This window comes from Misgurnus anguillicaudatus, chromosome 23 (assembly GCF_027580225.2).
Source record: "Misgurnus anguillicaudatus chromosome 23, ASM2758022v2, whole genome shotgun sequence".
Lineage (NCBI taxonomy): Eukaryota > Metazoa > Chordata > Actinopteri > Cypriniformes > Cobitidae > Misgurnus > Misgurnus anguillicaudatus.
In genome coordinates this window covers 6,230,362-6,361,441 of record NC_073359.2, presented here as the reverse complement: position 1 = coordinate 6,361,441, position 131,080 = coordinate 6,230,362, and the positions used below count along the sequence as shown (strand labels likewise).

Genomic DNA, 131,080 nt, shown 5'->3' with positions numbered 1-131,080 from the left:
ATGTTATAAACGCGTCTTTACATTGACTTAACATTGAAATCATTCGCCAGAGACGCTCTATTCGTGTTTGGTGTGAACGCAGTATTAGAAAAGTATGAAAAGTGTGACAACTTACCCCGCTCTCCCCTACATTTGAAAAATATTGATATATTCTCCATGTTTCCATCAGATTTTGTAAAAAAAAAACTCAGTGCAATATCACCTGCTTAAATTTCTTGAGATTAAAAAAGTGAGTACCTCAGGCGATTTAATGTTTTAATGATAAACAGCAGTTGAGATGTCTGGCTTTAATTCCAGGTCTGAGAAAAAATTCTAAATTTTAGATTAAGCACATGAGAAGATTTATGAATGATAATTTTTTACCTTTCTACGATGTGATTTGTAAAAAGCGACAATAAAATCCCCCTAAACCCAGCGAGTGCTCTCAATGTTTGGTTAGAAGTTGAGCGGTTAATCTGCCCACCTACTTTACAAACAGTTAGTTATTACAGTAAATCAGGGGGGGGGGTTGTAACTGAGTTGCATTGACAACAGGACCGTTCATACCAAGTATAATACTCACAAAGATATCTATTAGTGCCCACAGCAACAGACAATAACGTTATGTTTATTTTTAGCTTGCAAGCTTCATTTTATACGCATGAGCCCTTGAAATTTAAATGCATGCTGCTATGTTTCATCGTTCATCAAGTGGAAAAATCACCCTGAAAGTGATGCCTATAATATCGTTTATCATTATGTAGTATTTATGGTGTGTTAATCACTTTTAACTTACATTTAGGAAGCATTCTCCATGATTTTAACCTCAAGCTGTATCAAAAAGACTCAAGAAGAATCTGACCCTTGAATACTTCTGGCCTCCCTCCCATTTGCTGTGTACATACCTGTGGCCCTGACACCTCAGGTAAGACCAACCCCCTTCTTTAAGAAAACACACCTTGGTTTGCCTACCATCAAAACCTGACACTATTTCCTCATGCACAGCTATGCAACCTCAAATAGTTGCATGGTAAATCCAGCTAAAGCTTGCCAGGTTTTCTTCCTGTATTTCTTTTTTAGTTATACATTGCAGGGAACAAAGCGTTTAACACAAATGCACGTACAATAGTTATTAGTTGTTCATTTAGACACAAAACACGTAATGCTTTAAACCTAAATTGAACCTGAGCTCAATCATTTTGAATGATGCATACCATAATGAATCCAAGAGGTTTGGGGGAAACAGATGGACGTTATCGACAAATCTATCTACAAAGCAACTGTAACTCTATATATCAGATTTTTAGTGTATAAACAAGCACCCTTTGATTGGGGGCTGGGGTTTGTTGCCTCTTCATGCAACAGTGAAAGTGGCGGGATGCCAGATATGAAGATGTGCGATATCTGATATGACGTCCACTAGCTAGCACACGGTATAGAGAGTCTTTTATCGGCGGTGTTGATTTCGTGCTGGCTCTGGTTTAATCGAGGATTACAAACCACAAATTGACAGATATCCTTGAAATTTGACCTTAATGTTGCCACAATTTTTAAACATCAATGAAATGTGAGATAGTTAATAGGGGATTGTGCTACACCTTAAGGCCTGAACAGATCTACAAGAGTGCTGTATCAAACATATAGAGTTCATTACAACCGTAAGCAATTTGTACTGTGTTTGAACTAATGGTTTTGATGGTAAAGTAGAACAAAACCAATTCTAGATCTTTACATTGAAGGAGGGACCTTATTGTCAATCATAGAAAAAATCATTAGAAAATCATAGAGTGAGTGTCACTTTTTACAATGCAACATAAATACATCAATAAATACATTTTGACTTGATTTAGTAATCAAATATCAGCACCCTGGCAACCATAGAGTGCCGCGGAGATAAAATGTTTTTGTAGGCCAAACCGTATGTTAGCGGGACACTGTTTCCCTCGCAAAAAGCCCAATCATTTTCCCCATAGACTTTTAGATTATCGCTAGAAAATAAGCTCTGTGTTTAATAAAAGTTTATGACACACATTTTGTCCTACCAATGAGTCTTTACAGATGAACACAACTTTTATTTTGAATTCAAAATTCTGCTTTTTATATTTTTTAGTAAACGCATTTACATTTCGAAATTCATAAAATTTGTATTTATCTGTGAAGATTAACTTTTTGGACAAATAACTTATTGTGATAATCCAATAGTGTATGAAGAAAAATTAATTTTGAGCTTTTTTTGCAAGGAAACCAGTGTCCCGCTTACTTCTGGGATGGCCTACAAAAATATGTCATCCCTGTTGACATTCTATATATAAACACCCTGTAAATCACACACTGTATCAATACCTTGACAACCAGCCCAAACACCCTGACAACACTCTGATAACTATAAATAAACACCCTGAAACCACATAGTGTATTAGCACCCTGGAAACCAAATATCAACACCCTGACAACCAGCCACAACACCCTGGCAACCACATATCAACCACCTGACAACCAGTCACAACCCCTGGCAACCACATATCAACCCCCTGACAACCAGTCACAACCCCTGGCAACCATATATCAACCCCCTGGCAACCAGTCACAACCCCCCGATAACCACATATCAACACCCTGACAATCAGCCACAACATCCTGGCAACCGCATATCAACACCCTGACAACCAGTCACAACCCCCTGGCAACCACATATCAACCCCCTGGCAACTACATATCAACATCTTGACAACCAACCACAACCCCCTGGCAACCACATATCAACCCCCTGACAACCAGTCACAACCCCTGGCAACCACATATCAACCCCCTGGCAACCAGTCACAACCCCCTGGTAACCACATATCAACACCCTGACAATCAGCCACAACATCCTGGCAACCACATATCAACACCCTGACAACCAGCCACAACCCCCTGGCAACCACATATCAACACCCTGGCAACTACATATCAACCCCCTGACAACCAGTCACAACCCCTGGCAACCACATATCAACCCCCTGGCAACCACAACCCCCTGGTAACCACATATAAACACCCTGACAACCAGCCACAACCCTGATGAAATGTTTTTTGTAGGCCAAACCGTATGTTAGCGGGACACCCTGACAACCAGCCACAACCCCCTGGCAACCACATATCAACCCCCTGACAACCAGTCACAACCCCTGGCAACCACATATCAACCCCCTGGCAACCACAACCCCCTGGTAACCACATATAAACACCCTGACAACCAGCCACAACATCCTGGCAACCATATATCAACACCCTGGTAGTCATATAAAAATACAATGGAAACCACATACTGTATCAACCTCTTGGCAACTAGCCACAACACCCTGGCAACCACATATCAACACCCTGACAACCATACAGTATGTAAAGACCCTGGAAACCACATACTGTATCAACACCTTGGCAACAACATATCAACACCCTGACATCCATATATCAACACACTGACAAGTATATATAAACACCCAAGTAAAACCACATACTGTATCAACTCCTTGCCAACTGGCCACAACACCCTGGCAACAACATATCAACATCCTGACAACCATACTTTATATAAAGACCCTGGAAACCACATACTGTATCAGCACATTGGCAACCACATATCAACACCCTGACATCCATTTATCAAACACCCTAGTAAAACCAAATATTTATTTATATGTACTGTATCTGTACTGTATCTGTACTGTATATAAAGACCCTGGAAACCACATACTGTATCAACACTTTGGCAATCAACCTCAACCCCCTGGCAACCACATATTAACACCCTGACAACCAGCCACAACACCTGGCCAAACCACATATTAACACCTTGACAACCAGCCACAACACCCTGAAAAACACATATCAACACCCTGGTAACCACATATTAACACCCGAACAACCAGCCACAACACCCTAGCAACCACATATCAACACCCTGGCAACCACATATGTTAACACCCTGACAACCAGCCAGAACACCCTGACAACCACATATCAACACCTTGACAACCAGTCAGAATACCCTGGCAACCATATATCAACATCCTTACAACCATACTTTATATAAAGACCCTGGAAACCACATACTGTATCAACACCTTGGCAACCACATATTAACACCCTGACATCCATATATCAAACACTCAAGTAAAACCAAATATTGTTGTATATGTACTGTATTTGTACTGTATATAAAGACCATGGAAACCACATACTGTATCAACACTTTGGCAACCAACCTCAACCCCCTGGCAACCACATATTAACACCCTGACAACCAGCCACAACACCTGGCCAAACCACATATCAACACTCTGACAATTATAAATAAACACCCTGAAAACCACATACTGTATCAACACCCTGGCAACCACATATTAACACCCTGACAACCAACCACAACACCCTGGCAATCACATATCAACACCCTGGCAACCACATATGTTAATACCCTGACAACCAGCCAGAACACCCTGGCAACCACATATCAACACCTTGACAACCAGCCACAACACACTGGCAACCATATTTTATATAAAGACCCTGGAAACCACATACTGTATCAACACCTTGGCAACCACATATCAACAGCCTGACATCCAAATATCAAACACCCAAGTAAAACCAAATATTGCTGTATATGTACTGTATTTGTACTGTATATAAAGACCCTGGAAACCACATACTGTATCAACACTTTTGCAACCAAACTCAACCCCCTGGCAACCACATATTAACACCCTGACAACCAGCCACAACACCTGGCCAAACCACATATCAACACTCTGAGAATTATAAATAAACACCCTGAAAACCACATACTGTATCAACACCCTGGCAACCACATATTAACACCTTGACAACCAGCCACAACACCCTGGCAACCATATATCAACACCTTGACAACCAGCCACAAAACCCTGGCAACCACATATCAACACCTTGACAACCAGCCACAACACCCTGGCAACAATATATAAACACCCTGGAAATCACATACTGTATCAACACTTTGACAACCAGCCTCAACCCCCTGGCAACCACATATTAACACCCTGACAACCAGCCACAACACCTGGCCAAACCACATATCAACACTCTGAGAATTATAAATAAACACCCTGAAAACCACATACTGTATCAACACCCTGGCAACCACATATTAACACCTTGACAACCAGCCACAACACCCTGGCAACCATATATCAACACCTTGACAACCAGCCACAAAACCCTGGCAACCACATATCAACACCTTGACAACCAGCCACAACACCCTGGCAACCATATATAAACACCCTGGAAATCACATACTGTATCAACACTTTGACAACCAGCCTCAACCCCCTTGCAACCACATATCAACACCCTGACAACCACATATCAACTCCCTGACAACCACATATCAACCCCCTGGCAACCACATATAAACACCCTGACAACCACATATAAACACCCTGGAAACCGCATACTGTATCAACACCTTGGCAACCACATATCAACAGCCTGACATCCATATATCAACACACTCAAGTAAAACCAAATATTGCTGTATATGTACTGTATTTGTACTGTATATAGAGACCCTGGAAACCACATACTGTATCAACACTTTGGCAACCAACTTCAACCCCCTGGCAACCACATATTAACACCCTGACCACCAGCCACAACACCCTGGCAACCATATATAGACACCCTGGAAATCACATACTGTATCAACACTTTGACAACCAGCCTCAACCCCCTGACAACCACATATAAACACCCTGGCAACCACATATCAACCCCCTGGCAACCACATATAAACACCCTGGAAACCGCATACTGTATCAACACCTTGGCAACCAGCCATCACATCCTATCATTATGGTGACCCTTGCACAAGCACACATCTATCACATTTGTAATGTTAGAATTATTTTCGATCTTTCAGAATTATTTCTAAACAGCATAATGATCCCAGTTGATCACAGGTCAGTGTGGAAAAATGACATCAGGATTCTGTTTCAGGGAATGACCACATTTATTAACCCTGCGTAAATACTGAGAGTGGAAATTACATTATAACAGTATTACGAACTGTACTGTAACACTACACCTACAGTAAATACCACAACATAGCACCTGGATGGAAAGATCATTAACAATCACAATGATTCTCTGTTTGTATGACCAACAGTGGCATTTAGGTGAGAGCTGGGGAACACAGGGGGTGAAGTATTCAATGATAAGGACCATGTTTCAATTTAGATAATAAGCAGAATTCAATTCATCTAGAAAGTAAAAACAAACGTCCACCCAGACTAGTCGAACATGTTTTCTACATCAAATCATCCTACATAAAGAGCATTCTGTGAAAATATAACCTTAATATCTTTAATATTGACTGAGTAAGGTCATGTCAAAGAGTGAAATCAAATTGTGATGCTCCTAAACTCATAATTTGATCAAAAGACTTTAGCCATGATTTCACAGATGGAATAAGTACCGATTATCTTGTATACAAATGCATTGGTAATGCTTCTGTCCAGGTCAGCTTTGGGAATACAGTGAAGCTCTGTTGCTCTCTATGATCATTGGGTTGAATCCAGAAGCCCAGGTCCACATTAACACCAGTAAAAGGAAAGAAACCATCATCACGGCTTCCTGTTTTCTCCTCCAGCCTGGAACGGTGATTCCCTCATGACCTGCTGCTACAACGATGGCATACAAACACAGTGTCACATTGAGAACACTAGGCCTGTAACATCACTTTCCACAATGTAGAATTTTCCTGGCTCTCCGCTATTTCCTTGACCTCCGGTTCATCATCATCAAATCATCCCACCATAAATCCTCCCATCGGTCCATCTATCTGCTCATACTTTGTTACCAGATCCTCATATCCGATCGCTGTCTTCATCTGCTATTATGCTCAATATTACATTAGCCTTCCCGCGCAGCTGCTATTTGCTAGCTTATTGTGATGTTTGTATATTTAGCTGCTGTGTTCATTTCCTCCGCTGTTGACTCGGGAAAACACATACAATGCACAAACAGATGCCCCTTCTCCCTTCGTCCTGCCTTCACTCTCAGCCCACGCCTGTAGCCCCCCACCCTCAACCCTTTGGTTTTAATAAGAGTTGGTTGAGAACGAAACTTCGGTGAACTTCACAGCATGGAAGTTGCGAGCTCACCATTGTTCAGTGAGAACTCCCAGACAATAAGGAGATGAAGCCTGAAATCCCCTGCCAACACTATAACCCTCAGAAAAGTAAATACATTGCATTTTTTAATTTTAGTCCAATGCAGTGGTACCACCAAAAACTACCACCAATATAATTTGGCATATAACGTCTTTTTGAACAGATATGTGCTATTATTTTTGTTAAATAATTGGATTTACAATTTTGCCTGCAATAAAAATAGGTGAAAATAACCCATAGACTAAAGCCCGGAATACACTGCAGGATTTTTGCACTCCTCTACAATCATTACCTTATCACACTGTGCGACATGGATCGTTAAAACTTTGGTACGACAAGCATGTAGACTGTACGATGATGACACGGAAGCTTTGACGACTTCGGCACACGTTAGCGCAACGTCACCAGCAAACACACTGTGCGTTGATCATCCTGAATTTCTGACACTGTCAAAAAACGATCGTAGGCTATCTTTGGACGCAAGACCCGGAAAAGGCCGTCTTTGAACATCTCTCACTGCACGACATAGGACCACAGATAAAAATCGCCACGATCACAGAAATCGCGATGATTGTTTCACGATGGCAGTCTTTCGTCTGGGACAGCCAATAATCTTGCAGTGTATCCCGAGCTTAAGACAGGAAGAAGGTCCCACATCTAGAGACAAGTATTTAATAGAGACTTTGGCCCTGTCCCAAATGGCGCACATCATGTGGACCTTCGGTCTTGGGCCTTAAAATGTGTGTGCTCGCTTAGCCTACGTAGGGTGTCCCATCTATCATTTTTACGCTCAAAAGTGTGCTCCTCAGCGCCCCATTTGCACCTTTGATGCGGTCTTCGCACTGCTGCAGGCTTCACACACTTACCAACACAAAAATCAGACGAATCAGATGACGGATGGGAGGAGTTCACACTGATGGGCAACTTCACTTCCTATTTCCGGTGTGACTATCGAGTCTGTCCCAAAATATGACTCCAGTGCGCTCTCGTGGACTCGCGTCAAGCGTCTCTAAGGTCTGCACTACATGATGTCATCAAAGTGTGGACTCTGAGGAAGTCCACAAGTCTGGAGTGTGCCATTTGGGACAGGGTCTTTGGGGATACATCACATGATATACAGCACGTCGTCATAACAACAAGTTAGCCGTTAAATGGAATGATGTTAAACTAGTGCAATTTAACCACAAGGTACAGCTGTTTAGTATATGTATTTGCAATTGAATAGAGCTGCGTTATCGCTTTCAAGCATTTTTTAATAAAACAGCACCTCTTCTTCTTCGTTGAATAACTCCTCTCCTGAGGGCTCACGGGATAGCAAAGTGTCCATCGAATAAACATTTCAGGATCCTGCCAGAAGTAGTAGGTCATCCAGGAACTTTTCACCTACTGTTTTTCAAATACTATGATTTTAGACATACTACTCGCCTCGCATACTGCTTTTCGCCTACTATATAGTATGGAAGTATAGGCGGTTTCGGACGCAGCCTTCTTTTTCAAGGGCGCACGATGCAAAGCTCGTCAGAACATGTATGTAGCCCGTCATGTGTGTGGCTCGTCATTTCAAAATATGTGTTCGGCGCGTCATGCAAACTTACAGGTATGTGCATCACCCGTGATGTCAAAATACAAGCCTGCTGCAGACTCTTCGAAGCCTTGCAGCTAATTCATTATGATGCCATAATATAATGTGATCAAATGTAGCCTATAGGTAATAAAAAATAGTTATTATCTTATCTGTGAACATGATTGGTAAAAACAACATCGTTCCTCCCTCCTTCATAACATCAATAAGGGTTGCCTTTGTTTTTGTTTTGAAAATGCGACCTCTAGTGGTGAAATCCTGCATATTGTGCCTTTAAAGCAGGGGTGGGCAACTCCTGGTCCTGAGGGCCAGTGTCCCTGCAGAGTTTAGCTCCAACCCTAATCAAACACAGCTGAAAATCTAATTGAAGTGTTCAGGACTGTTTAGAAATGACATTCAGGTGTGTTTGATTAAGGTTGAAGCTAAACTCTGCAGGACTGTGGCCCTCGATGCCCACCCCTGCTTTAAAGGAAAACACCACTGTTTTTCAATATTTTACTATGTTCTTATCTCAACTTAGACGAATGAATACATACCTATCTTTTTTCAATGCGTGCACTTAATCTTTGTACAGTGCGTCATGAAGGTGTTAGCATTTAGCCTAGCCCCATTTATTCCTTAGGATCCAAACGGGGATGAATTTAGAAGCCACCTAACACTTCCATGTTTTCCCTATTTAAAGACATGAGTAGTTACACGAGTAAGTATGGTGGCACAAAATAAAACGTGGAGATTTTTTAAAGCGGATAAAAATTGAGAACTATATTGTTTGGTGGAAGAGCACTTAGTTTACAGCACTTCAACCTCGGCACACAGTAACATCATCACTCCTGACTACTCCATACTCCATACAGTCTTTAAATAGGGAAAACATGGAAGTGTTTGGTGGCTTCTAAATTCATCCTTATTTGGATCCCAAGGAACGAATGGGGCTAGGCCAAATGCCAACACATTCACAACACGCTGCACAAAGATTAAGTGCACGCACCGAAAAAATATAGGTATGTATTAATTCGTCAAGTTGAGGTTAGAACATAGTAAAATATTGAAAAACTGTGGTGTCTTCCTTTAAGTTTCTTTGTCCAAGCTTGCACGCAAGACAATCTTAGCAACCATTTAAGATTGCTATTTATTCATATAACACATTTAAAGCAATCTTTTATAAACTCACAATACCTTACAGTCTTCAGACTCCAGACACAAAAATGTTAACGATACATAAAAGGTGAATCATTGTCTGCCATCTAGGATATTGCTATAGAGATAAAGGTTAGGATCATGTTTTTTTATTAGCTTTACAACATATAGTGAGTATACTGTTTGTTAGTATAGTTTGTTGTTTGCTTTAGGCATCTGATAGAGCGTTTAGACCTGGAAGTGGTGAGGGTCAGTGTAGACATACTGTAACAAGCGGAAACACCTGGGCCACCCAATACACCCTTACATAATATCTTAGAAAGTACATGGCAACATACAGTAATGACAACCACTCAAAATACTTTAACTTTAAAACGTTGAACTATAGTAACTTTAAATGTGTTATAATAGGTAACAATTAAAAGACAAATAAGAGAGAAAAGTTTTGAAGGTATGGTGAAGGGGCAGTATGGGATGGAGGGGTGGCTCTTCAAAGCCTGCTTACTAAAATCATGTATTTTGGCTGGAGGTTGAAGAATGGCTTTATCAATCGAATCAGACAACCAGACAGGACTTAACTGAGACTTGTGACACGCCAGGTCTGTCTCCTTTCCACCCAGTAATACAGTATCCTCACAAGATAGACATTATAACATTTTGCATGTCACATATGACTAATATTGTATCTTAGCTTAACTGCTCTTTAACATCGCTGCACTATATTCTCTTTTGCAATACTGTAACTAATCATTTACAGGGTGATTGAAATTACTGGATGACAATGAACAAGCATATGGTCACCTGAGGCCTAAGGTCCCGCCTGGGTCATGTTTGTCTCTTAATAAGTTTGGCATAGCAAAGAGGAGTAGGGTATTAAGTAGGGCTGTCAAAATTAACGTGTTAATAACGCGTTAACGCAAATTAATTTTAATGCCACTAATTTTATTAACGCACGATTAAAGGAATATTCCATTTTCTTAAAAGAAAAATCCAGATAATTTACTCACCACCATGTCATCCAAAATGTTGATGTCTTTCTTTGTTCAGTCGAGAAGAAATTATGATTTTTTGAGGAAAACATTCCAGGATTTTTCTCATTTTAATGGACTTTAATAGACACCAACAATTAACACTTAACTAAACACGTAACAGTTTTTTTCAACGGAGCTTCAAAGGACCACAAACAATCCCAAACGAGGCACAAGGGTCTTATCTAGCGAAACGATTGTCATTTTTGGCAAGAAAAATAACAAATACACACTTCCAAACCACAACTTTTCGTCTAGATCCGGTCCAGCGCGACCTAACGTAAATGCGTAGTGACGTAGGGAGGTCACGTGTTACATATATAAAAAGCACATTTGCGGACCATTGTAAACAATAAACTGACACAAAGACATTAATTAGTATCAGTTGACATACAACAACGTAGGAACGGTCCTCTTTCAACACACTTGTAAACACTGGGGTGGAGTTTCGCGTTCGTCTTCCGTGACCTCTTGACGTAATGACGTATTGCGTGTGGTCACGCTGGCACATCACGACCGGATCTGGACGAGAAGTTGTGCTTTAAAAGTGTATATTTGTTATTTTTCTTGTCAAAAATTACAATCGTTTCGCTAGATTGGACCCTTGTGCCTCGTTTGGGATTGTTTATAGTACGTTGAGGCTCCTTTGAAGGAAACTGTTGCGTGTTGAGTTAAGTGTTAATTGTTCTCTATTAAAGTCCATTAAAATGAGAAAAATCCTGCAATGTTTTCATCAAAAAACATAATTTCTTCTCGAAGTTATTAAGAGTTATTAAGAGTGACAAGACTCAAAAGCGATGTCTGACGCAGACGTCTGAAACGCATGCATACAAACGCGCAAGTGCGCAACCCCGATATATCAAGACATCTAACACAAAATTACAGTTTAAAAAATATCTGTTTCGACAAGAATTCACGCAGGTATGACCTATAATCTGTTATATCTGAAGTGAATGTTTGGATTAACTGTTGAGTAAAAGTATCTGTTGTGTATCATTATATTAAACCCTTGCATTAGCCTACAGTATCTTAAAGTGGTCTCAATGTCAAAATTAAACAATAAAAGAAAAACATATTTAACATATATTGATATTGTTTTTGCTCTGCGTTAACAGGTATAGTTCGTCATGTTTTGTCAGATTCCAACAATTGTTCCAATTGTTTTGAAGTTTTTTAATAGAGAATGTTAAAATATAAATGACTAATTTTTGAAAATGTGCTCATCCCAACTCAATTTGCCAGCACAGGTCACAAATGATCAGCAGCAAACAGAAATGGAGAAAGAACAAGGTCTTCTAAAGGGAAAATCATATATAAAACTATGGCTGATGGTTCTGTTGAAAATGTAAACAGGTTGTTGTAAACATACATTTGCATATAGCATATATATTGACCAAATCCATGTATAGAGCATTAAAAACTTGAAAAGTGTTACATTTAGGTAAATTTAGAACAGATAAAAATGTGCGATTAATTTGCGATTAATCGCGAGTTAACTCATGAAATCATGCGATTAATCTAGATAATTTTTTTTGACAGCCCTAGTATTTAGTGCTCTCTCTCTTCCTTTCCGATCCGGAGCACAGGTGATCTAGCAGGTTTGCGACTCACAATAACGCGTGTCACGTCAGTTACTCACTGCATGCAGAGTGAAAAGGTCAACGGGTTTATAAATAGACCCTCTAAAATGCTCAATCGCTCGTGTCACTTCCTGCAGCTGCGGCAGAGGAGGCCACCGTGACCTTTGACCTCACGGCGGAATCCGTAATGTGCGATCCTCTCCGAAAGGCGTTGACACCCGCTGTACCTCACACATACAGTGCGGCTGCTGAGAGAGACTTTGAGCCTTCACTGAGCTGTATTTGCATTAGCTTGAATCTTATGATTACTTTAGCAGATCTGGAGATGATATCATCTATATGAAATCATCTTTCAACTGGAAAATCCAAAACACAAAATCTTGTGAAATCACAGGAAATATTTGTTGATGCATTGCAATTTTAAGCTTCTCTATTATGCAATGTTTATACAAATAGTTTATGGGAACAATTCTCTAACTAATGTTGTTCCTTTGTTGTTCTGGTGAGTCATAGTCAAGTCATAATAAAACATGTTACAAACACATACATGGTTTTTGCATATAAGAAATAAGGGCAGTTATGTGCATGCATAGACACATTTCTGAATCCAATACATTTTTGGATCAAATAAGGGAGGGTTCAATGGTATTTCATGCATTCTGACTTATAAACACAGTTTAAGAGTTGTTTTCCTCATGCTAAACATATAGGCAAAGTGTCAAAAAAGCAGTCGGACGTGCGATGGCGTATTTCTGTGTCTAATGCACTTCACCAGGGTTTGTACACGGGTACATCTTATGTATCAAATAAATCTTTGATGTCCCCAGACTACGTATGTGAAGTTTTAGCTCCAAATATCATATAGATAATTTAATATAACATGTTAAAATTGCCACTTTGTAGGTGTGAGCAAAAATGTGCAGTTTTTGGGTGTGTCCTTTTAAATGCAAATGAGCTGATCTCTGCACTAAATGGCAGTGCCGTGGTTGGATAGTGCAGATTAAGGGGTGGTATTATCCCCTTATGACATCACGAGGGGAGCCAAATTTCAATTATCTATTTTTTTACATGCTTGCAGAGAATGATTTACCAAAACTAAGTTACTGGGTTGATCTTTTTTAAGTTTTCTAGGTTGATAGAAGCACTGGGGACCCAATTGTAGTACGTAAATAAGGATTTTTTTTTAATGAATTAAAGCACATAAAAGCATGCAATTATGTATACGTATTTGACAAATAATATTTTAATTAATTTGTCATTACAGTAATGCGAATGAATTTAATATCATACCACAATAACATGTTAAGTTGCATTATGTATACATATTTGACAGTAAAAATTAAAAAAAAATGTAAATGGTATAATTTATTAATTTATACATTTGTATTATTTATTAATATTAGTAAATTATATAATTAGTTATTTTATACATTTAATATATAATATAATTGTACAATTAATAATAATTATACTATTAATATTAAATAATATTAATATTGTTATGTGAATGAATTAAAATCAGTACCAGTGGCGGCTTGTGACTGCTCTTCTGAGGGGCGCACATTAAAAATATGTGTTTCGAGTGTTTTCAAAATATGTGTTTGTTGCGTCATGTGAACCATGTGCATCACGTGTTTTGTCAAAATAAGTGACTGCTGCACACGCGTCAAAACCATTTATGTTAAAAGAGAAGCTCACGTTCACAAAATACATGCTAGACACTCCCTCAACAGTAAACTGTGATTACGCATGAGATTATGCGAGTATCTGGCAAACGCGAGCGTCTCTTTTATTATAAACCCTTTAGATGCGTCTGCAGCAGGCACTTATTTTGACAAGACATGCGATGCACACAGGATCACTTGACGCGCCGAACACCTATTTTGAAATTACGAACCACACACATGACGGGCTACATACATGTTGTGACGAACTTTGCATCGAGTGCCCTCGAAAATAGAAGTCTCAGGCCGCCACTGGTCAGTATATACAATATAATTTTATGTATAAAATATTTGACGATAATAATCATAAAAAATTATATAATTTATTCTGTTTTGGAAATAGACCCGAAAAAAATTCCAAAAAAAAGTGTGGGGTCATAAAGGGACGAGCCCAGCCCGTTGGGTTGTAATTTAACCAATACTTGGTTGTTTTAACCCAAAATGCAGTTTTTTAAGCCCATTGTTGAGTCAAATATAAACATTTTCTATGTTAATTCAACCTTTTGGCTGACTTTTTCACACAATGGGTTGAAAAAAAAAACATGTTTTGAACTTAATGTTACTGAATTAAACTAAAGTCAATATATGAAGAGTTTGGTTCCAAAACGCAATAAATCCATTTTGACAAATTTCGGTAAAAACGTGTTTTCTATACCAAGAAAGTGACAAGATGAAAACCACTATTTTCTGTTACAAACTTTCACATGGCATCTTTAGGTCATAATAACATTAAAAATTCAAATCCATAACTTGATTTTCAAAGATTTTTTGTAAAAACTGATTCTTTTTTTCCACAAAATGCAGTAAATCCATGACAAGTTTTTTTTTCAAAATTCTATAAATCTATTGGATCAGTATAAATGTGCATTAATCTTTGCCTTTTAATATTCATTTAGTTGAACAGTTGTACACACTGATAAAAAAATAAACATTAATGGCATTAATCAAAACACTTACTTTGTCATATTAAGAACACTGTCATTGCTGTGGTAATACTTGAGGTTGTCGCTTAACATTTTTCACAGCGATCAGCTGTAAAATGTTTTGGTCCTGCTCGATTCTCGTTGACTTTGAGTAAAATAATGGAAAGTTTTTCATAAGATCCCTTGGGGGGAGAACAAGCAACTGGCTCCGAGTGCCTCTCACGTAAATTATTAGATGTTGATGGCTTACGTTTTTTTCCCGTCACAAAAAACCACAGGTTGTTTTTGTTTGTTTGATGATCACAAAGTACAAAGTAGATGAGAAAAACTAGGACTCTGTGTACTCAACGCGCCGCCATTGTTTGTTTACATTGCGTGGAATGGTGCGCTGTAATTTGTGGAGCGGATTTATTGCATTCTGTAAAAAAGGAGGAGTGGCATTTATTGCGTTTTGGGAAAAAAGGGAGAAAAGATGACAGAATAACATGGCGGATATTGGATTTCACGTAAAATTAAAGGAATATTCTACTCATTTTCAATATTAAAATATGTTATTACCTTAACTAAGAATTGTTGATACATCCCTCTATCATCTGTGTGCATGCACGTAAGCGCTGGAGCGCGCTGCGACGCTTCGATAGCATTTAGCTTAGCCCCATTCATTCAATGGTACCATTTAGAGATAAAGTTAGAAGTGACCAAACACATCAACGTTTTTCCTATTTAAGACGAGTAGTTATACAAGCAAGTTTGGTGGTACAAAATAAAACGTAGCGCTTTTCTAAGCGGATTTAAAAGAGGAACTATATTTTATGGCGTAATAGCACTTTTGGGAGTACTTCAACTCGCATGAAAAGTCCGCTCCCCTTCTCACTCTCATAATGGGAGAGGGAGGGTGTTACTGCACCAAGTCGAAGTACTCCCAAAAGTGCTATTACGCCATAAAATATAGTTCCTCTTTTAAATCCGCTTAGAAAAGCGCTACGTTTTATTTTGTACCACCAAACTTGCTTGTATAACTACTCGTCTTAAATAGGAAAAACGTTGATGTGTTTGGTCACTTCTAACTTTATCTCTAAATGGTACCATTGAATGAATGGGGCTAAGCTAAATGCTACCGAAGCGTTGCAGCGCGCTCCAGCGCTTACGTGCACGCACACAGATGATAGAGGGATGTATCAACAATTCTTAGTTAAGATAATAACATATTTTAATATTGAAAATGAGTAGACTATTCCTTTAAGATTTTACTTTTAAATACTGACCTGATATAATACTGATTTTGGCAGTAAATCATTTTTTTCAAAAATGGCATTTATTGCGTTTTGGAACCAAACTCTTCATATATTTAACAACTGAAAAAAAAGGATTAAAAATGTAAGTTATATACAATAATGTATTATTTGTTTTGGCATTACAGTAATGTATATGTTACACTGTAAACTATTTGCTGTAATTATGCAGCTGGTTGCCAGTAACTTACTGTAGAAGATAAAGACTGAAAATATTTCATGTTCATTTAACTTTGAACAAACTGTTGCCAGTAAATAACATAAATGTAAAATCTACAGTAAGTTACTGGCAGCCAGTTGCCATTAATACCCAGTAATACTGTAATTTATACAGAAATTGTTTACAGTGTAGGATCAGGACATATTTTGTGATATAGGCCTTTAGTACAAATATAAGAGTCTGCATTGTCCACTTTAAAGTGATTTCACAGTTCATTGCTCTCAGTTTCCAGTTGTGGAACAAGACTGAACAGGTGGCTGTGGGAAAACTGAGTTTTTCCAAATAAAAGCAACTCTTTGAGAATCTCAGGTCATGTATGAGGAGACACCCTCATCATTCCTAATCACTTACCATATATGGAAACAGTAGCTCTGCCCTATAGGGGCGGAGAGCCAATCAAATAACGCGGGGGCGTGGTCTGTCTTTTAGTCTGAAGTCAGAGCGTGAACTGCAGCAGTGGGACATTAAACCACCTGCGAAGCGCGCAGAAACTCGTGCCACTGCAATACTGCTGCATACTCAAGGAAAGTCGCATACTTGTGGAGCTTGGATCATTATGCACTGGTTATTTTTAAAATCGACACCGGACATATTCCGTTTGGATATATAAAGCGCATATTTTAAGAAGAAGAGTGGAGTTTTTGCCTTTCTTGTGAATTAAGTTAATAAAATGCGATTTTTAACGGAGCCGTATCAATATTTTCACACTGGAGTTTAACGTGAATCTGCTGGAAGAAATTAAAGTCACCCCGGAATAAACTTCACGGCAGCTGAGTGCGCGCGCGAGCGAGCGTGCGTTTGACGTTGAGAGGGACAGTTGGATGTGCGCACGCGATGAGCTCGCGGCTTCTGCTGCTGGTGCTCGCGGCGCTCGCGGCGTGCCTGCGCTCCGGTCGCACGCAGGTAAGCCTCACCTGAGTGACGTCACGCATCTGATCGGCGCACGTTGCGTTTCATTCTTTGACAATAGCTGCATTGACCGCTTTGATTTGTGGAGTGAAATTTAAGCATGTGTGATATAAGTGTAACAGATTGCTTCATAAGCATGCACGAGTGCGTATTGGCCCCTGTTTGAAGGGCACTTAGGACCCTGATACAGTGACAGAGAAAATATACTGGGGTTGATGCTTTATCTGTATGTGAATGCCCAGCAATGAGGTACAGCTTGTGTTGCCAACCTTAATGTGTCCTGGATTTGTTCCCAGGTACACCACTGCCAAAACAAATCAGTCGGGATCATCACTGTCGGTGCCTAAACCCAATTTGATACTGTATTATGCATTGCATTTATATGATATATTAGCCCTGTGGGGTGTTTTAGGGGTCTTCTGTATTAATCAATAGTTAAGCTATAATAAATTAAATTTCTTTTTTTACATTTTAAGATCAGAATTGCTGTTAACTTTGAAGAATGGTAATTTTTAACCGAAGTGGTTGTTGTATCAATGCTAAAATCTAAAGAAATGGGTAGAGCTTGCGTTCGCAGCGCAATAGGTCATGGGTTCGTACACATAGCCTACTGATAAAAAATGTATATCTTGCTTGTAATGCACTGTAGTCACTTTGGATAAAAACGTTTGCCAAGATGCGTAAATGTAAATGTAGACAAGGCGAGGCAAGTGTATTTATATAGCACACATGCAAAAGTAATTCAAAGTGCAGGGCTGGAATGATTCGCAGAATTAAACAGCAATGAGATATGCAGTAAATAAAAGTAAAATTTAAATCTCATTAAAAGGGAATCATATCAATCGCAAATAGGGCTGCATAGCGATTAATCGCAACTAATCGTTTGCAGAATATAAAAAAAATTATATATATATATATATATATATATATATATATATATATATATATATATATATATATATATATATATATATAAATTATTTCACACAGTACAAACACATATATTGATGTAAACAAAAACTTTTATTCTGCAAACGATTATTTGCGATTAATCATTATGCAGCCATAATCACAATGAAAGCTAAAGATGCAGGAAGTTAAAATAATATTAAAAGGAATGAAATGTCATACACTGCAAAAAATGATTTTCAAGAAAAAATGTCTTAGTATTTTTGCCTATTTTCAGTAAAAATATATTACATTTTTTTTAAATTAGACCAAAAATATCAAATTTAAGGGATTTTGTTAAAACAAAGAAACAAAAAAAATCTGCCAATGGGGTAAGGAAATTTTTCTAGAATTTTTCTTGAATTTAGTGTTTAAGAAAAAAAAAAAAAGATGTTTTTGCTTACCCCATTGGCAAATTTCTTTGCTTGTTTTATGCACAAAATCACTTAAATTTGATATTTTTGGTCTAAAAACTAGACTTATTTTCTTGGGTCGTTTTACTCATTAAGAAAAAGCATCTTAATTTAAGAATGTTTAGATATTTTTTACTGAAAACCAGACAGAAATACTAAGACTTTTTTCTTGAAAATCATTTTTTTGCAGTGTATGTTTTTAAAAAGTTTATATAAGAAATAAAAAGAAGAAGTGCAGTCGGTATAGTACGCAGTAAATGCACAGCTAAGAGTAAAAATAGCACTGAAAGACATTTAGAGAGAAAAATATTATTACTATAAAAAAATTATTAATTATTTAATTTGCATTAATGGCTAGCTGACGTAAAATATGATTCCTGTGATGTGCTGTACTCCATCTAAAACTAATTGAATGGCATTTTGCATTGGCAGGATCACCCATGCATCTTGATTCATGCATCCACATATTCCCACTTATGCTCCCTGACCTTTGATAGAAGGTCTATGGGCATCATCTGTTGGCCAGAGACACACATGCACACATAAGACCTAAATCCTTTTGTAATCTGTTTTTTCAATATCACCATTACATCATCAACAAAACAAAAACAAACAAAAAAACTATAGGTCAGCCCTCTTACAAGAGTGTAGAAGGTCGAATGAGATTTTAATCTCTGATTGGTGCATCATAAATGTTGTGTTCAAGTTATATAAGAGAGCGCAATAATCTAGGCGAGATGTTGCGGACGTGAGGATGGGATCACATAAGATGATTTGGCATGTGTCACGGCCTCGAGAGCTTAACTTTTTCTTTTAAAATGTTTTTCCAGGCATGACTCAGGAATCGAATAAAAGTTAATCCTAAAAGGAGACAATCAATGTGGATTGAATTAATGACTCAGTTTTCAAAACAGAAGGCCTATTGCACTTCCAAAAAGGAAATTCTGTCATCATTTATTCATCCTACAGTACAGTATATTATGATTGGACACATGCGAGGACATCATGCATTGGTCAATCTATTTCAAGTAAATAACTAAATAATAATATAAATCTGACTGATCTCAACATAAAATGTATAGGCCACTTATATAATGTTCTTTGTTTAAAGCATGACAGCTTTAGTTCCCATTCACTTTCTTTGTATGAAAACAAGTGGGTAGGACAATGCTCGAAAATGCTTCTTTTGTGGTGCACAGATAAAAGAAAGACATTGAGAACAACACATGAAAGTAACAAAAAACAAACAGTTCATTTTAAGATGCAATATCACTTTAAGCGATACATTCTCTACTTCCTTTCCATATAATATTTAATCTCATTTATATAAGCATGATTATCAAATCAGAGTCAGCGTGGTCAGTGTGCTGCTTTGAATGAAATCCCTCTCTTTTTGTCCTTCTTTCAATACGTCTATCTGTCCACCTGACGAAATGTATGCGCTTGTGCGTGCAGGTGTGTATAGGGTGTGTGCGCGCGTTTGTTTTCTGTCACGGTCATGCATACAGTATTTCTTTATGTCTGGTTTCAAAGTTATGGCAGACTGCCATGTGGCTGCCCTCCGGGCTCTATTTCCCATGTGTGCGAGTATAGCAATCCAGGTCCATAATTATACCACATTCCCAATCTACTTTCACTCGGGATGAACTATTGGCATTCCTGTGGGCCCACGGTCTCACGGGATTAAGCAAGAGCGTGTGGCAAATGGTAGTGATGTCATCTTAAGATAAGTGTTAGATGTACACGCACGTATGCATTTGACAGCATCATGATATACTAAGTGCACATTTGTTTTACACAATAATAACTATCACACAATAAACGAAGATGCACACGTTTATATATAAGTGACCTATGTTTTGTTTGGATTAAGCTAGAAGTATAGCTCCGTTTTTACCCATATACAAGTATGTGTACTGTGTGCATGACGCAAATTTCTTCATCAAAATAGTATGCGCGCACTGTACGCGCACAACCGGATTTTTGTAACCATGCATACTTTGTAAGCGTAGGTCGCGAATGTGCATACGAATGTAGTATGTAGCAGAAGATGCATTGCATTTTGGCCCAGTGCGCATGCGTTGAACGTCTGTATACATGTACGAGTCAAATAAACTAGTACGCTTTGCAAGGCAATGCATTCGACTGTGTGTATGTTTGCGCACACGGAAAAACAAAAAATATACTCCGTACTTTACTGCAACATATTAGCATAAAGTACATAGATCAGGCAAAAATCGTTAAGGGTAGAAACATACTCTTGGCCAGTACATTCACAGGGATGTGGTCCTGAAAAAAAGATGCATAAAATATTCCACTAATAGTTTTGTATAAAAATATTTGTAAAGTTTGTTGAAAAAAAATATTTCAATGCCAACATAAGGTAGTTAAAATATTCTCTGTATATGTCAAATAATTATTAAATTTTGCACATGCGCCAGAGATTTGGAGGCCTCAAACTGTCATATATGTATGTGGGAGCAACGAAAAAGGTTAGAAACCAATTGATTTAAAAGTTTGACGCTAATCTCTGCTGCAGCGCCCCCTTTGTTTATGCTTAAACACAAAACATAGTTGCATTTGCGCTTGGTCAACATTAAAGAGATAGTTTGGCCAAAAATGAACATTATCCCATTATTTACTTACCCTGAAGCCACCCCAGTTAAAAACATCCATGATTTTTCATAAAAACACATATTCAGATATTTTTGAAAATGTCCTAACTCTTCCAATTGTCATAATAAATGAATATGGGGTCCTTCAATCCAAAAAATCGCAATTCGCAAAAGTAATCCACACGGCTCCAGGGGAAAAATAAAGGCCTTTAGGGTAATCAATGTGTTTTTGTAAGAGAAATATACACATTTAAAACTTTACAAATAAAAAATAAATAGCTTCCGATAATGGCGTCATCTAAAGGGGGTTGCACACCGGACGCGCAGCTCAGTGCTATTCTAAAAAAATTGAACACATTGTTTTCTATGAGTATACGCACACCGGCGCCGACTGGTGGCGCCTGTCCGCGGCCCCCAGCTTTGACTTTGAAGTTGTTCAAATCCCTGTCACGCCACAGAGCGCCAATCACATAGTTAAACATTCGATAACATCATATTTGTCCCAAATCATTAACGATTAGCATTGGCTGCTAACGTATATTTTGTATTTTGAAGTAGACGCTATCTGACTAAGCTCGCTTATTTATGTGCACTTCCGGTTTACGATACCTCCGCGTTGACCTAGACGCGACTCGACATGGCGCGTCCAGTGTGCGACCCCCTTTAGACTCCTCCGCATTCAGGAGGGTATCAGCATAGTGTACGCACTTTTCGTAGTGTCGTATGACGAATGCGGAGCGTTGTTTTGCTCCGCCCTTCGCATATGAAAAGTGCGTACACTACTATGTCAAACCTATGGGTGGGTGGTCATGTCAACATTTTTCTGATTATTGCTCAATGTCAATATTCTCAAAATAGGCAAATATTGGCCAGGTAATTGGAATAATTGATATTGGTCTATATAACTAGCTCATTTGGTATAGCACTGATATGTGACGTAAAGGTCATGGGTTCGATTCCCAAGGAAAACACATACAGAAAATAAAAGTAATAAAAGTAAATGCATAGATATGCACACATAATTTAAAAAAAGTAAATAATTCATAACAATAATAACATTGCTATTTTAAAATTAGTTGCTTTTTTTAGGGCTGTCAAAAGATTAATCGCGATTAATCGCATACAAAATAAATGTTTTTGTTTGCATAATATATTTTTGTGTGTATTGTGTGTAATTATCATGTATATATATATATAAATACACACATACATGTATGCCGATCATACATACAGCGGACCTTATTCACAGCTATTTCATGTACTACGGGTTTTGATCAGTAAGTCCTTATCGATCTGAAATCGATGTTAGTTTGAATAGTTTATAACATGCATTTAAAAAAAACAACACTCGTCAAACACAATTACATATTCTTTATTATCATGAAAATACCTGAAAAGGTTTGAAGAACAGCAATATAAATATATCCTTAAGCCATTTCTGGAGCTGTGTGTGTATGGTTCTTCGTCTACAGCGCATTTTGAGTTTCTGCACGAGAGCGCCCCCCTAGCTTTTGGATGTAGCAGCATTTCACAATAATTAATTGAGAAACATAGCAAGCATTATCGGCCGATCGATCGGAGCATCCCTAAAATGTATAAATAAATAAAAAAATGCATGTAAATGTTTCTTAAATAGATACATGCATGTGTGTGTATTAATATTCACTAAATAATTACACACAGTGCACACACAAATTGCAAAAACAAGCTTTTATTTTGTATGTGATTAATCTTTTGATATTTCTAGTAAATCTGTAAATTATAGTGTGTAAGTTTAATAAGAAAGAATTTTTATTGGTTATTTACTTGCGTTTTATTATTAAATGTATCTTTTATGTATTTGTTTTTCCGCTGTGTGCCTGCCACATGACATTGACCGCATCACACACAGTGACCTGATTCTGAGTAATGCAGCTTAATAAAGGACAGAGATAAAAAATAAACACATAGTCAAGCTCCCTCTCTCTTTGTCTCTCTCTCTCTCTCTCCACTAATCTTCTCCTTGTGCTGTGATCTTGTGTGTAAGTTTATAATGTTCACTAGTCGGTTATCTTCTATCTGTTATCAGTAAGTTGGCTAGACATGAAGAATTGCTATTGAAAGTTGGACAGGTGTGTTTATGTTTAGGTGTCACTTGTAAGTTACTGGTGTTTTAAATCATCTCTCTCTCTCTCTTTTTCTTTCAGGGAGACCCTCTTCCTTTATCGCTGGTGGATGTAGTGTTGAACAGCCCAATCTCATCTGTAGATGATCTGAAAAGACTTCTGGACGTAGAATCCGTAGGTAAAGCAGATCCCAAACTAAAACACTCTTAAAATACATTTGCAACATTGTAAAATAATCGTTTCGAGACCCAGAGAACGCACATACTGATAAAATGCCTAACTTGGATAAAAGTGTCTGCCAAATCCATAAAAGCGTAATGGAAAAAAGATGATGTTGTTTTTTAATGAATTAATTTTATGGATCAGTGACCCAGCTGTTGACCTACAAAAATGCCCACGGCCAATTATAAGAAATGTTAAACGTCCCATTTCAAGTTTAAAGGTCTACCTATTCTAATTTACGACCGTAGATCTAACTTTATACATAAAACGGTTAGTTCCAGTCCTTGATTCTGATTGGTCAATAACGTGTTTTATTTATGATCACTCCACCCAACGATTCTATGTATCATTGCACAGCACTCTTAGCAATGTAAACATATATGAAGCATTCAATTTGGCCCTGTCCCAAATGGCACACTCCGGACTTCGATGACATCATGTAGTGCAGACTTTAGGGACCCTTGACGCGAGTTCACGAGGGTGCACCAGAGTCGTATTTTGGGACAGTCTCGAGCGCCACGCCGGAAATAAGAAGAGAAGTTGCCCATCAGTGTGAACTCCTCCCATCCGTCGTCTGATTGGTGTGATTGCTCTTTCGCAAGGACTTCTGGGTTTGTGAAGTGCGTGAAGCTTGCAGCATTGTGAGCGAATCAGGGGTGCAAAGGGGGCGCTGATGAGCACACATCAGAGCGCAAAAATGACAGATGTGACACCCTACGGACTTGTAAACTAAGCGATCACGCGCAATTTAAGGCCACAAGACTGAAAGGGTGCTATTTGGGACAAGGCCATTCTGTTACTGTTCACGTTCCGTGAGGGACTTTTTTTTTCAGCGGAAGGTAATTTTACTTCATGAAAGCTGCATTAAGTTATAGTTTTTTGCTTTAATGTATTTATTGTGTGGTAACCATTATATAAAAGCAATAAGGTACTCACGGCTAATACTGTATCGTGAGTCTGCTTCACGACGTGCCTAACAACACCCTTCAGCCGTGACTAAAGGCCGGAGTGCCACTTTTTACGCATACGCGAGGGCCCACGTACAGTGTGCGTGAATAAATTTTTGCACGTACTGTACGCACACCGCCACATTGTACGCATAGGTCATGCATGCGCGTACTGGAGAATGTAGTATGTAGCCCAGGAGATGCATTGCATTTTGTCAGAATGCGCATGCGTCGAACGTCTGTGTACACATACGAGTCAAACAAACTACACTTTGGAAGGCTGTGCGTTTGATCGTGCGCATACATTTGCGTACACGTAAAAAACACTATACTCTGTTGGGGCTTTATTGACAATACAGCATCTCGTACCTTATTGCTTACATATAGTCAATTATATATATATATATATATATATATATATATATATATATATATATATATATATATATAAATATATATATATATATATATATATATATATATATATATATATATATATATATATATATATAAATATATATATATAAATAAATATATATATATATATATATATATATAAATAATTGACTATATGTAAGCAATAAGGTACGAGATAGCCCATATAGACTATATATATATATGGGCTATTGAAGTCCCATATAGGTGAAGCTTTATTTCAAACCAGTAAATTTCTGGTCATCTATGGAATGTGTATATGGGAGTGGGTAGGTGAGGCAGAAAGGAGGGTCTGGAATGCAGTGTGTGTGTGTGCGCATGTATGTCAGTATTGGCAATATTTACATGAATGGGTTGTGTATAGCCCTAGACAGGCACAATAGCAGTGACCTTGAGCTCAATCCAGGTCTCAGTTTACAGACGGGACAAAAACACAAGGCTACGCTATTGTTCCCTAAACCGGAATCCTTTGTGTGCGTGTGTGTGTGTCCCTTCGACAATTGTGAGCATTTTAGCCATATAAGACAATGTTGTGACCATTAATACATAGGACGACTGCCATACCCAGAATTTATAGTTTAAGGAGATCGCTAATAGATGTACGGTAGATTGGATGAATGTAGGGTACAACATAGACCAGACCAAAAAAATTTCATGGCAACACGTACCTATTTTGCGAGGTGGCTAATTCGTATCCCTACTGAAAATTCCAGTATAAACTGGTAGCTGGTTTTAGCTGGTTTAAGGCGGCAGTAGCTTGTTTAAGCTGGTCCTCCCAGCCTGGCAAAGATGGTCAAGCTGGTGAGTCAGCTGGTCTTCCAGCCTGACCAGCTAAGTCCGGCTAGACCCGCTTAAAAAGTGACTAAAACACAGCTAGACCAGCTTAAAAGTGACCAAAACACAGCTAGACCAGCTTAAAAGTGACCAAATCACTAAACCAGCCTAAAAAGTGACCAAAACACAGCTAGACCAGCTTAAAAAGTGACTAAAACACAGCCAGACCAGCTTAAAAAGAGAACGAAAAACACAGCCAGACCAGCCTAAAAAGTGACCAAAACAGAGCTAGACCAGCTTAAAAAGTAACCAAAACACAGCCAGACCAGCTTAAAAAGAGAACGAAAAACAGCCAAACCAGCTTTAAAAGTAACCAAAACACAGCCAGACCAGTCTAAAAAGTGACCAAAAGAGAGCTAGACCAGCTTAAAAATTAACCAAAAAACAGCCAGACCAACTTTAAAAGCGACCGAAACCCAGCTAGACCAGCTTTAAAAGCGACCAAAACACAGCTAGACCAGCTTAAAAAGTGACTAAAACACAGCTAGACCAGCTTTAAAAGGGACTGAAACACAGCTAGACCAGCTTAAAAAGTGACTAAAACACAGCTAGAACAGCTTAAAAAGTTACTAAAACACAGCTAGACCAGCTTTAAAAGCCACCGAAACACAGCTAGACCAGCTTAAAAAGTGAATAAAACAAAGCTAGACCAGCTTAAAAAGTGACTTAAACACAGCTAGACCAGCTTTAAAAGCGACCGAAACACAGCTAGACCAGCTTAAAAAGTGACTTAAACACAGCTAGACCAGCTTAAAAAGTGACTAAAACACAGCTAGACCAGCTTTAAAAGTGACTGAAACACAGCTAGACCAGCCTAAAAAGTGACCAAAACACAGCTAGACCAGCTTTAAAAGTGACTTAAACACAGCTAGACCAGCTTAAAAAGTGACTAAAACACAGCTAGACCAGCTTTAAAAGCGACCGAAATACAGCTAGACCAGCTTAAAAAGTGACTTAAACACAGCTAGACCAGCTTAAAAAGTGACTAAAACACAGCTAGACCAGCTTTAAAAGTGACCGAAACACAGCTAGACCAGCTTAAAAAGTGACTAAAACACAGCTAGACCAGCTTTAAAAGCGACCGAAAAACAGCTAGACCAGCTTAAAAAGTGAATAAAACAAAGCTAGACCGGCTTAAAAAGTGCCAAAACACAGCTAGACCAGCTTTAAAAGCGACCGAAACACAGCTAGACCAGCTTAAAAAGTGCCAAAACACAGCTAGGCCAGCTTGCTACACCAGCAGAACCAGCTAGAACCATGCTGGAAGACCAGCTAAATCCAGCTCACCAGCTTATGCTGGTCTTAGCTGGATTTTTCAATAATAGGGATGAATTCAAATGATCTCATACATTTATTTAAGTTAGAATTACGTTTTTTGAAAGTTTAGTAGTCATTTTTTGCAATTCATGCAAAAACTCCACTACATAAAATATGTGCATTTTCCCAAAAGAGCATAAGCTGGTTTTAGCTGGTCTCCCAGCTTGGTATTGGCTGGATTTGCTGGTGTTGCAAGTTGGTCTAGCTGTGTTTTGGTCACTTTTTAAGCTGGTCTAGGTGGACTTAGCTAGTTAGGCTGGGAGGACCAGCTGACCCACCAGCTTGACCAGCTTTGCCAGACTGGGAGGACCAGCTTAAACCAGCTACTGCCACCTTAAACCAGCTAAAACCAGCTGGATTGATTTTTTAGTAGGGAGGACTTCATACTGTAAGTCAAAATGAAAGAAAGCTAAACTAAGCTTAATGATCATTAACTATTAAAACTTGATTGAATTCCAGACCCGACTGTCGAAATGAAGTTTAGTCTTTTCTAATCATTACCGCCCTTCTGTTTCAGAGGAAGATGACAAGCCAGAGATCCAGATTCACTTCAATGAAACGCACAGACGTTTTCCTAGAAGCCTCAGTAAGTCCGACCGATCCCATCTCTTCTTTTCTCTTTTCTGTCTTTTTGTTTTTTAGCGAATTGAAAAGCTGATTATTTTCCGACAATACTGGAAGCTCAATTTCGCAATGCTGTTGTGACTTTACCGTGTCTTTGTATGAGATATTCTGGAAATGGCTGTTGTGTCTCTTTGATTGATTCTGTCTCCAGAGCAGAGTCCGGTCTAGCCGTGTGTCCTGAGGTCAACCTCACATTTCAGAGCTCAATTTTACCACCCACGCTGCTTTCGCATACAAGTGCGAACCTAAATGTTTTTTTCTCTCACTGAGCTCTCACTTTCAGTCAAGTGTGCCTCTGATCTGCGTACGCTACACACTTACAGCCTGACAGTGTTGAGAGATTGAATTACAGCGTGTGTCTCTAGTCCTGTTGGTCTGGTTTGTCTAAATCCTAGCAAGTGAATCGTGTGGGGTACTACAATAAATATCTTAGAAAAGTGTGTTTATGTTTCGTTCAAGCACTTGACAGTGTGCCGTTTTTATGTTTTATGGCGTGTTAAAACCATTTTTTTGTGTATCTGTGAGTGTAACAGTGGTTTTGTGTGTTATTTTTAGATTCCGTGTAGGTTTAAAATACAACAATGTAAGGCCCTTTTCACACAGAGATTACGGAAAATACTTCAGGGATTTGTCCGGGATCATTTGATTTAGATTTTCCGGAATCTGTGCGTGCATACACACATACTGTAAAAATCCTGTAAAGACACGTGACGCATTTAAAGGAATAGTCTACTCATTTTCAATATTAAAATATGTTATTACCTTAACTAAGAATTGTTGATACATCCCTCTATCATCTGTGTGCGTGCACGTAAGCGCTGGAGCGCGCTGCGACGCTTCGATAGCATTTAGCTTAGCCCCATTCATTCAATTGTACCATTTAGAGATAAAGTTAGAAGTGACCAAACACATCAACGTTTTTCCTATTTAAGACGAGTAGTTATACGAGCAAGTTTGGTGGTACAAAATAAAACGTAACGCTTTTCTAAGCGGATTTAAAAGAGGAGGAACTATATTTTATGGCGTAATAGCACTTTTGGGAGTACTTGGACTCGCCTGAAAAGTCCGCTCCCCTTCTCACTCTCATAATGGGAGAGGAAGGGTGTTACTACTTGAATATAGTTCCTCTTTTAAATCCGCTTAGAAAAGCGCTACGTTTTATTTTGTACCACCAAACTTGCTCGTATAACTACTCGTCTTAAATAGGAAAAACGTTGATGTGTTTGGTCACTTCTAACTTTATCTCTCTCTCGTTCGTTCCCTCACTCGCTCTCTCTCTTGCACTAAGATAACGTTAATCCTTTAGAACGTTAATTCAATCTTTAGAAAGATTATTAAAACTACAAGTTATAAGATTGAAGGCTCCTGTTTGTGTTTGAGGGAATACAAACGCGCCGTGCTGTCAGTCATACTTTCTCTCGGTCACTCGCACTCGAGGTAGCGTCATGGTTGGATAGCGCAGTTGAAGGGGCTGTATCTTTATAATAAGATCCCTTACCTACGTCATGGGGGGAGCGAAATCCGCATGACCTATATATTCACATACTTGCAGAGAGAGCCTTACCAAAACAAAGTTACAGGGTTGCTATTTTCATGTTTTTTGGGTTGATAGAAGCACTGGGGACCCGATTACAGCACTTAAACATGGAAAACAGTGGCGTAGCGTCTGGGCATGCAGGGTATGCACGTGCAAATGGGCCTGGGCCAATAGGGGGCCCGGCCCTGGGCCCGCCCCAGCTTTTAATAAAAAAAAATTTCAATTTAATTTTTATTTGTGGCAGCAAGAAATATATTTTTGTATGCATATCATGTGTAGTGATTTCTAATTTCTCCGTAATGTCTAATTTCTCCGTCATTTCTTGTTTGCGTTTATTATTATTTTTGCACTCCATGGCTGCCGTAGACTACTATGCAATCATTTTTTACATGACGCATCGCCGCGCCAAAAAAAAAGAAAACACAGTGTGAGAGGTTACTACAGCGGCTATCTACATGAACATTAAGGATGGACAAATATAAACATAAAAGTGGGGCCTTAAAGAGAAAAGAGAAGGCGGAGAAGTAGTCAAAAACTACCCAAAACATTTAGTTTTTCTTTATTTAAATATACCCTTTAGTAAAAAAGTAAAGTAAAAATATTTGACTACCTTATTAAAAGTATATGTTGACCTGCGCGCCACAGTTAACAGTGGCAACGGACAAGGTTGGGGGGGCTTTGGCTTAAGGGGGCCCGTAAATTTTTTTGCATATGGGCCCGGGACTGACTTGCTACACCACTGATGGAAAACGTCTGATTTTCATGGAATGTCCCCTTTAAAGTTTTCCTTTGCATTTTTAAAAGTTTTCACGTACAGACGACAACCTTATGAAAATTATCCCATTCGCGTGAATCCGTGAAAACTTTTCACTTTTAAACACATTTTGAAAAATGTTCATGCCATTGTCAGGTAAGAGTAAGACCATTAACTCGTTTCTCACCAGCCTATTTTTTTGATTTTCACAAAAGTTTCACAAAATGCCTTCCAGGAAAATTTTCTTCTAAAAATATATAAACATACAAATATATCAAATGAAAGAACACACCCTCTGCTTTCAAACAAACAATAAACAAACAAACAAAACGAGAAAAAAAACCCTTTCATTCTATCTATATTTTTCTCGGCTTTTAAACTCTTAAATATGGGTATTTTTCTTAAGAAAAATAAAAAAATAGCAAAAAGCTAAAATAATTGCATTTTTGTGAAGGAATTTTGTTAGAGATCAGATTCAGAAAGATTATCAAAACATACACGGAGTGTAAAATTAATAAATATTTTTTGCATCAGTTTTTTGATAAATTTAGTCGATAATCGCGGTATTACAGATTAACATAAAAACTCATCAGGAACACGTTTTTTCATGCAAATGTTTTCCCTTAACTCTTTCCCCGCCAGCGTTTTTTTTTTTAAAAGTTGCCAGCCAGCGCCAGCATTTTTCATGATTTTCACAAAAGTTTAATGCCTTCCAGAAAATGTTCCTCTTTAAATATATAAACAAACAATATATCAGATGAAAGAACAGACCCTCTGCTTTCAAACAAACCAAAACCATTTCATCCTACCTTCATTAGTTTCTTCAAAAACACAAAATTTTGAGCAAAAGCTGAGATAATTCCATTTTTGTGAAGGACTTTTGATAGAGATCAGATGCAGAGTGATCTTTAAAACATACACGGAGTTCTTTCTCTTTCACGTGAGGCGCTACTTCCGGGTTGTATAAGTTGCGGAAGTGCGCCACCTGGTGGATAATAGCGGTATTGCGGAAAGATGAAAGATCTCGTCATTGGCGGGGAAGCGTTTTCTCTTAATTGACGAGATATCTGGTGGCGAAAGAGTTAATTGACGAGATAAATCATTAGTGTCGGGGAAAGAGTTAAAAACACAAAAAAGTTAACATTTGTATGCGAAAACTTGTGTAAATGAGTTCGGAGCATTGCTTTGTTTGTTATGCATCCTGACCAGCCTGATACAGTGTGGGGCAGGACAAAGTTTCAAATTGAAAACTCTTGGTTATGTTAGTGGTCGGTTACTTAAACTAACTGAATCCTCTGTGCTTCTCTTTTAGACGTTCAGGTGGCCCAGCCGGCGATGTGTAAGGTGAGGACGGAAGTAATGGAGGTCACCCGTGCGATGTTGGATACACGAAATGCCAACTTTCTGTTATGGCCTCTATGTGTGGAGGTACAGCGTTGTTCTGGCTGCTGCAACACACGCACGGTACAATGTGTACCAAGTGCCATACACACACGACATTTACAGGTACCCATATGAACATGTACAACAATTACTAGTGCAACGACCTTTTATTTCTGTGTTGAAATGGTAAACATTATTTTGATTTCTCTTTTTATTTATTCAGATGACAAAAATTCAGTATATCAACCGACATCCAGTCTATGAAAAAGTTATCATACCTGTAGAGGATCATGTGACTTGTAGCTGTCAATCGCGCGTTTCTGCACACCCCCCGCGGCCCCAGACCACGCCCCTTCCTCCACCTCAGCACCACCCTAAAGTAACGCAGCCAAAAAGCCAATCGAAAGAGGAGCTCCATCGCAATGATGAACTGAAGCATAATCAGAGACTCAATTTGGAGGACAAAGAAACTCCAGAACTACAGTTGCAGTCCAAATACACACTTTCACACACAGTGGGCACAATTGAACACACACTCACGCACACCCCAGTTTATGTAAATAAATTAGATATTCCCACTCGACAAACCACACTCGGAGCTCCACACATGATGAGCGATGAAACTCAAACAGAGGAACATCACGTAACATCCGAACATCATACGCATCTAGGCAGCGGAGACGACACGACGATAAAGACGCCCACTGTGGAACAGCATCACCATGACGATCAACCACAGCAACATCGCAATGAAACGACCCCACAGCAACCAATACGCAATCTTGCTCACGATTCGGGACACAGCAGCCAATTAGAAGGCTTAAGTCGCACTTACAGCCACGTCGAGGTGATCGGCCAATCCAGCGGTTTGTCCGAAGTGCCAAGTCATCACTCCAACCAATCAGAAGTTATAAAACATCATCAACACCACCAACCAGAAGCGAGCAATCATCAGAAGGTGCCGCAAGAGGAGGAAATGGAACGGCGTCAAGAAGAAACGCAGCATCGTCTTCGTCATCAACATCACCAACACCATCATCATCATCATCATCACACAACACAAGGGTTCAGCCATCAACAGACCACCACACAACAAACAGGTAGGTGGCCTATAGCTGCATTGCTTTTATATTTTGTATACTTTTTAGTGGACCATGAAGAGTGCACTGCAAAAAATGATTTTCAAGAAAAAAAATCTTAGTATTTTTGTCTTGTTTTCAGTAAAAATATCTAAAAATTCTTAAATTAAAATGCTTTTTCTTGATGAGCAAAACGACCCAAGAAAATAAGTCTAGTTTTTAGACCAAAAATATCAAATTTAAGTGATTTTGTGCATAAAACAAGCAAACAAATCTGCCAATTGGGTAAGCACATTTTTCTTGATTTTTTTAGTGAATTTAGTGTTAAAGAAAAATTTTCAAGATTTTTTGCTTACCCCATTGGCTGATTTTTGCTTGTTTTATGCACAAAATCACTTAATTTGATAGTTTTGGTCTAAAAACTAGACTTATTTTCTTAATTTAAGAATTTTTTGATATTTTTACTAAAAACAAGACAAAAATACTAAGTAAGAAAGTCATTTTTTGCAGTGTGGTAGTGACATCGGCACACAAGTATCCAAAAGTACACTGCTAAAAATGATTTTCAAGAAAAAAATATTTTAGTATTTTTGTCTCTCTTTTATAATAAAAATATCTAAAAATTCTTAAATTAAGATGCTTTTTACTGATGAGCAAAACGGCGCAAGAAAATAAGTCTAGTTTTTAGACCAAAAATATCACATTTAAGTGAATTTATGTATAAAAAAGCAAAAGAATCTGCAAATGGGGTAAGCACATTTTTCTTGATTTTTTTCTTGAATTTAGTGTTTAAGAAAAATTTTGAAGATTTTTTTGCTTACCCCATTGGCAGATTTTTTTGCTCGTTTTATGCACAAAATCACTTAAATTTGATATTTTCAGTCTAAAAACTAGACTCATTTTATTAATTTAAGACTTTTTAATTATTTTTATTGAAAACAAGACAAAAATACTTAGTAAGAAAGTCATTTTTTGCATTGTGTTAGTGACATCAGCACACAAGTATCCAAAAGTACAATGCAAAAAATGATTTTCAAGAAAAAAATTTTTTAGTATTTTTGTCTCTTTTATAGTAAAAATATCAAAAAATTCTTAAATTAAGATGCTTTTTCTTGATGAGCAAAACGACCCAAGAAAATAAGTTTAGTTTTAAGACCAAAAATATCAGATTTAAGTGATTTGTGCATAAAACAAGCAAAAAAATCTGCCAATGGGGTAAGCACATTTTTCTTGATTTTTTTTCTTGAATTTAGTGTTTAAGAAAAATTTTCAAGATTTTTTTGCTTACCCCATTGGCAGATTTTTTTTGCTCGTTTTATGCACAAAATCACTTAAATTTGATATTTTTGGTCTAAAAACTAGACTCATTTTCTTAATTTAAGACTTTTTAGATATTTTTACTGAAAACAAGACAAAAAAACTAAGTAAGAAAGTCATTTTTTGCAGTGTGGTAGTTACATCAGCACACAAGTATCCAAAAGTACACTGCAAAAAAATATTTTCAAAAAAAAATTATTTAAGTATATTTGTCTCTTTTATAGTAAAAATATCTAAAAATTCTTAAATTAAGATGCTTTTTACTGATGAGCAAAACGGCACAAGAAAATAAGTCTAGTTTTTAGACCAAAAATGTCAAATTTAAGTGATTTTGTGCATAAAACAAGCAAAAAAATCTGCCAATGGGGTAAGCAAAAAAATCTTGAACATTTTTCTTAAACACTAAATTCAAGAAAAATTAGCTTACCCCATTGGTAGATTTTTTGCTTGTTTTATGCACAAAATCCCTTAATTTGATAGTTTTGGTCTAAAAACTAGACTTATTTTCTTAATTTAAGAATTTTTTGATATTTTTACTGAAAACAAGACAAAAATACTAAGTAAGAAAGTCATTTTTTGCAGTGCACTGCAAAAAAAGATTTTCAAAAAAAAAAATTTTAGTATTTTTGTCTCTTTTATAGTAGAAATATCTAAAAATTCTTAAATTAAGATGCTTTTTACTGATGAGCAAAACGGCACAAGAAAATAAGTCTAGTTTTTAGACCAAAAATGTCAAATTTAAGTGATTTTGTGCATAAAACAAGCAAAAAAATCTGCCAATGGGGTAAGCAAAAAAATCTTGAACATTTTTCTTAAACACTAAATTCAAGAAAAATTAGCTTACCCCATTGGTAGATTTTTTGCTTGTTTTATGCACAAAATCCCTTAATTTGATAGTTTTGGTCTAAAAACCAGACTTATTTTCTTAATTTAAGAATTTTTTGATATTTTCACTGAAAACAAGACAAAAATACTAAGTAAGAAAGTCATTTTTTGCAGTGTGGTTGTGACATCGGCACACAAGTATCCAAAAGTACACTGCAAAAAAATATTTTCAAAAAAAAAATTATTTTAGTATATTTGTCTCTTTTATAGTAAAAATATCTAAAAATTCTTAAATTAAGATGCTTTTTACTGATGAGCAAAACGGCACAAGAAAATAAGTCTAGTTTTTAGACCAAAAATGTCAAATTTAAGTGATTTTGTGCATAAAACAAGCAAAAAAATCTGCCAATGGGGTAAGCAAAAAAATCTTGAACATTTTTCTTAAACACTAAATTCAAGAAAAATTAGCTTACCCCATTGGTAGATTTTTTGCTTGTTTTATGCACAAAATCCCTTAATTTGATAGTTTTGGTCTAAAAACCAGACTTATTTTCTTAATTTAAGAATTTTTTGATATTTTCACTGAAAACAAGACAAAAATACTAAGTAAGAAAGTCATTTTTTGCAGTGTGGTTGTGACATCGGCACACAAGTATCCAAAAGTACACTGCAAAAAAAGATTTTCAAAAAAAAAATTTTTATTATTTTTGTCTCTTTTATAGTAGAAATATCTAAAAATTCTTAAATTAAGATGCTTTTTACTGATGAGCAAAACGGCACAAGAAAATAAGTCTAGTTTTTAGACCAAAAATGTCAAATTTAAGTGATTTTGTGCATAAAACAAGCAAAAAAATCTGCCAATGGGGTAAGCAAAAAAATCTTGAACATTTTTCTTAAACACTAAATTCAAGAAAAATTAGCTTACCCCATTGGTAGATTTTTTGCTTGTTTTACGCACAAAATCACTTCAATTTGATATTTTTAGTCTAATAACTAGACTTATTTTCTTGGGTTGTTTTGCTCATCAAGAAAAAGCATCTTAATTTAAGAATTTTTAGATATTTTTACTGAAAACAAGACAAAAATCCTAAGAAATTTTTCTTGAAATTTTTTTTTTGCAGTGTATGCTAAACAGGGTAACAGTGTGCGCACACATTGAATTGTAATTACAGTACAAACTTACTTCCTGTTGTTCTTCGCAGTTTTTTAACGTCAGCACACAAGTATCCAAAAGTACAATGCAAAAAATGATTTTCAAGAAAAAAATTTTTTAGTATTTTTGTCTCTTTTATAGTAAAAATATCCAAAAAATCTTAAATTAAGATGCTTTTTCTTGATGAGCAAAACGACCCAAGAAAACAAGTCCAGCCCCAAGACCAACAACATCAAATTTAAGTGAGTTTGTGCACAAAACAAGCAAAAAAATCTGCCAATGGGATAAGCACATTTTTCTTGAATTTACTGTTTAAGAAAAATTTTCAAGATTTTTTTGCTTGCCCCATTGGCAGATTATTGCTTGTTTTATGCACAAAATCACTTAATTTGATAGTTTTGGTCTAAAAACTAGACTTATTTTCTTAATTTAAGAATTTTTAGATATTTTTACTGAAAACAAGACAAAAATACTAAGAAACTTTTTTCTTGAAAATCATTTTTTGCAGTGTATGCTAAACAGGGTAACAGTGTGCGCACACATTGAATTGTAATTACAGTACAAACTTACTTCCTGTTATTCTTCGCAGTTTTTTAACGTCAGCAGTCGCTAATTAAGTTACAAGGTCGACAAAAAAGTGATGCTGAGATATTTTTTCCATACTTAATGGCACATAAATTCTGTTTTCTTTTATTATCCCGTAGTGACGAAAGCCCCTCCGACCACAGCTTCGGCCCCGCAGAATCCGCCCCCTCTTCCGGCCCCGCGGAAGCGGCGACGGAAACATCGGAGGATGAGCAAGGCCTCCATGAGAGCAATGATAATGGTAATGTCATATGATAATAGATGTCTCAAAAATCATCATTTTAATACCTATCAATAGAAAAACAGGCTTTTTGCCCACGTAATCATTACACGCTGCAGCTTTAAGCCAAAAATTTCCTTTTATAGTCAAATCCTATTAAATATCTAATCAGATTTCGTCCTTCATTTCCCATTAGGGTAATGTCCTGAAGAAGGCCATGTTTCTGAACCGCTGCCAAAGTCCGAGGAGAAACCACAAAGCTGGGCGGAGACGCACAGGATATAATGGAGACACACTGGAAATATCTTTCTATAATAACTGGAAACGTCTTTGATCTTTGCCAAATAAGCTCCTACGAACTACATTTCCCATCAGTCATTGCAGTCGTTGGTCTCTGCACTATGAGAGCTGGCTAAACTCAGGATATCCCGTAAGCATGGACTTAAAAGGGATTCCAAAAGGAGACCGTATTTAAAAGTAAAGTCGGCCAAATGCGCATCATTCAACATATACAACGGCCAAATGCTGTGCAATATTGACTCAATCGTCAAAGTGGCATGGAAGCCGCTTTTGATAGAAACCCACTGTGGGCCAGGTTGGAAAAAGCCTGTGGACTGTTACTCACTTAAGGAACTACTGAAATAGCAACTTGAAGTTGCGAAAAAGAAGTTAAAACTGGAATACGTAACTGGAAGTGAGGAATTCGGACTCTCGAAGAGCAGGAGATATGAAGCTCAGGACTTTTAGAGTATGAAATGCAAAACATAACTATTACAAATGCATCGCAAACGTATAATCTGTACATTTTTGAGCTTATCAAATACCAAGATATCAGCTGGCTAGATATGAAACTTGGATAAATTAAAGCACTTACAAAATAGTACCATGCATTTTTGGACATGGCACCATGGTAATGCGATGTATATACCATGGTAAATTAATATATGTTAATCAGTGGTACCGTCATAGTACTTTGTTGTAAGAGACAACCGTATCTTGCACAATATTTATTTGGTGCAGAAACACTGGATTATCATACACTGGATTATCAAATGTGCATGGTCAAATAGGATCTAAATCAAGATTAAAATAAAATGATTGTGTATAGACGTTACCGTGAAATACTCCCATCCTGTAGGGGGCAGTATGAAGTGCTCTGTCACTGACATTTTATGCCTGCCGTCTGTGCATTCAGCTGCTTTTGAAATCCTGTAAAGCTATAAAATAACTGTTGTAAATGATGCATTTTTTCTGGCTCGTAACTTATTTATAAAGGTAGATGCTCTGCCATCTGCTTCCAAGAGTAATTAAATAATTATTTGTTTTAATGAGAATTATTGTTAATGTTATAATGCTATTTTAATATAAATATAAAAGTGATAAATTCATCATTGCTTTTGTTGTTTCTTTTTTTTGGTACATTTAAACTTAATTGTAAATGCAATTCGTAAATTATTTTACAAGGTGGCTAATAAAGCAATTAGCCCCAAGAAGCAGTGGGTTACCAGTGCATTTTATAACAGCTAAGGGGCGTTGTTAGGCACGACGCGAAGCGACGCAAACCCCCTTAGCTGTTATAAAATGCACTGTAACACCACTGCTTCGCGGGGTTTATTGCGTTTATAAGATGGTTACTTCATATGCATAGTAGGGTTTCACAAATAAGTTGTAATTATATTAGTACAAATATTACTCTTCCGCCAAACAAAGTAGTTCCTCAGAATCAATTTAATTTATAAATCAACATTCATCTAAAATATACATTAACATATATATCGTGCAACTGTTGAAGTGATGATCAAATATGCTTGGAAGCATGCTTAACGCTTTCCCCCTCAGCGTTTTTTTTTTAAAGTTGCCACCCAGTTTTAGTTTAATGCCTTACAGAAAAAGTATCTTCTTTAAATAAACATAAAATATCAAATGAAAGAACAGTCCATCTGCTTTCCAACAACAACAACAACAAAATAGTTTCATCCTACCTTCATTTGTTCTCTTAATCGTTATCACCTCTCAAATTTTCAGCTAAAAGCGGAGATAATTTCATTTTTGTGAAGAACTTTTGTAAGAGATCAGATTCAGAGCCATCAAAACTTACACGTCACGCTAAATCTACCACAACGCTGTTGTATCGAGTGAATGCGTCAGTGTTTAAGTTGTGTAAGATTGCCATCTAGTGGATAATAGCGGAAACATCAATTTAAGACAAAAACAACCCAGAGAACGTTTTCTCTTTATTGACGAAATGACTCAGCAATATCTATGACATTTATCTGGATATCGCCATAATTTTGCAAATGTAGAAAAATGAAAAAATTATTAAAGATTGTGGTGTTTATTTTCATAAATCAGTACGCAGCAACAGTGGCGCAGTGATACTTGTGATGCTGTCTGAACCGTGGGTTTACGGGGTATTTTATCACGGCTTAGAACGCGTTTCAACCAATCAGAATATAGAACCAGAACGAGGCGTTTTATAATTTGTATTAATTAATACAATCTTATTAATTAATTTAAAAGAAAACACCACCGTTTTCAATATTTTACTACGTTCTTACCTCAACTTAGACAAATTAATACATCCCTATTTTTATTCAATGCCTGCACTTAATCTTTATACAGCGCATCATGAAGGTGTTAGCATTTAGCCTAGCATTCATTCCTTAGGTTCCAAACGGATGAATTTAGAAGCCACCAACACTTCCATGTTTTCCCTATTTAAAGACTGTTACATGAGTAGTTACACGAGTAAGTACAAAATAAGGCGATTTTTCAGACCAACCGCAGTAGAGGCGTCAAGCACGAGTGATTTCAATGTTAAGTCAATGTAAAGACACGTTGTCTCGCGGCACAAATGAGGCATTTAGCGTGACGCAGTAGACGCGATTCCACCTCATTCACGGGTCTAGTTCGCGCTAATTGAGTGTTGTTGCAGGAAACGCGCGAGTTTAAAAATTTGAATTTTGGGGGAAAAACGCGCTGCGTTAACCAATCAGGAGCTTGCTCTAGTGGTGACGTGATTACAGAAAGCGAGCTGAGTCGCAGAAGCCTATGAAAAGGCCCTCCCATGACGCGAATTTCTGCGTGAATGTCTCGATAACTACAATTTCACGCGCGAATGAAGAGAGTAAACATTTTCAAGTGGCAAACTAGACGCGAATTTGACGCCTCAATGCGGCTGGTGTGAACCCAAGGTAAGGAATGAATGGGGCTAGGCTAAATGCTAACACATTCACAACGCGCTGTACAAAGATGAACTGTACACATTGGAAAAAGTTGAGGTAAGAACATAGATAAAATATTTCAAAACGGTGGTGTTTTACTTTAAGTATGAGCTTTTGCGCCAGTAAGTACAGTAGGCTTTTCAGTTCATTGATTTCCATTCATTCGCATTCATTTCGGCAGGCTTATATGAAAAATTTCGATTATTGCTGTGTTACGAAGTTCAAGTTTGGTGACCTTTGACGTATCTGTCATCTATTGGTCACACGCCGTCACGTGATACAAATTTGCAGGTCAAAGCATAACATTTTCAGGTGGAGGAAAACATGAAAATAATAGTATCGCACAATCCTATTTTATAGGATTTATATGACTACAATAATGAAAGTAATCATAATGGTGCATGCGCGTCACAATCCATGATGATTATACAAGTTATAAAATAACTACTTTAGGTCATAATAATATTATTTTCAGTTGCAAGGGTCTGTGTAGAAATCTTGCATACTGTGATCAAGAATTAACAATCATATGATTTTCCAGTTTTATGTCATACAATTTAATACAAACTAGCCATCTCGTAAAAAATAGTTACACATTCCTGTGAGATCAGTCTGTAAGTTTGAAACGATTTTAACTTTTCAATACAGAGATAAAGATGAAGATGTAACATTGCAGTAAGCAGCTGGCATACTTTCAAGCTGTCAGCACTAGCTAAGCAACCACCATTGAAATGAATGAGAATGCTAATAGCTAATAGCATTCTCCAGGTTTTATAGGCATCATTTGGCACGGACTCTAAAACCACTTTTCAATAAAGCAAAGCAATGCAGAATATAACCACATCACACACCAAACATCTAAACGTTGTCAACGTGCGTACAGTGTGTGAGTGTTTTGGCCCGGTGCGATTCAATCCGTGTAGCGTGTGGTGGTCACATTACAGTTGTGATTTGTGGGTGCAAGTGTGACGGGTCGTAGCGGCTGCAGACGGTCGTCATAGCAGCGCAGATAGATGTGCACGCAGAGCGAGATCAGGTTGTGTAATAGATACGGGAGGGCAGGCGGACAGATAAATGTAAAATGGAGAAAAGAGTGAGAAAACACAGGCAGATGTAGGGGAGGCCGTGGATCTGACAGCAAAGTGAGAGGTCAAATACAGGAAGAGAAGGAAGCAAATATCTTTGTGAACATAATCGCTGTAATCTTCACAAGTGCCCAGTAATCTTAAAGTGGGAGGTATGTGTGTGTGAATGAGTGAGTGAGTGTGTGTCCCGGCCCCCCGCTGTAGGGGCCGCCTCTTTGGGTGACCGCCTAAGATGAGTTTCAAGTGTTAAAATATAGACCAAGCAATAATCTGTAGATGCAAGCCAACTCCAGTGGAAAGTCATTCTTTAAAAATCTTTTTAGTCAAGGTGCAATATTTTGGTTCCAAATCTTGCTGCCTATAAGGGTGACATACTAACAAGAGACTTGGCCGCTGTGTGTCACTTCTCTTTCAATGAGGTCTTTAGGAGGGGTTCTCCAAGTAACTACTAGGCCTACTGTATAAACAAATGAGTAACCGTCCTCTCAGTAAATGACGAAAGACTGATAATGTGAACTCCACTGCTTCACTTTCATTAGTAGTCGCTCCCAAAAATTGCTTTTCATTTGCAAAAGTTAAATTATTCTTAACTTTGTCACGTAGCTGAACACGCCCACTTCCCGTCACCAACGATTACTGTCACTCGTGTCGCCAGAAATCGCAAAGCTTCCATTAAAATGAACGAGATCGCGTCACTCTGCGCACACACTAAAACTTACTTAGTATTTTTGTCTTGTTTTTAGTAAAAATATTTAAAAATTCTTAAATTAAGATGTATTTTCTTGATGAGCAAAATGACCTAGAAAAATAGGTCTAGTTTTTAGACAAAAAATAGAAACTTTAAGTAAATTAGTGCTTAAAACTAGCAAAAAAATAATGGAAAAACATATTTATTTTATAAGGTTGTTGCGATTTTTTATTAATTCATATGTTGTTTGATTATTAGAAATCGATTATAGGAAAAAACAAGAACAATCACCACCTCTAAAACCAATTTCAAAGGAGCGAAAATGTACAAATGAGTAAATTAGCCATCTTGTAAAACACAAATTGCCATGACATTATTTTGACTGCCTATGTATGCTAATATCCTGCACTTCGCACATGCAGCCAACATGATCTCACGGAAAATTAACTTATAGTCACGAAAAATTTGATTAATTTATTTGTGTCCATGGCACGAAATGCATTTTTTTCGTGCCTTTAGCACGAATGTCTTTTTCATGTCACCCGCACAAATTTCTATAAATAGTTTTTCGTGCCCGTTGCACGACTTTCTTTTTTGTGTCATTTTATATATTGTTTTCTCTCCCCCCCCCTATTTTTAAATCATAGTCGCTTGGGGTTTGGGTTAGATTTGGGGTTTGGTTTAGCGTGTACTTTTATGTATTGGTTTCTACATGTTTTTCTTCCGCTTTTATAACTATTCTCACCTGGAGTTGGGGTTAGAGTTGGGGTTAGGATGTCTAAAAATGTAACAGTAAGTGATTCTAACCACAACCCCAAGTGACAATGGTAAGAAAATAGGAAAAAAACAATGAGAAAACAATACATAAAATGAAACTAGAAAGTCGTGCAATGAAAACTATTTATAGAAATTAGTGCGGGTGACACAAAAAAGACATTTGTGCTCAAGGCTCGAAAAAAGCTGAATTTCGTGCCGTAGACACGAATAAATTAATAATATTTTGCATAAATATAACACGACTTTCCGTGAGATCAGTCTGCGTGAAATGATTTTTTGACAAATGATTTTTAAGTGTTAAATGTAGTATTTTTTAAGCTTAATGCAAAAGAAAAAAATTCATACTGTTATAAAATGCTGCGTAAAAACCATCCTACATTTGATCTTACGATCATGTATCAAAAATGCGTACGTGTTATTCATAAACCGAATGTACGCGCAGAAAACGCGCGTTCCCCTTTCAAATCTATAGCTAAATCGCAAATAAACTAGAACTTGTGCACAACTGAGCAGTTTCAGATCTACGCCTTTAAACGATAATGTCACAGACATATAGACGGTTTCAGCAGTAACAACATAAACAAGCGGCTGTCCCGGTCCGCACGTAACTTCCGGTAAACTCTGCTAATAATAAATAACAACAAAGTTCTTTAAACGTAGTTTATTTATAAAACAAGCAAAAAAAAAAAACATTGATTAACTAGGAAACCAAAACATTTGTTATTTTCGACGAGGCATTTGTTCAAGAGATCAGTTTAGCAACTATAGTCAGACCATTAAAAAAACGAAACTGGAAGTAAGGTTCAGATCCAGACGTGTATCACGTGCTGTCTATAAAAGAGCGCTTGTCAATGTTTAAATCCAATTTCGAGCAGCAAGAATGTCTTATATTTCCAAAAACCTGCAGCAATCAGACAAGCAAAAGTGCGTTTGTCTGCTCAGACCCTGACGTGGCACTAAGCACTTCTCCACGTCAAAGACAGTTTTTTTTAAATATGTGGATTTTTGCGTATACGCACACTTTACGATCAAATCTGTACGTATGCACGCTTTATAAATGAGGCCCCTGGACTTGCCACTGCCAAAAAACATAGTTTTTACACTTTTACTATAATAAAACCATGGTTGATTTTCCTAAGGGTTTCCTAATCACTTCATCAAGCTCACTTCAAGTTAATCATGATGCATTCTGGGACTTCCTTCCTGTAAGTGTGGTTATTGCACAGTAGCTCAACTAATATTCTTGTAGCTCAACTGTAAAACATTACGTTAGCAACATAAATGCCATTGATTCGATCTCAGAGTAGAGGAGGGCGGGGTAAGTTGTCACACTGTTCAACACTAGAGGCACTATCCCAAAAATCAAATAGCCACTTTGTGTGACGACGACTTCTACAGTCAACTTCGTGTTCGCATGTGGTCAAGATCGCTCTAATCTGACGTTAGCACAATTTTCTTATTTTTTGGCTTTTTGCACTTTAAATTTATACCAAGGTGATGTATGGTGCTTAGTAAATGTTAGACAAAAGTGTGATAACTTACCCTGCTCTCCATTTTATACATTTGCGGGCTTCATGTTTGAAGTCCACCTGTGATATCTTCAGATGCTTTCTATAGGCAGCTCAAAAGGTTGTGAAACAGCACTCAATTCCCTTAATAATAAGAATATTTAGATTTTATTTAATAATCATATCTGGACGCAAATCAGAAAGTGTCACATTTACAGTATGAATCTATAGATTAAACAGGTCTTTTTAAGTATTCAGTCATTCGTTTCAAACCCAAAGGGTTCACATTTAAGGCAGGATGACAGCATTAAACCACGTTTCAGAATGAATGCATTTCAGATTGTGTGCATTGTGATGCAATGTGTGGTTTTGGTGCATTAGCGCTATGTAAGAGCTCCAACTGACCCCTGGCACATCCTGTTATTCACCCCTGCTGAACTCACTCGCACTTGGGCTCCACTTGGCAAAATCTCCCCCGACCCGGTCAAACCTCCATCTATCCACACTGCTCAAACAACCACACTACACCTCTGTGTGTTAAAAAGTGTGTGCGCATGTGATATAAAGTGCAGATTTAACCACAGATGCATATGTGTGTGTGTAACATTTCTATGTGTTTAAGTGAGAAAAATGGTCACACCTGATCTAGAATTGCATGGCTAAGGGTCAATCTACGGTAAGTGTACATTAACCAGCATGCACACCATATTTAATACCAACTATTAAAAAAAAATTATTCTCAACAACGTAACATCACGCCTGCATGAGCTGAATGTGCACTGTGAGTCACTGTGTGTATTATTTTTATATATTTGTGAATGTGTCACAGGGGAATGTCGAGTGTTGTTGTGTTTTGTCTGGCAGGGTTGATTCAGACGTTGCTGATAATATATGGGTGGTATACAGCGTAATGACCATGTGTCATAATCGCCATCAGATCGCGCAGGGCTGGTAAAGATACTGTACACACGGATTCATGCCAGATTTAGCAGTCGTGTGTAAGGACACACTCTTAAAGGGACAGATGCCCAAAACATAAATGTGGGATTTATAGGAATAACATACATATGGGATAGAGACTATAGAGACCGTATGTATGTGAGAGAAATCAAACAGCAATGAAAAATTCAGGTTGAATTCAGGCCACTCATGTGAATATCAATAAATATTTTGCACTGGTCATGAACTGTAATTTTAATATTTAAATGCACTAAAGACTTTTAAAATGAACTATTACTTTATGAATGTCACTTGGTAGGGCTATATACATTGTCAAATGTACAGTATATATGTAAACATTGAAAACTTTGTAGTACTATAACATACTGTTACGCAGTGGTTCTCAAACTTTTTCCACGTGCAGCCCCCCTTGTGTAGGCTGCATTCCTTTGCGGTCCCCCAAAAGAAAAATTATGACAAAAACAGTTCTAAAATTTAACATTTTAATTAAGCAAAACATATTAAATTATACAAAGTAGTGCTGTTGGTTAGTAGCCTTATTTTTTTTTAGGTTTAATTACACAGAATTCATGATAAATTAATGTATTTTATAAAATGTCATAAAACTGGGCCCCCCTGGCACCATCTCGCGGCCCCTCTGCTGTAACGCTTACAACAAGACTTTTAGAGTATCTCAGTTTTAATATTTAACCCTAATAAGACCCTTGGGTTCAATGTTACCCCAAGACACTTTTCTTTAGTTCAAAAACATGGTTCCCTCCATCTCAGTGGAATAAGATTTTGTGACCTTTCCAGATTATCTGTCAAGATTCATATAAAAAACCTGGGCTTGATTCGGTCGTTCTTAAGAGGCATAAAAATGCTACTTAAATAGTCCATTTGGGGGGTAAAATGACCCTGATTAAAATGAATGGGAAATGCAAAAAAAATATTTTTATTTGTCAAAAAAATCAATGCATCCAGAATAAATCAGAAAAGTAGACCTGGTACTAGAGCACAAATGCAATATAGAAAAGACATGGTCAATCGCACACACATACACACACACTTGCATTCAGTCAAGTTTTTGTGGCATTTTGTAAAAACAGACATTTTAAAATGCATCAAAAACTACAAAAATTCTACTATTTGAAATAATATTTATTTTTAATGTCCTTTCTAATGTTTATATAAACACAAATTCACAAAATGTATCACTAAAGTGGTGATGTGAGCAGTTGGCCACATCCATTGAATTGAATGGGCATCTGCTGTTCGAAATGATTTATTTCCTAAACTGTAATTCTTTTATGTTTTTTTCTAAACACCTGATGGCCGAATTGAACACATAACATCATTTAAAACAAATTTAGATCATAATTATATGAATTTTTCATACAATTTTATATTTTACAGGCAAGCTAATGGTGTAGTTGAGGAATTTTGGGGGCCCTAGGCAAAGTCCAAGAACCAGGGCCCCCCATGCCCCAGCATTGAAGGTTTTTCAATTGAATTGCACAACAATAATATTCAATATATAGAATTAAGTGAGATATATATAAACCGGGTTTATTTTGTTTTACACTGCTTAAAATAACACTGTTACAGTTTGGTATGACAAAAATTCTTGGTTTAAAAATTTTTTACACGTCCCTAGATATATCTTTTGCTTGCAAATGTCTTTGTAAGTAATACTGCAACTTCAGTGTCTGACATCTTACTAAAAACACTTAATGAGGAAAAAGAGGAAGCATTAGATTAAGATTCAGACTGATCTAACAAACTGAACTAACAAACACCAGCAAATAACATTGTAAGTTGGTTATTGCTTGAATTCATGGATGGGAATCACATAACTCTCATGTTCATATTGCAAAAACAAACATACTGTGAGATACAACAAGCATATAGACTAGACATACACTAAAGACATAACATACTTTCGCACACCTTGTGGCCTGTAGGGGGCCCCCCACGTCTGCGGGGCCCCACGCAATTGCGCCACTGCATATTCCCCAAAACACATCATTAATGTATAGATGGGAATTAAACAAAAAAATGATATATTATTTGTATCATTAAAAATTTATATATTTTTTGTAATCACTCTTTTAATCTCTGTGGTCATTTTTACCCCTGCATAACTATAACGTATACAGGAAAATGGGGGCTTATGAGGGTTAAAAAACAAGACCTAAAAATGTCATTTACCTTCTCTTCGCATCTTGATTTAAAAATTCATAGATATTTCTACCGGAAAAAAAATGCATTTTCTGCAGTGTTTTTATTTGAACATATAATGAGTGTTGTGACTGTGTTTGTAAATGAATAAGTGTGTACAGTCTATGACTAATGTCTGCCCTTTAGACAACACTTCATCACATGACTCACAATGACATCACAACACCTCCAGTGTTTACACACATGCTGTGTGTCTGTCCCCAGGTGAGGGCCAATTCAGCAGTGAACGTTTCACCTCTACTTTCACTTTTTTAAAGTTTATGATGTTTTTATGTCTGTGACGTGCGTCCGATTACAGGAATCTGCTGTAATACCAGTGCCTTCCCTTTTAATGCCCTATACGCTGTGTCAATATTGTCTGTCTGTCTCTGTTGGTTTGAGCATTCCTCCCTTAAAACTCAATCAGTGGAGTGAAGCTCACCCATCATCCAGCGCTGAGAGACCTTTCAGCTGCACGATGTGTGTATATGTGACCCGGCTTAAGCATCCGCTATAAGCTATGTGTGTGTGTGTGTGTGTCTGTGTGCATTTCCCGTTAAAGTTCACACGTACGGTACACACACTATCTTTGCACCTTCTATGGTGAAACTCAAATGCTTATCTGACTTTGCAATCTCACATACGCTCTTAAGTGTCGACACGCAGGATGCATTTCTTCAAAAGCGGTCATGAATTCTGAGCAAAGACCCTGTATGTGTGTGTGTGTGTGTGTGTGTATGCAGGTTTAGCTTAGCTTGCAAGGACACATTTTGTAAATGGGTGATTCTCACGAAACCATTGAAACACCACGGCACTAAAGATTTTAGCTTTAAAATGTGTAATATAGTAACATTAAAAAGCATCAGAATTAACACAATACTGTGTTCTACCTTGCACAATGTGTGATTTCAACATAAGAATTTATAATTGTAAATTTTATCTCATTTTCTGCTGAAATTCTCATTACCGCAATGTGTCCGGCTGTGTTTGAACATGCGTTATGTTGTAATTTAATCAAATTAACACAAAAATATTAAGAAAAAAAAAAATGGGTGTTTTGCTAGACTACTTTAGATGACAGAAAAAAATATTTACTGAATATTCATGTATAATAATAATGAAGAAAAATTAGGAAAATGATGTGTCCATGCATGATGTTCTCATCCTCCGCGACACTTTTTGAGAACAGTTTAAGCACACATACAGAATTTTAATAAAGTTTGATTTTGAGTGACCAAGCACATCGACCAGTTACTTCAAGATGGCTACCAGGTAAGATCATTTTTTTACAGTTAATTTGAAATATTGTCTTGTAAGAATGCTTACACGACATTTTGATTATCATTACCGCAACAGATGCTTATTAAATGTTAATTTAATTAATAGAATCATAATACTTTGATTTTAAATGCATGTGCAGAATCTCCAAATTATGTTCTTTCAGGTTTGTCATGTCATTTTGAAAATATGTCAGTGTTGATGTTTTCTGACTGTTGCGGTAATGAGATTTTTTAGGACTAATTTTTAAAATTATGTTACAAAAAGTGTTAAATGATAAGTAAAAGTTTTTAAATTAATGTTCCCATTTACTCCAGACTTTGTTTTTCAATGTCTGGTGGGAAAAAAAGTAAATTTAAGCAATTTTTACATTTTCATGCTTGACATTTTTAAAACCAAGTTTTCGTGAGAATCACCCATATAGTTCTCATAAATATATTGAAATATATAAATGTTTATCAAAGAGATCACTGTTCTGTGAGCAAATATCATATAGATAATTTATCATAGCAAGTTAAAATTGCCACCTTGTATGTGTGAGTTTTGGGTGCTTCTTTTAATTGCAAATGAGCTGATCTCTGCACTAAATGGCAGTGCTGTGGTTTGATAGTGCAGATTAAGAGGCAGTATTATCTCCTTATGACATCACAAGGGGAGCCACATTTTAATGAGCTATTTTTTCACATGCTTGCAAAGAATGGTTTACCAAAACTAAGTTACTGGGTTGATCTTTTCACATTTTCTAGGTTGATAGAAGCACTTGGGACCCATAACACTTAAACATGGAAAAAGATTTTCATGATATATCGCCTTTAAAGGAAAACAACAATTTTCAATATATTACTATGTTCTTAACTTTATTAATACATACCTATGAATTAATACATACCTATCTTTTTTCAATGCGTGCACTTAATCTTTGTACAACGTGTCGTGAATGTGTTAGCATTTAGCCTAGCCCCATTCATTCCTTACAAACTAAGCGCTCTTCTGCCATACGTATAGTTTGTCCGGATAACATTTTATTTTATGCCACCATACTAACTCGTGTAACTACTCATGTAACAGTCTTTAAATAGGGAAAACATGGAAGTGTTTGGTGGCTTCTAAATTCATCCTTGTTTGGATCCTAAGGAATGAATGGGGCTAGGCTAAATGCTAACACATTCACGACACGCTGTACAAAGATTAAGTGCACGCATTGAAAAAAGATAGGTATGTATTAACTAGTCCAAGTTGAGGCAAGAACACAGCAAAATATTAAAAAACGGTGGTGTTCTCCTTTAATACTAAAATGTTTTATGTGGGCATGTGCCTATTTCGAATAAATGTGTGGGTGTGTGTTTGAATAGATGGGATTTTGTATTTCCTCTTTCATATCGTATTTTTTTCATCATGTCACATGCCACATGCCCTTAAAAATGCTGAATGAAATGTTACCTTCATCATGTGTTTATTTTTCCAAATTCCCTTTTGTGTCCACTTATCTTTCAAACACACCCATGGACCATTCAGTACAACAGAGAACATGTACATTAAAGCGTTTTAGTGTAACATTACACCATACAGATTTCTGATGACGCTATACAAATAATCTTTACATTTCAGTGCTTGTTTAGTTCTCGGTCACTGACAAAATGCAATGCAATCTGGTTGGTTTTCATTTCTATTCTCATAAAAATAAAGGTGATACACAATGCCATAGAAGAATCATTTTTGGGTGTATGGGTCCATAAAGAACCTTAAACATATGGAAAAATTTTACAAAATATTTTTGGAGTTAACAGTGCTTTAAAGTTGAGCCTGATGGCGCTTTCCTTTGCATAGTACCCCGAGGTTTGGTTTGGGTCAGCTTACTTTTGTGTGCTTTTTCACTGGGTGCAGTACGTAGTACCCAATACTTTTTTTAGTACCACCTCGGTCAGGGTTCCAAGTGACCCGAGCTGATACCAAAACGTGACGCGAAAAAAATGTAGATCACCGATTGGTCTGAGAGAATCGTCACTATCAGCGTCACCGCTAACGTAAAAGATTAGCTTTACCTTCATGCTAGCTCGCGCTGTCTCAAGGAAAATAAAGACAGTAATTCCATCCCTGATAATAGCCTATTTTCATTTACATTAATTTAAATACGACATCTACTGTCTCTCAAAAAATTAAGGTACAAGAAGGTACTCAAAGGTATATATCCAACGTTATCTCATGAGAATTCGTAATTTTTTTACGAGTTGGCTAATTCGGATGAATTCATACAACCATGATCACATTCGTAAGTTTTTGTACGATTTGCCTTGACCCCTGTAACGTTTAGGTTAGGGGTTGGGTTTCGTTGTTTTTTCATGAGAATTGTACGTTTTCTGCACAATTAACTTCGTACGAATTCATACGAATTAGCCAATTCGTAAAATATGTACGAATTCTCATGAGATCAGGCTGATATATCTGTATCAAAATGGTCCCAGTGACTTTTATTACGTCCCAGTGACAACTTCCATACCTTTTTTTCTGAGTATACAATTTGTTTGTGGTACTGCAGTTTTAATACACCTGAAGATCTATTTGAAAACATAATAAATAAAAAAATGTATACTTATTTTACACAATTCCACCTGATGTTCTCAGTTGTTGGTTCTCGAGAAATCCAAAATGTGCACGTACATTCGAAAGTTGCCCTATTTCCTTCTTTGTTTGGAGAAGTTAACAAACATCTGCTTTGACTCTTCCTTTCATCCTACCATCAATTCTGCAGAAAACGAAGGAAAAGACCGATCACGCAACAAGCAAATGTTCTTACAGAAAAGCGGAATGTCTCCAAATAAATGCTTCAAATGTCATGTTTCGAAATTTGAATTGTGAAACTGTTGTGCTATCCCTCCGGTCCTTTATTGTTGTGTTATTTAGACTTTGGGTTGCCATAGAGGTGTCTGGTGTTAAATCCGCTGACGGTTTGAGATATTTTAACCTATCTTAACACCAAGCGCCCGGTGTTAATTGGATCCTTGACCTCTACCCTTCTCTCACACTCCTTGTATTTCTCGGTCGCTTGGTTTTCTTTTGTCTTAAAGTCTTGCTCAACTATCTATCTAATCCTGAGCTGTCAACACTACTTCCTGTTAGCGGCAAAAATTGAGCTACTATTCACTCTCCTGTCATCGCTCGCCGTCTATGCTTTCATTCTATTAACCTAATTCTCATTTCACAGTGTCGGATATTTCTTAATATGTGTATGTGTGGGTGCGGAGGGCCATATCCTCCCCAAAAGCTGTTTATGTGCGGACATCTTCATTTCTCATCGGGCTGCCCGTCCATGGCCCAGTGATTCAAGAGAGCTGACTAATAAAGTGTCTGCTCAGCAACACATCTATTATGGCAGTGCAATCGAGGACGTATATAAACAACCAACACCCAAATGGGGAAACATGTGAACAACACACACACTAAATATAGATGATGTATACCACAAATGCTCTTTTTATGAGGCCAAAAATAAAGTTCCTGTAACTTGACGGGTTGGGCAATTTGTTGTCAACACCAAAACACAACTGTTTTCGGTTAAAGAGCACCTTTATTGCTAAAAAAGCAACGTTATTTTGTGTACTTGACAAAAGCCAGAAATGTGACGCTCCTTACCATGTTTGAAAGATTCGCTCCCAATGCAATGCTAACAGGAGTTAATTTACAGGCGATGAGTCCAAGCAGGAAAAATTATGATATGACCGCCGTGTCCAGGTCAACAGGGCCAGGAAGTAAACTGTGTTGCCTACAATCCGTGTGTTTGTTGTAGTTCAAGAAAAGAGATTTTCGTTGGAGACAATAACTCGCTTCTTCGTTTACTTTGGGGTTTGTACCTTTTGCATATCATTAACATGTACTAATCCACACTTACGCATCAAAGAAAATGTAAATACGTGAATTGGACAATAGGTGCTCTTTTAAGTAATATTCCACTTTTTAAAAAAAAAATCCTATTAATTTACTCACCTCCATGTCATCCAAGATGTGTATGTCTTTCTTTGTTCAGTTGAGAAGAAATTGGGATTTTTCTCAGTTTAATAGACTTTATTGGACCTCGACAGTTTACAGTTTATTTTTTTTTTTTACATTTTACGACATTTTTTGTGATATAATGTGATCTGATGTTCATCTACGTCAAGGGTATTGACAAACATAATGTTAAACGTAAGTAAACCCTTAGAATTAATAACTGGTTGACTCCCCTTGGCAGCAATAACCTCAACCAGGCACTTGCTGTAGCTGTGGATCAGACCTGCACCTTGTTGAGGAGGAATTTTAGCCCATTGTTCCTGGCAGAAGTGCTTTAGCTCTGTCATAATCTTTGGACGTCTAATGTGTATAACCATCTTCAAGTCAATCCATCGCATCTCTATTGGGTTGAGGTCTGGGCTCTGATTTGGCCACTCCAAAAAGTGGATTTTGTTTTTTGAAGCCATTCTGTTGTGGACTTGCTGCTGTGTTTTGGGTTGTTGTCCTGTTGCATCACCCACCTTCTACACAGTTTCAGCTGACATACATTTACACATTATCTTATATAATTGTCTCATATATTTGGATATTCATCTTCCCCTCAATGATTGCAAATTGGCCAGGCCCTGATGCAGCAAAGCAGGCCCAAATCACAATGTTTCCTTCACCATACTTTAAAGTTGGGATGATGTTTTCATGATAATATGCCGTGCCCTTTCTACACCAGATGTAGTGCTGTGTGTTACCTCCAAATAGTTCAATCTTAGTTTCATTAGTCCACAAAACATTTAGCCAATACCACTGTGGAGTGTCAATGGGCTCTTTTGCCAACTTTAGGCATACAGCAATGGTTTTTTAGTAAGCAGTGGCTTCCTTTGTGATGTCCTGCCGTGGATAGCCAACTTGTTCAGTGTTTTACGTATTGTAGACTCATGAACGGAGATGTTAGCAAGTTTAAATGATGCCTTCAAATCTTTGGCTGTCATTCAAGGTTGTTTCTTTACCTCATTGATGAGTCATTGTTGTGCTCTTGGTGTCATTTTGACTGGGCATCCAGTTCTTGGTAGAATAGCAATAGTCTCAGAGTGTCTCCTATTGTAAATTGTTTGCCTAAATGTAGACTGGTGAATTTCTAAAGTCTTTGAAATAACATTTAAACCCTTTCCAGCTTTATGTAAAGCAACAATTATGGATCGTAGCTCCTCTGAAAGCTTTTTTGGTGAGCATGGCTCACATAAGCGTGTTCTTCTTGTGCAGAGCAAACTCCAAAACTTTAAGAGGTTTTTATCAGTCAAAGTAGCTGTAGTCCACACCTTCAAACGTATTTTCTTAGGGCCTGTTTACATGAGAACCTTTAAGGCTAAAAACGTAAAAATATTTGATCGGATGTGCCTTTCGTTTACACGCCGACAGCGTTTTTGGGTCTTAAAAACGCAAAAAAGTGAAACCACCCTCCAAAGTGGAAATCTTAAAAACGATCTACTATTGCGTTCCCGCCTTAAAGGTGTAGCGGAGGATTTTTTCGAATTTTAGAAAAGTACCGCCTTCACTTTTTAAAAAATGCAATTGCTCAACACTCCTGATTGACAACTAGGAGGACCAATAGTCTTAATGATCCACCCGGAAAAAGGAAATCCTTCGCAATACCTTTAAGGGTAAAAACGCAAAAGTCTGCTCACGGTGGCTCTCGTCGCGTACGCCTTTACGTCACAGACATGCGCCAGGTCAGGAAAATAACAACAAACATGTCGGATTATTTCTTCAAGCTGGCTGCCATAGTCTTTCCAGCAGTTGTATGAAATATTCACAGCTAGTATTACTGATCAAAGAAGGCGCATTAATTACCTCTATCAAATTGTTGATGCACCAATTCGTCTGAAGCGAACCAGACGGCTTTGGATGAGACCTGGGAGAACAAGGAAGAAGGTTGTACGCAGGCGTGCGGACTTGGTGTTGTTGTGTGTCACACTGCCACCTAGCCGCCTGGAGTGCATACTACATCGAATATCAAACATTTTTGCATCACCATATGCACGCAGATTTCCCCTTCAAAATGCTTGTATAAACGCAGATTAAAAAGTGATAACGCAACGCCACTTTTGCGTTTTGTTTTCAGATCATTTCCGTGTAAACGTAGCCTTAATGTGTGCTAAAACCTGACTCCACACTGCAAATAATTATTTTTAAGAAAAAAAATCTTAGTATTTTCTTGTTTTCAGTAAAAATATAAAAAATTCTTTAATTAAGATGCTTTTTCTTGATGAGCAAAACGACCCAAGAAAATAAGTCTAGTTTTTAGACCAAAAATATCAAATTAAAGTGATTTTGTGCATACAACAAACAAAAAAATCTGCCAGTTGTGGGTAAGCAAATTTTTCTTGAATTTTTCTTAAATTTAGTGTTTAAGAAACATTTTCAAGATTTTTTGCTGCCCCATTGGCAGATTTTTTTTGCTTGTTTTATGCACAAAACCACTTAATTTCATATTTTTGGTCTAAAAACTAGACTTATTTTCTTGGGTCGTTTTGCTCATCAAGAAAAATCATCCTCATTTAAGAATTTTTAGATATTTTTACTGAAAACAAGACTTTTTCTTGAAAATATGTAAAAAATATTTAAAAATATTATAAAATATAAAATAATATATTTTTATAAAATATTAAAGAAAAAAAAAAAAAAAAAATATATATATATATATATATATATATATATATATATATATATATATATATATATATATATATATATATATTTGAGGTCATTAACTCAAGGGTTCACATACTTTTTCCACAAGCACTATGCATTTTTTGGTTGTTCTCAATAAAGACATGAAAGGTCAGAATTTTTTTGTATAATTATTTTTAGACACATTATGCTGTCAATACCATTGACTTGGATGAAGATCAGATCACATTTTATGACAAATTTATTTAAAAAACTATGAAATTCCAAAAAATTACATACTTTTTCTTGCCACTGTACACTTAAAGAATATCAACTAGAAATGTTAAGACATTAGTAGATAGACAGAATGATAGTCAGTCAGTCTGTTAAACCCATTGATCTACCTTCTGATTGGTTGACTGAAGGCTGCAATTAAATTCATATGTGTTTCCAAACTTTCCAAACAACGAGACCAAATGGAAAGGTGAATAGAAACGCTTGGAGCGACAGAGCAGCGTTACGCAATAGCACAGGTGCTACAGTTACCCGACGCACACACACACATATATGCACCTCTCCATATTTACACCAACTTCAGAAAAACAGGAACACCGTGCTCATGAAAATATCTGCTTCCCTTTCGTTCATCCCCTCCAGCGAAAGACAAAGACATTCTCATGAGTGAGCAAGAGGGAGGTGATGTGTACGTTTAGACTTTTGGGGAACGCGGATCTGGGGGGTTCACGTTATCAGACAAACACTAAAAACTATTTTATGACTGACATTGTGTGCGGGTCAAAATGCCACCCATCATAAAACATGTTGTTTGGTGTGTTTGTGACCGCATGCTTGTGATATTTTGCGAGCGGTCCAGTGTTTTCCGTTTCTTGGACAGGAAGCGGTACCTAGCGACATGACAGGAAGCGCGAGCTGCGTTCCTTACATTCCAGTATTGTCTTGCCGTACAGACGTAGACACAAACACACCACACACAGTGTCCTTTCACATGTGTAAACTGCGATATGAAAACAAGAGCATCTGGTATAACGATAAATATTAAATATTGTGCTTTCCTGTAGAGCAAACGGCAACATCAAGGTTGCGGGTTCGTTTCCCAGGGAATGGATTGGAAGCGAAGATGAAAGGGTTACAAGATATATGGGTTTGTTTTAATTAGAAAAGATGGTTTTATTTAAAGAGTATGTGATCCTTAATTTGCATATCAATAACACAATGCCCTCATAGAGTCCTTAATATAACAATCCCTCTTTAGAGAAGTTTGTGGTCATCAGTATAATGCAGAGATAACGTCATCATTTCAATCTTTTTAATACCACACAATAAAGCAGATACAGTACTGTAAATACACTCCCTTTTACTTTTGTGTACTGTCAGTGATTTTACTAGAAGTATCCATTCTTTATAGTAGCTTTCAATTAAATAATTTTCTTATAAGGCACCAAAGACTGGATGACACTGGGTATCACTTTTTTATATGTACCCGCTGTAGAGCTGGTTTTGCCTCAGATTTTATGGTGTTCATTATAAAAAGTGAGCAAACAATGTGCTTTAAATCAAACAGAAATGCACTACAATGAATTGCATAATCCCAACAAAATGCAAATGATTAACAAGGAGCAGGCTGAATAGGAAAACGTGTAAATGCAAAACCACAGTACGTGCCATTTCATAGCCTAAAAATTACTTTGCTTTTCAAAACTGAAACTAATTTCTGTACCCTACATGTGCATGATTAAATTATATGCCTAGTTACATATGATTATTTGCTTTTGTCATTTTTATTTTGCTTCTTACAATCCTATTAAATCTGACCTGGTACAGGCTTACCAGTTTAGAAGAACTAACCCTATGTAAGAATTAAAATTACATGTGTAAGTTGTAACATATTATCTTTACTACAAACATGAATGATACTTCAAGTGATCAGACCATAAACAATATGGGTGACGTGTCTCCCAATTTTTTTTTAAAATGCACAGATGATGTGATTTGGAATCAAGGCCCCGCCCATTTTCCCAAATAACATACCATTTAAAGCGTAACTAAACCCCTGGTCAGAACCTGACTCCACCCACTGGCAATATTTGAAAAATGCAAGAAAAGTGGGTAGACCCCAACGGAGATAGAGGGGACGAACCGAGCTCGTAACAAGGGTGTGGTGAGCTTGAACCTGCTTACGTAGGGTCGTACCGCCTACGTCACACGGTACCGCAACATCTAATAGGAAAATTCAACTGCAGTAGCCACCGTTCAACCTGAAGAGGGCAGCACTCAGACGTTTTTACACCATATTGTAGCATAGAAACACTTTATATCCAAATGTTAAAATTTACTCAAATCAATAAACAGCACTAATAAAGCCCCATTCTTATAGATCATTAACTAAAAAAAGTCGGTTTAAGGTTTAGTTACTTACTAAGTAGTCAAACATCTTGCACCTAATAACCAACTTAGATCAAATTTATAAGAAAAAGAAAAACTTAAAATTACATCAACATCATACACTGCAAAAATGATTTTCAAGAAAAAAATTCTTAGTATTTTTGTCCTGCTCTCAGCAACAACATCTAAAAATTCCCAAATTAAGATGATTTTTCTTGATGAGCAAAAAGACTCAAGAAAACAAGTCTTGTCTTCAGACCAAAAATATCAAATTTAAGTGATTTTGTGCATAAAACAAGGAAAACAATCTGCCAATGGTGTAAGCAAAAAAATCTTGAACATTTTTCTTAAACACTAAATTCAAGAATAATTCATGATGATATTTCATCAAGAAAAAGCATCTTAATTTAAGAATTTTTTGATATTTTGACTATTTTTTTTCTTGAAAATCATTTTTTGCAGTGTAAGAAATAAGTAAAAAAAATTATTTGAACAGTAATTTGATTTTTAATTTTGGCTTGTGTCCCATTCATTTACACGTAGAGGGCGGGTTTATGACCTATACCACAGCCAGCCACCAGTGGGCGATCTAAATGTTTTGGCTTTACTTTTCAGGACGTGGCTTTACTTTTACCCCACACAAGCGCAGCCATGTCCCTTGTTGCCATGGGAACGTTATGAAGTGATGTGATTAGGTAACGTGAACATCATTGAAAAGCTGCAAACAGTTTTTGCAAGTTCCCGCAATTTTTGCAAGTTCCCGCAGTTTTTGCAAGTTCCCGCAATTTTTGCAAGTTCCCGCAGTTTTTACAAGTTCCCGCAATTTTTTCAAGTTCCCGCAGTTTTTACAAGTTCCCGCAATTTTTGCAAGTTCCCGCAGTTTTTACAAGTTCCCGCAGTTTTTACAAGTTCCCGCAATTTTTGCAAGTTCCCGCAATTTTTGCAAGTTCCCGCAGTTTTTACAAGTTCCTGCAATTTTTACAAGTTCCCACAGTTTTTACAAGTTCCCGCAATTTTTGCAAGTTCCCGCAGTTTTTACAAGTTCCCGCAATTTTTGCAAGTTCCCGCAGTTTTTACAAGTTCCCTCAGTTTTTACAAGTTCCCGCAATTTTTGCAAGTTCCCGCAGTTTTTACAAGTTCCCTCAGTTTTTACAAGTTCCCGCAATTTTTGCAAGTTCCCGCAGTTTTTACAAGTTCCCGCAATTTTTACAAGTTCCCGCAGTTTTTGCAAGTTCCCGCAATTTTTGCAAGTTCCCGCAGTTTTTACAAGTTCCCGCAATTTTTTCAAGTTCCCGCAGTTTTTACAAGTTCCCGCAATTTTTGCAAGTTCCCGCAGTTTTTACAAGTTCCCGCAGTTTTTACAAGTTCCCGCAATTTTTGCAAGTTCCCGCAATTTTTGCAAGTTCCCGCAGTTTTTACAAGTTCCTGCAATTTTTACAAGTTCCCACAGTTTTTACAAGTTCCCGCAATTTTTGCAAGTTCCCGCAGTTTTTACAAGTTCCCGCAATTTTTGCAAGTTCCCGCAGTTTTTACAAGTTCCCTCAGTTTTTACAAGTTCCCGCAATTTTTGCAAGTTCCCGCAGTTTTTACAAGTTCCCGCAATTTTTACAAGTTCCCGCAGTTTTTACAAGTTCCCGCAATTTTTGCAAGTTCCCGCAGTTTTTACAAGTTCCCCCAATTTTTGCAAGTTCCCGCAGTTTTTACAAGTTCCCGCAGTTTTTACAAGTTCCCGCAATTTTTGCAAGTTCCCGCAATTTTTGCAAGTTCCCGCAGTTTTTACAAGTTCCCGCAATTTTTACAAGTTCCCGCAGTTTTTACAAGTTCCCGCAGTTTTTGAAAATTCCCGTAGTTTTTGCAAGTTCCCGCAATTTTTGCAAGTTCCCGCAGTTTTTACAAGTTCCCTCAGTTTTTACAAGTTCCCGCAATTTTTGCAAGTTCCCGCAGTTTTTACAAGTTCCCGCAATTTTTACAAGTTCCCGCAGTTTTTACAAGTTCCCGCAATTTTTGCAAGTTCCCGCAGTTTTTACAAGTTCCCGCAATTTTTGCAAGTTCCCGCAATTTCATTGCATAAAAGTGCATAAATATCCCGCATATTCCATAGCATTTTTTAAGAAAACGTGCCGCAAGATCAAGGATTTTTGCCTGCAATAATCACAAAAAAACTATGTTTTTCTGGAAGGACTGTTCTGATCTCTGTGATGAAGCCAATGTGGAAGTGATTTAAACGGCAATTCCTCGACTGACCGCTAGATGCTGGCTCCAAAAGGGAGTCAATTCTCATAGACCCCAGGTTAAAATGCCCACCTTTACAGCAGAAAATAATATACTTACAGCCTAGTACAAAAAGTATTTTTTGTCTATAACGCTAATTTTGCCCTTCATGACAACTGTGAGGGGTGTGAAGTTTTTTATAACTCATTCATTAAGCCTTAAAGTTCAGCATAATTAAGGGCGTGGCCACATGAGTGACAGGTGAACTCCCACTGCTGACACTACCGTTGAGCTAGGTGGGTGTGGTTTCAGCCTCTTTACCCATTTTCGGTTATCCGCAAGTGATGCGCGGCTAAGATGGTGACGGCAGGCCCCGCCTACTCCTGGCTTCAAAAAAGCTCTTCACAAACCTACGGCACTACGTCCATTTTTTTACTACAGTCTATGGTAATATACCATAGACCTAAATTGAAGTAGGGACTGAGTTATACCTGAAACCATAGAGAAACCTGAGAGTGTTTTTTTATCTGAGCTAGTAAGGGACAAGAATAAAACAACATGTTAAATACCACTTAAAACACCTAAGCCATCACAAAGCAATGCCCAGTCATCTACCCACATCACCCCCCTTAAAAAAAACGGCCAGACAGGAAACGCAAGCATGTGTGAAGGTATTTCGCATATCGCTGTGTACCGAAGTTCAAGTTTGGTGAACTCCGACCTGCGAATTTGTATCATGGTTGAATCGCTCCCCGTCTGGATTGCATCTGACGTGCAATATCATGGTAACACTAGAGGAAAAGTAATTAGCTCCATGCTAATCGTGTCTTTCCGCTGCAAATGGACCCATTTATATGATGAATCACACGGCCACACTCACAGAGGTCTCGGAGCACCAGACGACCCCGTATCAGTCGTTCTGAAGCTATATAAAGAGCCCTAGTCCATCACCATGACCGAGAGCAGGAGCATTCATGAATACTGCATGCAGACGCTAACTTTAGCACCGCTCACAGACAGAAGCTGCAAGGAGAGTGCGACCTTAAATTTAGATACAGGCAGCATCACAAACAACAAACCTATCAACTTGAATCTCAAAGACTCGTATAGTAAAAGATAAAAGATCAATGATAGCCTTTTAGGTAGCAAAACTTTTCTATAGCATTTCCCATTGTAGCACTTAAGTGCAATGCATGTTTATGTTTATATATGGGTGATTCTCACGAAACCATTGAAACACCACGGCACTAATGATTTTAGCTTTAAAATGTGTAATATAGTAACATTAAAAAGCATCAGAATTAACACAATACTGTGTTCTACCTTGCACAATGTGTGATTTCAACATAAGAATTTATAATTGGAAATTTTATCTCATTTTCTGCTGAAATTCTCATTACCGCAATGTGTCCGGCTGTGTTTGAACACGCGTTATGTTGTAATTTAATCAAATTAACACAAAAATATTAAGAAAAAAATAAATGGATGTTTTGCTAGACTTCTTTAGATGACAGAAAAAATATTTACTGAATATTCATGTATAATAATAATGAAGAAAAATTAGGAAAATGATGTGTCCATGCCTGATGTTCTCATCCTCCGCAACACTTTTTGAGAACAGTTTAAGCACACATACAGAATTTTAATAAAGTTTGATTTTGAGTGACCAAGCACATGGACCAGTTACTTCAAGATGGCTACCAGGTAAGATCATTTTTTTACAGTTAATTTGAAATATTGTCTTGTCAGAATGCTTACACGACATTTTGATTATCATTACCGCAACAGATGCTTATTAAATGTTAATTTAATTAATAGAAGCATAATACTTTGATTTTAAATGCATGTGCAGAATCTCCAAATTATGTTCTTTCAGGTTTGTCATGTCATTTTGAAAATATGTCAGTGTTGATGTTTTCTGACTGTTGTGGTAATGAGATTTTTTAGGACTAATTTTTTTAATTATGTTACAAAAAGTGTTAAATGATAAGTAAAAGTTTTTAAATTAATGTTCCCATTTACTCCAGACTTGTTTTTCAATGTCTGGTGGGAAAAAAAGTAAATTTAAGGAATTTTTACATTTTCATGCTTGACAAGTTTTCGTGAGAATCACCCATATATGCTGGTGAGAATATGTATATTTACCATAGTTTTAATATAGTAAAACTTCTACAGGAACTTTGAGGTAACCTGCAAAATTGTGAGGTCAAACGGGCTAAGCAACAGACAGACCATATCACAAAATAATGCTAAAAATGATGTCAACATGTCAACCAATCATAGGAGCTAAAACAACAGTATGCACTGAGGATTCAAGCCGAGGAATGCAAGACGTTGCACGAAGGCATGTACAAGTATATCCAAAGATTTTACTACTGTCACTACATGCTCGAGTCTGGAGAGTGGCCAAACTTTAGGCCTGTGACAGGTCTGAGCATAGATTATAAAGGGAATCCCATCCAACACACACATAACAGTCAGCAGGAAAAGAAAGCTGCTCTTTATAAATGACACTTCCAAATTTTGCAAGTAAATGACAGCGCTAAACAACATGGACAGAAAGACAAACATCAAAGTAATGGAGTATGGAGGAATGTATTGCCAGGGGGGAGTTTAAGCTCCGCCTTCATCTTCTGATGGCCACCTCAGACCAGAAAGGAGGACAAGTGATGAAGGAAGAAAGAGAGGAAAGTTATTCTACATGTGCAACATAATTTCATGTCCACAATGCAAAAATTTACTAATTGCATTTCATGGTCAATTTAACAGTTCTTTACTGTACCTTTAAGACATTTTGTATATATTATCCGTTTTTAACATTTTTGTCAAAACATGTTTATTTTATTATGTTATGATGTTATTGTTTAGTTTTATGGTGCTACTTAGCTGTATTTTTTTAATTATGAAGGTTTAAATCAAAACAAACCAACTGCAGTTGAAATGATATTAATTGGAAAAAAAGACATTTCTGAAAAATTTAAAAATTGGAGTTATCTCGTTTTGCAACGAAACTCTTCATATATAGATGATCTTTTTGATGACCCAGGTAAAAATAAAGTACTGTATCCTTGAATGTATTAAAAATATGCTGAACTGGTACTAAACTGGTATTTCTGAATAACCTTAGGCTGGGATCAAATGGATTTGAAGCGAAAGATTTTAAGTCTTTCCCCACCATTAATGAGTTATCTCATCAATTAAGAGAAAACATTTGCATAAAAAACGTGTTCCTGATGAATTTTTATGTTAATCTGCAATTCCGCAATTATCCACTAGATGCCCAATTTATGAAAAAAACTGACCCCAAAACGTTATTTACTAATTTTAAACTCTGTGTATGTTTTGATAATCATTCTAAATCTGATCTCTAACAAAATTCCTTCACAAAAATGCAATTATTTCAGCTTTTTACTTAAAAAAATAATTTTAAAGAAAAATAGCAATATTTAAGAGTTTATAAGCAGAGGAAAACATTTACACTGCAAAAAATGATTTTCATGAAAAAAAATGCTTTTTCTTGATAAGCAAAACGACCTAAGAAAATAAGTCTAGTTTTTAGACCAAAAAGATTAAATTTAAGTGATTTTGTGCATAAAACAAGAAAAAAAAATCTGCCAGTGGGGTAATTTTTACATTTTTCTTAAACACTAAATTCAAGAAAAAATCAAGAAAAATTTGCTTACCCCATTGACAGATTTTTTTTTACTTGTTTTATGCACAAAATCACTTAAATTTAATATTTTTGACTTATTTTCTTAGGTCATTTTGCTCATCAATAAAAAAGATCTTAATTTAAAAAAAATGTAGATATTTCTACTGAAAACAAAAGAAAAATACTAAGAAAATTTTTTCTTGAAAATCATTTTTTGCAGTGTAGAGAGAATAAAAAAAAATTTCCAGTTTTTTTTGTTTGTTTATTGTTTGTTTAAAGGCAGACTGTTTGTTCTTTTATTTTATATGTTTGTATGTTTATATCTTTTTAGAAAAATAAAAATATTTTCCTGGAAGGCATTTTGTGAAACTTTTGTGAAAATCACAAAAAATGCTGGCGGGCAACTTCTCAAAAAAATGGCTGGCGGGGAATAATACGTGCCGAGAGCATTCAGTTAATATCGTTAAATCTCTTTTTTGACAGAGTTGATGTTTAGAGGCTTTTGAATCTGGACTGCAGTGCAAAAAATTATTTTCAAGAAAAAAAATTCTTAGTATTTTTGTTTTGTTTTCAGTAAAAATATCTAAAAATTCTTAAAATAAGATGCTTTTTCTTGATGAGCAAAACGACCCAATAAAATAAGTAGTTTTTAAACCAAAAATATCAAATTTAAGTGATTTTGTGCATAAAACAAGCAAAAAAATCAGCCAATGTGGTAAGCAAAAAAAATTTGAAGATTTTTCTTAAACACTACAATCAAGAAAAATTCAAGAAAAATTTGCATACACCATTGGCAGACTTATTTTCTTAGGTCGTTTTGCTCATCAAGAAAAAGCATCTCTTTATTTAAGAATTTTTTTTATATTTTTACTAAAAACAAGACAAAAACACAAAGAACATTTTTTTTATTGAAAATCATTTTTTGCAGTGTGTGTTTAAAAGAAAGTCATTCCCCATAGACCCCATGTTAAAATATCCAACTTCTCAGCAGAAAATAATATGTTTACAGCCTGGTTCAAAAAGTGTTTTGGGTCTATATAGCTAATTTTGCCCTCATGACATCTGTGAGGGGGGTAATTTTTTTTTGAAACTCTGTTTAAATTATATTAAGCCTTAAAGCTCTGCATAATTAAGGGCGTGGCCACTTGAGTGACGGGTGAACAGCCACTGCTGTGCCTACAATCGAGTTAGACAGGCTTGGTTTCAGCAACCAGCCACCTCAGCTCCACCCACATCCCGCCTCTTTACCCATTTACGGTTATGTGCGAGTGATACGTTGTGACGCGATGCCAAGATGGTGATGCCAAGATGGCGACGCCAGGCTTTGCCCACTATTGGCTTCAAAAAAGCTCTTCACAAACCTATGGGTGACGTCACAAACAATACGTCCATATTTATTTACAGTCTATGAAAGAAATACCATTACACTTCAAACAGAAAAAACAGAAAAATAAACAAGAAAGAGATGGATGTTGAGGGCAAAACAGATGGAATGGTGATAGCAAAGTTCAAGAGGAAGTTCTGAGCGGTACATCTGAAACAGGTCGCGAGGGACGTACGGGGGGCGAGTTGAAATGAAAGGAGGGTGAGATGAGGGTTCGAGAGGGTGAAAGATAAGACGTAGAGGGGAAGATTAAAGAGTAAGAGGAGAACAGTACTGTGAAAGTGTAACTGCAAGAAGCGAAATGCTTGAGATGTAGCTGATGGATGGGTGGAGAGAAGGTTGAGTGGAGGTGTGGAGAGGTGGGCCATAAATCCGAAAAGGGGGCTGAGGCGGACACAGCTGTTCAGAGCCTGCCAGATGTGACGAATGAATGAGAAAGAAACGCTGGGATTTTCAGAAGTGCAGAAGTATCCTTACGCTATTGTTAGCACATTATGTGGTTGCTAGGTTGCTTACTGGCACAGGTCCCATCGGCCAGACTCCATGATATTTTGGTCCGAATATATGGCTGTAACCAAACACGACACATTAGCAACCACATACAGTAGCAACACCCTGGCAACCACTTTAACCTCAATAAAAGTGAGTTTTGGAGTGCATTTACAATACTTTAATAAAAATAAACATTTGAATAAGACATAAACAAAGTATATACCGTTTGTGCATTTTGGCCTGCATCTCACAGCCAGGTGCAGATTAGATAAGAGGTGAGATATCCATCAGATTAAATGAGACACCAACATCACCCTTTAAACGATGATTTTGACTAAAGCGAACCTAGAAAGTGATGTTTTGAAAGTGAATGTCTCTGTATCTTATGGATGCATGACGGTATCCACTTGTCTGTACTTCCACACCTCTTTCTATCTGTCTTTCATTCTCGCCGCTTCAAATACAGCTGTTGACTTTGACAAGCAAACCTCCAGTGCCCGAAGAAACACGCACGTCTCTTAAATAAGACAGCGAACGATTGTTACTCATTTTCAAACAGCTGTTTTCTGCACACGTCCAGAGTCATTTATAAAACACACAATGACAGAAGAGCCGGAGGGGTTGATGACACAAACTGGTCGTAAAGCAAGATTTATATAACTCGAAAGAGCCAATACAACAAAATAACGGTAAATGAAATGTCAGTATGTCTAAACAAACACGAAATGCTGTTTGCAATCTGTTTTACCCCAAACTGACATGTTGTAATGTTAAACGGGATAATTTATGAGAAAAACAAATATGGGATTGTGAGAGACATGAAAGTGAGATTTTATTAGGATTGTCAAAAAAAAAGTGACTAAAAAGGTGCTTCCTGCTGAAAAAAACAGCATACCAGCAAATGTTGTGTTTTTGTGCTGGATTGCTGGTGACCATCAGCATAGACCAGCATAATTCACATGCTGGTTTGGTGCTGGTGGTCACTGTTAACCTAGAAATTGTCTTTACTTAAACAATCAAGTAAACATCACTTAATATTTTCTGTTTTGAAGCCAAAGCTTAAAAAGTTTAGTTGATATAACTTTTAAGCTTACAAATCCATTAAACTAAAACATTCAAGTAAAATGAACTTAAAAGTATTAGTTCATGTTGTGAGGAATACCCATAATCCTTTGCGCCTGAATATTTAGATTATTTTCTGCTTTTTCACAGAATAAAAACTGAACTTTCTCTACTCAAATATTTGTTAATAAAATGTCATATAGGTTCAAGCTCTTATATTATTGATGATGTTTTGTTGTAAATTATAATTTTGTGAAGTCACCGTTCAGGTGTTTCCCTACATGAACCCTGTTCAGAACATTTTATTGTATTTCTTTCCACAGTACTGACAATGTATGTCAAAAACACAGTTTTGTGTGTGTTTCTGTGGAGAATCACATTTGTTCAATGATTGAGTCAGTCAAATTTCTAGTAATGTCAACTAATCCGGGTTAAGAGTGCAGGAATATTGGAAGAAATTTAAACATTAAGTACATTAAACTTAAAATGTATTGTTATTTCAACCAGGCAAACATAACTTTTTTAGGGCAACGAGTTTCCATCAATTTTTAAGTTCAATTAACCTGTATGGGCTTACAGTTTACCAGCACCAGCATCCCATGCTGGTCATACCAGCAAGGCCAGCATATGTTGTTTTGGTTCTGGTATGTTGGTGACCACCAGCTGAACCAGCAGCAAACCAGCATGGACCAGCGTGGGAATTATGCTGGTCTATGCTGGTTTTTCAGCAAAGCTTTGGAGGTGGTCTGAGTACAGTTTGCTTTTGGGTTCTTTTGTGGTTCGATTTCTTTTTGACGTGTGAAAGCGATGAAATCCTTGTCTGCTTCACAAGTGGTTTGACATTTATCAAAATAAACTGCTGCATAGAAAGCTGGGGTCTGAGTTCTTATAAAGTTGTGATGTGAATAAGAAACGGTCTGAGATCAGTTCAGTTCTGAAGGGGACCAACAAAAGATCTAAGTCTTCTTTTGAGTCCACTATATTGTGAACACCAAACGGGCCGAGGTCACATTCGGCTAGTTCATTTTCTGGTTCACTTTAAGTGAACTGGGTTTGAATGAACTATACCCTCATTGTTGTCCAAGAGAAATAAGTGAGAGACTTATTTTTGATTTTCTGGATTTTAAAATAGTTATTAAGTCATGATACCTTATATATAAGATAATGCTTATTCAAGATAAATGAGATTAAGTTTCAATGGGTAAGACAGCTGTAGCTGCAGCTTTAACTTCCCAATTATGTAATACAGCAGCACCCCCTTGTGGTCAGTTTGGAAGCTGTACCCAACAGCAAGACATATGGAGAATCTTGTATGCTTAAAGCAGTGTTTCTCAAACTTGGATAGAGAAGGGTGACGAGACCCACCTGTCCCCAATCGCCCCAACAAAATGGTAATCAAGTAGGCTTTAAGTTTAACATGTTGAATTAATCACATCATATTTTTCAAACATTACTGCATTAAACACTTTCAATAAAGAAAATAAATGTGCAAACGTATTATTATTTTGCATGAAATAACACTTTGTCCGAAAGTTAATAATAATAATGATGCAACTGTGCTTGCATTTTGTCCCTGACAATAGTCATTATACTTTCTTTACGGACGGCTTTTTTATTGATTAGGTCCACTGTCTGTCTTGGTTTTCTTTGCTGGTGCGAATCTCCAGTTTTCTTTTCATTCTGTGTCACAAACATATTCATTGTTAACTTTTATATCTGCTAGTACCACCTATACCGTCACATTAAAGGTTTTTTTTGCACTTTAATTAACATTCTGACGTTAATTCGTTCTTGTAGGCTATGGTTCCCCGTGACGTTTTCTTCACAGTCTAATGTTGTTCAAAGTTTTAAGGCTTGTATTTAAATGTGTCGTTTTGAGTGTATGGTCAATAAATAAAGGTATTAATAGAGATGGGCACAAAAATGACAAAATTGTAATGTTCCTATTCCCCACCAGTGGGACTCGCCCCACACTTTGAGAAACGCTGGCTTAAAGGAAGAGTATTGTGTGCAAGGCCAGGGGTTTTTAAGCTGGGGTCCCCCATAAGGTTCCAAGGGGTCTCCAAACATTTCAAAAGAAAAATGTCTACTGTGTCGCCAATTATTTAAGTCTGTAAATAATTTGCTGTCCTTATATCACAAATATTATTTATCTAACACAGTAAAATGTTTCTTTACAAAAAGATGAATATTTTTTTTAGGAAAAGGGTCCTTCGCTATAGGTTCATTATATGTGGGGGTCTCTGCATTATAAAGTTTGAAAACCCCTTAGGCCACCACCAGCTTTGTTGTTTTAGCAAAGTTTTAATGACCATCTGTATTTATTTTTCACTCTCTATATTAAAATCCAAACAGAAAATAGAAGAAACATGTACACAAAAACATACAATTTTCAGTACAAAATGGCTTCTTCAGTTAAAAGTCAGTATTTAGTGTTGACCTCTCTTAGCACTAAACACAACTCTTTTAAGAAAACTAAAGTCCTGAAGTCATTAGATTTGAATTTGAAATTAGGATTTCATTTCATTTAGGTTTAAGAGGTCCTTTTACTGTACATTGCTATTGATCGGGGACAGTACACAAAAAAAAAGATTTTCTTACTTAGTATTTTTGTCTTGTTTTCAGTAAAAATATCTAAACATTCTTAAATTAAGATGTATTTTATTGATGAGCAAAAGGACTTAAGAAAATAAGTAGTTTATAAACAAAAAATATACAAATTAAGTGAGTTTGTGCTTAAAACAAGCAAAAATATCTACCAATGGGGTGAGAAAAAATCACTTAAATACTTAATTCAAGCAAAATGTTCTCACTTCATTGGCAGATATTTTTGCTTGTTTTAAGCACAAATTAACTTATATTGTATATTTTTTATCTAAAAACTAAACTAGTCATTTTGCTCATCAAGAAAATACAACTTTATTTAAGAATTTTTTAATATTTCTACTGAAAACAAGACAAAAATACTAAGTAAAAAAAAAATCATTTTTTTGCAGTGTAAGAGAAGCTCACACTAAATACTTCACACTTCAGCTTATCATTTTTTTCTGTTTTTTTTTATACTGCATACAAATTTCCTGTATTTTCTTGTTGTATTGTAATAAAGAGACTGAGAAATAATTAAATATGGTCATTATACCATTGCAAAAACAACAAATCTAATGGTGGAATGGTGACTTTCGCACTGTAGATGATAAAAGTTAACATGATGCAAAATGTATTTATAAGGCAAATTCAAGAGAATTTGAAATACTTTTTTTTATAAAGCAGTCACCCAAACTACCAGAATTTGTTGTAAGCTCTCCTCAGTATCATCCACAACAGAGGACGAGTAAGGAAACCTTCAGTGTTAAATCTGTACGGGGTGAACAGGTGTTTTCTTTCCTTGGGTTGAAATCAAACCAGGCTTTAGACAATTCATGTACCTGTCATTCAGGAGGCAAGCCTCCTGCAAAGCATTCTGGGTAATGTCAGGATTCTGCATGTAACCCTCTGAACACTGGAGAACAGCGTCGCTGAGACTGAAGGCGTGAATTGGGAGTGCATTGGCAAACTGCGTGAGGTTTATTCCAATAACATTCCCAAAAGTACAAAGACGTGAAGATTCACCAACATGGTCAACGGTGGTTTGACTCCAGTGTTTGCTGCCATCAGCTATTGCGGAGTCACTGCAAAGAAAACCAGGGGGATCTTTTAGACTGTTGTCATTTGATTCAAAATAAATTTCAAGGTGGTCTAGGTACTACATATCCATCATTACTGTTCCAAACGTCTTCCTATTCATAATAAGTGGTTAATAAAGTAATATACTGTCAAGACTTTCAGTCTGCTTACATTGAGGAGAACTGAGGTTGAACTTCAACAATCTGAGCGCTGGTGATATCTGGATCCTTTAGTTCTCTACAGCTCGCCAAGAGATTGCTTTGTGGATGCTGTTGGTGAAATAGGAATACCGGATATTTTAACTTATGGTTGTGTACTGGATTTAGCAGATCAAGAACAATAGAGCATAGCGTTAGCAGCAAAAAAGGTTTTGGGTTCGAACCCCAGGAACACACATACTGAATTTTTTTTTAGCTTGTGATGCACTGTAAGCCTCTTTGGATTAAAGCTTCTGCCAAATGTATAAAGGTTTTTCATAAGTATAAGTAATTTCAGTAATTGTTCTGCACTGTAAAAAATGTCTGTAAATTGAACAGTAAAATACCGTATAAATGATAGACAGAATAAAACCGTATTTCACAAAACATGTGACAACCGTAGGATTCACTGTGAAAAACTTGAATTAGTTTTACAGACTAAGACCTTACATTTAACAGTAAAAAACATAAAAAAATATGGTTTATTGCAGTAAAATTAACAAGATACTGTATTACCATAAAAATGAAAAAAAAAAAAATCTTGAGCAATATCAGCGTAATAGATATGGCATTATGCGTTATTGATGTAACATTAAAACTTTTAGAGAATATATTTGTTACCAATATACTGAACCATCTGTTTATATTTTACTAAATCCTTGTTGATAGAGTTTAAAAATTAGAATAATATCAGTCTGCACTATAGTGGTCATCGTGCAGGCATTTGTCATCAAGTTCCTAATTTTATCACACTAAAATTACTTTTAAACATAAAATTACAATTATTTTCTAAACATGGACGATAAGTTTACAACTGCTGTCAAAACAAGATACAAGTCCTCAACTATTCCAGCATCCACACACGTGATTTAGTAGACAAATCTTCTTTCTGACGTGATGTAATCACAAGTCAAATGGATATTTTCCACCAAATTTATCCCATTAAATCTCCAGTTTGTGGTTGTTTAAGATTCATTTTAAGTCACCATTATTGTAATTAGTGTTTCCTTTAGTTAGGCATTTGTCCTTGTGACTGACCTAACTCTCCTCTTTTAGCAATTGCAACAGTGCTTTATTAAGACCACTTGTTTATTGCTAGAGGGAGTAGGAAAAACTATCATGTGATCTATTGATTGCTTGTATGTCATGCATATAATTTTATATGCATAAAATTGTATAAATATTTTATGAACATAAAATGATAAAAGAACAATAAAGATATAAAGCACAAAAAAGTGATGCTCTATGCAAATGACACTGTTGTGAACAAGACTGCTGTAATGCTTTAGTTAGTTTCTTTTTTTTAGTTTCTTTAGACATCAACACTTTGGATACAAATCTCAACGATGGTGACAGTAAATGGTAAGAAAGTTGCACAATTTTGTCATGTCACAATGCATGATGGGAGTTATGAATGAGTTTTCTAAAATCCTGGTTCCCAGCATGCATTGCAGCATGAAGCTTTGTTGTTGAATGTCAGTCACCATTGTTGCGTTTCATAGGCGGATTAAAGTGTCTGTAAAGACTACAGAGAATGTACTGTAAATCTACAGTATTTTAAAGGAATTAAAGGAAATGTCTATAAACATAATGGAAATAGTACTGGTAATCTATTTTACTGATTTTTTTACAGTGTAGCATTTAAATTAGACAGTTCTGAGCTGTAAAATAGATGGTACTGAACCGTCATTTGTACAACATAAACCTTTACAATAAATAGTTTTGAGCTGTAAAAAATGGTAATGAACCATAAATATTACAATGTTAACCCTTGAATTTGACAGATATAAACTGTTTTAGCAACATAAACATGTTACATAGACAGTTATAAACTGTAAAAAAACATTTAAAATTTGTAAAATATACAGTACAATGGGTGCAATCCCGTAAAACCAATAACATTGCTACCGTATTTTTGACGGTAAAGATCTGGCAACCACAGCTGCCGGTTTTGTACCGTAAAATTTGCGGTTTATTTTTAACAGTGTGGCGTTAAACTTAAAGTTAAACTTAGGGTTAGTTCAACTTTATGGCGTGCTTTCCCAGACAGGGTTTAATGCATAGTTGAGTTGTCTTAACCCGTGGCAGCTCGTGACTTCTTTTCCAAGGAGGGACGAATGCGGTAATCATCAAAACATTGTCATGTGTGTGGCTCGTCATGTCAAAATTTGTGTTCTGTGTGTCATGTGAACCTACAGTATGTGCATGTCAAAATACGTGCCTGCCTGCTGCAGATACTTTGTAAGGGTTTATGATAAAAGAGACGCTGGCGTTTGCTAGATACTCGCTTAATCTCATGTGTAATCAGAGTTTAGTTTTCAGTGTGTCTTGTGAGCATCTTGTGAACGTGAGCGTCTCTTTTATCATAAACCCATCATGCACGTATTTTGATATGACGTGCCAGGGTTTCCCCGCAGAAAATTTGTTAGTTAAGGTGGTAGGGTTGTATGTGTGGGTGGGGCCGGGGGCGTGGTAATCAAAGGGGCGGGGCATACACATCATGATGAAAATGAAAATATTTTTATTAAAAACACTCAAATAAAACTTAATTTTGAAGAAACTATAACAGAAAATGAACACATACTAGATTATTAATGAATTAAATGTTTTTAACAGATACCTCTAATGGGAATAGCTGTGTGATTAGGTAAAACTAAAGGGTTAATAAACACAAACTGAAGCAGATGTTGTAGAGCGTCTGTCGAACGATTATAGATAGCGCGAAGATTGTAAAAACTGATTATTTCCCAATATCAATTACATTATCTTAAAGGAATAGTCTACTCATTTTCAATACTAAAATATGTTATTACCTTAACTAAGAATTGTTGATACATCCCTCTATCATCTGTGTGCGTGCACGTAAGCGCTGGAGCGCGCTGCGACGCTTCGATAGCATTTAGCTTAGCCCCATTCATTCAATGGTACCATTTAGAGATAAAGTTAGAAGTGACCAAACACATCAACGTTTTTCCTATTTAAGACGAGTAGTTATACGAGCAAGTTTGGTGGTACAAAATGAAACATAGCGCTTTTCTAAGCGGATTTAAAAGAGGAACTATATTTTATGGCGTAATAGCACTTTTGGGAGTACTTCGACTCGCCTGAAAAGTCCGCTCCCCTTCTCACTCTCATAATGGGAGAGGGAGGGTGTTACTGCGCCGAGTCGAAGTACTCCCAAAAGTTACGCCATAAAATGTAGCTCCTCTTTTAAATCCGCTTAGAAAAGCGCTACGTTTTATTTTGTACCACCAAACTTGCTCGTATAACTACTCGTCTTAAATAGGAAAAACGTTGATGTGTTTGGTCACTTCTAACTTTATCTCTGTTTGATACCATTGAATGAATGGGGCCAAGCCAAATGCCACCGAAGCGCCGCAGCGCGCTCCAGCGCCCACGCGCACGCACACAGATGACAGAGGGATGCACCAACAATTCCCAGCCAAGGCAATAACACATTCCAACATTGAAAATGAGTAGACTATTCCTTCAAGCGATTTGTTTGCAAAATGCTGGTGATATCCTATATACATATTTAACCTACCTGTCTCACCTCAGAGACTTTGCTGTGAACAGGAGATGGAAGAGATGCGCTCCAGTATCTAAGCCTTCTGTAAGTTTAAGAGACAAGTATTTAAAAGAGACCAACCAGACTAAAAGCTGTAACATGTTATGAGATATACAGCACGTTACTGTATTACTGTACCTCTGCATGACCACCAGAATGAAGAAAACCAAAATGGAAAAGGCAACCGAGAGCATCGCGATGAGAAAATACAGAAGACACGCAACCAGACGGGGTGCAAAAGACTCTGAGACAAACATACACAGATTTTGTATTGATGTTCATGTTAAACTATTACTGTAAAATGCTGATAAATGTGGGTTCTAACCGGACTGGGTGGTCCAGGTGACAGGATCGGTCCAGTCTGAGGGATATCCAGCGTAACGCTGTCCCGAACGTCTGCGTGCGCTCACACTGCACCGAACCCGAGCCCGGTACTCTGAGGAACCCATGAGGGAAAGTTCTGGTATTGAAAATACCATCACGGGATCAGAAAGAGAGATGATTTTTACATCCTCCTAAAGAAAAACGTAAAGTAAATATATACACACACAAGAAAATGAAAGTAACTAGAGAAGCGCTTACAGGAGTTAGTATACGCCAATACTGGAGCTCAGATGAAAGAGGTATAGTACGATATTTCGGGAGCGTCCAGTTTAGGATCCAATCCTCTCCTCGGAGATCAACACTCAGACGTGTGGGACGCGAAGGCTGAACTAGAAACACAGAAACATACTACAACCGAGCAGAGCAACTAAACTGCTTTTCAACAACAAGACCATAACGTAGTCACGTTTAACTCAAAGAGTTCATGTTTCACAAAATGTACCCGTAATTAAAAAAAAAGGAATGCTGAATTCTGTATTGGTTGAGAAATGTTCCATGGGTATGCATGATTAATTTCTGATAACCGCACACCTAACTTGTCAAATGTCTTAAAAATAGGCACCAGAGCAAAGTTTGTGGTAACCGTGGTATAAGAGGAATAATTGACTCCGGTCCTTTGAATTATAAGAAAATAATGCACACCCACGGTGTAACCTTGGGTGTGCATTATTTTCTTATAATTCAATGCCCCGTCGTCAATTATTCCTTACAAATGTAAACGTATAATTATTATTATAATCATATTGATGTTTAATAAATTTAAATGTGCATTATACACCGTGGTTTTAACTATTTAATAATACACCATGCTTTTTATTATATAAATCTGCATGGTGATAGTTGGTGTATTTAGTTGGTATAAGGCACTAACTGTGTTCATAAGCGCGGATGACTCTGGTTACTGGTGTCGGTGTGAGTTGCACCCGCAGTACTCCGGGTTCAAAGATGTCGATAAGACCGACCATTCTCAACAGACTTCCTGTATTCATGACCTCCACCTTTTCCACACATCGCCACTCGGTCCTGAGAAAGACATTCAACATGTCGGACCTTAAAGTTACATTAAAATCTCATAAAACATCAACACACTTACAGTGCACTGGAGTGTGTTTTGTAAGACAGCGTGTAAGTGATGTATTGTGTCAGATCGGTTGTTAATTCCCAGCTACAGCTCAAAATCTTCTTGTCACTGTATGCACAGTAAAAGTTAGATGGACCAGGAAGCTCATCTGAAACAAATATCATAAGTAATAGTCAATATTACTCCATGACAGCAGGTGGCTCCACTTGCATTGGTGTTTTTCTTATACTCACAGTCAGACATTTGTGTTGGTCTGTCAAACAACATCCCACTTCCCTCCGTTTCAGTCATGTTAACGTCTTCCTTGTCTTTCCATGTTGATCCAGTGTGAATTTTCATCTCTCGCTTCTCTTCTGCTTCACGATTAATGTCTACTTCCTACAACATACACGTCAGATATTGCTTAATATAAATGATGAGCAAAAACTTTGTATATTAGATTTCATTTCAATTTATGGATTTGGCAGACACTGTCATCTAACGCGACTTACAGCGCATTACAAAGCATAACATTTTATTAGCATGAGTGTCCCCTGGGTTCAAACCTATGACATTTTGGCCTGCTAATGCAATGCTTTACTACTGAGATACACAGGAATACTTCTTAAATCACTTTTGGATGTGGTTTGCATGGATATTTGTGTTAAATTAGCCATAACAAAATTTGCCGCCTACCTGAAGAAGGTCCAAAAAAACTTTTTTTGTTGTTGTTCTTTTATTATCTCAAAAAGTTTTTACCTCCAAAAAAGCAAACAAAGAGTGATTATTATATTATTATATTCTAGATCAAGCTGTGTATTTTATTTATATAAATAAATAAAATGTGGGGACATGAGGGTTTCTTTCTGTAGTATCAAAGTGGTTTTTTTTTCAGTTTAGCGCGACTTTTGACTGACAGGTCATGTGATCCTTTCGACATTAGGGCCCTATCATACAATGCAAAAAGCGACGCAAGTGACGCAAATTAGAGGTCTTCACAAGTCCACCTAGATCTAAAAAAAATTGCCACTGGTTCGGGTCGGATTTGGGCCTAATTTTCTCGGGTTTGTCTCGGATTTGCATGTTGGGTTCGTGTATAAGTGATTCGGGTCATTTCGGGTCAGATACATTTCTTTGGACCCGAGACGACCTCTATAGCAAATGCATTTGCGCCCATTTTTGGGACTACGCCATTGACCAACAAAAACCTGCTCTAAAGTCAATGGCGTAATATTGTTTTTGTTATTTAAAGAGCGCGTTAGTAATATGCGCCTATTAATGGGATGACAACGCACATTTGCTTTTTTACACGCATGGATGCGCAGCAGAACAAAAACTTTTTTAAATATTAAAAAATTAAAGGATTAAAATGTAAATATTATTATTGAGTCTCTTGGACATAAATGAGGACCGATTACGAGACATTAAAAGGCGTAAAGAGCTGCTTCACCTGTAGCCTGGTAAGTAATTGAATGTTGCAAATAATGCATTTATTGTTTTTTAATGCTACCCTACGGATTTATAGTATTTTATGACTTTGTACCTGTGGATATGATGAGATGGGAACCTTTTTTAAGTAATGCTTTTCAAAAACCCTCACGGCGTTGTCCGAGTGCTGAAACATTTCAGCTCTCCACACGTTTGTAAATTCTTTATCTCCTGTTTGTTACAAATAAAATATTTTTAGAGTACAAACCTTTTCTTGCATATTTGTAAATTATTCTTTGAGATTACACTGATCATGTAGGCCAGTGTTTCTCAAACTTTTTCAGCCCAAGGACCACTTTATCTTCCAATTTTTTTCTGAGGACCACCTAACAGAATCTCACTCTAACACTCCCCCAAAAAACAACAAAATATGAAGGATAAGCTAAGTTTAAGTTTAATATGCAACTGTTTCAAGTCAAAAGCTAATTTTTTTAAAACAAATGCAATGCTATGTTCAGAAATTATTATATGAATTTTATTTCATTTGAAAAAGTAAATGTGAAATTAGTTGCAGCTTAATATGAACAACAAACTGCACATGTGTAGAAAAAAATGCAATTAAACATACTAAAACTGAGGTGGTGGGTATATGAAGTCTATGATTGTAACTATGGTAACAATAAAATACTGGAAAAAAAATGTTCCCCTTAATGTCCAAAATCACTGAAATTACAGGGATTTTACACATGAACAAAAACTAGTACATTACAAAACTAATAGATCTGTGGATCTGTGGATTTAGCTGCTTTCAGTTGATGCTTGATCTTTTATTTTGACTCCTCTTTGATTTAGCCAACCGATCCATTTTTATGTTATTAAAACAGAAAGGCAAGAACTGATATCACAGTTTCGCAAGTGCATTAAAAATCTACTTAAATAAGTGATAATTGTATAAACCAGGGGTTCTCAAAGTTTACATTCAAAGGTCCAAATCTGAATTCTCATCTTTTACATAGGTCCGGAAAAACTTTATGTAAATCATTTGTTTATATAACAAATCAACACAAATAGTTTGGGAAAAACATACGTGTATTTTGCATTTAAACTAAAAATAATTTTTTAAACATAAACACAAGAAATAATGCTTACTATGCTTCTCAATGTCTCAATGAATTACGGTGAAATGACGCTACATCCATAAGCCAGGGGGCGCTCTCGTGCAGAAACTTAATATGCGCTGCAAACGAAGAACCAGAAACACGCAGCTCCAGGAAATGTCTTAAGGATATATTTATATTGCTGTTTTTCAAACGTTTTCAGGTATTTTCATTATAATAAAGAATATGTATAGTGATGTAGAGTGTTGCTTTTTCAAATGCATGTTTTAAACGACTCAAACCAACAGTGATTTCAGATTGATATGGACTTACTGATCAAAAGCCGTAGTGCATGAAGTAGCTATGCATAATATCTGGGTGTGATGGCTACAGCGTCACACAGGAAATTTTTAAATAACTCGTTTTATTTTCGGACCAGGAATACTCTTAAAGTAGCAAATGCACACATTTAGCAATCACATAGAAATGAATGCACTTGTAATATGAAGTGGACGCGGGTCCAGAGTCGGACCGCAGTTCGGACTTTGAGAACCCCTGGTATAAACACTTGCCTAGTTTAGGTCATCTTTTGGCGGACCACTGGGGGGGTTTGGCGGACCACCAGTGGTCCGCGGACCACACTTTGAGAATTACTGATGTAGGCTATTCATACATTTACAGCAATTAAAAGCCTGCTAATTTTACTTTCATGACTGAAAGAAAATGACTTTTAAAGAGAACCAAAGGTTTTAATAAAAAAATAACAATTTCAATACAAATAATACATATTTTAATATCAATCCAAAAATGGTGGTCTTCTTCCTCCGCTTAGTTTTTCAGTTTATAAATTCCGCCATCTAAATAAGAATTCGGCATGGCGTGGGCACAAAAAAGAGGATGAGAGCTCTCATTGGTTTATTGCAGGTTAAGCCCAAAACACACCCATTACTCATTACGAAAATAGGAACAACCCTTTTAGACTGTGTGCTAGGCGCACAAACCATTTTTCTCGTCGTTAAATTAGCAAAAGTGGATTCGGACACACCCTTGTAGACCATGCACTTGATCATTAAATTAGGCCCTTTACCGTTTGTTGTTGGTCATGGTGTCTGATGGGGTCGTCAGTCAGAAGAGACTTCACATAATCAGCACTTAAATACATGGGAGATGATATATCGTCCAGCTGCTTAAAAATCCACTTTGTGTCATCTAAAAAATCATTAAAGAACATGCAAACACATGAATAATGCTATACAGTATGATGTTACTAAAGCAAAATGCACCAAAGGGTATATTTGGCCATCATACTGAATAAATATACTTATTGATGATAGTAAGTTTACTGTGTTTTGTGAGTTTGAAGGTTCTGGAGATGGCAGGATAATGTGGCGTATGGAAGAAAAACACATCATCAAAGCCAATGGCAAACAGAGATGTGTTATAAAGACAAAACGCTCTCTCATGCCCAGTGGAATTCTGGGAAGAGTCGGGAGTCAGGACACAGGGAGCAACTCTGGAAAATAAAGCAAAATCAAAAGAAAACTGACTAAAAGTATTTAATTTAACACATTTTTCATTTCAAATGTTTTTATTTATTTGATAAGTACAACTACTGTTGCTAAAGGTACTGTACAAAAAAATTAACATACTGTACAAAGATCATTTCAAGATGCACATATCAAACACCTTTGTCTTGTTAACGCAATGGTCTGCTAAGTGAGCTTTAGAAAAAAAATATTATATCAGAATTGAAAGTACCACAAATTCCGGTTTATGTCTTACCTATTGTTGTCCGGGTCCATGTGAAACAGAGAGAGGGGAATATGGGGATTTTCCTTCCAGCTACAGCGGATATGAGTACGGTAGTCATTACGACACTCCAAAGATTCCAGAGCAGAGGATTCTGGGTAGATAAATACAAAAGTGACATTTATAAATGCTGTGATTGCTGACTGCGAGTACAACACAATAAAAATAGACACTTAACTGTATATATGTACAAACAACCCTAACCTGATGTGAAGTTGATCTGTCGAGGACAACCTGTAAGTGTAGATGTCCACGTAACATAGGTCAGGAGTACAGTCAGAGTCAAACACGGAGAGGTTGTTGGATACATGAAAAATTCGGTTACCAGCTAATGAAAATATAAAAATTGTTATCAACATACAAAAATGCTGCATATGCACTTTTCTAGCAAACATTTAAATGATTTTCGGAGATCAAAAGTTGAGCTTACCATTAAACATAAGCGTGTGTTTTGGATTCAGTGCAGTGTGGACTGATGGCTGGATCAATCTTCGCTCTTGTTTTAAACCCCCGGGCATCTGCTGGTCACGTTGACATCCTCGAGTGTTATGAATTTATTTTCAGCTCATGCCAACTTGACCGCAAAACTTTTGCTTAAAGTTTCAAAACTGCTGTGCTTGCAGGTTTCAAGTTACCATATGATTTATTTTCATGTAAAAGTTAAAATCTAGGAACATATTTACATGATGGTAAGCACACAGTTGACAGTACCTATTGACTTCCATAATAAGATAAAATGAAAAATATTGGAAGTCAATTGGTACTGTCAACTGCGTGCTTACCATCATTTATCAAAATATCTTCTTTTCTGTTCAACATGATGGTGAATTTTTATTTTTGGGTATACCTTTAAAATTATTTGAATGCCTATTTCATTATCCTCTATGTGAAAATTAGTTTTCATTAATCTCTACTGTACATATCAACCCAATGACTTATGAAAATATTATTTTCTGCTTCAAATATGCAAAAAAAAAAGAATTAAAAGAAGGAAGTTGGCCAAACAAATAGGCACTTCAATGACCCAACAAAAAATGTCACATCAGCAGGCAAGAATACTGCTTGTTGGTAGAGTAAAATCACTATTTATTAGCACAGACATATATAAAATATATTAGCAACTGTTTACACTATGAAATACTGTTTTTACTGGAAATTCATTTTCAATTTGAAAACCCAACGTCTCAAGGCAAGTCGTGGTATAGTCACAAAACATTTGATCCATTTATTCATGTTCATGGACATGATTTTCCGCTTTTTGTGCCACTGAGCACAAATTTCTATAAATAGTTTTTCGTGTCCGTGGGACACCCTCTTTTTCGTTTCTCATAGTTTTCTACAATCTTTTACCATTGTTGCTTGGGGTTGGGGTTTGAATGAATTTCTGTTACATTTCAGAAATGTAATAATACGATTGTAATAATAAAATTGTAAAAAAAAACATGTAGAAACCAATACATAAAATAACATCCTAACCCAAACCTAACCTCAACCCCAAGCAAAAAATTGTAAAAATAAACATGTAAAAACCAATATATAAAATTACATCCTAACCCAAACTAACCCCAAGCCAAAATATTTTTAAAATCGTAAAAGCCTGTATTTACCAATATATAAAAGTACATCCTAACCCAAATCTAACATTAACCCCAAGGGAGAACAAGTTTAAAACAAATCAAAATTGTAAAAAAATCATGTAGAAACCAATAAATAAAATTGCATAAAACTAACCCCAACCCCAAGCGAAAATAGTTTTTAAATCATAAAAATAAACATGTACAAACCAATACATACACTGCAAAAAAAGATTTTCAAGAAAAAAAATCTTAGTACTCCTGTCCTGTTCTCAACAAAAACATCCAAAAATTCTTAAATTACAGTAAGATGCTTTTTCTTGATGAGAAAAACGACCCAAGAAAACAAGTCCAGTTCCCAGACAAAAAAATATTAAATTTAAGTGATTTTGTGCATAAAACAAGCAAAAAAACTATTTTCTTGAATTTTTCTTGAATTTAGTGTTCAAGAAAATTTTTTAAGATTTTTTGCTTACCCCATTGGCAGATTTTTGTTTTATGCACAAAATCACTTAAATTTGATGTTTTTGGTCCAAAAACTAGACTTATTTTCTCGGGTCGTTCTGCTCATCAAGAAAAAGCATCTTAATTTAGATATTTTTAGACACTTCCACTGAAAACAAGACAAAAACACCAAGAATTGTCCTCTTGAAAATCAACCCTTGCAGTGCAAAATAACATCCCAACCCAAATCCCAAACGAAAAATTTTTAACATCATTAAAAAAAAAAAAAACGTGTAGAAACCAATACATGATATTACATCCTAACCAAAACCCAAAACTAACCCCAACCCCAGTGAAAACAGTTTTAAAATCGAAAAAAAACCATGTAGAAAAAAATTCATAAAATTACTTCCTAACCCAAACCTAGCCCCAACCCCAAGCGAAAATAGTTTACAAATTGTATTAAAAAAGCCTGTATTAACCAATAAATAAAAGTACATCCTAACCCAAATCTAACCCTAACCCCAAGAGAAAACAGTTTCAAAATTATGAAAAAAACATGTAGAAACAAATAAATAAAATTGCATCCTAACCCAAACCCAAAACTAACCCCAATCCCAAGCGAAAATAGTTTTAAAATCGTAAAAATAAACATGTACAAACCAATACATACACTGCAAAAAATTATTTTCAAGAAAAAAAATCTTAGTATTTTTGTTTTGTTTTCAGCAAAAAATATCTAAAAATTCTTAAATTAAGATACTCTTTCTTGATGAGCAAAATGACCCAAGAAAATAAGCCTAGTTTTTAGACCAAAAATATAAAATTTAAGTGATGTTGTGCATAAAACAAGCAAAATCTCTTTTTTTGAATTTTTCTTGAATTTAGTGTTCAAAAAAAATGTTTAAGATTTTTTTGTTTACCCCATTGGCAGATTTTTTTGCTTGTTTTATGCACAAAATCACTTAAATCTGATATCTTTAGACTTATTTTCCTGGGTTGCCCCGCTCATCAAGAAAAAGCATCCCAATTTATATATTTTTACAGAAAACAAGACAAAATACCAAGAATTTTTTTTCTTGAAAATATTTTTTTCCAGTGTAAAATTACATCCTAACCAAACGAAAATCGTTTTAACATCATAAAAATAATGTGTAGAAACCAATACATGATATTACATCCTAACCAAAACCCAAAACTAACCCCAACCCCAGTGAAAACAGTTTTAAAATCGAAAAAAAACCATGTAGAAAAAAATTCATAAAATTACTTCCTAACCCAAACCCCAAACTAACCCCAACCCCAAGCAATGATTTAAAAATAGGAAAAAAACTATGAGAAATATAAAATGACACAAAAAAAGAAAGCTGTACCACAGACACGAAAAAATGCTCAGTGGCACAAAAAAGTGGACATGAACACATAGATAAATCAAATATGTCATGACTATACCACGACCTGCCCCGAGTTTGTGTTGGAAAACCACATGAAACTGCAATGATTGTGAAATTTTAAGGAGGTCACAGACAAACACACGGTCATGTTAATACTCTGTGTTGTAGACCGACAGATCTTTGGAATGTGTGACCAGCAGCTCCCATGGATACTGATTGACAGGTCTTTTGACCTCTGACTTTGTCCGTTTGTTCTCTTGTATCATGAGTGTGACATCTTCATCGTCTAATATCCGTACCAGATCCCCCTCGGGGTCTCTGTAGTTTAGAGCAATATCATCCACCTGAAACAAATCCCTGAGGGGAGGGGGAGAAAACTAATTATTCAGCTGTTTAGAGGTCGCGCCAAGCGTGATAACAATTAGCATGACATTTTTAGGCCTTTTTGTTGTGTTAGCAGTCATTTTGCATATGCAAATACATGATGCATATTCAACTGCAGATTTTATATGCTTTAATTAGACATTGTTAGTAAATAATTAAGCCACTGGACCGTATAAGAGCTTTCAGCTTACAGTGTTGTCTATTGACTACACAGACAGCTGCTATTGAATTGAGAAAATACACTAATAAGTGCAAAAATACACACAAATATTGGATGCATTTGTCACAGGTAAACTTAAATGTGTCTTCCTCAAATAACTGTTTTGCTATTTGAAACCTGGTGACAAAAACAATTTGATGGACACACAAGAACAGGTTGTTTAACTGAGCGTTGGTTTGTGTATTTTAATGCGTCTGCAAATGTATTTTTCCGCACTTTATTTCCACCGTCAGATTGAAAACAGCTATTTGTACAGCTTCTGAATGTTTCTTTGTTGGGTTCTCCTCCATTTGTTTCTTTCGCACTTGATTTAATTCAGGAAGCAGTTGTGAATATTAATGAAAGATGCTCACAGAGAACACAAATGTAGATGTTGATGTCGAATATGAGGACATAGGCAAAAGATAATGCCATGCAAAGGTTGTTGAAATTAAAGCAATCTCTTTTTTATAATTACAGGTATCAAGATGTGCCAAAGAAAAGTATTGCACTAGTCTATGTGCAGTGCATTGTGGGTATGGCATGTGAAACTGTACACAACAAAAGTGAAGCGTCGCATTCCCTGCTCTAGAATAGATTACTCGTGGAATTTAACTTCACTTCATGTGAATTTTCCGTTTAAGTTTAATATTTTTAACTCGTGAGGTGGACACGTTTGAGGTGAATATTAAAGGATGTTTACTACCTCATTCGGGAGAGCAGATCCTGATAAGATGGTTGAATTGAGAGGTCTTCCTCAACACAAATGTCCCTACAGCAGATAACACACATCACATTAAGACATAATCATTTAACATTTAATAATTTCATGTTCAATACATTTTTAAAAGAGAATATGGAGTAATTTTTAGCACGTTGCTATGTGGTTGCTAGGGTATATCTATAGTGTTGGCTTGGACTTTCTGGGTGATTACAACAGTCGTCATAATTTTATTCCTTAAAGCTCATATTTGATCATTATAATTACATTTTTTTATGGTGAATATATTTTTTTGTGTCTTAAAGTGGACATTTCAAAAGACCTTTTTTAGATGTAAAATAAATCTTTGGTGTCCCCAGAGTACATATGTAAAATTTCAGCTCAAAATACCATATAATTTATTAAAGCATGTTACACTGCAAAAAAATGATTTTGAAGAAAAAAAATCTTAGTATTTTTGTCTTGTTTTCAGTAAAAATATCTAAAAATTCTTAAATGAAGATGCTTTTTTTGATGAGCAAAATGACCCAAGAAAATAAGTCTAGTTTTTAGACCAAAAATATCAAATTTAAGTGATTTTGTGCATAAAACAAGCAAAAAAAAAAACAAAAAACAAATCTGCCAATGGCGTAAGCAAAAAAATCTTGAACATTTTTCTTAAACACTAAATTCAAGAAAAATTTGCTTACACCATTGGCAGATTTTTTTGCTTGTTTTTCGCACAAAATCACTTAAATGTATATTTTTGGTCTAAAAACTAGACTTATTTTCTTCGGTCGTTTTGCTCATCAAGAAAAAGCATCTTAATTTAAGAATTTTTAGATATTTTTACTGAAAACAAGATAAAAATACTAAGAATTTTTTTCTTGAAAATAACTTTTTGCCGTGTATACTTGCCACTTTGTAGGTGTGAGCATAAATGTGCAGTTTTTTGGGTGTGTCCTTTAAAATGCAAATCTCTGCATTAAATGGCAGTGCCGTTGTTGGATAGCGCAGATTAAGGGGTGGTATTATCCCCTTCTGACATCACAAAGGGAGCCAAATGTCAATGAGCTATTTTTTAACATGCTTGCAGAGAAATGGCGACTCGTGACTGCTTATCCGAGAAGGCGCTAATTCAAAGTAAGTGTTCGGTTTGTCACGTGTGTAGTTCCCTTTTTCCAAAATATGTGTCCTGCGTGTTGAGAGAACCACATGTTTTATCAAAATAAGTGCCTGCTGCACACGAGTCAAAACCGTTTATGATAAAAGAGACGCTCACGTTCCCAAAATACACGCTAGACACTTCCTTAACCGTAAACTGTGATTACGCATGAGATTATGCGAGTATCTGGCAAACGCGAGCGTCTCTTTTATCATAAACCCTTTAACGCGTCTCCAGCAGGCACTTATTTTGGCATGACACGTGATACACGCACGATCTCTCAAAGCGCAGAACACATATTTTGAAAAAAATAAACCACACACACATGACAAGCTACATACATGTTGTGATGAACTTCGCATCGTGCGAACACAAAAAAAAGAAGTCACCAACCTGCCACTGTTGCAGAGAATAGTTTACCAAAACTAAGTTACTGAGTTGATCTTTTTCACATTTTCTAGGTTGATAGAAGCACTGGAGACTCAATTATAGCACTTAAACATGGAAAAAGTCAGATTTTTATGACATTTTCCCTTTAAACTCTACACCCCTGCTTTATTTAGGATATGTCGCTCATAAATATGCAAATTAGTCCCCGCCTCTACACCAGCTTAGACTACCTGATCCACTTGGTTTTAACCCATTGATGTGATTGGTCATAACACATTTTTAGACACATTTTTTTTAATAGACTGCTATTTTGAGAAGAAAGTATTTAGCAATGGTGTTGACAAGAATTTGCATATGGTTTGTCTTATTAAAAAACACCAAATAAACAACATTAAGCGTGATTCTCACCACAGGGGGATTTTATACAAACTACTGTCTGTAGAGATCAACGTATATGTACAGATACAAACAAACAAAAACTTTTTATCCTCCTGACCTTGTATCGATGCCTTCCGGCTTCAGCATATAGCAGCGCAGGCAGCTATATGAACCCTGGGCACGATCCGCCTTCTTTGAAGCTCCGCCCTCTTCATCAGAGTCACTCTCGGGAAGAGGTTTAATAATCTTCACGAATGACTCAGGAAAGATGCCTGTTTTGTCCCTCACAGTGCCCTATAGAGAGGACATGGAGATGCTAAGCACACCACAGTCCTCGGGTACATCATCCAATCATTATAATACATCCATCCATGAAAGCTACAGTTTGGAGAAGACCGATTATTAGGATGATTTCATATCTCCAACAGGGGCAAAGTTAAGGATTTGAAGAGGAAAGAAGACACAATCATGGAAGGAGATTATTATTCCCTCAAAAGTGAAAGATATAATGATTTCTTCAGCTCTGATCTTGAGATACATCAGATGCATTCAGGCAAAAAAGCTTTTCGGTTGCGATGAAGCAGCAAGTTACACCTTCATCTTATCTTGATAATGCTATTTGAGGGTCCATTGCATGCCCATGTTATATCCAATTCTCTCTCTTCATCTCTCTTTCTCTTTCTTCATTCAGTGCAATTCGATTCAGGTTAAATTGCCATGATCCATAAAGGTAGCAGACATACTCAATACTGACTGACATCTAACTTAAATGATCTCATGCTTGTGTGGACATCTGCACATTCTGAATGTTTTCAGTGATCTCATTTGTAGGCGTCTGTACATGATGTGGGCACGTACATTTTTGTATGCATGTTTCGATAGATAATGCAGGCTACAAGTCATTTATTGACAGCTTCTTGGAACGTACCTTCATAAATTCTTTTACGTATTACCAAGAGTTTCGAATCTTTTTGGAGTCTTTGGTAGGAATTGAATGAAAATTGCAGGGGCTTAAGTGTAACAGTGTTTAAATTATGATAATGTATGTGATTCATTAAGGGACAGATTTACTAAACGGGGCAAATTAGTGTGAGAGCGTAATTTCAAAAAAATATCTGCGGGTTGCATAACAATATTAAGTTACCCCCCAAAAAGTAACTAATTGCGTTATGTAAAGTAATACTTGCGTTAGTCAAGTATTGAGCCCACATACTTGGCTGAGAAGTTCTGTATTCAGAAGTTGCATATTTCCATCACAAAAATGTCAAGCTCTGGCCTGCCATCTGCGTTTCTGATTCAAACTGTTTCCACTAAGGCGCGCACGCATAAGAGAGCGTAATTCTACGTGACTACGTTCAATTTAATTTAGTTAATTTTTTAAATCAAATTAATTAAACTGAAAAGTAACTTGCATTATTATTTTTTTTAAAGTAACTCAAATATTAATGTGTACATTTATAAAGTAATGCGTTACTTTACTTGTTACTTTAGAAAAGTAATATTATTACGTAATGCACGTTACTTGTAATGCGTTACACCCAACACTGCCATGCGCAACAGCTGATTTCCATAATAAGCAATGCAATCTACTGGGAGCAGCGCAAATTAGTTTAGGGTCGCAAATAAGCAGGGCTGATGAGGTGCGAGTGATCTACAGTAATAACACCTGATGCGCTTGAGTTCAGCACCATTTTACAGCGGAAAATTTGGGGTGTGTAATCCCAGCTAACGAAGCCATAGTACAAAAAATTAAGGTTTACAAGAAGTCTGGTATTGTGTGAGTTCTTCTAGTGACTACTATTTGATTTACTTCAGCAAATAAAAAATAACGGCTTCGCAAACAATATTTTTGAATAATATGTTCCTCTGGCATTCCAAATAAACTGTTACGTGTTAAAACAATCCTCTGCCTTGTATTACGCACTCTCTGATCTCTGTGATCCTTTTTTTTAAGAAATAATTGCAGCCATTTTAAGCGCAAAGTAATTAAAGACATGCTTTTTTCTGTGTTAAATAATGGCGCAAATACCAGTCATAACACAAGCGCAAACGTTAGTAAATCACTTTGCATGAATTATTTAAATACTCTCCTCTCAAAAATTTTGCGTCTGAAAGGGTAACTCCTAGAAATGCATATGCAATAAGTTCAGTCGCAAAAATAACTAGACCACACCTTATGAATGATTTTTTATATAAATTTTATATAAATTTTTTATAAATTTTATTATTAATTATCCACTGCGCGTCTTTAGTAAAACCTGACTTCGTTATTTAACAACAAAATTATGGGTTGTGCTGGTGCAAGCTGTTAGTAAATCTGTCCCTTACTGTGGGTTCACACCAGCCGTGTTTGAGGCATCAAATTCGCATATACCGCGTCTAGTTTGCCGCTTGAACATTTTGAGTTTTCTCGCTTCATTTGCGCGTGAAATTCTAGTCATCGAGACATTCACGTTGAAATTCGCATCATGGGAGAGGCTTCTGCGACTCTGTTCGCTTCCTGTAATCACGTCACTACTAGAGCAAGCTCCTGATTGATTAACGCGGCACGTTTTCCGCCAAAGTTCAAAATTTTCAACTCGTGAGTTTCCCGCGGCCATGCTTAATTCACACCACGCTAAACGCCTCATTCGCGCCGCGAGACCTCCAGACACATGCGTCAACGCGTCTTCACATTGACTTAACTCTTTCCCCGCCATTGACGAGTTATCTCGTCAATTATGAGTTAATATTTAGCTGATAAATATGCCTTTCTGGACGAATTTCAAAGTGAAAGTGTAATACCGCTTTTAGATCGTTCACTAGATGGCGCCAAACCGAATTTATCAAAAACGGAAGTTAAAAAGATTTAATAATTTATTTTAACTGCGTTTATGTTTGATAGTCATTCTGAGTCTGATCTCTAACATAAATTTCTTTACAAAAACGCAATTTTTTAAGTTTTTTGCTCAAAATGTTGTATTTTTGAAGAGAAATGTCCATATTTCAGTGGTTAAATTAAGTGGATAAATAAATATATAATGAAACGTTTTTTCCCCATTTTGTTTGTTTATTGTTTGCTTGAAAGCAGATGGTGTGTTCTTTCATTTGATATATTTGTTTGTTTAAATATTTATAGAAGATAAATTTTTCCTGCAAGGAATTTTGTGAAACTTTTGTTAAAATCACAAAAATGCGGGTGGGCAACTTTTCTCAAACACGCTGGCGGCGAATGAGTTAACATTGAAATCACTCGCGCTTGACACCTCTACGACGGCTGGTGTGAACGCAGCATCAGTGTTTCTGTAACCCAATTGGAAGAGCAATGCATCAGCAGTGCAAAGGTCATGGGGTTTGATTCTCTCCTATATAAGTCAAAAATTTTATTGAAAAGATAAGCTGAAAGTTAATAAGTATTATGTATAGATAATATATGACCTTGTACCACAAAACCAGTCATAATGGTCTTTTTTTATTTTAATTGATGCATTTCATTAACGTATGGTTTGTTAGGATAGGACAATAATTGGCTGAGATACAACTATTTGAAAATCTGAAATCTGAGGACGCAAAAAAATCGAAAATTTACAAAATATCATCAAAGAACATCATCTTTACTTAATATCCTAATGATTTTTGCCATTTAAAAAAAACAATGATTTTGACCCATACAATGTATTTTTGGCTTTTGCTACAAATATACCTGGTTTTGTGGTAAAGGGTCACATATGTCTTAATATGTGTATTATTTGTAATCTAAAAGTAACTACAATAACATTAATTAGATTACAGATTATACTATTAATCAGATTATACAGTAGTAAGGATAAAAGCATTTATACTGTAAAGCTATATGATATTTTACAATATCCAAGTCTACATGTATGTGGGCTCAAACCATAGCAATGAGATCACTTTGTTTCATTCTTTTGTAATGCTCTCTCTCTCCCTCTCTCTCTCTCCTCCCTGCCTACCTATTGTCTTCAACCTTTCTCTCTCCCTCCATCCCGTCATCTTCTCGCTCTCCATCACTTGCTCACCTCCAGCCAGTCTGCATTGACTCTCCGCAGGAGGAAGATCACGTCTCCAGCCTTCAGATTGAGCTCAAGGCGTCCGCTGCCGCTGAAGTCAAACACAACCTAACGCAAGCACACACAAGCGAGGACACACAAGCGAGAGACACACAAGCACGCCACAAGGAAAGAAAACCGAACACATCCTGAGTGAGATCGAGCTGCAGGTAAGAGAAACCTTGTGTTTTATGAACTTTGAAAATGAGAAGATATTGTTTAAAAATTAAATTGATTTACAGTAAGTAATAAAACTGGAAGGAAGAAATGTGGAAATTGTATACTTCAATTATACTAATGTTTTTTTTAATATTTAACCCTGGTAAAAGTTAAAAATACCCTGAAATATGTTTTTTGACATAGTATCAGATGATTATAGCATGTTTTGTTTAGTGCTATGCATTGACCATGGTTTTTGGAGATAAAACTTTAAAGAATTTAGTTAAAGATACAATTTTCGATGTCACCATTTTTGGACCATGACGAAAGGTCATGGTAAGAGAATTCTTCAATGTATCCTTTTATATAACATAGTACATAGATATTGTAGTCAGAAACATGGTATTACCATCTGATACTAGCATGTTACCATACAGTAGTACAACCACGGTACTTTTTCGTAAGTGAAAAAACGTATGATGCTAAGATGATTAATCTATTAGTGCACACACAATTCAATTGTGTAAGTATGTGTGTGAAGGTGCTGTTTTGATCTCCGGTAAGTGCAGCGTGGGATCAGACACCAACTAAGACAACGAGAGAACAAATCTACTGTGAAGACTAAAAGTGTTATGAGGAGAGTGAGACTGAAAGCGATATGTAGAGATGTTTGAGAATACAAAAGAGAGATGTAGACTGCGCGTGTGTGCGTCCTCTAATGATATTTCGCCATTAAATTTGTTAATCTGGGGATCAGAAAACATTGAAGAATGACATTAGAGTGAATCCACAACTCAGAAGAAAATGTTGCTCTAGAAACTTAATGGATTTCTTATTATGGAGTTTTGTATCATCGACTCCTAAAGAGAAATTACAATAAGACGACAAAAAAAGACATAAAAAGTATATAGTAAGTAAAGTAAGTAAAAGTATATAGATATAAACTAATAACATTGCAGTGATAATTTAGTTTTGTGGATCTAAATATGTTAAACTCTCTGACCTTTCTCTGGCTTTGGTATCTTAGCAATTTGGAGTAGAGGTCGACCAAAAGTGGATTTTACCGATACCGATTAATCACTAAGTTACTACTTGCCGATAACCGATTAATCGACAGATATCTGGATAAAAACAAACATGAGACAGTGAAACAGTGCTGAAATGAATTACGAAAGTAATAAAACAACACTGAACCATGAAAATGTGCTCAATTAAATAAATATGTATAAAAAATAACAATTATATTATTAAGTATTTAGTACTTCTAGTGAAATACTCCCACTGGTTAAATTGAAATTACATAAATGTCTATTATATGTGTAGTCTTGTACTTTATTTGCTTCTGGTTTAACACTTAATTATTATTTAATCAAAATAACAAAAGATGTATTGCAGTGATGATAATTTTTTTTTCTGATTTGTCGGATATGTTAACGTAGCCGACAGCTGCATATAGTTCGCTTTCTCTCGTTATTAACTTAAAATATGGATAAAAGTAACCAGCTGGAAATAAATGAATGCAAATCGATGGTAATAATCCTGATATTACACATTTGGGTTGGATTTATCTGCGTGTATTAACTGTTTGAGGTACCACTAATATTAGCGTCCTGTCAAACTTAGGTTTCTGCTGTTGTTTCTCTGCAAATGCAGCATCTATTAAGCAAATGTATTACCTAAAATGACATGCACTCGGAAAAACTATAGGCATGGATTTTTTGCCTATAGTCGATTGTTCCACCAATAAACTATCGGTGCCGATTAAAATCGGCAAAACCGATTAATCGATCTAACTCTAATTTGGAGCACAGTTTAAAACATTGTGAGAACTCTTCTTAAATCTTAAGGGGATTATTGAGTCTTGACAAATGAATATACGATGCAGGAGACTCCATAAGGTCTCAATATGCTTTTAAGGTTACACTTTATTTTATATGTGTCTACACTGCAAAAAAATGATTTTCAAGAAAAAACAATCTTAGTATTTTTGTCTTGTTTTCAGTAAAAATATCTAAAAATTCTTAAATTAAGATGCTTTTTCTTGATGAGCAAAACGACCCAAGAAAATAAGTCCTAAAATATCAAATTTAAGTTATTTTGTGCATAAAACAAGCAAAAAAATCTTGAAAATGTGTCTTAAACACAAAATTAAAAAAAAAATTAAAGAAAATTTTGATTACCCCATTGGCAAATCTTTTTGCTTGTTTTATGCACAAAATCACTTAAATTTGATATTTTTGGTCTAAAAACTAATTAATTAATTTTTTGGGTCGTTTTGCTCATCAAGAAAAAGCATCTTAATTTAAGAATTTTTTTTCTTGAAAATGATTTTTTGCAGTGTATGTTACAGTAAATGTGTGTAAATGCACATTTATGTACTGAGTAATAATGATTAACAACATGTATTTACTATGGGGTTGGGGTTAGGTTTAGGGTCAGGGTTTGGTTTGGTTTAGGGTGAGTTGTATGTAATTATGCATAATCTATGCATGCTAATTAAAATTATGCTTAAGTTGCAAATATAAAGTGTTACCGGTTTCAATTCAGTTTCTTTGATGTCAAGGAGTATCCATAAAAGAGATCTCAACTATTTGTGAACTGTCTTAAACATGCATTCATGCCCTTTCATTCCACTACACCCACTACAGATCGCTGCATTGTAAACTGGTGCTTAAAACGTGCATGTGTTAGTGTGTATGTGTGTTTGACTGGCGTGAGTGGGCATCTGTTCTCACTCCACCATTTCTGCGTGTTTGGATAATGCTGTAAATCTGCTCAACTGTGGGTCATTTGGTTTGTTTGCTCGAGTAGGAGTGTGTAGGTGAAACATGTTAGATGTTACCAGCTAATTACATCTTGGCAGTTACCATAAGTGTGAGCGAGCGTGTGCGTGTTTGTCCGTGCGCGCTCGTAGGCAGCATCTGAGCAGAAACACGCAACTCGTGCCAAACAACCATTCTTCGTGAACTCGACAGTACGGATGAAGTATCTAAAATGAAGAAGTCCCATTGCAGCTGTGAAACCCTAAAAATATTTTTTTGGGGTCATTTGCGTGAGCTACAGCACTGTACTGTACGTTTTAATAGTGCAAAAACGTATCTCGGTACAATAACTGGTTTCGTTCTGCCATAACTAGGTAAAGTTGAACTATTTTTAGCGCCTGTGAAATGATAGCACTTGCAAAAGCGAACAATGAGACATGACAAAACTAGAACGTTCCCTTTATAACCAAACTACAAGATGTTAGGTTGATATCAAATGTTAACAGTAGAGAAAACAACACCTTTGTCAAGCGACCCTTTTCATAACAGGCTATGATTCGGCTCTCACCTTCCCTCTATATGATTATTTTTGATTGCACGGCAAAGTCACCCAGGAAATTAAAACATAACTTAGTGGAAATGTGTGAGAATGTAGTTCTAGTTGTCGCAAACACACGCCAACACAGTTACAGAATGGGGAAAAGTGACAAAGCAATATCCTCCATCCGTTTTCCTAATGTAATATATGTGCTAATTAGGAAACTCTCGCTGTAGCATTACTATTTCTTATCTACAGTAATAAAACCTGTTTACTACGGTATATACTCGCAAGGGATCACTGTATTGATATGTAAGTGATTTGTGCTTTTTCTTTGCGCATTGATTTTTTTCATGCATTTATGAAATACTCAATTATGAACGTCCTTCTCTTTCTGGCATCTAATCCCTATCTACGGGTCACCAATATTTTTAAGAATTGACGAAGGACGAGTTTGCACATCCAAACTTTAGCACTTTTTATAGTCTTGCTAGCAGAAGTACATCTGTATGAAAATCCAAAGCTAGTTAGTACTGAGCCTATATTCACAAATTAAGTGATATGAAGACCTCAGGGCTTTGCCTGTGCTCAATATCGACTAAAGTAGGTCGAGAACAGAGATAGATCAACTGAAAAAGGTCTTAAAATTAGTTTTAAAAGAAAGTGTGAGCTATGTGCCAACATATTCATATCTAGAGCATTCATATTTTTAACTAACACAATGGTACTCGAATATAAATGGCTGTCAATCTGTTTCCTTTAGCAGCGCTTTATTGAATTGGGTCTTTCCTGTTTTGCTAAATTCGGTGAGTTATTTCGGCAGGGGATCAAGAAGTCACGCAAGAGGTCTAATAATAAAGTGACTCTGGGGGTCACAAAGCGCTCACATTTCAATTAAAGAGTCAATGACCTGCGAAAATGAGCTCATTAGCATGTGGCCGGCCAAATGGGAGGAGAGGTGTTTCTTTTTCTGCCTAAATGAGTGACCCAATTTTGCTCTTCTCAACTGGGAGACCTGAATGGGATATAAGGAGAAGAGATCGGTCTCCTGGGCCATGACACATGACGAAGAAGTTTAACAAAAATGGGGGGTGGGCCAGTTATTAACCTGCTTATTAATAGTTCAGAAATGGTCTACAACAGTCAAACGTCACAAATATACGTTGACCAAATGTTAAACCATGCTTAAAATAGTATTTCAGCCCATTCAACATTATTTCACTGCATGCCTTTACATGTTTACATAATCAACCACTAGGGCTGCACGATAAATCGCATGCAATATCATGTGCATCTCGTGAGTAAAGCCGGTTACTTGATTAGTAGTAAATTGGCATCACCTGCTTTCAGATGGAGTGGCATCGTTTTTTTAATTGTTCAGAAATCTCGTTTTTTGGTTGTGCATTCCAATTAATTTCAATTCAACTGCAGTTGGTTTGTTTTGATTTAAACCTTCATAACTTAAAAAATACAGCCAAGTAGCACCATAAAACAAAATAATAACATAATAATAAACATGTTTTGACAAAAATTATAAAAAATGGATTTATCTTGTTTTGCAACGAAACTCTTCAAATGTAAAAAGTATGCTGAAATAAAATCCTCACTTATATCAGTTCATGTATTGTAAAAAAGTTGGTTTAAATACGTTAGTTACCTGGTTGTTAATTTAACCACACCACAATTTTACACAACATATTTTGAGTTAAGTAATATTTTATCTCTTTCCCCGCCATTGACGGGTTATCTCGTAAATAAAAAAAAAACATTTCTCTGCCAATAACGCTTTACAGACATTTTTTACGTTAATCTATAATTCCACTATTATCCACTAGATGGCGGTCTTACCCAAATTATAAAAAAAACCTGAAGAAAAAACTAATTAAATTAATTTTAAGCTCTGTGTATGTTTTCATAATCGTTCTGAATCTCAACTCATCATCAACAAAATTCCTTTACAAAAATGCAATTATTTCAGCTTTTTGCTCAAAATTTTGTATTTTTGAAGAAACTTACCCATATTTAAGAGGTAATAAAAAGAGAACAAATGAAGATAGGATGAAACTTTTGTTTTCCAATTTTAATTTTAAAGCAGAGGGTCTGTTCTTTCATTTGATATATTTGTATGTATATATATTTATAGAAGAAAATTTTCCTGGAAGACATTTTGTGAAACTTTTGCGAAAATCACAAAAATGCTGGCGGGCAACTTTTTAATAAAAGGCTGGCAGGGAATGAGTTAAGTTGAATTAACTTAAAATTTTAAAGCAACCAGGTAACTTACTTTTTTTAAGTTAGACCAACAAATATTTTTTACAGTGTGATAAACAAGATTTTCAGCTATGGGAGGCAAGATATATTTTACAAGGTGAATAATTTGTATAAATTCATAGAATGTGAATCGTTCAAAAAGATAAGATTACTAGAAAAGCAATTAGTGTTAGGCGATATGCCCCATTTTGAGATCGTCCTATCGTCAGCCTGTGAGATCGCTGATATACAGTATCAGGGGGCGGGGCAGTAGTTTACTCATTTATTTATTTGTAAATTTTTTACTAATTTGTGACAAGTCGTTTGATTGGTGGACAAAAATGAAGCAAGGGCAACACTGTAATGACCGCAACCTTTTTAAAACTGATGCCATTAATCTGAGAGCGTCATTAAAGCACAGACGCTCTGTAATTTCCTGCGTGCCAGGGAGCGGGGACAACACACTCGCTGGTTTTAAACCCCTGCGTGCCAAACTCTCTAGTGCAAGGAAATGTCAGAGCCGCACGAATTATAAGCTCATGTGCAAGAAAGAGTCCGAATCATGCACATTACAAGTTCAGGTGCTAAAAGGAGGCCATGCCGCGCGCATTCAGGTCCAAGCACGTTAGGTTTGTTTATACTCGTGCTTTGGTCCGCAATGCGAGCCTCCGCTGATTGCGCGTCTCAACAAGCTCTCTCGCGCAAAGTGAAGCCCACGAACCCTCTCATGCGAGGAAAAGCACACAATGCGCATGTTTATGTGAAACTATGATGATGATAATAATAATAACCAACGGCAACTATCGTCATGAAAGCCTGCTATTGGCAATATATCTGACGATCGTCATTACACTATACTACCATCTATCGCCACAACCCTAAACGCAATAATAAAGCTCGATTCATGTAAATTAGCAACCTCGTAAAATAATTACGAATTTCCATGAAATTGCAAAAGCATCTTTCACCAAAAGCAGATGTGAAAATAAACATATAAATAAAATCACAATCTTGATAAAACCATGCATGTGTACATGCAGTACGTGCATATGATCACATTTTTAATGTTATACCAAAACACTCATACTGGTATCAGTATTTCTGATAGCAAGTAGAAAGCGTTAATGGAAATGGATCAATTTAAAAACTATCTGTGATCTCTCTTTAATGGCTCTCTCTTGCCAGTTAAACTCCTTACAGTGATATAGAGGAACTGAAGAGCTTTGATATTCAATAAAGCTCCTCATACCATGCAATGGTGATACATCTCTCTCTCCTATCATACAGGAAATCAAACTGTAGATATGCTGGTGTCTATATTTAAAGATTTATTTTAACTCTTAAACCTCACACACTTTTGCAGGTTCAAACCATTTGAAAGATTGGAAGATATGAGGGAATATGTTTTGTGCTACAGCACTACACAAATAATCCAAAACAAACTCTCTTTTTTGTCCAAAACTATCTGTATTGCTATTGAACTTGCACATTGTACTTTATGAAGTACACTCTCAGAAAAAATGTACATATTGGTACCTCAGAGGTACATACTGGTACCTCAAAGGGTGATATCTTTACCTAAATGGTACATATCCCGTTGACAACTTTTGTACCTTTATTTCTGAGAGTGTACCTACTTTTTGACCATTAACTTTGCACGCCCTATATAGCATGTGTAGGTGCAGTAGGCAAATATTTTAGACATGCCACATCCGCAATGTTTTCATTGTCATTTCACTGGGATTGGTGATGTATGCAAGAGCGACATTATCATAATTCCTCCCGCTTGGACTCATAGCCCGTAAGTTAACTCCTGTTAGCATTGCATTGTGAGCGAATCTTTCAAACATGGTAAGGAGCGTCACATTTCCTGCTGACGTCAGAGGTATTCAGGCCAATCACAAACGTACACATTAGCTGGCCAATCAGGGACACAGCGCTTTTCAAATCGATGAGTTTTGTACAAAATCAGTGCGTTTAAGGAAAGCAGTATATTGGGAGCTACAAAAATGTACAGTATGTGGAAAATAAACCATGTGAACACATTATACAAAATACACAAAATAACGGTGCTTTTTAGCAATGAAATAGGTGCACTTTAAATAACACAACTCGTAGCGCATATTCTATTGTTTCCAATGGAAGCGTCATGCTTTTAAAAAACGCCAGCAGCTGGTGGGTTTGGATGAAATGCTTAGCTTGCCAATGGCACTTTTCACTCTGCCATCCAATCACAGCGAAGGAGGGGCAGGACAAATATCACAACAACCATCCGGCGCATTTTTCAACGACTGATAAACGAAACAGAAGTATGATAGCAACCAAAAACCTTAGCTGAAAAATCACAACTAACACAACTTAGCTGGTGAAAAACAAACTAAATTCTTTATTTATTGGAAAAATTCTGGACCTTGCCTTTAAAAAACCGAAAAAGCATCATGGGTAGGGGTGTGCCGAGATCTCGTGCGACGATCGCGAGATTAAATGTGTTTCGCGAGATTACATGTGTCTCGCGAGATTTCTTGTGGAGGTGCTGGCCGTTTCTCAAATAAAAGTCTGCATCCTTCGAAGGTCGCATTTTTAAACTGCATTTACTTCATCACTATCTTATTAGAGAGACTATTAACAATTAAAGAGTTTACTTATTTAGTTAATCGCAAATTGTTGTAATATGCTCACGACTTGAGAATGTAATGCTCAGTTAATGATCTGAAATCAACCTTGATGACGTGTGCAGCCTGCATATGCGACCTCCGAAGGATGCAGCTTTCTACAGCGCATGCATTATATTTGTCTTTTACTGCGTTCGCGTTTTTGTTTAGGTTTCCAATAATGTTCGTTTGGGAGCTCGTGTAAAGTCTGAGACACGTTGTGTTTGTCTGTTGATCAGTGTCAGATGTGAAGTCTCAGCAGATTAAACCCTCACACAGAGTTAACATGATTTAATGTCTGCATGTTCTTGCTCAAAAAATGTCAGTGACTGTATCATTTCTAGTGTAAAGAAATGGACATATATTAAATATTAATATGGATTTAAACATTGTTTGACTAAAAATAAGGGTTTCTCTCCGTCTAAAGTGAAAGTGAAGACAGCGTCCGCGAGACGAGTCCTCTATCGCCCCCTGCAGGCATTTGTTATAATACATACATAATGATTTTTATTTATAGGCCACAAAATGTTGTTTAATGTAACTTGGTTTTAATATTTTATTTGAACCAATTATTATTGCATCTTCGTTATTATGTCATTTTAAATGCTACTGCTCACTTGGGTCTATTTTTATTACCCCAAAATAACAAATTACTTCATTATCAGTTAGCAAAATTATTGTTAGGGTCAGTCCTTGATTAGTTAAAACATTTAAAAATAATGTGATTTCAGTTTCTTATTTATTTATTTTATCATTGAGGGTTTCTTAAAAAGTGTAAAAATATCGTCTCGTTCTCGTGAACCCAATCTCGTGTTTCGTCTCGTCTCGTCTCGTGGATTAAGTGTCTCGTCACACCCCTAATCATGGGTATGAACGACATAAGGGTGAGTAAATAAAGATCATTTTAGTGATTTACTAGAAGTTTTGGTAAAAGGATGTAGATCATAATATCACCAAGTCTTAGGTTCAAACCTACCACCTTTCGGTTACTTTCAGTTATCCTGCCATATATTTAATCACTAACCGACACCTCCCACATATTTGTCTCTTCATGTTTTGCTTTCCAAATCTTTGGTTGTTTTATCTGTTGTTATAAGAAAAGCATAATCTTTCCCTTCCTCTTCTCTCTCTTGGCCACATGCACAAACATAAGGCAGGTGTCTCTTTCTCTGCTGTGATCAATGTGTGGAGAGCAATGTGTTTGAATCATGTGGACAAATGTTGCTCTCACACACGTATATAAAGACAATGTCCAGCATTCTGTGAGATTTATCAAGACACCTGCTCCATTGATCTACATCAGGAAGACCAATGGCAGGACAAATCTTTTTAAAAGATCATAAAGAATGAGCGTTTATGTGCATGTGTGTCAAGGTTACAGGGCATTTGAGTTATTCATGATGTTAAAATCATATCCCAGTTTAAAATGGGAGTCAAAAAAGACAACAAAATATAGAGCATGGCAACACTGTGGTACAACAACTAAAGACTTTTTTTGATAGAGATCAGATTCAGAGCAATGATCAAAACATACACAGCGTTCTTACTGTTTGCTCTAACCATGGGTTCACATTTGAGGCGTCAAATTCGAGTCTACCGCGCCTAGTTTGCAGCTTGAACAGTTTGAGTGTACTCGCTTCATTCGCACGAGAAAGCCGCACGTGAAAGCCGCACGTGAGATTCTAGTCATCGAGACATTCACGCGGAAATTCGCGTCATGGTAGGGGCTTCTGCGACTTCGCTCACTTTCTGTAATCACGTCACTACTAGAGCAAGCTCCTGATTGGTTAAGGCAGCGTGTTTTTTGCAAAATTTTTCAACTCCCGCGACAACATTCAATTCGTGCCTTTCGCGCAAACTAGACACGCAAATGAGGCGGAATCGCGTCTGCTGCGCTAAACGCCTCATTCGCACCGCTCGCGCTTGACGGCGCCGGTACCACTGCTGGTCTGAACGCAAAATAAGGGGTTGCTTTCGGGTTTTATAAATTGGGTAAGAGCACCACCTGGTGGATAATAGCGAAAATATCGATTGCCGGAAAAACTCGTCATTGGCAGGGAAGCGTTTTCTCTTAATTGACGAGTTAACTCATCAATGGTGGGGAAAGAGTTAAAGGTTTGGCCTTTTTAACAAAAACTCTACCTTTCAGAGTTATTTATGCTCAAACAACCATAACCAGAGTAACATTTTATTGCTTTTCTTATGAGATTTAATGTCTTGTTTAACTCATTCGCCGCCAGCCATTTTTTGAAAAGTTGCCCATCAGCATTTTTTGTGATTTTCACAAAAGTTTCACAAAATGCCTTCTCAAAATATATAAACATACAAATATATCAAATGAAAGAACAGACCCTCTGCTTTCAAACAAACAATAAAGAAAGAAACAAAACGGGAAAAAAACGTTTCATCCTATCTATATTTTTTCTCTACTTATAAACTATTAAATATGGGTGTTTTTCTTAAAAAAAAAAATGTTTTAGCAAAAAGCTGAAATCATTGCATTTAAAAAATAGTTAAAAATTAGTAAATATTTTTTTGCTCCAGTTTTTTATAGATTGCATCTAGTGGATAATCGCGGTATTACAGATAACCATAAAAACTCATCAGTTTTTTTATGCAAATGTTTTCTCTTAATAGACGAGATAACTCTTTCCCCGCCATTGACGAGTTAAGTATTAACTGTATCCCAGATTATAATTGCTTAGGAAAAATATAGACATATACAGTAAAGGCCAAAGTATGTTCCACTTTTACATGTATGCGAGGGTCTGCGTACAGTGCACATAATTTCCGTCATCAGAATAGTGCTGTACATGCACCGCTGGATTTTTGAAACCCCGCGTACATTGTACGCGTATGTCAGGCATGATGTGCGTACAGGAAAATGTAGTATGTAGCCCAGAAGAAGCATTGCGCATGTGTCGAACGTCTGTGTACACGTACGAGTCAACTAAACTATACTTTGCAAGGCTAAGCGCTCGTACACGTAAAAACAGACTATACTCCGGGCTTATGAGTATAAATATTACGTATATGTGTATAAAGTACTGTTTGTGACCCTGAATAAAAAAACCTGAATGATTTACTGTTTTCTACATAAAATCATCCTACGTAATGTACAAGACCATTCTGTGAAAATATAACCTTGATGTCTTTATTATTGACTGAGTAAGGTCATGATTGAAATCAATATGAAATAAATGAGTGAAATCAAACTTTAATGCTCCTAATCTTATCATTAGAAAATGAGACTTTAGCCATGACAGAGTCATATATGTGTAATTATGTCTATAGCTCAGCTCAAAACTGCATTTTTAAAGAAATCTTATTTTTGATTTTCATTTTTATGGGTTTACTGTTTTCATCAGCACACAAATCTGCAACACGTTAAAACTACAAATCCAAAAAGTCCTGCCTCAGTTCTCCAAGAGTTTCATCTGAGGTATTGGACTGAATTTTAAAACAATTGCAAGTCACTGCCATCATTTGCTGTCGTGTACGAATGCAAGGCCATACACGCTCTAGACATTTTTCTTTCGAGGTTTTTAATGGCCTATATATACGCACTTTGACACACGCACAAACCTGTCTATATACGGGTGTGGTTTATATGTTATGTTATGTCGTTGTTGTCTGGATGTTGGTTTGGTGTGAATGGAATGATGGAAAGGAGGTTTTTCCAGACAGGTCTGACAGTGTCACGAGAGAACGAGAGCAATTATGGAGGAGTAAAAGTATCTAGAGGATAAAAACAAAATGATAAGTAAAAGGACGTTGTGATAACAATACAGGAGATTATAAAGCATTGGAGGATTGAATGAAGGGTGGAAAGAGAGCAAAGAATATATATAGACAGATTAGAGCGATTGAAAAAACATGCCTGAGAAATTGCAAGATGAAGACACAGATAAAGAAAAAATAGAACATGGCAGGGGCAAAATTTTGACCAAGAAAATGTAAAACACAGATCGACAAACAGTGTTACATTTTGATTTTTAAATCAAAACGAACATTGTTTTGAGGGGTCATGACGGGCCTTATTTCATAATGTAAAATAAATCTGTAGTAGAATTACCACATTACTAGTGCTACTTTGTATTCGATATTGAGTTTGCAGGTTAAAGGGATAGTTCATCCAAAAAAGTGAAAATTTTGTATGCAAAAGCCGCTAAATGTCATCTCCATCAACTATTAGATAATGATTTTTCAGCCTCAAAGTTTTCAAAGTGCTCGAAACTTGTGTCCCTTGTGAGGAGGGCTGTCAAAAGATTAATCGCGATTAATCGCATACAAATGAAAAGTTTGCATAAGATATTTGTGTGTATTGTGTGTAATATAAATACACACATACATTTACAAATTTGAGAACATTTTTATTTATGTATTATTTTAGTTTATATATAATATAAAATATATGAAAATCCAAATAAATGTATACTGTACATACATGTAAATGTTTCTTAAATACATACATGCATGTTTTGTGTATTTATATATATATACAAAATAATTACACATATATTATGCAAAAACTATCTTTTATTTTGTTTGCGATTAATCGCAATCAATCGCGATTAATCTTTTGACAGCACTACTTGTGAGTACTTGGATCTGAATATAAATGTGGCAGCCACATGCATCACAGCGCCCCCTAATGTGCATCAGTTTCTTCATTTTTACGTTCTGATTTTTATTATATGCAATGTTTCTAGTTGCGTCTTTAATGATTTTGCAATTGTTTACTTTGTCTTGTCCAGAGAATTTTTTTGTTAAAAAAATATAAGTTTTTGTCAAAGTAGCTTGCATGCCCTTTTTTGCAGCGAAAGACAGTTAAATTTGTGAAATACCAATGAAACGACTAAAGTAGCATTTCTGAAAATAAGTATTTTCAATTACTTCCTAATAACCTTTTCATTGCCATTAGACGTCTAGACGTTATCTTATAAGTAGTATATAGCAATGTGGTGTGAGGTACTTGCTCTCTCTTTGCTCACCCTTCTTTAATGTAAGCCTTGGGGAATTTTATCACTTGTTTTATCGCCTGCTAGAAGAAAGTCATAAATCCTAACTCTTAGAAAAATAATAGCACAGTTCGCTTCGATAAGCCGCATGATTTGAGGTATCATTCATGTCAGTAGCACAAATGGTGCAGAACGACATGCCTAGGTGGAGCTTACTGGGTGTGGGGCGGTGAGTCGGGAGCCAGGAAGTATATCGCTATGTGAAATATTGCCAAAGACGGCGTACAGGGTCGAAGGAAGTATGGCAAGGGAGACGCAGCGTCTCGTTCCCTTCTCAGGGAACAACAGTTACATACGTAACCCGAGACGTTTTCATGTGTATAACACAATTATACAAAAAAGCATTTTGGTATGAATCAACATTCGCATACAGAAGATATAAGCATTTAAAGTGAACAGTTTATCATGTGTGCTTAAAAGTCTAGAATATTTATGATATTATCCGACACTACACAGGGAATAATACGGATTTTTTTCCCAGAAAACTTCTTGCATAAAATAGATTCAAGCACTTTCAATGACCTGTATCTATGTATGTATATTTTCAAAAACTTCCCAGGGCCTTGAATTCCCCCTCCCCAGATTCACAAACTTTTAAGGATTTCAATGACCCGTGGGAACCCTGATATTAATGTAATTTTTTTACATTTTTAAATGAAGTTTATTTAACTAAGTTCGGGAGGAGCATGGTCATGTGATCCAACCAATCAGTGCAAAGAGGTGCCTATAAATGGCAGTCCCTCACCTCTGTCCCGTGACAGATTTTTTGCAGCATTTGGCCCCGCCCATGTTTCGTCACATCCGGTTTCGAGCGTTGTTGTGCGACGACACGCTTTCTCGGCCCGCCACTACTTACTCAGCAAGGATTAATTTCTTTCTACCTGAAAATTTGGGGATATTAACCGACACTTTCCACTTCACACCAGGACGCCGAATCCTACTCTCGCCCCTGCCAGCGAGACGTCCGCCATTTTTTCGCCTCGGTTCCTATCCGGCCCAATCGAGCCGAATCATTAAACAGGGACTGATAAAAGCCTCGAAACGATCACTATTGAACTTTATCTTTCGCGCAGGTTTAACGCTATGACTAAATGTCTCCTTTCAGACTACTAACCATTTCCCATTGAGCCTCTCGTACTCATCTAGCAAGCAAGGCCACCGGGCCCAAATTTCGCGCCCTCCAACTTCCACCGCACTCCGCCGAGTACCGGGTTTTTTCCTAATGCCTCTCACCACCGGTGGCAGGCGCTCGGAGGTCCGGGCCGCGTCCTAGAGCGCCGGTTTCAATCAGTTCCCTCACCCGCATAACAGTGGCTCCCGCTTCCATTTCACCAAATATTTCTGTTATATTCGCCAGCGTCGCAATCCGTTTTCCTCATCTGTATTTTTGTCCATAGGATGTTAACTTCAGGTGCTTCATAGCGTGAGGCTGCCTCCGCTAGCGGCTCAAGCACTGACGCTATTATCTCTCATTCCTCTGTTTTTAGTTCAACCTGTTCTAAATATCACCAAATATAACGGGAGATTGCCTCCGCAGACCACCGATCCTTATTCATTCAGTACCTCCCCATGCAATCGTTTTGAAACGCACGGATTATTAACACAGGGACCCAAAATAGTCATTGGTTTTTAATCGATATAATATATGCTTCCCCTTTTTATCGATATTTTCCTCCGCAACTCGGACTTCTCGATCTCAATGTAGACCGTGTTGATTTTTTCTTTCCACGTTACTCTTAAAGTATTGTACTTGCATCCTTCGTTTTGTATTGATTTAGCTACTGTACAGAAATAATTTGCTCTGCTTTTCCCTTTAGTTGCAAACCTAATAAGCAACCGCTCACGCTTTCATCACAACGGCAGACTTTTGCGCTATCACCACCGGCCCGAATCATACTTTTAAATCAAATCTGTCAGTCAGTTCTGTAGCTTTTCAAGTCGTGCGATCTCACATTTGCCATTATGTAAGTTATCCAGCGTCTCCAGCTGCTGGTGATACGCTACCAGGCGGACCTAACTCGCTTATTACACACCATTTTAGAATATATTGCGTTTTCTCGTCACAGACCCCCAATACGAACTTACTTTAATGGTTTTTCCCGCTATTAAGACGATCATTTACTGCCGACACCGTGCCTCTATCGTGCCCGGCGTTAAAGTGTCGGCTCTTATGTCCTTCTACAGGACGGTGTTTTGTTCCCTAAGAAGTGCACTAACTAGCTCCATCCTTGCCGCCGACGTTAAAAGCTGTTCCTTCGTGTCATACCCTGATGGATATACAGCTTACCAGGGTTTTTCAGCACCCGCAGCAGCGCGCTCCGCATGTTTCCTTCACGTTAGGGGGTTATTTATTTCAAAATCTAACTCTATATTCGTCACCTGCCAGTCGATTCGTTCTTTTGTAGTCGATGGTGGAGCTATGACGCTGATTTTACCATTTAAATGATGTCTGACATTAATCATTGCTTAATTCTGTCCCAGGATCCCGGCATACTCGAAATATATTATTCCAATCTGCCTCTGCAGATCCCGAGCTTTTTAAATCATATGCCGCACAAGGTAATCTCTTAATCTTCCTTTAAGCGTTTTTCCTATTTTTAACCAGCCCGTAAAATAAAAACCTGCAAGTATAGACCATGGGAAAGTTGACATTAGTCTAATACCCTGATTCGCAGCATTCATTTAACGCCCGCTGGCGTAATATAGGCTACCGCATTCAATTCGCATCACGGTTTATTTAACTTGTGGGGAAATCAGTCGCAAAAAAGTTGGGTTTTCGGTTTTATTTAATGTAACTATGCAATTCCCATATTCGCTGAAAAATCTCAATCTAACCACCCGATGCTTTTCCAGCAGATCTCCCTCACAGTTCAAAAAGTTTTAAAGATCCTGGCATTTTGGCATCGCTGAGTGCAAATCATGGACCCATCCACCTCCTTCGGGTTTCTGGGTTTTAAGCTATATTTCGGTCATATAGCGTTGTCGTATTTAATCTCCTTAGCCAGTTTTGTTTTAAATGTAAACTCCTCTCATCTAAAATTTTGTTCTGTCCTACATGCTGCTCTGATAGCATTCTAAATAAAATTGAAAACGCTCAAATTTTCTAAATTTGTCAACGAAACACTGCGCCCCTTCGCTATGCTTTTACAATGGTCTTCGGAATCAAATTTAACTGCCACGCATGTGCCAGGGAGCAAATCGTATTAATTTTTTTTTTCCATCACCGGTAGTTAGCCTGCCGGCATCAGAACTGGATGCAAGTCCATCCCTAGTAAGTCATCATACAAAACCGTTTTTACAAAGTCACCAGCTAAAATCTTGATACCTCGATTTATATTCGGAGACATTTACCCTATCCTCCAAAGGTATTATTCAACGGTAAATCATTTAACCATGAACTCTTTTTTCTCTACACTGTAAAACTCAAATTGTTGGCCCAATTAATTATTTTTTAGTAACTAAGAACATTGGTTTAACTTGTATATATATTTTTTGCCCGTCCAACATTTCATTAATTGGATTTTTACAGTGTAAGGAAACCACACCTGGAACTAATTAATTTGCTCGTTTCCAACACCTGAGCATTCCCGCTGTTACCAATCACATTCGCGTGTTCGCATGTCAATTCAATCGTGTTTTTTCTAAATTGCTCAGCGCTTGCATATCAGCTCTTATTTCACGTAAATTTCTATCAGCATTTGCTGCTTGTCTAAACCTCATTATATTGTCATTAAATAACAATAGTTTTCTTTTTAAGCTCTGCTATTTGCATTACTGCACATTTCCCCCAATCAGAAACTATGCAAAGTTTCTTTCTTCTGTTTATTCGTCTTGCCCCTTCAAAGTGCTGGGTGAGCCCCATTTGACCGCAGGTGGGACCTACCCGTCTGGTGCTGTGAGCATTCCAGCTAAAGCTCCCGCAGACGCTGCGAGGGTCCTCCCTGTCAAACACTTAAATTCGATGCCCAGTTTTGCTCCAAAAAATTCACGCCTTTTAATATATGCACTCTTGTTTCGACTGCATATGGGGTCTACCTCTCCGATGCCATGGGCATTTCAGGTCAGTTTCCGGATTTTTCTTTGTTGGGCATCTCATTTATTCAACAGCTAAGTCATTCAGGCTAATTAAGTGGCATTAATTTTTATAATCTAATCTTTGGCAAACCTTCATCAGCTATAAACAACTCTAAAACTCTCACCCGTCATCAAAACTATATTTAGAAATAAGCCCATTCGCCCAAACTCCATGCCGCCCATTACAATTGACTTAATGTCTAGGTGCCTTTCCGCCTTTCGGCTCGGTCACCACTCTCTCTACCACTCCATCCGTACTGCCCGCATGCTGGACGCAGTGTTCATTTTGTGTTTTTTGCTTTTTAAACTGTTCAGGATTTGCAGTCATCTAAAATTTCAGTCCAGTCATCTACCCTACAACTTCTGATTCAAAAATGTTCTAAAACCTTGATACAATCTCGTTTTTCTTCAAACAAAGCAAGACTTTCAAATTTAAGAAGGGGCACCTTCTATTTTCAGTTTACCGAACCCCATCCAATTATATAATTCGCTACTAAATTACCTGCAGTACAGACGATCCTGGTCGAAACTTGTTTTGATCCTCTTTTTATCGACAACCGAATTTAATTGGCTACGAGATTTTGGTAAAATTTGTTTTAATCCAGTCTGATATCCAAGCAATTAAATTTTCATTCAGCTAATTCATTCAGCATCAGTGCCCCAACCACTCCCGCTCCAAACGGCCTCTCTAATCAACCAAACTTAGGCCCTCAGTTGCCGGATGTCAGAATCATTCAAATTCTACATTAGATTCAACCACTTGCATATCAGAAAATCTTGTGTACGCCTAGTTTGTTTTGTTTGCTTCACCTGCACATTCATTAAAATGAATAAATAATTATATGTATATTTATCTGCGTGCGTTTATACTTGTGAGAATACACTGTATGTACAGTATTCGTATATATTTTTTCCCAGCATTTTTTTTTCACACACAGTTGCACTCTACCGTGCACGTCGTTGTATGGGCTCCCCGTTTGTAGGCAGTGCGGGAATTTCTTCCACCAATTTAAGTTTCGCCCCTTCAAATCGCTGGTCGAGCCCCATCACTCATCACTCATAATTTTCTTACCTTTATATTTTCATGTTGAATTTGCAACAGGACCTACCCATCCAATGCTGTGAGCATCTCCGCAAAAGCTCCCTTTGGATGCTGCGAGGGTCCTCCTGGTCGGACACCAAATTTTTGCCTTTTTAACCCTATTCTAGAGTCTTCCTGTTTGACTGCAGGCGGGACCTACCCGTTCGATGCTGTGAGTATCTCCGTTAAAGCTCCCTTCGGATGCTGCGAGGGTTCTCCCGGTCGAACACCAAAATTTTTGCTTTTTAAACCTTATATCAAGCATTTCCTTTTTACTACAGGCGGAACCTACCCATCCGATGCAGCGAGCATCTTCGCTCAAGCTCCCTTCGGATGCAGCGAGGGTCCTCCCGGTTGGACGCTTAATTTTGCTTATTTAAAAAATCTATCGTCAAGCATTCCCGTTTGACTGCTGGCAGGACGTTCCCGTCTGATGCAGTGAGCACCTCAGCCAAAGCCCCCGTCAGATGCTGCGAGGGTCTTCCCGGTCAAACGCCTAATTCGAATTTTGCTTGTCTCGCTTATTAGATTTCTCTCCGTCCTCACCAGCATTTCCCCTCTGCATGTGGAGACGTCTCGTTCGATGTTGCTAGCATCTCAACCAAAGCTCTCGTTGGACACTGCAGCGGCCTTCCAGTGAATTGGCCTTAACTCGTTTAATTCCGCACCTTGTTCTAGTTCGCAAATGCGCTCCCCGTTTGACTGCTGGTGGGGCTTTCCCGTCCGATGCTGCGAGCATCTCAGACAATGCCCCCGTCGGATGCTGCGAGAGCCCTCCCAGTCAAACCACTAGTTTTCCCACCGCTTTCTATAGGTCTTTACGCTTACACTTTTTGGGGGCTGTTTTTTCTGGCTGCTGTCTGTCATTTATGTGGCATTTTTGGGGAGTACTCTGGGTTCGGGCTAAAATTCCGAGCTCGGAGCCCCCTCCTCGGACAGCACGCCAAATATGCTTTATCTCATTCCCTATCGATTACATGTTAATGCGAACTCGTGAAATGAAGTTTATTTAACTAAGTTCGGGAGGAGCATGGTCATGTGATCCAACCAATCAGTGCAAAGAGGTGCCTATAAATGGCAGTCCCTCACCTCTGTCCCGTGACAGATTTTTTGCAGCATCCCTCCTCCACCCCATCACCTCACTCTCATCTAGATTCATTCATCACAGTTAAAGAGAGGGGAGTACTCTGGGTTCGGGCTAAAATTCCGAGCTCGGAGCCCCCTCCTCGGACAGCACGCCAAATATGCTTTATCTCATTCCCTATCGATTACATGTTAATGCGAACTCGTGAAACGTTACTTTGTAATATATTTTCACAAATAATTGTTTATCTGATAAATGTTTCGCGGCAATCGCACCGGCCAATTCGCGTCATTCACATCGTTCCGCGCAAGTTCGCATCTTTGCATTGACTTTGTGTGTAATCTACTCGCGCAAATCTTTAAATTCGCATTCGCTTGGACGCCCCATAAGATTGCATAAATTAATGACCTTATGGTTTGTTACTGCATAATGAATTTATCATTGCAAATTGTTGAATATTTTCAACTTGCGGGAAGATGCATTTGAGGCAAATAGCTGTGTTTTTGGGGGAATCGCACCGCCCAATTCGCGTCATTCACATCGTCCCGCACAAGAGTTCATGTCTTTGCATTGACTTTGTATGTAATCTACTCGCGCAAATCGTTAAATTCACGTTTGGTTTGTATGCCCACAAGATTGCATAAATTAATGCCCTAATGGTTTGTTACTGCATAATGAATTTATTGTCGCTAATTATTGAATTATTCAACTTGCGGGAAGACGCGTTTGAGGCAAATAGCGGGTGTTTTCGTGGCAATGGCCCCACCCAATTTGCGTCATTCACATTGTCCCGCGCAAGTTCGCATCTTTGCATTGCCTTTGTATTAATCTACTCGCGCAAATCGTTGAATTCGCGTTTGGTGTGTACGCCCCATAAGACTGCGTAACCTAATGGTTTGTTACTGCATAATGAATTTATCGTTGTGTTATGGAGGGAAGAAAATGGGATTAACTTTATTATAATTGTTGTTTATATTTACTGTCAAACTGTAATTGACAGTACAGTAGGATGCTAAACTGCATAAAAACGATTACAGCTAGAGTAATTTCAATGATTGTAGTATTAATATTAATAATACAAATAATGGTCCTTATTCTTTATATTTAACTGTGTGTTAAAGTAAAAAAATTAATTATCTAGTTTGCAGTAAAAATCATAGCACTTGTTACTATGATTAGAGCCCGACCGATTTATCGTTTTGCCGATTTTATCGGCCGATATGAGCATGTCGCAGATATATCTGTATCGGCGTATAAGCCGCAGATATGAAGCCGATATGAACGTTCCTTACAGAACACAATTAATGCTTTTGAAAGATGTAAGTACTTGTTTGTCCAGCAGAGTGCGCCCTATTGGTTGCTAATGGCGACTCAGGTCACTCACTGTAGTGACATCAGCCAATCCCCCACCCCCTTCACTTCAGTCAGTCTCTCAGTTCAGGTGGCGGGCGCGGCAGTCACGCGGTTTCTTCAATACATTTTACACCTGGTATTAAGACGCGCTTTGGTCGATTGGATTATAAGCGGACGAGAGAGACACATTCCTGTTTACATTTGGTGGTTTTAATCAGTCTTTTTTGTCCACTTGCGAGTTGTTTCAAACGCAAGCGGAAGAAATGACGCGAGGCGGAGAAAGGACGCGCTTAAACTGACGCGCAGTCTGTGGGAGTACAGCTGCTTGTGCTGTTACATGCTCATTTCAAAGCAATTGATTAAAAAAGCTCGCGCAACTTTACACCCTTTCTTAAATAAAAGAGGCGGAGAGCAGACGCTTTAGTTTTATAAAAGTTTAAAGTCCCGGCAGAACACTGTGGGTTCGTGTTATAAAAACGTTGTGCAGTACATTAAACATAAGCCTACATCAGTATGTTGTCAGTAATTCAAGCATTGTCGTCTTAACGGTAAGTTTTTAATTAATTTGTGAAGTCCATAACTTACTCTAAAGCTAAGCCCAATATAACAATGACTTTATAAGTTTCCATTTTTTAAAATAAGCCCAATATAACATTATTCTCGTTAAAACTGACAATGATTTAAGTTATATGTATTTTGTTTTGTTTGTGTTTTAAATTTATTTATAATAAGTCAAATTTACTGTTTTGTGCACTTATATCAGAATCATTTTGGATAATAAAGTTTATTGTTAACTTGTAAAACACACCTGCCTATATTACATATCTTTGTCACGTCATTTTAAGTGTTTGATCACCACATTTGTGGTGTGATCATAGAGTGATCATTGCAAAAAGTATTTATATATAGTATATTCTGTTAATGTATATAGTGTATTCTATGTACAGTACTGTAGTAGTATAATATACTGTAGTATATGTGTACTGTACTATAATATGCACATAATGAATATCGGCCGATATATCGTTATCGGTCTTTTTTTACTCTCTAATATCTGTATCGGCATCGGCCCCAAAAAATGCAAATCGGTCGGGCTCTAACTATGATAGACCAGTCTGACCCCCCCAAACTCAAATGTGAAGCTATGCCTATAGACATATGTGCCAAAATTGAATCGGTTTGTTCAAATCCAAAACACTAAATATGAGCAACAGTAATAATGATGTTTGTCGTAACTGAAATTATGGATCCACTAAATAAATCCCACAGACCTAGAAAGTAAACCGTGCCAACTGCAATGCAGTTTTTGATTTCTCAACTATATGCAAATGTCAGTGGAGGTATTAGTATGCAAACTGCGTGTGTGTGTGTGTGTGTGTGTGTGTGTGTGTGTGTGTGTGTGTGTGTGTGTGTGTGTGTGTGTGTGTGTGTGTGTGTGTGTGTGTGTGGTATTGTGAGAGTTGTAGAAAAGCACCAACCTCCACAAAGTTTTATGTCATAATCCTCTAACAAAATGTGAGAGTTTATGTTTAATAACCTCCCGACCAGAATGTCAGAGCTTTGTGTGGTGTGCTTACATGCTTGAGTGTGCAAGTATGCGTGTGTGTAGTATGTAGTGTAGGCTGTTGCTGAAAGTGTTTCCAAGGAAACGCTAATGTACCTCTGCTCTGGGAGCCGAGAGAAGGTCTGTTTTGGGCTTTACGGTTTTCCTAGGAAGAGAGAGAGAAAGAAGACAGCGTGAACTTCAGATGTACAACAAAACAAGCAGCGGTTTCTCAGAAATTCAATCTGGATTTTCAGGAATTAAGTCAGTCATACTGAAAGTCAAACAAACCCAGACTGAATTTTATTGCTCTATAAAGCTTCTCATGCAGCCTCTAAGATCATTAGTATGTTTATTTTAGATCAGCTCGGTCTCAGATGTTTTTCCTAAAAGTTTCAGAGTAACATAAAATAGACACATTGCAAACTTACATATAACTGGATGTGGTTATAACAAAAAACTGATTTTGAATATCCTAGTGAACCTGAGCACACGTTTACATGCATCCTCATAATGTGATTATAATCGGATTTAGGCAATATTGCGATTATATTTTACCTCATGTAAACACAATACTTCGAAAAATGCACAACGCGCAATTCGCGCCTTTCGCGCGAGCTTCACGCGCGAATGAGGCGGAAACGCATCTTCCGCACTGCGCCGAACGCCTCTTCCGCGCCGCGGGACCTCCTGACGCGCGTCAACGCGTCTTCACATTGACTTAACATTGAAATCACTCGCGCTTCACGCCTACCGCGGTTGGTGTAAACGCACCATTACAGGACAATATTTCTGTCATCATCGCGGCACCAAATAATGAAATACGTCCATAAGAACGTGTTGTCTGTTAACGTCCGTAAATTAGAACAGTGGACAGTATACATGAGTTTATAATTTGTGCTCTGCATTGGAATATGTGTGAATAATCAGAAAATAAAACTGCATGTAAACCGGAGTAAAGAGGTTAACTCATTCCCTGCCAGCCTTTTTTTTTGAAAAGTTGCCCGCCAGCATTTTTTGTGATTTTCACAAAAGTTTCACAAAATGCCTTCCAGGAAAATATTCATCTAAAAATATATAAACATACAAATATATCAAATCAGTCCTTCCAGAAAAACGCACTTATGCGCTCGCATGACTCAATAATCAGCCAAAGTCCACATATTTATGCGGGGGCGCATTTTTTCAAATACGCCGCATAAATTGCAAATTTCCGCATGCAAAATATGCGGGGCTTGCATGATTTCATAATCCCCGCATTTTCGTAGCAAAAAGTCACATATATCTTAGCAGAAAGTCGAAATATGTTGCATTTACTTCACACAAGCGCAGCCATGTCCTCTGTTGCCATGGGAACGTTATTAAGTGACGTAATTACGCGATGTGAACATCATTGAAAAGCTGCAAGTTCCCACAGTTTTTGCAAGTTCCCACAATTTCATTGCATAAATTGCATAAATGTCCCGCGTATTCCATCGCATTTTTTTAAGAAAACGTGCCGCAAGATCAAGGATTTTTTGCCCGCAACAATCACTTTTCTGGAAGGACTGTCAAATGAAAAAGAGTGTAAAATTAATAAATATTTTTTGCTTCAGTTTTTTATAAATTGGGTAATCTAGTGGATAATCGCGGTATTACAGACTACCATAAAAACTCATCAGGAAAACATGTTTTTCATGAAAATGTTTTCTCTTAACTGACGAGATAACTCGTTAATGGCGAGAAATGAGTTAATAGCTCCAGTCATGTAAACTTTCTGCGATTACAACATCTTTCTGCGTTTTGGTCTTTGTTTGTAATAACATAAGAGTAGTCTGTTTTTTCGCACACTTATAGTTTATTTCACTCGTACATGTACGCAGACGTTCGACGCATGCAACAAAATGCAATGCATCTCCTAGGCTACATACTACATTTTCCTGTCTGGGTTTTAAAAATCCGATGCGGGTACAGTACACGAGCACTCTTCTGATGACGCGTACACATAAAAAATTGACTATACTTAAAAGAAAAAAACTGACATTAACTCATTCACCGCCATAACTCGTCAATTATGAGTTAATATTTAACTAATAAATATGCCTTTCTGGACGAATTTCAAAGTGAAAGTGTAATACCGCTTTTATCCACTGGATGGAGACAAACCGAATTGATCAAAAACGGAAGTTAAAAAGATTTAATGATTATTTTAACTGCCTTTATGTTTGATAGTCATTCTGAGTCTGATCTCTAACATAAATTCCTTTACAAAAACGCAATTTTTTAAGCGTTTTGCTCAAAATGTTGTATTTTTGAAGAGAAATATCCATATTTCAGTGGTTAAATTAAGTGGAAAAAGTAAATATATAATGAAATGTTTTTTCCCCATTTTGTTTGTTTGTTTATTTGTTTATTGTTTGTTTGAAAGCAGAGGGTGTGTTCTTTCATTTGATATAATTTGTATGTTTATATATTTATAGAAGATAAATTTTCCTGCAAGGAATTTTGTGAAACTTTTGTTAAAATCACAAAAATGCCGGTGGGCAACTTTTCTCAAAAAGGCTGGCGGTGAATGAGTTAAGATCTTTTTTGTGATATTTCTATTTTATGTGATTATAGAAATGTGAATGCATTTAACTTAAGAGCACATATAAATGAGTAAAAACTTGGTTACAGCTGTATCTATTGATGCAAGGTCAAGTGAGAGAGGATTGTGGGTAGGCTCCTACACTTTGCGTGTGGGGGGCCGTAAACGTCTCAGGGCCCGAGGGATCTGTTGGCTGTCCGACTCAGTCTGGTAGAAAAACATCCGTATCAGATCATCCAAGAGTATCCAGGTAGGAAGACATAGCAACCTCTGATAAAGAGAAATTTGCATTGAAAAAAGTCTGTATAATCCACAAATCACTTTTATATTAATCGTAAACTGACAAACATAGCTAATATTAGCAAATCAGGATGTACGAAAAAGAGAAGTAACGAAAAAGAGAACTATTGGTTTTCCTGGTAATTCAACATGACATTGTTTGCACTGCATAGATTACAATTCTCAAAGCACATATAAATACACAACTCCCACCAGCACATTATGACCATGATACAACCAAAAAACATTTACGAAACGTCGACACTGACTCACCTTCATGTAATTATTGAGCTCGGGGATTCTGCTCTCTGCGATCTCCTTTTTGTTTCCCATAAACACTTTGCCTGTGGCAAAACAAATGAAGAAACATACTCAAAACTAATTAGTTCATAAACCAAACAATCAAAAGCTAGCCAGGGGTTTTGCGTTAAATATTAATATCCCCCTTTAATTAGCACTGAGCACAATAGGAGCTCAAATATTACGGTAAATTGCTTTCTCTTTGTTCGAAATTTCACCCAGTGGTATTTTTTTTATAATGCGAAGAAAGGTTTGTTAGCACCAACAAATGTTATTATCTTGCACAACAATATGAATTCCCATAAAAACTGTGATTACACAAACAAACCGAAACGTTTTAATGGACACTCAATAAATACCTTTTTAATTTCTCTTCCTCTCTTAAATAAATGTCTTTGTTTCTCAAATTCCTCTTTTTGACTCAATATATCTTTCTTCTTCCAACGGCTGGGGTTTCCCATAAGTTTCATTATAAACTTTCCCTCAGATGACCCATTAAAGGGACAGTTCAGCCAAAAATGAAAATGTTGTCATCATTTACTCACTCTCATGTTGTTACAAACCTGTATAAATTTCCTTGTTAAGAAAGATATTTTGAGCAATGTTTGAAACCAACCGATCATGACCCCATTCACTTCCACAGTATTATTTTTCCTTTTATGGAAGTAAATGCGGCTCGTGATCGGTTTGGTTACAAACATTGCTCAAAATATCTTCCTGTCTGTAGAAATTTATTACACATTACACATTAAAAAATCTATTGTCTCGAATAAAGTCCAGTGTCTGTAATATAATGGGGTTTAATTTAACTTCAATCTTATGGAGGCAGACAGGACGCTTTAAAGACGCCCTAATGTAAAGTCACCCAACTGCTGAATCCCGTCTGTTCCTTACGTGACCTAAATCAAATAGTAGGTAGTGTGACAAAGACCAACCTCTCCTTCCTGCTAAATTCAATTATATGTGTACTTTTGGTCAAAGACAGAGGAGGAGAGAGAGTTAAAGATGATTAAAAAGGGATGAGAAAAGAGGTTGTAGAGGTTAAAGACGCATCAAGAAAGAAAACCACGTTGAACCTGCTATAAGTGTTGAAAACTGTAAAAGACATTTCATAGGAAATGAAAATGTCAGACAATTGAATAAAACAAACAATACAATAGATTTACACCATAAAATCATATTTTGCCAAGGATACAGTATTTTACTGTAAATTTACATGCATACACTGTAAACCATTTAATATGTTTTTAAAGGTTTAATGTTTTCGAAGCTTTGATTGTGTTTACGCGCACAATATAACTTGTGTTCATGTGTCATCTGTACAAAAACGCAGTATTTTTCACATAATTTTGACTATGAAGTCCCTCCTTTAGAAATACACTCACCTAAAGGATTATTAGGAACACCATACTAATAATGTGTTTGACACCCTTTCGCCTTCAGAACTGCTTTAATTCTACATGGCATTGATTCAACAAGGTGCTGTAAGCATTCTTTAGAAATGTTGGCCCATATTGATAGGTTAGCATCTTGCAGTTGATGAAGATTTGTGGGATGCACATCCAGGGCACGAAGCTCCCGTTCCACCACATCCCAAAGATGCTCTATTGGGTTGAGATCTGGTGACTGTGGGGGCCATTTTAGTACAGTGAACTCATTGTCATGTTCAAGAAACCAATTTGAAATGATTCGAGCTTTTTGACATGGTGCATTATCCTGCTGGAAGTAGCCATCAGAGGATGGTGGTCATAAACGGATGGAGTTGGTCAAAAACAATGCTCAGGTAGGCCGTGGCATTTAAACGATGCCCAATTGGCACTAAGGGGCCTAAAGTGTGCCAAGAAAACATCCCACACACCATAATACCACCACCACCAACCTGCACAGTGGTAACAAGGCATGATGGATCCATGTTCTCATTCTGTTTACGCCAAATTCTGACTCTCATTATCTGAATGTCTCAACAGAAATCGAGACTCATCAGACCAGGCAACATTTTTCCAGTCTTCAACTGTCCAATTTTGTTGAGCTTGTGCAAATTGTAGCCTCTTTTTTCTATTTGTATTGGAGATAAGTGGTACCCGGTGGGGTCTTCTGCTGTTGTAGCCCATCCGCCTCAAGGTTATGCAAGTTGCAGCTTCACAAATGCTTTGCTGCATACCTCGGTTGTAACGAGTTGTTATTTCAGTCAAAGCCGCTCTTCTATCAGCTTGAATCAGTCGGCCCATTCTCCTCTGACCTCTAGCATCAACAAGGCATTTTCGCCCACATGACTGCCGCATACTGGATGTTTTTCCCTTTTCACACCATTCTTTGTAAACCCTAGAAATGGTTGTGCGTGAAAATCCCAGTAACTGAGCAGATTGTGAAATACTCAGACAGGCCCGTCTGGCACCAACAACCATGCCACGCTCAAAATTGCTTAAATGACATTTCTTTCCCATTCTGACATTCAGTTTGGAGTTAAGGAGATAGTCTTGACCAGGACCACCCCCCTAAATCCATTGAAGCAACTGACATGTGATTGGTTAATTAGATAATTGCATTAATGAGAAATTGAACAGGTGTTCCTAATAATCCTTTAGGTGAGTGTATAAAGCCCTACCTATTCAAGTGTTTGGCCATTCTCTTTAGCTCATTCCCCGCAAGCGTTTCTTTTTTTATTATCTGCCAGCATTTTCACAAAAGTTTCACCGTGCCGCCGTTATTATTTACAATGCGTGGAATGGTGCGCTGAGCGGATGTATTGCCTTCTGCAGAAAAGGAGGATTGGCGTTTATTGCGTTTTGGAAAAAGGGAGAAAAGATGACAGAATAAAACGGTGGATATTGCGTAAAAATTAAAGATTTAATTTTAAATACTGACCTGATACAATACTGATTTTGGCGGAAACTCATTTTTATCACGTTTTGGAACCATATCACTTGGCAGTGAACTTTGAGCTTAATAACTTTTAAGCGTATTATTTATGCTCTAACAGCAACATAACACACTAAATAAAGCTTGAAAAATGTGATCACAAAAAAAAAACGTCAGCTTTAATGAAACAATTTTTCTTTAAAATAAAAAATGTATACAGTATGGGACCATTGTGAGCAGTCTTTGTAAGCAGCTGATGTAAGAAAAAGGAAGCAGAAAACAATTTGAATGGACAGTCAGTGCTGTCAGTACTGTGGCAATGATGTCAAAAGGATAAAAACGGTTTCACTCCTAACAACTGAAATGTTGTCATTAACTTCTCTTTCCTTGTTTTTCTTTTTCTATCCATTACAATGACGTACTGGGCCGGTTAATTTGTAACTTTTTGGGAAACACTGTCATAACCTCAAAGCCTTTGACTTTTGATGAACACAATCGATGTTTACAGTAACTATAGATGTTGAATAAAGTTTAGTGCATTTCTTTAGGGAGTGATCCATTATTATTTTGAGATCTGTCCTTCAAAACTAGCGTCTCAGCTTCGTCTGTTGTTGTTTTTTAATGTCTTCTTTGGTGTCTTTGAGCTGTTTTGTGATATCATGGCTAACGTCTCGTAACTTATGAAGAAACATCGGCAAGCTTCTCTAACTCTCTCGTGTGGCTGAGTTCCAACACCATTCCGCGCAGTCAACGACGGGGTCAACTCTCACCCTAATCTTACAGGCGGTACTTCTTTCCTCTTTTTTCGCTTTAGAGCTTATTTCTTCCATATTTTCAAGGAAACATGTGTTTATGATCATTACTTTCCATGATTCATGACCCCATGAATCATTGACTTGAGCAATTCACTTTACCTTCGCCGAATGCATACGTTTATGGTGTCATTTATAACATCATTGTGTGAAGGTTTACAGAAACCAATTCTGGACAACTAGGACAACTGATCTACTCCTTCTAGTGTACATTATTTCTGATAAATAAATAACCAGTAAATTACCTTAGTTCAAATAATAGCTAAAGTGTATCAACTACTACACTGAGCTAACGTTACTGTGTAAAATTTAATTTAATTTAATGTTAGCTACGAATCCTTGAAGTATTGCCTGGCTGCCAAATCTCTCTTTGCACAGCGGTGATCAATGCTTGCCGTCTCCCCTCGTCTTTATGAATCCAAATCTTTTTATTTTCGACGAGGTATTTGTTCCAGAGGTCAGATCAGCCAGAACGATAAACAAACCGTAAATTAACTTCGGGCCGGACAATGCACATGCGTCCAAAGAAAAAGTCTATAACTATATTAGCGGCCGTCCACACAAGAACAATAATGATGGCTTTATATGACCTGTTGCTTTACGTTTTCAATGCCGATGCTTTTTCTGAAGCCTAAAGGTGCCCTCAACGCTGACATGCAAAATATATCATGCCAGCTCACTCATAATATATTAATTAGGGCTGTCAATAGATTAAAAAAATTAATCTAGATTAATCGCATGATTTCATGAGTTAACTGCGATTAATCGCAAATTAATCGCACATTTTTATCCATTCTAAATTTACCCTAATTTAACACTTTTCAGATTTTTAATATTCTAATCATATATACATATATAGATGCTTTATGCAAATGTATGTTAACAACAGCCTGTTTACATTTTAACAGAATCACCAGCCATTGTTTTGTATATGAATTTTCCTTTCAGAAGATTTTTCTTTCTCCATTTTTGTTTGCTGCTGCATCATTTGTGACCTGTGCTGGCAAGTTGAGTCGGAATTAGCAAATTTTAAAAAAATAGTTGTTCATATTTTGACATTCTCTATTAAAACATAGAACAATGCATGATTTGTTGAAATATAACAAAATATGACAGAACTACACGTGTTTGAAGTTGAAAGAGTCAAATTACCACAAACATTTCCACATCCATACATTATAGTACCACATCAATACCTTAAAATCACTGGTAAAACTAATAGATTTAGCACACACAAAGCAAAAACATCATCAATGTATGTTCAACTTTTTTTCCTTTTGTTTGATTGACATTGAGACAGACTGCTTAAAATCTAAGTGATCTAATATAATGTTACACATCAGATAGTTTTACCCAACAGTTAACCAAACATTTACTTAAAACATAACAGATTATATAGCCTACCTGCGTGAATTCTTATCAAAACAGATATTTGTAAAACTGTAATTTTGTGTAGATGTCTATATATCCGGGTCGCGCACTCGCGCGTCTGTGTGCACGCGCTTCAGATATCAGTCAGTCAGCGTGAGGGGATCGCTTTTGAGTCTTGTCGCTCTTAATAACTCTTTAACATTAATCAGGTACCGAACTTTATCTCTCTTAATGACTCTTTTAACATCAAGCAAGTCCTGCAGTCTATTTTCTAAGTCATGCATAAAAGCGAAACCAAAATGAATTGAGACGCATCTTTGTATTAGATTAAGCATTAGGAGGACGGTAACGTTTCACCTCTCAGACGTATAAATAAAGATCATATCAGATGTCCAACGAGCATTTAGAGCATTGGATTTGGTAGACAATTGGGTTAATGTTCTTATTTCTATGAAAAGCTTTTAGTAATTTAGAGAGAGTGACATTTGTGTGCGTCTCTGTTTATTCAACTATGGGCTGGACCAAGGGTCAAACAGAAATTGTGCGTTGCGTTAATCTCCGTTAATAAAATTAGTGGCGTTAAAATGAATTTGCGTTAACGCGTTATTAACGCGTTAATTTTGACAGCCCTAATATTAATATTATAAAAATAAGTATTATATTCTTCTTAACTATTCCCAACTGCTATTGTGTTTAATTCGGACATTATAACCCATGTCACAATCAACAACGGCCAAACAACATTCAGGATTCAGCCAGAGATTGTATTTGGCAGTATGTTCGGCAGATTTGGCATCTATCGGCTAAAAAATTGCTTCAAAACTGATACCAATGATAGTGTTTTTTCATTGTTGTAGTTGTAAACTCCACAATCAATTCCCAGCTAGCAATTTTGGCTAAAACGAGGCAAAATTTGGGCTGTCAGTGAAAGTCTAAGAGACGTCTTACCATAGCTCAAGAATAGACGATGCGTATATGTTTAAAAAAAATGAAAGCAAACACCTCGAACACCTGTTAACTTTGCTTAAATGATGAAATATACTTATCCAAGTTTTTTGGGAAAAAATGGCATGTAACCAAAATCAAGGTTATTTAGGGTAGAACTGGATTACTCTTGTGTCTTGGTTTTTGCTTGCTGGGTTAAAATGGTTTTGAAACCTATATTTTTATAGTTATTCTTATGTGCATAGTGGGAACGGCCTTTAGTAAGTCTAGCTCATAGACTGTAAAAAAAGATGGACGACGCCTGTTCGCTCTCTTCCATTGGTGAAAAGTGAAGCCGCCATATGGCGCTGACATCTTGGGTCTTGAGTCTGCGCAGTAGCGATTTCGGGACCAGTCATGCGCAGTAGAGAGCAGGAAGTGAAGCCGCAAATCAAAACCCCGCCCTCGCTCTCGTAGAATGCGCATATCACAGCTGTCAATCATGACGTGACACCACTGTTTTTATATCATTAAATAACTAACTAAACACAAACCTATTTTAAAAACAAACATTTGAATGTACATCAGCGTGATAAAAACTACAGTGAATGACAGAAACCAGCTTCGGAAAAAAGATAATTGAAGTATAATTTTTTTTTTTTTTGGTCTCAAGTCCCATTGAATAACATGGGGAGGCGGGGTTTATGACCTATACTGGGACCAGTCACTGGGGGGCGATCGAGACGTTTTGGCTTCACTTTTCAGCTTCAGTAGATATACAGTCCGTGTTGCCAACTATTTTCAATGGAATGTACAGCCTTATCTCACGAGAAATCGTACATATTTTACGAGTTGGCTAATTCGTATCAATTCATACGCAGTTAGTCCAAATCGTACTATTCTCATGAATAAAACAACATGGAAACCAAACCCCGCACCTAACCCTAACGTCACAGGGGTCAAGGCAAATCGTACCAAAACTTTTTGAATTGATACGTATTAGCCAACTCGTAAAGTATGTAACAAATTCTCGTGAGATAGCGTTGGAGTAGCTGTAGCTTGGTTGGAAAGTTGCTAGATTACGTCATTAGCATACCAGTGACGTCATCACATTGTATTTACATTGGCAATTCATATCCGTTTTATGTTTCTCTTACTCTCTGAACTGTCACAAATTGCACTTTAATACACCAAAATGGCTAAAAAGTTGGGGTGCACCGATAAATGCCGATATACACTAATAATACGTGGCCGATAACTATTCTGAATCGCACAGCCGATATTATTCACGCTATTTCATGTACCATATTACGGCTTTTGATCAGTAAGTCCTTATCGATCTGAAATCACTGTTAGTTTGAGTCGTTTATAACATGCATTTGAAAAAGCAACGCTCGTCAAACATAATCATTAGACATATTCTTTATTATCATGAAAATACCTGAAAAGGTTTGAAGAACAGCAATATAAATATATCCTTAAGACATTTCCTGGAGCTGCGTGTCATAGCTGCGTGTTTATGGTTCTACGTATGCAGCGCATATTGAGTTTCTGCATGAGAGCGCCCTCTGGCTTTTGGATGTAGCAAAATTTTACTATAATTCATTGAGTAGCATAGCAAGCATCATCGGCCGATATATCGGTGCACCCCTACTAAAAAGGTATTGTCGTTAGTATATTATCTGCTTCTGTTTTCAGAAAACGAAACAAGTGTGTATGTTCATGTTTATATATCCAAACAATCCAGTTTAAAAAGCAAACAATACGCTGATAAACGCCGTTTTGTAGGTATGCTGTTCATAAACGCGTCAGCTCCGTGTAGTTTGATCAGAATGTGAAATAAATATTTGACTTAATTAGTACACATGAATATAACGAAACTACAGATGTCAAAACCAGAATTTTCGTCAGACTTCCTCTTAAAAAAGAAAAGTGTGTCTGCAGAACAAGATTTACAGTAGCACTTTCAAGAGAAGTGACAAATTGATTTAGATGCAGTGTTTACTCCATGTGGCCTGTGGGGCTGAACATAATTTCCCCAGAGCTCTACTACATTACTGTTATGTAGTTGTGCAGTAGCTGACTGATCACAGACCTGGCAGGTTCGGTAGCTGGCAGCCGTAATATCCCGGCTGGGCTTCGTACTTCAGCAACAAGCTCTCGTGCAGAGCGTAGAACTGGCGGTACCTCCTGTAGATCAGGTACTTACTGTTGCCCTTGGTCTTCACCTCGATCACAAACCTCTGCAAAGATACATCAAAGACTGAGTACAAAACTTGATCACAGAGCAACTTACAACAGGGTTCAAACCTGAAAACTTACTATGACCTGCACAGATTTAATTAAAAAAGCTCAACCATAACACATAACACAAAAACTTTTCACAGTTATCTTAAAGCATCACAACTTTTAAGGTTGTATGTCACTTTAAAATATGCAAACATATTGACATTAAGAGTAAATATATAAAGCATCTGAATGTCCTAGGGCAGTGTTTCTCAACCCTGGTCCTCAAGGACCCCTGTCCAGAATGTTTTAGATGTCTCCTTAATTAACACACCTGATTTAAATTATTAGCTTGATAGGGAGACATTCTGGAAGGAGGCTGGTTCAGGTGTTTTAAATAAGGAGACATCTAAAACTTTCTGGAAGGGGGTCCTTGAGGACCAGGGTTGAGAAACACTGTCCTAGGGGAAACGTACATAGTAAACAATGAATCCTTTCTTCTCCTCGACATCAGCAATGGTCGCAGTGACCGGAATGTTGTCCGGGAGTTGATCGAAATCACTGTGAAGTGAATTATAAAGATCATTGGAGACAAATATCACAAATTATGAGATTTGTGGTTCATACATTGCAAAAGCAAAATGAATAAAGTAGAACAGTGTATAGCATAGCATAGCATAGTATGCACTGTATAGACTATACATACTGTATATGTACTACATCATTTACTGAAAGAGCATACTATCTTGAGTCAAATGTTATATACTACTGTTTAAAATAGTATGGAGTGTACACTGTTTAGTGCACAGAATTTAGTAAGCCAGCATTCCAGTGAACATCCATATGAATAGTATAGTACAGTAGTATGATACTAGAATAGTATAGAACAGCATAGCAACCTATAGCATAGTAGAACGGTATATATGGTTCAGTAACAGTGCACTGTAGTATATCATAATACAGTGTAGTAAACTATACTATACTATATAAACACAATAGTACAGTACACTACAGTGCAGTAGACCTATACATTATGTAAGGGATAATGTATAGGCAGCAGGTTGTTATCACTGGCAACTGGCCAATCAGAATCAAGCATTTTAGAGTGCCGTGTAATAAGGTTTTATTTTAGTAGAAGTGTAATAACAATGGTTAGTGGCAGATTGATAATCATTTGTATTACCATGTTTTTAATACAAATATCATGGTTACCCTACTGAAAAATCCAGCTAAGACCAGCAGAAGCTGGTAGCTGGTTTAAGGTGGAAGTAGGTGGGTTAAGATGGTCCTCGCAGGCTAGCTGGTCTTTCAGCCTGACCAGCTTAGTCCTGCTAGACCAGCTTATAAACCAAGCTGGGAGACCAGCTAAAACCAGCTCACCAGCTTATGTTAGTCTTTCAGTAGGGCGGTTATTGGTTTTAAGAATGTTTATAAAGGTTTTGATCCACTTGAAATTTTAACTAGTGTACATTGTAGTAATATGTAGTAGTAGTCTATATTGAATTGATGAACTGAAGTAAATAATGTAGTATACTTTAATATGCACTATAAAAAGGTTCAAAAATACCATACCCTACTGAAAAATCCAGATAAGAGCAGCATAAGCTGGTGAGCTGGTTTTACCTGGTCTCCTAGCTTGGTTTTAGCTGGTTTTGCTGGTGTGGCAAGCTGGTCTAGCTGTGTTTTGGTCGCATATTAAGCTGGTAAGGCTGGAAGACCAGCTGACACACCAACTTTGCCAGCCTGGGAGGACCAGCTTAAACCAGCTACACGTACAAAAATAAATCATGGTTTTATTACAGTTAAAACAAAAAAAAACATGGTAACTATAGTAAATCCATGGTAACCACAAAATAACCATGGTTTTGAAAAACCAAAGTTAAACTTTGGTTAGTGTATTAAAACCATGGTTTTGCTGATAGTAATCATTACACCAAAAAAAACATGGTTACTACACTCTTACCACAATAAAACCATGGTTAATTTTCGTAAGGGTACTGCCACCTTAAACCAGCTACCAGCTTATGCCGGTCTTAGCTGGATTTTTCTGTACCCTACTGAAAAATCTGGCTAAAACCAGCATATGATGCTAAGCTGGTTTTAGCTGGTCTCCCAGCTTGGTTCTAGCTGGATTTGCTAGTGTAGCAAGCTGGTCTAGCTGTGTTTTGATCACTTTTTAAGCTGGTCTGGCTGGACTTAGCTGGTCAGACAGGCTGGGAGGACCAGCTTAAATCAGCTATTGACACCTTAAACCAGCAAAAACAGCAATCAGCTTATGCTGGATTTTTCAGTAGAGACTGCTTGAAAAAATACTGTATACTTTCCCTACTGAAAAATCCAGCTAAGACCAGCATAAGCTGGTGAGCTGGTTTTAGCTGGTCTCCCTGCTTGGTTTTAGCTGGTATTGCTGGTATAGCTTGACCAGCTTTGCCAGGCTGGAAGGACCATCTTAGACCAGCTACCGCCATCTACCTTAAACAAGCTAAAACCAGCTACCAGCTTATGCTGGTCTTTGCTGGATTTTTCAGTAGGGTTAGTTATAACTATGGTGAACTAGAAAATTGTAGTATACTGTGGTATATTATACGAACTATTATACTTTGTTAATGTACACTAGTCAACATTCCAGGTGGATAAAAACCTTTATAACATTGTCTTAAAAACAATAACCGTTCTTGTCATAGGACAACTTTGATGAACTTCGTAGGCTAGTTGAATTGATAAACTGAAGTAAATAATGTAGTATACTTTAATATGTACTTAAGAACGGTTCAAAACACCATATATTTATAAAGTATGCTACAATTTTCCTCATAGTATGCGACAGTGATACAGTTTTGGCGCAAACTATTGTAAACAAACACGTGCTACTGTACTCATACAGTACGACAACACACAATTTGTAAAACAGGAATGGCGATTTATAATAAATGAAAGTAAACAGATGATGAAAACACGCGACCGCTCACCTTTCATCTCTCAGCTGTTGCGGGAGAGACATGCTGGGCACGAGGCTATGACTTCAGCTCCCGGTTCTTCAAACGGACAGATAGACAGACGAAGACGGAGACAGAGACAGAGAGAGAGATAGACGGAGACAAAAGAAAGATTTGAGCAAAAGTGGAAGTGAAGCTTCTGGTGGTTTTCTGAGGCGGGTTACAATTACGTTAAAGTTGCTCACACAGCACAGAGGAACTGAAAAAAATCCAACGAGCAGGTGCTTTACAGTACACACACGGTTCAACAAAAAAGGAGGGTTAAACAGAAGGATTTTAAGAAAGAAAGAAATCAAGATGATATCAACCACTGAATTCTTTCTGTTTCAGTTCGTCGATCTGGCAGTACGGTTTAATTCGTGGTATGAGAGGAATTCAGAATTCAGATCAGTAGCCTATTATAGTAGCACATCAGATGGCATGCATGAATGAAAACATACGGTGTTAGTATTAAATAAACTATAGTAAAATGACTAGATTAGCCTATATCAGCCCAAATATTTTTATCAGTTCCTGAACGCCATTATAGTCATAATATACTACAGTATGCTACAATTTACTATAGTAAATACGAAATATATATTTATTAGATTTTTTTTGTTCATCTTGTTAACAAGTCATGGCTGGTCTTGTAAATTATTCATTAATGCACAATATTTCTTAAAATATTTGTCTTTATAAAGCAAAAACAGACTAAATATGAAACTAAGTGCAGTGTAGTATAATGAGTAACCGCTAGGTGGCAGCAAACAGAACAGACAACATGCAAGAGTCACATTGACCATTAAACCTAATCTCATCTTGTTTAAACCTGTTTATATTTACCAAATATATTTAATCATTTATTTGGTATTAATAATCATTTATTAAATCATTGTTTTATCTAATAAACTATATTTACTGTACTGTAACTTTGCCAAAGGCTGTAAGTCTGTAAATAGTTCTTGAATGTTAACCATGTCATGGCAGTTTTAATACAAGAGATCATACGTACAAAGACACGGACATGTTTACATTTTAGCTCAAGGTCACAGCTTCCTTTTAGCTTTAGGGATGTGTGCGTGCGTGCATGCATGTGTGTGTGAGAGAGAGATTTCACATTGACATTTCAGCGAGAAAGCAATAGTGTCACAATCTTAATCCAAAGCCATGTTGTCTGTCCTGCTCTGAACTACACATACATGTTCCTATGTTACATACATTCCTATGTTTACCGATAACACATATGTAACAATGAAAGAAGGAAAGTGAAAGCCTTGAACAACAGAGATATTGTTTTCCATACGGTGCCAATACGTAGAATAGAAGTTAAAGGTTTGGGAACAGCGTTTGATGTTGTTTGTAAAATTGTCACATGCATCTTAAAGAAAATTTCTTAAATAAGACATTTTGTTATTGTTGAATAATAACAACAATACTAGTTGCATTAAACCAGACAGCCAAACTTATACTTATACTTATAATACTTATAAACTAATACTTTCAATATCTCAGTAATATCACATGTGAGGTCTCAGCAGTGTCTGAAACCGTCCTCAGAATCGCCAAGACACTGAAATCTAATAGAAACATCAGAGAAAAGGTCTTACACAGACATTTCTTCTGCTCTCTCTCTCTCTCTCTCTCTCTCTCTCTCTCTCTCTCTCTCTCTCTCTCTCTCTCTCTCTCTCTCTCTCTCTCTCTCATACACGCACAGCTGCAGTGGCTCTTGTGCACCTGTTATCTTGTGTAATACAGCACCTGTCGTGGACTCCATATGGCACCTTCTTTCGCTCGGTATTAAATCTTTTCCTGATCACAATAAATCTGCTTTTATTGGACAAAACAAATAAGCAACAAGTTTCAATTTTTTAATTATAGCATAGCCGTAACTTAAAGCAACACTATGTAGTTTTTTTACCTTTAAATAATGAGTTAAAGTGATAGAACAACTTTTAACTGGACAAATTGTACTGTTGCTGCAACCTGAGCAGCCTCCTAGCTGCTACAAACACACTCTGAAAGTGGCGGTGGAGGGTAGGAAACACAGCCCCGCCCCTGCCTAACCCTGCCTGCAGAAGAGTGTCTGATACTAGGCACTGTTGCGCTTTTCAACCACATGGGGGAGCTGTAAGTCATTTTTACATTGAGACTACATAGTGTTGCTTTAAGTGCTTTAACCCTTGTATTGTGTTCGATTTTTGGGACGATTTTGATGGAGCTGGTCAAGTTGACCCTAATTGGATTTAATGCAATTCCCTAAATACCACAGTATGAAAAACAAGAAGGAATTTGGTAGGGATGCACCGATATGGAAATTTTGGCCAATGCCGATAACCGATAACTCTTTATATTTGGGGGCCGATAACCGATATATATAGGCCGATAAATATTCATATTAATTTCACAATGAAAAACTCCCAGACCGCGGACATCTTGTCTTTGCGCTAGACTAGCACACTCTTCTTAAGCCCGCAACACGTGTCATCTTCGTGCTATGTCACAGAAAGCACCAATCAAAACTCCACATGGCCAGCAATGAGCAAGTGAAGTGGTTCAACAAACCAAAATAATTCATCATTTATCAGCTTTCATTTATCGGCCTAATTTTGCTATCAGACCGATAACCGATAATATTAAAGCAGTTATCGGCCGATAACGATATGTCGGACGATATATCGTGCATCCCTAGAATTTGGTATAAAAAAGACCATTTTAGACCATTTTATTTTATCAATATTTGTTACAAACACTTAAATAAAAAAGTATGATTATTGAAAATATATTTAACAACAATTTTCATTTAACCACAAAACATCACATTCACCTCTGGATTTTCTGTGGGTCTGAATTCATCTGCTTTACATAGTATTTCATATACATTGAATATAGAAATGATAGTTCACTTTTACTTTTCTGTGTCTGAGGAAGTCTTTATCAGTACTGAAAATAGTGAGCAAAAGCTCACTTTTCCCTTTCCAGGGTAAACACCAGGGGCATTGCTAGACAAAAAGCTGTACTGGGGCACGGGCCCCCCATTTTTTAAAAACTTTTTTTAAAGCCTGTGGTGTGCAAGATACAATTTCCTTTGCTTAACCCACTATTCCAACATTGCAACAAGTACTGGGAAAGACAAACATGAATTTAAAAATATTTAAATATCATCTTCATATACTTATTAACATGTTTGGAGGCATAAAATGTTTGAAAATAATAATAGCAGAGAAAATATTTTTATGCACATTTGCATTTTACATAACAATGATTAATAACTTATTTTTTTATTTTTAAGAATATTTTTCATTTTATGACTGCTACTAAAAAATCTATCTACAGTAAGTTACTGCTAACTGTTTATGTGTAATGTCTTAGAGCTAGTGAACTAAATATTAATTTCATATCTGAAAATACAGAACAGTATAACACAGTTTTTGTATGTGAACAATGCAATTCTATAGACTATTGACAGAGGTTTTCCTGAGATTTTTTCTCTAATGTTAGAGACCTGACAGGGTCTTACCTCCCTTAAACTCATCATCTCTCATTTTTGCTTCCCTTTGCACAAAACATTTCTGATGTCCATAACATGCGTCAATAGTGATCGGGAGAAAATAAGATTTTCAATATTATTTAGAAACTTACTTTAGTCTCGTCATGTTTTCATAAACCAACTCAATCGCGTGGCGTCACTTGTACTTTGTATGCGGCTGCGCACTGCAAAACAGACGCGCATGGACATGAATTGGTGCGTGCACGCGTCAGTGCAACTGCTGCGTCGCTTTTTCAAACGTGAATTGGGTAACTACATTGCATATAGATCAATTTGCCGCGATTATCTTTGTAAAGGAATACACTAGTTAACTGCTAAAATGTAAACTTGAGATTTACACAGGGGCACAAAAGATTTACACT

The 131,080-nt window shown here is 36.9% G+C and overlaps 3 protein-coding genes across 4 annotated transcripts; 1 reads left to right on the top strand and 2 right to left on the bottom strand.

Annotated features, from left to right (window-relative positions):
• The first annotated feature begins 17,108 nt into the window (after window positions 1-17,108).
• pdgfba (platelet-derived growth factor beta polypeptide a) lies at window positions 17,109-38,274 on the top strand. Its single transcript, XM_073861479.1, has 7 exons — window positions 17,109-17,567; window positions 23,736-23,832; window positions 27,927-27,995; window positions 31,637-31,830; window positions 31,931-32,807; window positions 36,786-36,915; window positions 37,092-38,274. Exons 1-7 carry the CDS (start codon window positions 17,499-17,501, stop codon window positions 37,093-37,095), a joined length of 1,440 nt encoding a protein of 479 aa, XP_073717580.1. The 5' UTR covers window positions 17,109-17,498; the 3' UTR covers window positions 37,096-38,274.
• Window positions 38,275-69,513: 31,239 nt separating this feature from the next.
• Window positions 69,514-80,402, bottom strand: LOC129453081 (cytokine receptor common subunit beta). 2 transcript variants are annotated; one of them, XM_073861623.1, is made up of 14 exons: window positions 80,094-80,402; window positions 79,868-79,991; window positions 79,637-79,757; window positions 79,198-79,367; window positions 78,942-79,063; window positions 75,584-75,728; window positions 75,363-75,498; window positions 75,141-75,292; window positions 74,468-74,598; window positions 74,211-74,400; window positions 74,024-74,129; window positions 73,862-73,928; window positions 70,292-70,389; window positions 69,514-70,125 (listed from the first exon to the last, which is right to left on the bottom strand). In XM_073861623.1, the coding sequence occupies exons 1-14, from the start codon at window positions 80,094-80,096 to the stop codon at window positions 69,807-69,809; spliced, it is 1,884 nt and encodes a 627-aa protein (XP_073717724.1). In that variant the 5' UTR covers window positions 80,097-80,402; the 3' UTR covers window positions 69,514-69,806. The 2 variants fall into 2 exon arrangements, with proteins under 2 accessions (XP_073717724.1, XP_073717725.1); XM_073861624.1 differs by having other exon boundaries at window positions 79,868-80,402.
• A 2,091-nt stretch (window positions 80,403-82,493) lies between these two features.
• Window positions 82,494-127,309, bottom strand: ncf4 (neutrophil cytosolic factor 4). Its single transcript, XM_055217605.2, has 10 exons — window positions 127,163-127,309; window positions 124,670-124,754; window positions 124,063-124,210; window positions 115,975-116,045; window positions 115,565-115,692; window positions 112,974-113,022; window positions 90,311-90,409; window positions 86,410-86,585; window positions 84,365-84,430; window positions 82,494-83,432 (listed from the first exon to the last, which is right to left on the bottom strand). Exons 1-10 carry the CDS (start codon window positions 127,192-127,194, stop codon window positions 83,225-83,227), a joined length of 1,062 nt encoding a protein of 353 aa, XP_055073580.1. The 5' UTR covers window positions 127,195-127,309; the 3' UTR covers window positions 82,494-83,224.
• Window positions 127,310-131,080: the final 3,771 nt, after the last annotated feature.

Excerpts from the sequence above, each read along its gene's own strand:
- LOC129453081 (XM_073861623.1), bottom strand. Across the intron at positions 79,368-79,636 it reads ATGGACCCGGACAACAATAG|AGTTGCTCCCTGTGTCCTGA; the intron begins GTAAGACATAAA and ends TTTATTTTCCAG. Across the intron at positions 70,126-70,291 it reads CAACCTCAGTTCTCCTCAAT|TGACTCCGCAATAGCTGATG; the intron begins GTAAGCAGACTG and ends TTTTCTTTGCAG.
- ncf4 (XM_055217605.2), bottom strand. The coding sequence starts at position 127,194 with ATGTCTCTCCCGCAACAGCTGAGAGATGAAAG. Across the intron at positions 124,211-124,669 it reads AAGGATTCATTGTTTACTAT|AGGTTTGTGATCGAGGTGAA; the intron begins GTACGTTTCCCC and ends GTATCTTTGCAG. Across the intron at positions 113,023-115,564 it reads CGGCCCCCCACACGCAAAGT|GAAAACCGTAAAGCCCAAAA; the intron begins GTAGGAGCCTAC and ends CTCTCTTCCTAG.
- pdgfba (XM_073861479.1), top strand. The coding sequence starts at position 17,499 with ATGAGCTCGCGGCTTCTGCTGCTGGTGCTCGCGGCGCTCGCGGCGTGC. Across the intron at positions 17,568-23,735 it reads TGCGCTCCGGTCGCACGCAG|GGAGACCCTCTTCCTTTATC; the intron begins GTAAGCCTCACC and ends TTTTTCTTTCAG. Across the intron at positions 31,831-31,930 it reads TACACACACGACATTTACAG|ATGACAAAAATTCAGTATAT; the intron begins GTACCCATATGA and ends TTATTTATTCAG.